General features: G+C 36.3%; 3 protein-coding genes and 2 non-coding genes across 7 annotated transcripts; all 5 read left to right on the top strand.

The window, feature by feature from the left end:
• The first annotated feature begins 27,181 nt into the window (after positions 1–27,181).
• Positions 27,182–29,092, top strand: LOC130974678 (uncharacterized). Its single transcript, XM_057899536.1, has 6 exons — positions 27,182–27,434; positions 27,554–27,789; positions 27,892–28,107; positions 28,324–28,416; positions 28,513–28,614; positions 28,706–29,092. The coding sequence occupies exons 1-6, from the start codon at positions 27,182–27,184 to the stop codon at positions 29,090–29,092; spliced, it is 1,287 nt and encodes a 428-aa protein (XP_057755519.1).
• Positions 29,093–44,720: 15,628 nt separating this feature from the next.
• On the top strand, positions 44,721–48,794 carry LOC130976071 (probable protein phosphatase 2C 42). Of its 3 annotated transcripts, none has more exons than XM_057900819.1 (5): positions 44,721–45,363; positions 45,719–46,089; positions 46,339–46,393; positions 47,243–47,307; positions 48,162–48,794. In XM_057900819.1, exons 1-5 carry the CDS (start codon positions 45,075–45,077, stop codon positions 48,372–48,374), a joined length of 993 nt encoding a protein of 330 aa, XP_057756802.1. In that variant the 5' UTR covers positions 44,721–45,074; the 3' UTR covers positions 48,375–48,794. The 3 variants fall into 3 exon arrangements, with proteins under 3 accessions (XP_057756802.1, XP_057756803.1, XP_057756801.1); XM_057900820.1 differs by lacking the exon at positions 46,339–46,393 and adding an exon at positions 47,071–47,086 and having other exon boundaries at positions 48,162–48,793; XM_057900818.1 differs by lacking the exon at positions 46,339–46,393 and having other exon boundaries at positions 44,723–45,363; positions 47,071–47,307; positions 48,162–48,786.
• Positions 48,795–61,881: 13,087 nt separating this feature from the next.
• On the top strand, positions 61,882–63,009 carry LOC130973339 (transcription factor bHLH147-like). Its single transcript, XM_057897822.1, has one exon. The coding sequence runs from the start codon at positions 62,122–62,124 to the stop codon at positions 62,800–62,802; it is 681 nt and encodes a 226-aa protein (XP_057753805.1). The 5' UTR covers positions 61,882–62,121; the 3' UTR covers positions 62,803–63,009.
• A 23,546-nt stretch (positions 63,010–86,555) lies between these two features.
• LOC130977764 (small nucleolar RNA R71) lies at positions 86,556–86,663 on the top strand. Its single transcript, XR_009085441.1, has one exon. It is a non-coding gene; the product is annotated as a small nucleolar RNA R71 (small nucleolar RNA).
• Positions 86,664–104,901: 18,238 nt separating this feature from the next.
• On the top strand, positions 104,902–105,009 carry LOC130978720 (small nucleolar RNA R71). Its single transcript, XR_009086338.1, has one exon. It is a non-coding gene; the product is annotated as a small nucleolar RNA R71 (small nucleolar RNA).
• Positions 105,010–144,179: the final 39,170 nt, after the last annotated feature.

Below are 144,179 nucleotides of genomic sequence, written 5' to 3'. Positions count from 1 at the left end.
GTAAAGGAAAAAAGGAAAAATACCATAAATTTTTTTTTTAAATATTCAAAGCAAAATTTTTAAATAAAATTAAAACTAAAATGCCTAATCTAAGCAATCAAACAACTGGTAGTTGTTAATCACAGTCAATTTCCGACAACGGCGCTAAAAATTTGGTGCGGTATTTTACAACCCACACTACTAACCGGCAAGTGCACCGGATTGTACCAAGTAATACCTTACGTGAGTAAGGGTCAATCCCACGAGAATTGATGGATCAAGCAACAATGATTGATTGATTGGCTTAGTTGAGCAAGCAGAAATTGGTTTTGAGATGTTCAAAAGGTTTAAGTTTGAATTCAAAAATATCAAAAGTATAGACAATTAAATAAATTGGGAATAAAATATGGATAAACAGTTAAGACTTCAGAGTTATCTATTTTTCTGGATTAACTTTTCTTACTAACTATTTTAATTATGTAGGATTTAATTTATGGCAAACTATTTGTGACTAGACCCTAATTCCTTAGACCTTCCTAGTCTCCTCTAAAATTTATCAACTGCCAATTCCTTGGTCAATTAATTCCAATTAGAGGGTAAACATCAATTTTCAGTTTGCATGCCACAAAAACTCTAATTACCCAAAAATAAGGGGATTATATGTCACGTATCCCATTAAATCCAAATAATTAAAATTTAGGAGAATATATTTTCAAGCTGTTGTTCGAGTAAAAAGCTTTTCTAAGTTTTACAAGAACTCAAATAGAAAGAGGGTCATACTTCCGTTCCACCCAAATTCATAAGATAAAGAACAAAAACAATTCTTAAATATAAATCCAATCATAAATTAAAATAGAAAAAGTAATAAAATCAATCCATACAAATAGACAGAGCTCCTAACCTTAACAGTGGATGTTTAGTTGCTCATGGAATGTAGAATGTAAATTTGTATAGAATTCCCTAATGAAATCCCTCTAATCTAATGTAATCTCATGTGATGTCCCTAATAGAAGAGAAGTCTCCCCTTTATATAACTAATCCTAATTAATTTAAAATCTAATTATCTAAACATAAAAATAATATCTTTTCCTAAAAGATAAGATTTTGAATTTAAATTTGAATTAATTAACAGATCTTCAGTTGATGGGTGGGGACCACTTGCTTTGTCCATTCTGCAGCTTCTAATCTGTGTTTTCTGGGTTGAAAAGTGGGTCAAAACAGCCCAGAAATCACCCCAGCGTCATTTGTATTTTTGCAGATCGCGCATGTGACGCGTCCACGTCGTCCACGCGTTCGCGTCATTTGTGCATATTCGAGTCCACGCATTCGCGTCAGGCACGCGATTGCGTCATTGCGTTTTCTCCATTCTGCGTGGTCGCGTGAGCCATGCGTCCGCGTCGGTCTGCACTGGTCATCTCTTTGATTTCTTCTTTTTCTCTGTAGAAACTTCATCAAATCCATCCGAAATGCTACCTAAAATGAATAAAATTGCACAAAATTCAAAATAGCATCCATAGTGGCTAAAATATAATTAATTCTAAATTAAACTCAACAATTAAGATGCAAATTTACTAGGAAAAGATAGACAAGATGCTCACGCATCATAGTCCTAGTACATTTTTCAAACTTTTCTCTTCAAAGCATCAGAGGTTCATAGCGTGAACGTGTCAATGCACACTTCTCTCTTTTTTATTGGCTCTCATTATAGATTTGGGTAGACTTTTGGTCTTTCCATTCTAATTTTCTCTCCATACCAAACCTGATAAGATATATGAATAAAAAACCATTGAAGATTTGAAGTATACAGCAAAATATTAATCATTGAATACACAACAAAGACTCAAAGAGGTATATCTCAATTTTTTTTAAGTTAATAACAATGTCAGGTATTATTTATATTATTTATTTAAAATAATTAATTTTTTTATTTTTATAATGAACAGTGTTCAAAGGTTGAAGTGAGAGCAAAACTCAATAGAGTTATTTTTGAGTGAGACTTGGAACAAAAAATAATAAGATAAATTAATAACTTTATTTTTTGTTATTATACATTGTGTTTCTAAAATTATTTGTTATTGTTCAATAGGTTTAATATTTTTTTTTAAAATAACATATATGTAATTATTTTTGTTTTTTTTGCTAGATAGTTCAAGTTAAGTTAAAAATGTCAAAGATAGAAATAATTCACTCATTTTTTAAGAGAAAAGAGAGAATATATAATGAACAAAATTCAGCTTCAGATTTTTTGAGTAATGTTCAAAATATTATTGAACAACCTGTGACACAATTTGTTAAGCAAGATATTCAACCACCTGCTTCTAAAATAATAAGGACTGAAATAGATCAAGTTAATATTGATACATTGATGCGTGATCCCGGAAAGCATCTGCAAATTTAGAATTATCCTATCAATTAGCAAGATGAAATTCGTAGAGCATATATAAAGTTTGGACCATATCAATTTATTATGGATGAGTACCCTCTTTCTGGTCTTGAAAGTCATCCTTGTCGTTTCAAAGCTCATTGGTTTAAGAGTTTTTCTTGACTAGAATATTCTCCGGAAGTGGATGTTGCATTTCGTCTTCCATGTTATTTATTTTCTAGAAAATCAAGTCCATTCACATCAGGAGGATTTCACAATTGGAAAAAAGTGAATAATGAAAAGGATTGTGTATTTTTATCTCATGTGGGTAAATATCTTAATTCTCCTCATAATATTGCTGTTAAGTCTTGTAAATATTTGCTTAACCAATTATGTCACATTGACAAAGTATTGGCTAAGCAAAGCTCACAATAAGTTTTAAGTAATAGATTGCGCCTTAAAGCCTTTATTGATACTGTCAGATGGTTAACGTTCCAAGCTTATACTTTTAGGAGACATGACGAGAGTCATGAGTATCAGAATCGAAAAAATTTTCTTGAAATGTTAATATTATTAGTTTCTAACAATAAAGAAGTGGATGCAGTTGTCTTGGAGAATGCTCCTCAAAATGCAATATACACATCACCTTCTATTAAAAAAAATTTTTCTACATATTTTTGCTAGAAAGGTGCAAAATGAAATTCGCAATGAGATTGGTAATGAAAAATTTTGTTTGATTATTGATGAAGCTAGAAATAAATCTAAAAGAGAACAAATGGCACTTGTTGTTAGATTTGTTGATAAGCATGGATTTGTCAAAAAAAGGCTAATGGATGTTGTTCATGTCAAAGATAGTACTTCTGCTACTCTTAAACAAGAGATTTGTTCTGCATTATCTCATCACAATCTTAACATTCAAAATGTTCGAGGTCAAGGGTATGACGAGGTTAGTAATATGCGTGGAGAGTGAAAAAAGTTACAAGCTTTAATTATTCAAGATGTCCTTATGCATATTATGTTCATTGCTTTGCTCATCAATTACAGCTAGTTCTTGTTGCTGTGGCTAAAGAAGTTATTGATGTTCATGCTTTTTTTCAAAATTTGAGTAATATTATTAATGTTGTGTGCTCTTCTTGCAAATGCAATGATGAATTACGATATGCTTATGCAATTAAAATTTTTCATTTAGTTGCAATTAATCAAATTGAAATAGGAAAGGGAGCTAATCGAATTGGCACATTAAAAAGATCAGGAGATACCAGGTGGAGTTCTCACTTCAACTCAATTTATAGCCTTTTATGTATGTTTGGAGTAACAACTTCAGTTATAGAAGATTTGGCTACTAATGGATCTACATATTCTCAACGTGGTAATGCTACTTATGCTCTTAAATCTTTATTATCATTTGATTTTGTTTTTCATTTTGCATATGATGAAAGAAATCATGGGAATCACTGTTAAACTTTATCAAGCATTGCAACAAAAATCTCAAGACATTTTGAATGCTATGCATTTGGTTTCTAGTACAAAGTCATTGATTTAACAGTTAAGAGATGGTAGTTGGAGAGCACTTTTGGAGAAAGTTAATTCTTTCTGCAATGATCATGCTATTCAGATACCTGATATAGGTGCTTCTTTTAGTGACATAATTCGGTCTCGTCGTAAAAAAGGATGTTGTCACTGTTGAACACCACTACCGTATTGACATTTTTACTAGCGTGATAAATTTTCAATTGAAAGAGCTAAATAGTAGATTTAGTGAGCAAGCAACCGAGCTCCTCATATTGAGTACATCTTTGGATTCTAAAGATGCTTTCAAGTTATTCAATATTTGCAGCATATGCAATCTTGCAAAGAATTTCTATTCTTTAGATTTTTCTGAGCAAGAGAAGATTGATGAGCGGATAATTTATACGCTTTTTGGCATTGTTTTTAGGTAGTTTTTAGTAAGTTCAAGCTACTTTTAGGGATGTTTTCATTAGTTTTTATGTTAAATTCACATTTCTGGACTTTACTATGAGTTTGTGTGTTTTTTTGTAATTTCAGATAAATTCTGACTGAAATTGAGGGATTTGAGCAAAACTCTGAAAAAGGCTGACAAAAGGACTGCTGATGCTGTTGGATTCTGACCTCCCTGCACTCGAAATGGATTTTCTGGAGCTACGGAACTCTAAATGGCGCGCTCTCAACGGCGTTGGAAAGTAGACATCCAGGGCTTTCCAGCAATATATAATAGTCCATACTTTGTTCGGGAATTGACGACTTAACTTGGCGTTGAACGCCAAGTACATGCTGCTGTCTGGAGTTAAACGTCAGAAAAACGTCATGATCCGGAGTTGAACGCCCAAAACACGTCATAACTCGGAGTTCAACTCCAAGAGAAGCCTCAGCTCGTGGATTGATCAAACTCAGCCCAAACATACACCAAGTGGGCTCCGGAAGTGGATTTATGCATCAATTACTTACTCATGTAAACCCTAGGAGCTAGTTTATTATAAATAGAACATTTAACTATTGTATTAGATGTCTTTTGACCACGTTACATCTTTGGTCTCAGTTTTGTTTTATTCTTCATCCTAAGAGGCCATTGATCACGTTTTAGGGGGCTGGCCATTCGGCCATGCCTGAACCTTTTACTTATGTATTTTTAACGGTGGAGTTTCTGCACACCATAGATTAAGGGTGTGGAGCTCTGCTATACCTCAAGTATTAATGCAATTCTATTTTCTTTTATTCAATTCTCTCTCATTCTTATTCCAAGATATTCATTCGCACCCAAGAACATGATGAATGTGGTGATTAAATAACCCTCATTATCATTCTCACTTATGAACGCGCGTGATTGACAACCACTTCCGTTCTACATGCAACAGAGCTTGAATGCGTATCTCTTAGATTCCCCAACAGAATCTTCGTGGTATAAGTTAGATAGATGGCTGCATTCATGAGGATCCGGAAAGTCTAAACCTTGTCTATGGTATTCCGAGTAGGATTCTGGGATTGAATGACTGTGACGAGCTTCAAACTCCTGAAGGCTGGGCGTGATGACAAGCACAAAAGAATCAATGGATTCTATTCCAACCTGATTGAGAACCGATAGATGATTAGCCATGCGAGTGACAGCCGCAGAGGACCATTTTCACTGAGAGGATGAGATGTAGCCATTGACAACGGTGATGCCCTACATACAGCTTGCCATGGAGAGGAGTAAGAAGGATTGAGTTGAAGCAGTAGGAGAGCAGGCGTCCTTGAGCCATACAGTATCTCCATATGCTTATCTGAAATTCCCACCAATGAATCTGCATAAGTATTCTGTCCCTTTTTATTTTCTGTTTATTATTTATTTTAGAAAATCCATAATCAATTGGTTTAATCTGCCTAACTGAGATTTACAAGGTGACCATAGCTTGCTTCATACCAACAATCTCTGTGGGATCGACCCTTACTCACGTAAGGTTTATTACTTGGACGACCCAGTACACTTGCTGGTTAGTTGAACGGAGTTGTGAATTCAACCAGTGCCAATTTCTTAAATTCCATAATTTTACAAGGAGAGCAACTTAAAGAACAGGGATCACAATTTCGTCCACCAAGTTTTTGGCGCCGTTGCCGGGGATTGTTCGAGTATGGACAACTGACGGTTCATCTTGTTGCTCAGATTAGGTAATTTTCTTTTCAAAAATCTTTTTCAAAATTTTTCTTTTCTTTTTCGTTTTTATAAACTTTATTTTTGAAAAAAATTAATAAAAATTCAAAAAAAAAATCATAAAATCATAAAAATAAAAAATTATTTTGTGTTTCTTGCTTGAGTCTTGAGTCAATTTTTAAGTTTGGTGTCAATTGCATGCTTTAAAAATTTTTCTTGCATTTTTCGAAAATTCCATGCATTCATAGTGTTCTTCATGATCTTCAAGTTGTTCTTGATAAGTCCTCTTGTTTGATCTTGATGTTTTCTTGTTTTGTGTTGTTTGTTGTTTTTCATGTGCATTTTTGCATTCATATTTTCCATGCATTAAAGATTTCTAAGTTTGGTGTCTTGCATATTTTCTTTGCATCAAAAATTTTTCAAAATTATGTTCTTGATGTTCATCTTGATCTTCAAAGTGTTCTTGGTGTTCATCTTGACATTCATAGCATTCTTGCATGCATTCATTATTTTGATCTAAAAATTTCATGCATTGAGTATTTTTGTTGTTTTTCTCTCTCATAATTAAAAATTCAAAAATCAAAAAAATATCTTTTCCTTATTTCCCTCCAAATTTTCGAAATTTTGGGTTGACTTGGTCAAAAATTTTCAAAATTAGTTGTTTCTTACAAGTCAAGTCAAAATTTCAATTTTAAAAATCTTATCTTTTTAAAATCTTTTTCAAAAATCATATCTTTTTCATTTTTTCTATTTTTCGAAAATTTCAAAAACTTTTTTCAAATTATTTTCAAAATCTTTTTTCTTATCTTTACATCATATTTTCAAAAATTCACTAATAATTAATGTGATTGGTTCAAAAATTTGAAGTTTGTTACTTTCTTGTTAAGAAAGGTTCAATCTTTAAGTTCTAGAATCTTATCTTGTAGTTTCTTGTTAGTGAAGTAAATAATTTTAAAATTTTTGAATTAAATCTTTTTATCTTTTAATTTATCTTTTTCAAAAATTTTATCTTTTTCAAAATTTGATTTCAAAATATCTTATCCAACTTGCTATCTTCTTATCTTTTTCAATTTTGATTTCAAATCTTTTTCAATCAACTAACTAACTTTTTATTTGTTTCTTATTTTTTTCAAAACCACCTAACTACTTCTCCCTCTTCTATTTTCGAAAATATCTCCCTCTTTTTCAAAAATTCTTTTTAATTAACTAATTGTTTCATGTTTTAATTTTAATTACAATTTATCTCTAATTTTCGAAAATTACTAACCCCTTTTTCAAAATTATTTTCGAAATCTCCCTTCTCTTTTCTTCTTCTATTTAATTATTTATTTACTAACACTTCTCTTCACCTCTCTCCATCTAAAAATCCGAATCCTTCTTCATTCTTCTACCACCTTCTTTTTCTACTGACATAAAGGAATCTCTATACTGTGACATAGAGGATTCCTCTTTCTTTTCTTGTTTTCTTCTCTTTCATATGAGCAGGAACAAGGATAAAGGCACTCTTGTTGAAATTGATCCAGAACCTGAAAGGACTCTGAAGAGAAAATTAAGAGAAGCTAAATTACAACAATCCAGAAACAACCTTTCAGAAATTTTCGAACAAGAGAAGGAGATGGCAGCCGAAAATAATAATAATGCAAGGAGAATGCTTGGTGACTTCACAAAGCCAAACGTCCAAGTTTGATGGAAGAAGCATCTCCATTCCTGCCATTGGAGCCAATAACTTTGAGCTGAAACCTCAGCTAGTTGCTTTAATGCAACAAAACTGCAAGTTTTATGGACTTCCATCTGAAGATCCTTACCAGTTTTTAACTGAGTTCTTGTAGATCTGTGAGACTGTAAAGACGAATGGAGTTGATCCTGAAGTCTACAGACTCATGCTTTTCCCTTTTGCTGTAAGAGACAGAGCTAGAGTATGGTTGGATTCACAACCCAAGGATAGCCTGGACTCATGGGATAAGCTGGTCACTGCCTTCTTGGATAAATTCTTTCCTCCTCAAAAGCTGAGCAAGCTGAGAGTGGATGTTCAAACCTTCAAACAAAAAGATGGTGAATCCCTCTATGAAGCTTGGGAAAGATACAAGCAGCTGACCAAAAGATGTCCATCTGACATGTTTTCAGAATGGACCATATTAGATATATTCTATTATGGTCTCTCTGAATTTTCGAAAATGTCATTGGACCATTCTGCAGGTGGATCTATTCACCTGAAGAAAACGCCTGAAGAGGCTCAAGAACTCATTGACATGGTTGCAAACAACCAGTTCATGTACACTTCTGAGAGGAATTCCGTGAACAATGGGATACCTCAAAAGAAAGGAGTTCTTGAAATTGATACTCTGAATGCCATATTGGCTCAGAACAAAGTGTTGACTCAACAGGTCAACATGATCTCTCAAAATCTGAATGGATTGCAACATGCATCCAACAGTACTAGAGAGGCAGCTTCTGAAGAAGCTTATGATCCTGAGAACCCTACCATGGCAGAGGTTAATTAAATGGGTGAACCTTATGGAAACACCTATAACTCATCATGGAGAAATCATCCAAATTTCTCATGGAAGGATCAACAAAAACCTCAACAAGGTTTTAACAATGGTGGACACAATAGGCTGGGCAATAGCAAGCCATATCCATCATCTTCTCAGCAACAGACAGAGAATTTTGAACAAAACACTTCTAATTTAGCCAATGTAGTCTCTGATCTGTCAAAGGCCACTTTCAGTTTCATGAATGAAACAAGATCCTCCATTAGAAATTTGGAGGCACAAGTGGGCCAGCTGAGTAAGAAAGTCATTGAAACTCCTCCCAGTATTCTCCCAAGCAATACAGAAGAGAATCCAAAAGGAGAGTGCAAAGCCATTGACATAGTCAATATGGCCGAATGCACAGGGGAGGAGAAGGACGAAAATCCTAGTGAGGAATACCTCCTGGGACGTCCTTCAAGCAAGAAGGAATCTCCTATTAAGGATCAAAAGGAATCTGAGGCTCATACAGAGACCATAGAGATTCCCTTAAATCTCCTTCTGCCATTCATGAGCTCTGAAGACTATTCATCCTCTGAAGAGGATGAAGATGTAACTGGAGAGCAAGTTGCTCAATATTTAGGAGCTATCATGAAGCTGAATGCCAAGTTATTTGGTAATGAGACTTGGGAAAGTGAACCTCCCTTGCTCATTAATGAACTGGATGCTTGGATTCAGAAAATTCTACCTCAAAAGAAACAAGATCCTGGCAAGTTCTTAATACCTTGTACCATAGGCACCATGATCTTTGAAAAAGCTCTGTGTGATCTGGGGTCAGGAATAAATCTTATGCCACTCTCTGTAATGGAGAAGCTGGGAATCATTGAGGTACAACCTGCCTTGTTCTCATTACAACTGGCAGACAAGTCATTGAGACAAGCCTATGGAATAGTAGAGGACGTGCTAGTAAAGGTTGAAGGCCTTTACATCCCTGCTGATTTCATAATCTTAGACACTAGGAAGGAAAAGGATGATTGCATCATCCTTGGAAGACCCTTCCTAGCCACAGCAGGAGCTGTGATAGATGTCAACAGAGGTGAATTAGTCCTCCAATTGAATGGGGAATACCTTGTGTTTAAGGCACATGGCCATCCCTCTGTGACAAAAGAGAGTAAGCATGAAGAGCTTCTCTCAGTTCAGAGTCAAGAAGAAGAGCCCCACAGTCAAACTCTAAGTTTGGTGTTGTGAGGCCACAACCAAACTCTAAGTTTGGTGTTGGGACTACACTAAAATTGACCTGATCACCTTGTGGCTCCATGAGAGCCACTGTCAAGCTATTGACATTAAAAGAAGCGCTTGTTGGGAGGCAACCCAATTTTATTTATCTAATTTTTATTTTATTTTGTTTTATTGTTATTTTGTGTTTTATTAGGTACATGATCATGAGGAGTCACGAAAAAATAAAAAAAATTAAAAACAGAGTCAAAAAAACAGAAGAAAAAAAATTTTTCACCCTGGAGGACGCACAGGCTGGCGTTCAACGCCAGTAAGATGCATCTGGCCGGCGTTCAACGCCAGAACAGAGCACCATTCTGGCGCTGAACGCCAGAAACAAGCAACATTCTGGCGCTGAACGCCAGGAATGTGCCCAGAGAGGAAAAACTGGTGCTGAATGCCAGAAACATGCATTACATGGGCGTTGAACGCCCAGAACATGCACCAATGGGCATTTGAACGCCAGAATGATGCATGAAGGCATTTTACATGCCTATATGGTGAAGGAATGGTATTTCTTTACACCTCAGGATCTGTGGACCCCACAGGATCACCTCAGGATCTGTGGACCCCACAGGATCCCCACCCAACATATTCCCACCTTACCTTTTAATCCTAATCACACTCTCCTAATCCAAATCTACTCTTCCCCATGTCACACTTCCCAACACCTTTCACCAATCACCTCAACTCCTCTTCCCAATTACCCCATTCACCACTCAAATCCATCCACTCTTCCCCATAAACCCCACCTACCTTCAAAAATTCAAACCAATTTCCCTCCCATTCCCACCCAAATGGCCGAACCCACTTTCCCCCCTTTCCCTATAAATACCCTTCTTTTCTACTTCATTTTCACACAACACAACCCCTCATTCTTCCCCTAAACCGAACCTACCTTTCTCCCTCTCTACCATATTTTCTTCTTCTTCTTCTTCTCTTCTTTCTTTTATTGCTCGAGGGCGAGCAATATTTTAAGTTTGGTGTGGTAAAAGCATAAGCTTTTTTTTGTTTTTCCATTACCAATGGCACCTAAGGCCGGAGTATCCTCTAGAAAAGGAAAAGGGAAGGCAAAAGCTTCCACCTCCGAGTCATGGGAGATGGAAAGATTCATCTCCAAGAGCCATCAAGACCACTTCTATGATGTTGTGGCAAAGAAGAAGGTGATCCCTGAGGTCCCTTTCAAGCTCAAGAAAAATGAGTATCCGGAGATCCGACATGAAGTTCAAAGAAGAGGTTGGGAAGTCTTAACCAACCCCATGCAACAAGTTGGAATCTTAATGGTTCAAGAGTTCTATGCCAATGCATGGATCACTAGGAACCATGACCAAGGTATGAACCCAAGTCCAAAGAATTATCTCACAATGGTTAGGGGGAAATACTTGGATTTCAGTCCGGAGAATGTAAGGTTGGCATTCCACTTGCCTATGATGCAAGGAGATGAACGCCCCTACACTAGAAGGGTCAACTTTGATCAAAGGTTGGACCAAGTCCTTATGGACATTTGTGTGGAAGGAGCTCAATGGAAGAGAGACTCCAAAGGCAAGCCAGTCCAACTAAGAAGACTGGACCTCAAGCCTATAGCTAGAGGATGGTTGGAGTTCATTCAACGCTCCATCATTCCTACTAGCAACCGATCTGAAGTTACTGTGGATCGGGCCATCATGATTCATGGCATCATGATTGGAGAGGAAGTAGAAGTTCATGAGGTCATCTCCAATGAAATCTACAAAATAGCCGACAAGCCCTCACCTATGGCACGGCTGGCTTTTCCTCACCTTATTTGCCATCTATGTTACTCAGCTGGAGTTATCATAGAAGGAGATGTCTCCATTGAAGAAGACAAGCCCATCACCAAGAAAAGGATGGAGCAAGCTAGAGAAGCTCCTCACGGCCCTCAAGAGGTGCATGAGGAAGCTCATCATCAAGAAATCCCTGAGATGCCTCAAGGGATGCACTTTCCTCCAAACAACTATTGGGAGCAACTCAACACTTCCTTAGAAGGTTTGAGTCACAATGTGGAACAACTAAGGGTGGAACATCATGAGCACTCCATCATTCTCCAAGAAATAAGAGAAGATCAAAGAGCAATGGGGGAGGAGCAACAAAGGCAAGGAAGGGACATAGAAGAGCTGAAGAACATCATTGGTCCTTCAAGAAGAAGACGCCACTAGAGGTGGATTCATTCCTTGTTCTTTATTTCTTTCTGTTTTTGATTTTTTAGTATTGTGCTTATCTAAGTTTTGTGTCTTTATTTCATGATCATTAGTATGTAACCATGCCTTAAAGCTATGAATAAAATCCATTAATCCTTCACCTCTCTTAAATGAAAAATGTTTTAATTCAAAAGAACAAGAAGTACATGAATTTCGAATTTATCCTTGAATTTAGTTTAATTATATTGATGTGGTGACAATACTTTTGTTTTCTGAATGAATGCTTGAACAGTGCATATGTCTTTTGATCTTGTTGTTTATGAATGTTAAAATTGTTGGCTCTTGAAAGAATGATGAACAAAGAGAAATGTTATTGATGATCTGAAAAATCATAAAATTGATTCTTGAAGCAAGAAAAAGCAGTGAAAAAGAAGAAGCATTCGAAAAAAAAAAGAGTATATAGAAAAAGAAGGAGCAGTAGAAAAAGCCAATAGCCCTTAAAACCAAAAGGAAAGGGTAAAAAGGATCCAAGGCTTTGAGCATCAATGGATAGGAGGGCCCAAGGAAATAAAATTCAGGCCTAAGCGGCTAAATCAAGCTGTCCCTAACCATGTGCTTGTGTCATGAAGGTCCAAGTAAAAAGCTTGAGACTAAGTGGTTAAAGTCGTGATCCAAGGCAAAAGAGTGTGCTTAAGAGCTCTGGACACCACTAACTGGGGACTTTAGCAAAGCTAAGTCACAATCTGAAAAGGTTCACCCAGTTATGTGTCTGTGGCATTTATGTATCCGGTGGTAATACTGGAAAACAAAATGCTTAGGGCCACAGCCAAGACTCATAAGTAGCTGTGTTCAAGAATCAACATACTTAACTAGGAAATTCAATAACACTATCCGAAATTCTAAGTTCCTAGAGAAGCCAATCATTCTAAACTTCAAAGGAAAAAGTGAGATGCCAAAACTGTTCAGAAGCAAAAAGCTACAAGTCCCGCTCATTTAATTATAATTAATATTCATTGATATCTCTGAATTTATAGTATATTCTCTTCTTTTTATCCTATTTGATTTTCAGTTGCTTGGGGACAAGCAACAATTTAAGTTTGGTGTTGTGATGAGCGGATAATTTATACGCTTTTTGGCATTGTTTTTAGGTAGTTTTTAGTAAGTTCAAGCTACTTTTAGGGATGTTTTCATTAGTTTTTATGTTAAATTCACATTTCTGGACTTTACTATGAGTTTGTGTGTTTTTCTGTAATTTCAGGTAAATTCTGACTGAAATTGAGGGATTTGAGCAAAACTCTGAAAAAGGCTGACAAAAGGATTGCTGATGCTGTTGGATTCTGACCTCCCTGCACTCGAAATGGATTTTCTGGAGCTACAGAACTCTAAATGGCGCGCTCTCAACGGCGTTGGAAAGTAGACATCCAGGGCTTTCCAGCAATATATAATAGTTCATACTTTGTTCGGGAATTGACGACGTAACTTGGCGTTGAACGCCAAGTACATGCTGCTGTCTGGAGTTAAACGTCAGAAAAACGTCATGATCCGGAGTTGAACGCCCAAAACACGTCATAACTCGGAGTTCAACTCCAAGAGAAGCCTCAGCTCGTGGATTGATCAAACTCAGCCCAAACATACACCAAGTGGGCCTCGGAAGTGGATTTATGCATCAATTACTTACTCATGTAAACCCTAGGAGCTAGTTTATTATAAATAGAACATTTAACTATTGTATTAGATGTCTTTTGACCACGTTACATCTTTGGTCTCAGTTTTGTTTTATTCTTCATCCTAAGAGGCCATTGATCACGTTTTAGGGGGCTGGCCATTCAGCCATGCCTGAACCTTTTACTTATGTATTTTCAACGGTGGAGTTTCTGCACACCATAGATTAAGGGTGTGGAGCTCTGCTGTACCTCAAGTATTAATGCAATTCTATTTTCTTTTATTCAATTCTCTCTCATTCTTATTCCAAGATATTCATTCGCACCTAAGAACATGATGAATGTGGTGATTAAATAACCCTCATTATCATTCTCACTTATGAACGCGCGTGATTGACAACCACTTCCGTTCTACATGCAACAGAGCTTGAATGCGTATCTCTTAGATTCCCCAACAGAATCTTCGTGGTATAAGTTAGATAGATGGCGGCATTCATGAGGATCCGGAAAGTCTAAACCTTGTCTATGGTATTCCGAGTAGGATTCTGGGATTGAATGACTATGACGAGCTTCAAACTCCTGAAGGCTGGGCGTGATGACAAGCGCAAAAGAATCAATGGATTCTATTCCAACCTGATTGAGAACCGACAGATGATTAGCCATGCGAGTGACAGCCGCAGAGGACCATTTTCACTGAGAGGATGGGATGTAGCCATTGACAACGGTGATGCCCTACATACAGCTTGCCATGGAGAGGAGTAAGAAGGATTGAGTTGAAGCAGTAGGAGAGCAGGCGTCCTTGAGCCATACAGTATCTCCATATGCTTATCTGAAATTCCCACCAATGAATCTGCATAAGTGTTCTGTCCCTTTTTATTTTCTGTTTATTATTTATTTTAGAAAATCCATAATCAATTGGTTTAATCTGCCTAACTGAGATTTACAAGGTGACCATAGCTTGCTTCATACCAACAATCTCTGTGGGATCGACCCTTACTCACGTAAGGTTTATTACTTGGACGACCCAGTACACTTGCTGGTTAGTTGAACGGAGTTGTGAATTCAACCAGTGCCAATTTCTTAAATTCCATAATTTTACAAGGAGAGCAACTTAAAGAACAGGGATCACAATTTCATCCACCAAAGATTCAATTGGATTATGAGTTACAACATTATGAACTTGATGTGGTTAAAGTCCTAGATTTTCAGAATTTGTCTACTATTGTTGAATTGTGTCAAAAATTAACAGAAATAAAAAAATCAAATATATATCCTTTAATTGATAGATTAATTTGCCTTGTTTTGACCCTTCTTATGACAACAGCAACAACTGAACGAGCCTTTTCACCTTTGAAGATTATTAAAACAAGGCTTCAAAACAAAATAGAAGATAAATTTTTAGCAGATTATATGATTGTATATATTGAAAAGGAGATTGCTTTAAAATTCACTTCAGAGATGATAATTGATGATTTTAGTTCCACGAAGCATTGTCGAGCAAGTATAAAAATACCAAAATCTTAAAGTATATAGTTGAATATTGACTTTTGTATAATATAATTATTCCTTTGCTATATATGATATAAATCATATTTTGTTAATTTTTTGTTATATCATATTTTAATTTATTTTGTATTTAATTGGCCCTCTTCTTATGAAATTTCTGGTTCTGCCACTGCATATGGCAGAAGGTATTACATTTATTTGTGACGATCCACTTTGGATAATGATTCCGCCACAGACATCGTTGCAAGAGCTAAAGTATTTGATTCTTATGAATACAGAAATGGTGGGAAAAAGGGAAATCACGAAGATGATTAAAAGGATGCCAGTTGCGGTAGCCAACTCATTTGTGTATCAGAAAATGCAAATTAAATTTGATCAGTATGTTTCAATAATGTTTTCTTATCATCGCAACATTGGATGATTGCTGAGGGATGAAATGGTCCAACCCGTCAAATAACGAAGAGAAATTTATCCTCCCAACTCTATCCATAGAATCAATCAAATCCTGCATACCCCCTAGGATGAACCACCAACTTCGTAGCTACTTTGATATGGCATGAATTGCTGCATGGGAGATGGATGCGGGGGTCCCCTGCCACAAAAGATTGAGGGTAGTAGTAATCTCCAGGAAATTGAGCAGTCTGCAGTGGAGTCTAGTTTTCCATCTCTGCCCCAACGTATGGTGGGTCCTGTTCCGGTAACTCTGGCTCATCGTCCCCAACTTCAGCATGACCATGACCTCTGCCTTGACGCGAACAGTGGCGCCGAAGGTCTTGTATCTAATGACGGGGGCTCTTCCATACTCTGCCGGGCACCTGCGAGAATGTCGTCAACCCGCAAATCATGCAATATGCTGCAGGGGCAAACAAAAACCTCCTTGTTCTGTCCCAATACCACCTATGGTAATCTTGGCTGGGTCATAATGTATCTATACAATTAATCCGTAGACAGTATGCCTCAATACGTCAATTAGCTCATACCTCAAACCATGCGGATAGGCGGACCAGCCACCATCCATCATCATTGCGGACCGATTGCCGATGGAAGGTATTAATATTAAGTGGAGGGTTTGGAGGTCCTTGCTTTTTCCCGAATTGACGCAACACCCTATCAACATTAAGGATCTCAATCCACCTGAAAAATATGAGCGGCACCACCGCCGTATAAAAATCTCCATGTGGGTGGCCGAGAAATTCTGCAAGAACTCTAGACAGAATGTGAGGGTTGGTGCGGTGATTTATAACCACAGACTAACCGGCAAGTGCACCGGGTCGTACCAAGTAATACCTCAGGTGAGTGAGAGTCGATCCCACGAGGATTGATGGATCAAGCAACAATAATTGAGTGATAGACTTAGTCAGGCAGACAGAAAGTAATGTTAGGGCAATATAAAAGACATTAAGCAATATAAAGAATATTGAAGGAAGGCAAGTAAATAAATTTGGAAGAAAATATGGAGAAAACAGTTAAGGTTTCAGAGTTATCTATTCTTCCGGATTAACTTTTCTTACTAACTATTTTAATCATGCAGGATTTAATTTATGGAAAACTATATGTGACTAGACCCTAATTCCTTAGACCTTTCTAGTCTCCTCTAAAATTCATTAACTGCCAATTCCTTGGTCAATTAATTCCAATTATAAGCTGCATGATCAAATTCCAGTTTATATGCCACAAAAACTCTAATTACCCAAAAATAAAAGGATTATATGTCACGTATCCCGTTAAATCCAGATAATTAAAATTTAGGAGAATATGTTTTCAAGTTGTTGTTCAAGTAAAGAGCTTTTCCAAGTATTACAAGAACTCAAATAGAAAGAGGGTCATACTTCCGTTCCACCCAAATTCATAAGATAAAGAGCGAAAACAATTCTTAAATTATAAATCCATACATGAATTAAAATAGAAAAAGTAATAAAATCAATCCATACAAATAGACAGAGCTCCTAACCTTAACAATGGAGGTTTAGTTGCTCATGGTTCAGAGAGAAAATAAGGATTCAGGTAAATGTACTGAGTTCCATTCTGATGGCCTGAAAAGTTAACTAATGGAATCCCTTTTTATAACTAATCCTAATTAATTTAAAATCTAATTATCTAAAATAAAAAATAATATTTTTTTCTAAAAATAATATTTGAATTTAAATCAGAATAATCAGCAGGTCTTCAATTGATGGGTGGGGACCACATGTTTTGTCCATTCTGCAGCTTCTAATATGTGTTTTCTGGGCTGAAAACTAGGTCAAAACAGCCCAGAAATCGCCCCAGTGTTTTTCTGCATTTTCTGCACGTAGCGAATGTCACGCGTATGCGTCAGTCACGCGTACGCGTCGATGGTCTTTTTCGCAAGTCACGCGCACGCGTCAGTCATGCGCACGCGTCGCTGTGTAATTCTTCAAATCACGCGTACGCGTCAGTCACGCGCACGCGTCGCCATGGAAAGCTCCAAATCAAGCGCACGCATCAGTCACGCGTATGCGTCGCTCTTCACTGCCATCTTCTTCGATTCTTGTGCTGCAGAAACTCTACCAAATCCAGCCGAATGTTACCTAAAATAAACAAAATTGCAAAAGACCCAAAGTAGCATCCATATTGGCTAAAAAATAATTAATTCTTTATTAAACTCAACAAATTATATGTAAATTCACTAGAAAAAGATAGGAAAGATGCTCACGCATCACAACACCAAACTTGAATTGTTGCTTGTCCTCAAGCAACCAAAATTAATATAGGCTTAGGATGTGAATTTTCATGAGAATGAGAGTTCGATTAAGCCTATGTCTCTTCTTATAGTGGGGTTTACAACTGCAATCTTGAATAGTTTTGGCATCTCACTCTCCTTTGAATTAGAAGAATGTTACTGTCATCTGGAATTAGAATCCGGATAATATTATGAATTCTCTGATCTTTTGTAGCTCAATTTAATCCTTGAACACAACAATTTTTCTTTGGTGCTTTCCACCTTGAGCCTAGCCGTGACTTTAAATGTTTTGTCTCAAGGATTACTTGACACAGAAACACCACAAGCACTTAACTGGGGAACTTTCTTTAAGTTCTAAATATTTTCATTATTATTAAATTTTTTTTTCAGTTACTCCCAGACAGTGGTGCTCAAAGCCTTTGGCGTACTCTGCAATTGATCTTGACTCTAAATGTTTTGTCTCAAGGATTACTTGACACAGAAACACCACAAGCATGTGACTAGAGAAACAACTCTTTGAGCTTTTAATCATGTCTGACCTCCCTAGTCATTGATGCGTGCTCAGAGCCTTGGACCTTGCTTTTATTTTTCTTTTGCTGTTTCTTTTGCTTCAAGGATTAAACTTTCATTATTTCAGAGAAGTCATAACAATTCTCTAAATTTCTGTTTCTTATACATCAACATCCTTTGCTTCAAATTCAAATATGCACTGTTCATGTCATGCATTCAAAATCACAAATAATACCACCACATTTAAATAAATAAGACTACTCTTAAATATAACTCAATTTCTCATGCAATACATCACTTGTTTTTTTGAATTCAAGCATTAATGAGTAATACATGAAGCAATTTTTTTTAAAAGTACTAAAGATCATGCAAGCAATCAAAGCAACAGAAAACAGAAGACAACACAATAAGAACAGAAGAGAAATAGAATGAAAGGAACTCAACCACCTCAGTTATGCTGGTAGTCATCTCATTCCTTCATGAAGAACATTCTTCTCCCTTTGGTGCTAGACAGAAAATCCATAAGCGAAGCGTCAACACCAAACTTAAAGGTTTGCTTGTCCTCAAGCAAAGAAGAACTGCAACCAGAGAGAGACATAAAAGCAATTAATATGATAAAATAAGAAGGGAGAGATAGAAGAACAAGAGAGAATTAGGATTTGGGAGGTGGATGATTTGAAATCAGGTGCTGAGGTGGTTCAATTGGGCGTCGCATGCGACGCGTACGCGTGGATCACATGAATTTCAAGCGACGCGTACGCGTGGACGGCCAGGATGGGAAAACGACGCGAACGTGTCAGGGACGCATTCGCGTGGTGGGACTTGTGCGTCCAGCATAGTTCCAGCCCCACACCAGCATAACTTTCTGGTCAAAATACCTTTTACGCCGATTTCACTCATCCACGCGTGCGCGTGCTTGACGCGTACGCGTGGAGTGCTAAAATCGCAATTGACACGCATGCGTCATGGACGCGTACGCGTGACCCAATTTGTGCGCAAGGCACACTTCCTTTGCCACTCCCGCGCAACTCTCTGTTCACTTTTATTTTTCACGCACACACATATGACGCGTACGCGTCAGCGACGCTTGCCCGTCGTGTGCTCGCTTTTTTTTTTAAGTGTCCGGTTCCTATTCAAAAATAGCTCCGTGATAAGAAAAATAGTAAAAACTCAATAAAAATCAAATAAGTAAGAAAACTACTACTATGAAAAATAACTAAGAATGAAAAGGAGTGATCATACCACGGTGGATTGTCTCCCGCCAAGCACTTTTAGTTAAAGTCCTTAAGTTGGACGTGTGGTGAGCTCCTTGTCATGGTGGCTTGTGCTTGTACTGATCCAGGAATCTCCACCAATATTTTTAATTCCAATGGCCACCGGGATTCCAAGATAGGCGCATAACGCCTTCGAGCAAGTTGAAGTAAGTGACAAGGCCCCAAGAGTGTTGATTGTGGGAATGAATTCCAGGGTCCCAAACCTTGCTTTTACACCCGTTTTCTTGTGGATCACCATTGTTCCCACCGGGTGGCAAGCAATTTGAATTCTCACAGAGACATCCAAACAACCTTCTAGACCCATTCAATTGAGCTCTACACCAATCCTTGCACTTCAATTTGGAGCATGCAACCATATTAGACCTTGCTTGACAACTCTTGCCACTAACCATCCTCCTCTTACTTTTAATGCCACAAAGAGCTCTAAGTTGACCATCCGTCTCTAGTAGCCCATATTCAAGTTGGAAAGTAAGGGTTAAGGATAGAAATTTTACCCACTTGAATGTTGTATTGGATGGTAATGGCTTTGGGAGAGGTCTTGCAAGCTCCACTCCCTTGTGCTTTTCTTTGAATTCTTCTACCTCTTTGCAAGCTTCCTCAATTTCAACCTCTTCCTCTTGGTAGCTTTCTTCTAATTCAATCTCTTCTTCATTGCTTACCAAGGGCATGGGAGGTTGTGCATCTTCCTCTTCTTCCATATATGAGGGTAGAAAGTTCTCCAATTTACTAGAGTATAAACTCCTTTGATTGGTTTCCTCACTTTCTTCCATAGGATCTTGCATTGTATCTCTTGGGAAGGAATTTGCTTGTTCCTCTTCCTGATTCTTGATTAGCAAATGCACATGTTTCTCTATATTTTTGACACTCGTCTTTATATCATGTAGGAATTCTTTCATGAGGAGCTCAAGATCTGATGGTATTTGAGATGAATAAGGAGATGGTGGCTCTTGATATGAATAAGAAGGAGATGATGGTTCTTGATATGAATAGGGATATGGTGGCTCTTGGTATGGGTAGAAAGATGATGGTTCTTGATATGGATAGAAAGATGATGGTTCTTGATATGAATATTGAGATGGTGGTTCTTGATATGAATATGGAGGTGGTGGCTCTTATATTTGGAACATGGAGCATTGAAGTCTCTTTGGTTTTGACCTTGCCAACCAAAATTTGGATAGCTCCTCCATCCACCATAATATGAATCACTACTTGGGTGTGAGTAGTAACCCATGTGATCTCTCTCCATATTTTTTTCTTAGCACAAAACACCAAATAGAATTAAACGCACCATGTGGTAAACAGGCAAGCAACCAAGAAAGAAAATAGAGGAGATTTAAACTCAATAATTAACTTGGGAAGAATAAAACAACTAAGAGGACACCAAACTTAATTTCAGAATTTTTTTTTTAAAATTTAAAGAAATAAAAAAATGCCTAATCTAAGAAATCAAACAACCAGTAGTTGTCAATCACAGGTAATCCCCGGCAACGGCGCCAAAAACTTGGTGCGGTGATTTATAACCACAGGCTAACCGGCAAGTGCACCGGGTCGTACCAAGTAATACCTCAGGTGAGTGAGAGTCGATCCCATGAGGATTGATGGATCAAGCAACAATAATTGAGTGATAGACTTAGTTAGGCAAACAGAAAGTAATGTTTGGGCAATATAAAAGACATTAAGCAATATAAAGAATATTGAAGGAAGGCAAGTAAATAAATTTGGAAGAAAATATGGGGAAAACAGTTAAGGTTTCAGAGTTATCTATTCTTCCGGATTAACTTTTCTTACTAACTATTTTAATCATGCAGGATTTAATTTATGGAAAACTATATGTGACTAGACCCTAATTCCTTAGACCTTTCTAGTCTCCTCTAAAATTCATAACTGCCAATTCCTTAGTCAATTAATTCCAATTATAAGCTGCATGATCAAATTCCAGTTTATATGCCACAAAAACTCTAATTACCCAAAAATAAAAGGATTATATGTCACGTATCCCGTTAAATCTAGATAATTAAAATTTAGGAGAATATGTTTTCAAGTTGTTGTTCAAGTAAAGAACTTTTCCAAGTATTACAAGAACTCAAATAGAAAGAGGGTCATACTTCCGTTCCACCCAAATTCATAAGATAAAGAGCGAAAACAATTCTTAAATTATAAATCCATACATGAATTAAAATAGAAAAAGTAATAAAATCAATCCATACAAATAGACAGAGCTCCTAACCTTAACAATGGAGGTTTAGTTGCTCATGGTTCAGAGAGAAAATAAGGATTCAGGTAAATGTACTGAGTTCCATTCTGATGGCCTGAAAAGTTAACTAATGGAATCCCTTTTTATAACTAATCCTAATTAATTTAAAATCTAATTATCTAAAATAAAAAATAATATTTTTTCCTAAAAATAATTTGAATTTAAATCAGAATAATCAGCAGGTCTTCAATTGATGGGTGGGGACCACATGTTTTATCCATTCTGCAGCTTCCACTACAACAAACCCGGCAGATGGCGGCGGGGATTTTGCGGCGGTTGACCTTTAACCGCTCCAAAATTGGAACTAGTGGCGGTTGAAGCGGCGGCTACACGGGGTGTTGGTAGTCGATTGTCTTTTAGCAGCGGTTTTTTTGTAACCGCCGCTAATTATACACAATCGGCGGAGGATGCTGATCCAATGTTTGCTGTTTAGCGGCGGTTACAGTTCAACCGCTGCCATCTTGTAACATTTATATTAACTTCGATATTCGGATGCTATAACTTTTTACAGACTAACAGAGTACGGACTACTTAATTTCTCGCTAATTTCTTGACCCTTTTAATACAAAAATGTTGTCTTTCATAAAATATAGAAATTTCCGTTAGTAATTAAATTGAGTTTGCCTGTATTTTAATTTGTGATATATTCTAATAAGTTTATTTTCACAAATACGTTTGATGTTAAGGAAACATCAACCGTATCACTTGTTTTACGTTAGAAAAAGTTTAGTTTAATAATAAATTTAATGAGGTGAACAATCTTGAAAATGAGACTTTTTCATTTAGTATAAGAACTTCTATGTTTGTATTCAGGCATAACTATAAAAGAAATAGTTAACGTATGTATAAATTAATGCTAATTTCAAATTAGCATGTGTTTATAATAGGCTTCTTCGAACTTAGATCTTACTAATCATAAATCAATTAATTGTAAATGTCGTGAAATAGGTAACACTGCAATCCAACCATTAAATTAAAGGACACAATGTAGTTTGTTTAATTAAAAGGTCAGTTTTTCTCGTCAACATCATATTCACCAGGCCAGAAAAATTCAGTCAGGAATCTACTGGTTGCACGTGACACAGGATGTGATAGGTCATCTCCAAACCATGGTTTTTTGTTCAGATTGAAGCGCTTCTTTGCAACATGTACGCCATCTTCTACTTGTTGATCATCTGAAGTTTTGTTGTCTTCTTCCGACACCTTATTCAGGTCAAACTGCATGGACATGTTAATACCAGTGGATGAGATTTCCTCTAAATTGTCTGCTGAATCAATCTATGTCCCATCTAGAGTGTCGTTAACTACCTCGCCTGAATATTCAGCTAGAACTGATAATATGAATCCGCATACAACATTATTAGTATAATCAGAATATGCCAATAACTTCCATGTCATTACATAGTAATTTAGGGAAAAAAATGGTTCGTGTAATTTTCTACCACAAGATTCAAAACTAAACAAAAATAAACAACAATTACCACCTCCTTTGTTGGCCGTTTCGGAAGATTCTTTGGAAAAAAGCTGTGTAATTTGCAATTCTATAAATTTCATTTCCTCCTGTGATGCAATATCCAACTCAACTGAATGCTTGTTTGTAAAGCGCATCTATATAATAAAATTACACAGTTCATTATCTTTTTCGGTCAACACTGTGTCTGTATTAAGAACTTTGTATATAATATATTTTTTTAACCTTTAGTTCAGTAAGTACATCTTCAGAGCTCTTTCCAGAAGCACATGTTACAAAAACATATCCAAATTTCTTCTCATACATTGATCCCCATTGATAAAGTTCCTACAAATAAAGAATGTTGACATTGCAAATATTAACGCAGCAATTTTGTTATTATATTTCAACTTTACATATGAATTGATCAAATATAGTTTAAGACAAGTTTAATAGGGTATGCTTGATGAACAAACCTGCATTGTAGATTCGTTAGCCATTTCCAAGTATTCACTGAAACAAGAGCGTCCTGAAATAGCCTCCAACCAACACCAAACATTCAGTTTGCGAAACCATATCTCTCTAGCAACAGAAATTGCATGTTCTAATGAAGAGAACGGCGAGGCCATAGCCATCTCTTTAGCGAATGTTGTGCTTGCACAGCATGATGAAAAGTCCTTCATTTTCCTTTGCCCTGTTATGCTATCATGTTATGTGCAGTAAAATTCAGTAGTGATAACAACTTTAGCATTGATTATATCTAATAGTTTGCAAAATTAAAAGCATTAACATGGCACATAGTGTCAATATAGATGGACATAATCAGCCCAAGTTATAGAGTTTACAATCAATAATTAAAAGACAACAAAACATGTACAACCAATGATACAAAAAAATTATGAAGAAGATGATCAAAGCATTTTCAATAAGTTAAATCAAATATTAGAAAAACAGTAGCAAGTAAAGAAATTATTTTGAAAAAATATTAATCTAAGGTAGGAGTGAAGAACATAATTTCACATCCAAAATGAATTTAACATATAGAAATAGTACCTGTACCTGGGTGGTTGTGAGAATGTCACTAAAAAAGATAAATTAACAGTAATAGATGTTAAATTTGGGGAATGAAATTTGAATTAAAGAAAATACTTCATAATAAAAGTTACTCTCTCTTAGAAGAAGAATATAGAAGTATTTATATAGCTGTTACAGGACATTAAATATATCTGATCATATTAGGATTCAAATTCCTTAAAAAAAATAACAATAAATATTTAAAAAAATTTAATTCAAAAAACTTTAAACAAATTGCGTAAGCCTTCTAAATTTTAAACTTTGAATTAAATTTAATAAAAAGCTAAAACTAAAAATAAGACTAACAAAGAATTCAAATTTATTTAATATTAAGCGGTTATACGTACATTTAAAATTCAATTAACAACAAACAATGAATTCCTAATAAGCTGAAGGATAATTACTTAACTCAAATGCATTTTATAAAGGTCTCACTTAGTGTAACGGCAGCAAGACACGTCCATTTAAAATTCAATTAAAAACAAATAATGAATTCCTAAGCTGAAGGATAATTACTTAACATTTAGTGTATCGGCAGCAAGTCAGGCCCAATATTTCAGCAAATATCTTAATAACAAAATCAAAAGTTTCGCCTGAATACCCCCACACGTTTATACCCCCAGCACACAATATTTTACAGAAAACCCTAACTTAATCTTCAGCACCTCCTCCTCACATTTATACGCCTATTTTGGGGGCGCAAGCACTATTTAATTTCGGAGACGTTGCGCCAGAATCTGCTATATATTCTGCTCTGCGTGCTTATGCTTTCCTTGCTCATTCTCTGTTACAGCTTGAAATCCTGTTTTGTTGACTTGATTAATACGCGCGTTGTGTTCCTCATTCTTCTTGGCTATACTTGTATAAGGTCTTCTATTGTCTTCGGTTGGTGTGGTCCCTGGTAGAGATCACTCATTTAATGTTTTTTGGTGAGTTATTCCATAGCACTTAACTTGTCAATGTATCCAACGATACTTCTATCATTATTGTTTTATTTAATAAAATAAGAGTGCTTAAAAAATTTGCTGTATATTTACTAAGTCTATGAGGAGTTATAGTACGCCTGATGTTAGATTCATAGGGTATTGCATAGTCACAACATTTTGTGCACACATTCAAATTGCTGAAAGCTTGTACCTGTTTAACGTTTCATTTGATTGAAGTGCATTTTTTATTTTTACTTAATTAACAACAAGTCCAACTATTGAGCTTTGTTAAAGGATACCTTCACTTAGAATAAAACACAGAAAACGAAAAGAAAGAACAAAATTTACAGTTTGATTAATATTAAATATATTTACTTTATTTTTAATAAATTATTTAATATTTGTTTCAATTGAGCCAAGGAGGTTGAAGGTACTCAATTTTACTGGGCTAATAAAGGGGCTTTCTTATGAAAGAAGAATAACTCCCGTTGAGGGAGAACTTCTTTCACAGGACTGCCTAAAGAGAGTCCTAATGTAAAAAAAACTAAGTCACTTAATGAAGCAGAAAATCCTTAGGTGCTTTTTATTTAGCCCTATTGGCAGACTATGACCAATTGGATGGATAGAGAACAGGGCTCCCCATCAAACTTTCTTTCGGCCTTTCTTTTGCTAACATTGGTGATCTCTCATGACTTTTAACATTTCTCATTATCTCGTAGTTAGCTGCTTGGCATGAGGGAAAGTTTGGTTTTTGATTTTGATGCATATTAAGTCTTATTCTTCCAACTGTTTGTGTAAAAAAGTTGTGGTGTCTTCTATTATGTAAAAAAAGTTTGGATTTTGATGCATGTTAAGTCTTATTCCACCAACTGTTTGTGATAATGTCAAAGACATCAAATGTGATGATAGAAAAATGATCTGCTTTTAGATTAGTTTCTATAATCTGTACACTTCCATTGTAACATCCCATAAGTGTTACAAAATTGGAGAAATGTTTAATGCACGAAATATTATGAGGATATGGTTGTTAGAATTGCCTTGCATGTTGCTTATCTCTTGAAAGCATAGACAGAATAGTGGATTAGACTACTTTATTCTTAGTAATTCTGATAGTACTTTGCTGACTGTGTGGAATTGCTCTTTCTAAGTTTATATACTCTGTTTCTCGCTAAGAAGACTTTTCAAAAATTTGTATGTGGTTTTTTTTTATTGAATTAGTGTATTCCTCTGACAGAAAATTAGCTTCAAGGTGAATTCTATGGGGTCTAAATTTTACCAATTTTTTTTTCAGAGAAAATTTTAGCTATTTAAAAATGATTTATTTTTATTTTTTTACAATTAAATATTTTTAAAACTTTTTTTGCAAACTAGACATCACCTTTTAGGCACAATAGGAATCACATGGTTTGAATGAAAAATCAATTACTGAACTTCTTCTTTTCCTGTGACATCAAAATTCACATGAATATATACTTTGCAGAAAGCGAGGAAGAGAGGATAGTTAGAGAGTTTACTGTATTGCTGGATGCTTGTTTAAATACGGTGAGACTCATTTACTAAGAAATTGACTTATGCTTGAACACACACATATTCAGAAAACTGTGAATAACATATCATAAATGGTGTGCTCCAAATCACAATCCTTCCTTAACTGACTTTGTTTGCAATCTTTGAGTATATTTTTTTCAATCACTTCTCATCCGATTTAAAATCTTGTTAGGAAGCTCATCTTGTGTGCTCCCTTCTACGGTTGTCGTGTTGTCAAATCTATGGTGACATTTTAATTTGCAAAATTTCAATAATAGATGTGATTTTTATTTAAGGCATGTAATCTGTGTAGTTACACTGAATTTTTAAATTAATTACATTTGTATCATTGGCTTTTGGTAGGTTTTTACTATCTAATAAGTGTTAGTAGTTTGCTTGAAGGTTTGAAAATATGCCTAAGAAACCGCGGTACAACTGTATCTCCAACGCTGGCCCCGACAAAACTCAGCATATAAACATTGGGACTGAACATGTTGCTGAGACTGCCGAAAGTTCTTCGGAGGATGAAGATTATGATCCCGAGGCTGATGAGGTTGACTCATGGGATGATTACGTTGATGACTTATATGCTGAAGAAGAAGCTGTACCCCAGAACAAGTCCAACGGTCGCAAGGATACGGATTATTGGAATGTTCTTGTAAGCGGTAAAATATCTGTCTATGGTCTGCATTATTTAATAATAATTGGATGACTTTGTTTTTTTTTGTTTATTTTAAGGCAACACTAATTATAATGCAATTAATCCTTCTAATTTGTTTCTTAGATGATGGCATCACAAGAACGATGAGTTTGAGCGTCAGAGAGGCCATAGTTCTTCCACCTAGCAGAAAAATCATTTTGGAGTTTAATGAAGAGTTGCAACCGATCGGTCAGGCATCTGGATTATTGAGTGGGTTTCTAGGGAATCTGGGTGCTGACTTTCAACATTTTCCCATCAATGAAGACAGTTGGAAGACAATGGACAAAGCTTTAAAGGAACATGCATATGAGACAATTAAGGTATGATATTAAAATTTAGAATTTATTATGTTAATTAAAATCAGATCAAATTCTTACTTTTCCATTTATGGACGTGCATCGCATTGTGTCTCAAACTTTTAGCGCACCTTCCTGTATGAGGAGGATGACAAGGGAAAAATAAAGCGGGTAATGATTCAAAGGTTGGGAAAAAACTGGAAGGAAGCAAGAAACCACTTGTTTCACAAGGTTTACGACGAGGAAGAGAGTTTCCAATTAAATGCCAAGCGTAACCCATCAGGAATAGATGCACAACAATGGAAATGGTTCATTCACTATCGTTTGAAAGAATCTACAAAGGTAATAATTCATATTAAATTGGTACTCCATTTAATGTTGTAGTTTTTTAACATTTTTGATACCTGAATAAAATATTTATAGAAAGTGGTATAAGTAAAAAGCCAAAAATCTCTCGAATTAGTTTCAAACCTTAAAAAATAAAATCTGTGACACTATGAAGGCATCATTACTTTATACAATTAATTGTATGAACTGTATTTGTGTATTTATGTATAGAAAATGTGCAAACAAAATTATCAGAATCGGTCGAAGCAACTATATACACACACTGGGGGCTCTAAGACAACAGCAAGGCTAAGGGATGAAGAGGTAATTATGTGTGTATTATGTTTGATACATATATTTTTGGTTTGTTATATTCTTTTGTAACATGTATGATTGGGCAAATATTTTATATGGTTGTAGGAGAAAAAACAGCAAAGACGCATCAGCAGAGGAGAGATGTTTATTATGACCCATAAAAAAAGGGATGGCTCATACATGAATGATGATGCGCGTGTTGTTGGAGTAAGTAGTGGTTAAGAATGATTTACATCTGTTAGTCTATTCATGTTGCTAATTTCAAAAACACTTAAACTTAACTCTGGTATGTGTGTAGGAAGCGGTTGAGAGTATCGAGAGCCAAGGTAGAACCTCGAAGGAAATTTCTGTTACTGATTCACTTGCGCAAGTCCTTGGAAAGGAGCATTCAGGACGAGTTCGGGGGTTAGGTTTTGGACCATGTCCAAGCGAAATTATTCATAATACTCCACAATCGACCCCTAGAGTGCAAATTGAGGAGTATCAGAGAGAAGTTACAGAATTGAAGGAAGTGGCAGCAGAACAAACGGCGGAGATTACAGAATTGAAGGCAGAGAAAGCAGAAGACAAGGCAAAGATACAGATCATGGAGAACCTGGTGAAATACATCATCCAACAGCAAGGACATACTTTGCCACCTGAAATTGATGCACAGCTTAAGTCATTGGGGAGTGGAGCAGAATAGGGATCTTAATTGCAATTTCTTTTTCTTTGTGAATAGTATACTTTGAGAAGTATTTGTTATTAACTATTTTCGTTTGTGATCTAAGTCAATTATTTTTTTGAGCATAATAGAATTCTACTTCATTGTGTTTTAAGTCAATTACTTTTTTTACTGTAATTGCAAACATAATCAGTTAAATTTATACGTAACATTAAAAAATTAAAAGATTTTTTAAATATTGATGGTGATATGAAAACAAAATTCAAATAATCAATTTAAATCAAAACAAAATTGAAGTTTTAGCGGCGGTTACTATAGGACGACGCAACAGCCTGAAATTTTATCAAAATTAAATAGCGGCGGTTATCTAACCGCCGCGACATCTGCGTAAAATCAGTTCTGCAAGATAGCAGCGGTTCCTAACCGCCGCAAAATGTTTTCGACGCTAAAAACAGATTGGCAGCGGTTATTCCGGCGGTTGTTCAAAACCGCCGCTAAAGGTTTACCGGCGCCCTTACTAGCATCGGTCAGCCAACCGTTGCAAAATGTCTAGCGGCGGTCGAAAAACCGCCGCCATCCGTGGTTCCAACCGCCGCCATCTGACGGGATTGTTGTAGTGTTCTAATATGTGTTTTCTGGGCTGAAAACTAGGTCAAAACAGCCCAGAAATTGCCCCCAGCGTTTTTCTGCACGTGGTGCATGTCACGCGTACGCGTCGATGGTCTTTTTTGCAAGTTACGCTGACACGTCGGTCATGCGCACGCGTCGCTGTGAAATTCTTCAAATCACGCGTACACGTCAGTCACATGCACGCATCGCCATGGAAAGCTCCAAATCAAGCGCACGCGTCAGTCACGCGTACGCGTTGCTCCTCGCTGCCATCTCCTTCGATTCTTGTGCTGCAGAAACTCCACCAAATCCAGCTGAATGTTATCTAAAATAAACAAAATTGTAAAAGACTCAAAGTAGCATCCATATTGGCTAAAAGATAATTAATTCTTTATTAAACTCAACAAATTAGATGCAAATTCACTAGGAAAAGATAGGAAAGATGCTCACGCATCAAGGGTCCGTGTACGGCAACCAAATAAACTACACAGAAAGGAATCCCGGTCACTTCAGGTATAAATGAACTTGTTAAAAAAAATTTAATAATGGCCGCCACCTACCTCATCCACTTGCAGATTGTCCAAACTTAGGTGGTGCCTCAGGAGGCGTTACTCAGCGTAGTCATTTTGTCCCTTCTTACCCGCGCACCTAGTGGACAACAACAACGTTGAAATAAATCTATTTTCAACCTTAAAGGATAATTCAAAATGTAACAACATGAGACATGTAACGCTATATCATAACATACCTCGTAGCTAACGGAAAACTAGATAGTGTCATCACATTTGGTGTCGAGACATGTAATATATCCATGACATAAGCAAGTACACCCGCCCATACCCTTAACATTGTAATATGTTGCTAAGCACATAGCTCGATATAACCAACAAAAAACGGTGCTACCCCAACTATAGGTACTGATGGCATCATAATCAGCCAATAACGGAAGATATCGAACATTGACCGTGTTGTTGGCCTTGTCCGGTAGTAGCATGCCTCCCAACAAGTACAGTATGTAACAACGTACATACTGCATGAGGGCATTGTCTTGTAAATCAAGCGGCATCTACTAAAGACGATTCTTGAGCACTTTAACTTCATGTTGAATTTCGTTGTCCCTACGTGGCCAACTGGAACTTCACTAAGAAGTTCGTGACACCATTCCCAAATATCTCTTTGGTAGAACTTGCTCCATGACCTCAAAGTACCACTGACAGGCTCGCTATCAATAGGTAAACCTAATTTCATTGCAACATCCTCCAGGGTTATGGTACACTCATCCCAAGGAAGGTGAAATGTGTGAGTTTCGGAACACCATCGTTCAACAAAGGCGCTTATAAGTGGATTGTCATACTCGAAGCACTTTATTAAAGAAGCACGATAAAATCCTATTTATCTTAAATAAGGCAAGCCTCTACCACCTAATTTCTATGCTTGGATATGCAAGATTTGATATGAAAACGTCAACAAGTGTGCCATGAGGAGTGAGAACACATGTGGGATGAAACAGAAGAAAAAAAAGAAGAATATAATTAAAAAAAACTCTAACCAATTTTATTTGTTGACAAAATTAGTTCCAACAAGATTACTAATAACATCAATCACCTTAAAAACTTAAATTAACCTTATGAAGCAAATGAGCCGCAATATAAAACACGTCCAACCGATTAAAGTTTTCTTCCACATTAACTCCACCCCCACTCATGTTAATTTTTTTTTCCAAATACAACACAAAACATTAAGACCACAGCACATTTTTTTTACCATCACCACTTTTTTTTAACCCCTTTTTCCTTTCAATCGAATGCATAAGGTCCCCTCCCTTTTCCCCTTTTATATATGTCCCAGGTCCCTTCTTAAATGTCCCTTACTACCCAACACAACCAATGCATGCCTCGTACGGGTAATGATGAGTTCTGAAAATTGACATCTTTGACCACCCACTTCGTGGCCTCCAGAAACTAAATGCTCATTTCGTGGCCGCCATCAGCGCATTGGGTCTACTCGCTGCCGCTGTCCCTGAAGTCGCCCACTTTGTGTGCGCCAGTGGTGATGTGCCCCATTTCGTGGATGCCAACAGTAGATTGGTGGTGCAGCTTTTTAACCTACTCCTGTCAATTTCATTTTGTGACCACACATTAATTGAAGTGTAAATCCAATTCGCATGCACCCCCTAAAGTGGCCCTGCGCATTTTCAAAATCATTTCTATTCATACATATTTTAAAAAATAATATATTTGTGATATTTATTTATATAAAAAAGTCCACATTTTAATTCCATTATTATTTGTTAATAGTTTGGCTTCTTATTACAACTACTGCATCCATTCAAATTTATAAATATCAACTGTGTAATAAAAAATTAGTTATCAATTTATTTATTAGTATATATTTAAAATAAATATAACAACATATATATTTATTCATAAATACATAATAATAGATTTGGTAATTATTTTTTATATATGTACACATAATATTATTTTATAAATATACAAATATAATGGTTGGATTTGGATAGTAATTAAATTACTTGAGATTATCTAAGTATCTAGCTACTTGATTGCATTGCTATCCCGTCCCCGAAAAATTCCACTTTTTATTGGATAATTCCCTATTTTTTTCCCCAGCATTTTAACAATCTTAACTTCTTAAGTATGGCCATCAACTCCTATGTACTATGATGTTTCCGTATAGATATTTCTCTTGGTAATAATAAACACCATACTGACAATGTATATGAGCGAATGCATGAATATTTTATGGTTAGAAACTTGGAATACCATCAAAAATAATTTTCAACATGCCATGTATATATATCTCATTTATTAGTTGACATGCATACATTATATGAATGGAATATAATCTAATAGATAATACTATAAACATGCTTTTGATACCTTCTACAAAGTAATAAAAATGATTTCCAAAAAAAATATCAGAAATTATTATAATTCAATATACTTAAATACTTAATATATATTTACGAATTAATAATTAAATTAGTCCCTGAAAAATAAAACATTTTTCGAATTCATTTTTAAAAGATTTTTTTCAATTAAATTAATCTTTTAAAAATTGCAAATTAATCATACTTATTTTTCAGTGACTCTATTAACAATTTGTAAATGATTGATGCATGGTATAGAATGTTAACTGATAACATACATAATACCTAACATATCCAATTAGATGCTGATCAAATATGTTTTTTAAAATCTATCAATTTAATCGCTACGTTATATTGAAAATATAGTTTATGTAACTGAAAAAAAATAACTAAATTAATAGATTTTTATAAATATATTAAATCAACATCTAATTAGACATGTCAAATATTATCATATTATCCATTAACGTGTTATATCATTAATTGTTAACAAAATTATTAATAGAGTCAATTAAAAATAAATATAATTAATTCATAATCTTTAAAAGATAAATTTAATTAAAAAATCTTTTATAGTTCTTTTCTTTTCTCATTAGTGGCTTCTGGATTATTATTTTGTAATTCTCGATCAACTTGAGAAATTAAGTGTTGGTCAGGATCCACACCCATCAAAAAGTTGTGGAGTATAATGCATGCTAGGACAATGTCAACCATAACCTCTATGTCATAATATGGTTCTGTACCACCTGCTATAATTGCAAATCTTTTTTTCAAAACTCCAAATGATCGTTCGATCACATTTCGTAACGAAGAATGACGGAGGTTAAATAATTCATATGCATTTTCAGGTTCACGTCCAGCAAACTCCTTTAAATGGTATCTTACGCCTCGATATGGAGTTATTAGAGCATGTTTAAGCATGAATCCAGCATCCCCAAGATAAAACTTTCCTAAAAAAAATCATATAGAAATACTATACTTTAGATATCACCACTTTATTTAAACATATCAAAGTTTTTTTTAATAGATAAATCTCTTGGAATTTTGAGCCTATCATCCCTTGATAGTGCACTTTTAAGAACTTTAGAGTCAGATGCGGTGCCTTCCCATCCTGCTAAAGCATATGTAAATTTCATATCAAAGCCACACGCAGCAAGTACATTTTGAGTTGGCCATTCTTTTCTACCACGAAATCTAGGTTGATCAGCTATTGGAACCTTGACTCTGACATGTGTACCATCAATGGCTCCAATACAGTCCTATATATATAACTTAATTAAAAAGAAAAATTTTGTACTGTATACTAATTATGATTGTCTACTTCAATGAACAACTAATCATACCTTAAAATATGGATAAAATCTATTGCTATGAAGAATCTCTGAAGGAATGGTTGTTCCGGAAGGTTACTGAAGAAACTCTTCTTCAAGTGATATTACAGCTCTTAGAACAGCATGAAAATTACGACTGATTGTCTCTCCAGACCGGTGGAAGAAAAATGAAATGGTTCTATTTTTAACATTATGAGCTATAATGTATAAGAATCTAGCTACTTGCTCCTCAACTGTGACATGTATAGTATCTTTGACATGACCGGTTGCCCTTAATTTTGTGCATAACTCTAGAAAGGCATGTGGGCCCATTCGTAAAATATCACGACACCTATTAGTTTCGCGCAACTGTTGTAACAGAGTGGTTCGAATTTGTTCTCTCCCAATAATGTGATCTCTTATGGGTTTCTCAACTTTCTTGGCCATCACTTTCAGTAAGTATAACATGTGTACAGTATAACACAGCATTGTTATTGTACAAAGTTGCTTATCCCTCTTCCATTTTTCTTTGAGAACAGTTAATAAATATTCTTGACTCTCAACAGTATATATAAGTCTCTGGTTACCTATGGAAACAGCTAATCTATGCTCTTGATTTTCAACTGTAATAGGATTCCATATTTGGAATAATGGAAAATCATCAAAGAAAATGTTTTCCATGCCGTACTTACAATTAATATTATGCAGTAAAACAACTTCCAATCTTCATCACCAACGTATATTACATGCCCAAACTACAAGAATAATCAAACCATGTTTAAAGAAAACAACGAATGAAAAGCAATTTTTTTCTACATTCGTAATGAATTTTAGATTTGGATCCTGCAATACTATTTTTCGGGTACAAAAGCCAAAACTTAACATATAACATTAACAACAACAGAATACCCAATGTGCATATGCAAAAGATTAAATACCCATATCTGAAATAGATAAAACCCTAACATTTTATTTATAACCAACAGATTTAAAAAGTTTTGGATTTCTTAGTATCGCAACTTCTGATTTCTTAGTTATGACAGAACAAAACAAAATATAGCGCTCAAATCACAAGGCTGGTAGCTCAATGCAGAAAAGAAGGAATAAACTAAAAAGATAGAGACAGCAATGCTATCAATACAAATTAAAGAAGAAAAAATTTCAAGAACTACCATAGATTTCATACATGCAGAAGTAGTTTCACATATGAAACGAAAAAAAAAATTACAACTTTTTCACATCAGAGATCGTAAAACCCTAACCTGTTTGTGTAAACTTTGACTGAGAATGATTGTAGTGCAATGTTGATTGTAACAGCAAGATTGAAGAAGAAATACGCTTTGATTCTGTGGTGGAAGTAGAACTTGAACGCTTCTATGTGATGCTCAAGTTCGCCATTTTTGCAGAAGAACTCTTCTATTTTTTGTTCTCCGTTTTTTTGATGAAAGGGCAAATATGAGATAATGCTTTTAGGTTTTCTTTTCCTTTCTGTTTTCCGTCCATAGTGGGAGAGAAAAAATTTGAGTGGGACCCACTCTGAATTCTAAACTATTTTAGTTTTCCATTAAAAATTTCATGTATTTTCCCTCCCACTTCCTTCCTTTTATTTTCTTTCCGTTGGTTTTCATTCGAAACAAACAATACCTAAATGAAGATTACAGGCAAGGTGCAGCGCTTAGAGATAACATGGCGGCTCAAATGTGGGCTGACTATCAAATGGAAAGATGAGATTTATTTGAACCTTCATCCTTATGAAGGGGAATGAAATTTTTTGAACCAAATTAAATGTAATGTGTGAATATCATGTGAATGTTATGAGTATTAAGTGTCAAATTAATATTTTGAAAGGTGTAATTCTCATGAGTATCGTGAAAAGCATGACATTACTATGTATGCAGTGTGCAGTTGAAACATTCACTTATGATGATAATTATTTTTTGAAATTAATTAAATTACTTGTATTATAGGAATTACTTCTGAAGGTAATATTCCTGCTTAATTGATGAATTCATTATTAACATTTTCTACATTATTATTCCATTGAATTTATTTTATAGAAGATTGTTTTTATAATTTAGTTCTTAATTTTTCAGGTTAAGACCTAATGGCAAAAAGATGGCATCTCAAGGTTAAGACCTAATGGCAAAAAAGATGGCATCTCAAGGTGACACATCAAAAGACAATTTAAGATGGACTGAAGAAATGGATGCAGCTTTTCTTGATGCTTTGATAGAGGAATGTAGCAAAGGAAACAGAGTTGATGGTACTTTTACAACAACTGCATATGACAACGTCCTTGCAACTCTAAAAGCTTCGTTCGGGAACCATCTTCGTAAAGATAATCTTAAGAATAGACTGAAGACTTTGAAGGATCACTTTGGAGTTTGTTATGATCTCTTTCATAACTTAAGTGGATTTTCATGGAATCCAGATACCAAACTCTTTACCGCTGAACCTGAAGTTTGGGCGGATTTAATTAAGGTAATTAGTATCATGATAAGTTGCTTCTAAAGTTTATAGATTCCTTTGCGTAGGATAAGTTGCAGTATGAAATTATTTTGCCTGTGATTCTAAATGATTAGAATTCTTCACAAGAGTCATATTTACACACAATATATGCTTCCTTCATCTAAAAAATGTATACAAATAATTTATATGTGAGGACTAGATTTTCAGGAAGCTATTGCTTTTGTATATATTTATTTATGAAACTAGTCACAACTTAAGGAAAGAAAACCGTATATTTGAATTAACATATATGCATTGGTGTTTTATATAGGCAAGACCAGATGTAAAAAAGTGGATGCGAACTCCCATTAAACATTATGATAAACTATATTTTATATACGGTCAAGACAGAGCAACTGGAAATCTTGCTGAAAGTGCCAAAGAAAGAAACAAAAGTATGGCCAAGATGAAGGAGCCAATTAATTTGAATGATGATGAATATCATGGGTTTGACTGTGAGTGGAATAATTGGCAGCCTACTACTCATTCAACTAGCTTTGTTGCAGAGAAAAGCCCAAATTTAGGTAACTCAAACCAGTCTAACGGAACACAAGAGAATCATAGAGGTGCTAAGCGTAAAGCACCAATGAGTGGTTTATTTGAAACTGATATGGAACGAATGAGTAAAGGTATCCAAGGATTGACAGATATGTTGAAGGATGGGAATAGTTATTATGATAAATCACTTGATATTGCTACGAAGCAAGCATTAACTGCTGAAAGGCAAGCTGAAACAGCTGAAAAATAAGTTATGCTAGCTGAAAGACAAGTTCTGATAGCTGAAGAACAAATTCAAGTTGCCAAGATGCAAGCTCAAGCTGTTGAGAGAGGAATTACATTCTTAGAACAAAGTAGGACTCGAGTTTACTCTGAAAATGATGTGTACAACGAGTTAAAGAAATTGGGTGTTGTCAAAGAGATCTTTTGGAGTTGCTATCGTTTTCTCTGTAGAGATGAAAGAGCAAAACGAGAATTTTTTGGTGTTCCCTTTGAAGATCGCCACGATGCATTATACGACTTAATGAAGGAAGCTGGTGCAATTTAAGAGGAACGCAATCAGTAATGGTAATATATATTTTGTGCATGTTTATGATTTTAGGATCTAATGTTGTATAATCTTAGTAAAGCCTCTATATTTTGTAATTAATATATTCATCAAAGTCTTAAAAGAGGTTTACGGTTGCTATAGGCTTATGCATTTTGAATATATAGTTATATATCTTGCTTATTGACTGAAATGTATATTTAATCCATCAGAAAGTGCATATTATAATATTGGTATTATTGTAGTGGCTCTTTGATTAATAGACCGTTGAGAAGTACAAGAATTTATGTGATTGATTATACTGAGAGTGCTAAAATTCCAAAGGTGGTATCAAAGTATTTGGTGTTGATTAATTTGTGTTGTTGATATAATTTTTCTTGTTGAAGGTAACAAATTTATAAGTTAGCTATGAAATATATGAAACTTCAAATCCTTCAAAATATATATACTATTAAAAGAGCTTTCAAAATATATATACTATTAAAAGAGCAAGCACATGTTTTAGAATTTTTTTTTTTATCTTTGATGTGTATGAAGAGAATTCAATAGAATTTCTATTAGCTATCTATCATGCTTTGCATGAATAGGATTGGAGTTGTTATTTTTTTAATAATTTAAACAATGCATTATATTTTGTCTTAAATTGCATGAAGTGATATTTTATATGATGTATAACTTTATTTCGTATGATTCAAACTTATTGTAACATAAAAAAACTATGATTCATAATCTATCTTTAAATTATTATTGGAATTAATATATTTTATTTTATTTTATTTTAATTATTTTAAATTAAATAATAAATTCATATACATAAATTACTCTTTTATAATATAAGGACAAAAATGTCATTTACTAATAATTTATTCTTCTCTCTCCCTAATTTTCTTTCTAACCAAACAAAAGAAATTATTCTTTCTTTTCTTTTCTTTTTCTTCATTTTCCTTTCATCCAAACAACTCAAGAGAAAATAAAAATACATTCAAATTCTTTCCTTTCTTTTCTTTCCTTTCTATTTTCTTCCTTTCTATTTCCATCTTCCCATCCAAACAAAACCTTAGTGATGAATTTGAATAATGTTCTATCTTTTGAGTTTTGACTATTAACCCATATGTTTACATTAGTAAAAAAAAAAATAATGTGGCGTTCCAGGAAGGTTACTTTATGGCTACAAAGTTGGGTAGAAATAAAAGAGCACATGATGGATGCATGGTGCAAACAAAGGTGAGAGCTATTGGCTGCTCAAAAATGTTAGATTTCAACATGGAAGATGGTACTCAATAGGGCAACCCTAGAGCCTAGAGGTAGATGCTAAAATTGTCTAATAGTGGCATCAAAGGTGGTCTTGAAACCTCTCGGACAATGGATTTTATTAAAGCAATACCCTACTAGGACTTTTATGAATAACTAATGGGTTTTCAAACAATTTTAACTGTTAAATAGGTTTTTAAAACAGATGGTTTAATAACATATATTAGTTTTTTAAAAATTATTCAATTTAATTAGCTTTGTGACGATTATAATCAACTTGAATTAATTAAATAATTAATTTATTTATTCACTTAAATAAGCGTCGAAATTTAAATTTCGTTTTATATATACAATATGTGTACATAATTATCACAAAATTGACTAGAGACTAACAAAAGAATAAAACTTGTTTTTGATATTAATAACTTTTAAAAAAATTAACAGATAGTTTTTAAAAAAAATCTATTCGCATCAAATGCTTTTCTTTCTTTTCTTTTTTTTTTGGGAATAATCTAATTATATATGTAGCTTGTTAAACAAGCATGTGGCGGCTGTATTGCTTCTTACTTGGGTGGGGTCTTGATGATGAGTTGATGACACTTACATATTAAACTAATCTTTATTTTCTAATGAGTGATATAAATAATTTACACTAGACAACTAGACATGCCTCAAGAGCTTAAAATAAAAAGACTCGAGAACGAATTTCACTTCATTACATACAAATCCAAATGGTAATTTGACTGCCTTACCTTATTATTTTACAAAGAAGAAAACCACAAAAAAAGAGTCAAATGTTAGCACAAAGGCTGTTTACATGATGAAATCATTTAAGTTAATTATTTAATGTTATTCTTTTAAAAATAAAAATAGCATAAAAATTAGAATTTTATTATGATTTAATTATTTTGTTAGTATTTATAATTTCGTCAAATTTTTAATTACATTCCTATATTTTTTTCTTTCATTCGAGTTTTTAAACCAATATTTTTTTAATTAAGTTCCGTAAATATTACAAAAGACATTAAACAAGAATAAATTTATTATTATATCCATCATTTACTTTTTATAAATTATTTATGTTCAATAATTACTCTTTTCAAAATCTAAATCCTACAACAATCATCCTAGGTCCTTGAGCAACAATCAAATCTATCAATAAAATTCACCCAAACATACACTAACAAACAAACAAAAAACATTTTCATGACTTCTCATAATTTATTCAGCGTGATTTATAAATAGAAATAACAATTTTATCATGAAATAGATGACAAAGTAACACCTGAGAAAATTTAGAATCACCAGAGGGTGAAGTTTTAGTACGATTTTTTCTGCCTTCTAATATAGCATACACATTAATATAATTGACCATTGGAGTCTACAATCAAACTCATAGAGTTACATTTTTTCTAAACAATTCAACCAATTCAAAAATTATTGTAGTAAAGAGGGTTTACCTCATCAGCAATATAATCAGTTTTAGTAGTACCTTCTATTTCAATGGTAACACATACCAAGTAAAAACTTAAATGAAAAATCAAACACAAGTAAGAGCAATAACAATAACAATGATGAAAATAAAAGAATAGTAAAGTATGAATTTAAAAATAAAACGAATTTGAGTCGGGTGAAAAATTAAGCTAAATTTAGAGGCAATTTCAGTGCTTAAAATATCGGCGTTTTAATTGAGAAGACGAAGACGAAGAGGAGCATCATATCATTCCCAACCTCAATCCTGAACTCGCTTTCTTCCTCCAATTTGACCTGTTGCTTCACCCCTTAACTCGATGTACCACCACCGTGCACCATCATCATTGTTACACTATCACAATACACAGTTCAAAAGAAAATTTGATTTCACTTATTTATATAAAACGATTCAATTCCAAATTCTATTCGAGGGTTTTTGTTTCATCAATCACTTGTTCATTCTTCTACAAGTCTCTAACACTTGGGGAGAAAAAAATTTCTGAGTGTACAACAATGACAACAGAACCAATAACAATTAGGAGGAAAAAATTACAATAGACAAAGAGAAAGATTTCCACATAACTCAAAACTCTGAGCGGAAGAAATTGCGGTGCTACAAGTAGCAACAGTGAAAGCTGTTATGAACCTGTCATATGGAGCCCCAAACGGTCCAACGATGACCCGGGTCCCAAAGCCCAAAATATCCCTACGGCCCAAAGTAACTAGAAAGTCAGGAATCTCTAACTAATATTCAAATTCAAATAATTTTTTTATCTTAGCTAACAAGATAAGATAAGATAACAACAAAAACTAATAATGAGAATCAGGGGCTCCCTCAGGTACGTCACACATTCGTAACCCACACTTATACCTCTTAGATCCATTCTAACTTGAGCGTCGAAGTGTGCAGATATCACCACCGCTGCTCCAGGAGTTTGATCATGTCATCACCAAGACCAGCGAGTCCCCGATCTTTCTTTCAACGCGTACTAGTAAAGTCTTGTATAAAAATCAAACCTGCTCGTAATGACATGTTTCGTGAAGAAGAGGACGAGAAAGCACAATTTTAATGGAGAATTTTTAATAGAAACACCTTTAATGATGACGATAGCAACGACGAAGCAATACCCTTAAGCATTGTTTCAATAGTGGAGTTGAATTCGGTTGATGATGATGTGCACAACGAAAGGAAGAAGGAGGGAATAAAGGAGAATAACAGTAAAAAAGCTAATTTTATCTTTTTAAAAAATTGAAAAAAAGAGATAATTAAGATTGAAAAAAATAAAAGTATCTTTAATTTGAGAACAAAATATTTTATTAAATCAAACGTTTTTTTATCACAATAAAGACTTAGTTAAAAAGAATTAAGAATCTGACTAAAAAAATATTAAAATCTAATTAAAAATTTAATAAAATTAAAAAACTAATAAATTAATTAAATCTTATACTATTCCTAGACTCTCTTCTGCCATTAAACTAGATGCATGATGACTCGATTAAAATGAATCTTATACATCATCTATTTACAAAAAGAAATTAACTATATATATATATATATATATATATATATATATATATATATATATATATATATATATATATATATATATGAAAGTCTCCGATCCAACCATGATGTAAATGTATTACTCAAATTTTTAAAAATTGAATTAGTCATCAAATAAGTGAAATTATAAATAAAAAAGTTTAATTAGAATTTAACTGAAATTAAGTTAAATATAATAGAATAATATATTTATATAGAAAATATATTTTTTAAAATTTGATTTTTTTATTTATTATTCTAAACCAGTTATATATTAAAAAATTGCACCAATTCAATTGATTAATCAATTTTTGATTAATTTACTGTCAAATAATTTTGTTTATCTTAAATTAGATCAATGTAATAACCACCTTTCAATTAATCAAACCAAATTGATCAATTCAATCTGATTCTCATAACCATACTATTACTATTCATGTGATCTTTAATACAATAGTAAGATATGGAAAAACAAATGCAATTGATAATCGGTAATAATGCTATATGTATCATGCCTTATACTTTTTAATAAAAAGTGAAGATTATCTTTTGTCAATAGATAAATGACCAAAAAATTATAACGTATAATGTACACATTTTTTATAAATTTAGTAATTTTTTTATTTTTAATCTAATTTATTCTTCACAAAAGAAACATCAATATTGATAGATTCAATTAGTTATTATTTATGAATATAGCCAATGCAAATGAAAAAAAAAACTTCAATTAACTAATTAAATATGTCTTATTTCCTTTTTAAAAGAGAAAAAAATAGAAATGATATTACAGTCTATTTTTTAAAAATAAAATCAAACCAAAATTTTCAATTTTAATATTAAAAATATCATAGATTAAATTATTCAGACTGATATTTTTTTTGTTGACTGAAATAAACTAAACAAAGGAAAACAAAACAAACAAAACAAAGGAACTGCTTAAATAGAAGGACAGTCCCGTTTAAGACTACTCTTAAACTCCTTCCAAAGTGAAGGAAGTTCCACATGAGAAAGTTATAACTTCATCGCCATCTTTGCCATAGTGTCTGCCACTGTGTTTGCATCTCTCGTAATCAAACAAAAGTCAACACACCAATTTAAATGCATGATATCTCTTATTTTGAGTACCAATGTATCAATAAACCCAAAATCATCTTGGTGATTAGTAATAAGATTAAACGCTTCCACACAATCCGTCTCACAAATAACATCTCGTTGATCCACATCCCAAGTTAAGAGATATCCTCTCCAAATAGCAAACAATTCCCCTTAAAGAATACTATTACTCTCAATCATTCTCAAACACCCCTTTTGCCAACTCCTATTACAATCTCTAATAACACAAGCAAAACCAACACTATCATCCAAACCAAGATAACTAGCATCACAATTAATCTTGAAAGTACCAATGGATGGGAATTTCAAAAACCATTTAGAGTAGAGGGAAGGGGCATACGTTGTAATTCAAAAATATTTCTAAACTCCTTTTCTGAATTTAATGCCAGGCAAATCATTTTTTCCGGAGGCCAAGTTTCATGGAAATTAAAGATGACATTATTCCTTCCTCGTTATATCCACCAAAGTCCTGAAAAGAACTTGAATGGATGCTCTCTGCTATGATACAAGAATCAGTTCTTCAAATCCAAAGGATAACAAGAAATATCCAACCTATGCCAAACAAGTTGAGTTTTTGGACAATCCCGAATACAACGTAAAATCGATTCCTGGCTAGAAAGACATCTTGGGCACCTATCCGATGACGACATCCCTCTTCTGAAGCGAGAACTTGCAGTAGGAAGAGCCTCCTTAAAACACAACCAAGCCAAAAACTTGTGTTTTTCCGGACCAAGCTGGCGCCAAAGCTAAAGCCAATTCTCCCGCTCTTCCCAACCAAACAGCTGCTTACACAACCACAAGTAACCATTGCGTGAGTCATAGACTTTGGCAACAGACCCAAACCAATACCAACCCACTTCCGAACCTGCTTGTACATCTGGATTGTAAGAGAGAATATTACTTTTCAGATTTTGAGATAAAGGAGAATAAAGAGTATCTAAATACCACCTACCAACCGACCAAATATCCTGTATCCGGAGATTCAAATAAGAAATTTGAACATAATCCATCTTATTAGATAACCGTCCTTCTCTCCTCCAGCTAAAAAATAAAAAATTCTGGTTCAAATCCCAATACACCAAGCAAACCCATCCTTCAACACTTCCCAACCTTTGCAAAGACTCCTCCAAATGGGAGAGTCCTTGTTTTTAGGACAACTAAAACAGTCATATAGAGATGATCGGTATTTGGCATCCAACAATTGGACCCATAACTTGTTTGACTGCTGAAAAAAAGTCCAAATTAACTTCCCAAAAAGAGCAATATTTACACAATAAGGATCTCTAATCTCCAAACCTTCATATTTTTTTGGAATAACTAGTACCTTCCAACTAACAAGATTCAATCCTCTTCCATCAACTTGTCCTTTTCAAAGAAAATTCTTCGTCATAGACTCCAATTTACTAATGATTTTTTTGGAAAAAATAGAGACTTGCATCTGGTACGTGGAAATAGCGACTGCAACAGAATTAACCAAGTAGAGTCTATCAGCCCGATTGAGTAAACTCCCTTTTTAGTTTGCTAGTCTATTCCAAATCTTATCTAGGATATCATTAAAAGTTGAACTGATCACTCTAAAATGACTAAGGGTAACTTCAAGATACTTGCCTAAAATCCTGGACAAATCTGATAGAGGATATCGCAATAAAAACCTCAAGAAAAAAAAGGATAGAAACTAACAAAGCTATTTCTCAAGAAAAATTACTCATATCAAATTAATATAATATTTGTATATAAGAATAATAATTACCATATAAATAAACAAGTATTATGTGAAGAGGTTCAATAAAAATTTGTAGACACTATCTAATGACATTTGAGTAGCCAACATTTTTTAATTGTACAATTTTTTTTTTCTTAAATTATAACCGAAGGAAAAAAAGGGGATAAAAAAGAAAATCAAAATTGAAAAGAAGGAAGGAGGCAAGAAAACAGAAGTGGTTCCCCACAGCATCCCCTTCCCAACAAGAGAAGCAAGAAGCCCGTTCCTGTTACTGTTCCTCTACCACCGAACACACCCGCTTCTTCTCTTTGCTAACCTGCACCTCCTGCCTTATCGTGCGCACACTTTCTTCGATAACATTCACCCACAAAGGCAGCCCCCTTTCTCTCTCATCTCTCTCTCTTCTCTCTCCCTCTCTACAACATCATCGCCATCAACCTTTCCCCATTGGAACCATAAGGTCCCTTTTTTCCGGTGGTGTTAGGGGTTTAGGGTTGGGGGAAGAAGCACTAGGGTTAGGGTTTCTGAGAGATGTTGTATGATGAATCTTCTTTCTCTATGTTGGAAGCCGTTCGGCCACGGCGGCGGTGATGCTGTCTCTTCCGCCGCCGGAAGGGAAGGCAAGGACGGCCTTCTCTGGTTCCGCGATGTCGGAAGGTACGGCTCCGGCGAATTCTCGATGGCCGTTGTCCAGGCTAACCAGGTCCTCGAGGATCAGAGCCAGATCGAGTCCGGTCCCCTCGGAACCTTCGTCGGCGTCTACGACGGCCACGGTGGCCCCGACGCCTCCCGCTATGTCTGCGATAACTTGTTCCGCAACTTTCAAGGTTCCCAAATTTTAGAGTTCTTCTCAATTACGAGCTCGCTTTGCTATTACTTATGACTTATGAATGATCTTTCAATCGATTCACTTTTCGTGATTGTTTGAAAAGTTGTTCCTTTTTTCGTTTTTCACGTGAATCACTGATGAAGTGTGTGTGAACTGTGAAGTAGTTGCTCTGTCTCTATCAATAACTTCTCTTTTGGCTTGTGAATTGAATTTGGATGTGATTTGAACTAAATTTTGATTAGACTTTCAGTCTCTATTTTTTGGTTTCTCGTTCATGGTTTATTTATTTATTTTGGTGAAGGGGCACTTCTTATTGAGCTGTATTAGGCTTTCTGTTTGTTGTTTGTGTGCAGCTGCGTCAGCTGAGTCACAGGGGGTTGTGACGGCCGAGACTATTCAAACTGCGTTCCGGAGAACTGAGGAAGGGTTCACTGCTCTTGTTTCTGATCTGTGGAGTACTCGGCCTCAAGTTGCCACTACCGGGACATGCTGTCTGGTTGGAGTGATCTTCCAGCAGACGCTATTTGTGGCGAATCTAGGAGATTCCCGTGTTGTCCTGGGTAAGAAAGTTGGGAACACCGGTGGGGTCGCAGCGATTCAGCTATCTGCTGAACACAATGCAAATCTTGAGGCTGTTAGGCAGGAGCTTAAAGAATTGCATCCTGATGATCCCCAAATTGTTGTCCTTAAACATGGAGTGTGGAGAGTAAAAGGCATTATTCAGGTAATTTACACGCTTCTTTCTTCCTCTGGAAAAGTTAATCATGTTAAACCAGCATCTTCATGAATGTGATCAAACATTTATTACTTGAATTCTCCAGTGTCTGTTCTGTTGAGGTGCTGTGATCTATGTGAAAATTGTGTATTGAGTTTTGATGTTAGGGAAAACAGTGCCTTCACTGCCTTGTGTGTCCCATGCCTTATTTTATCTGATATTCTCATCCTCACTATGTTCTGGTGTGTCTTGCCACAGTTCTGCCAGAATGCTTGTAAAAGTAAAGTGGGAATGTTAAACATTGTTCTTATTGGTTAGTGCACAAAAAACTACTCTTATTCTACTAAATTCTGGACTTAACTTCTTATCATATTAACTTAGGCCTTGTGGCATACTGTTACATATAATAGAAGGAAGAGACTCACTTGCGAAGTTTACTTAGTTAAGCTTGATGTTTGGTTCTATCACATATATTAGAATTTAGAAGCAAGAAACTCACTTAGGAAGTATAGTTACTTAGTTAGTTATTCTTGGTGTTTGATTCTAAGGTTATTGAACAATCCCATTATAGAAGCAAGACAAACTTGGGAAGTATATTTAGTGAAGCTTTGATGAACAAATTCTAAGTTTATTGAACAATACCGTGGCAAGGAACAAGACTAAATGCATCAGGAATTTGTTCGTGAAGCTAACAGGGGACAATGGTCCAAACTCCCAAAATTGGTCTGAAATATTTGATTTAAGATAAATCAATTTTTATATACTATATTAATTATTTTTTTTCACAGCTAATTTGAACACATTTTTTTCCAGATGTATTTCATTGTTTTATTCAATTAATCAAGTCTGTATTTGCTGGTTAGTCACTGGGTCCAGTTTTGCTGCTAACTCTTGCAACCATTATCCCTTTTTTTTTTTCTTTTGTTAGTATTACTTTTCACACTGGAATAATGACAACATTGTATCACACTTCCATGATGTTTGGTGCAGGTTTCTAGATCTATAGGTGACGTATATATGAAACATGCGCAGTTTAACCGGGAACCAATTAATCCCAAATTCAGACTTCCTGAACCAATGAACATGCCTATCTTGTCTGCTAATCCAACTATTATTTCTCATCCTCTCCAACCAAATGATTCCTTCCTTATATTTGCATCAGATGGTTTATGGGAGCACCTGAGTAATGAAAGAGCAGTGGATATTGTTCACAGCAATCCACGTGTGGTAAGGATCCCCCCTCTTTCTCCTTTCTTTCACTAATATCTGTATGGGAATCATTGTGTTGTTGCTCTCTGCATTTTTCTGGCTACAAATTGCTTTAGTTTAATAATTTAAGTTTCAATTCATACAACAGGTTATCTGAGTGTAACCCCCCATTTTCTTGCAATACTATTGTGAATGGAGTAGTTTCTGTTGCCTTCTGTCATAGGTTTGACAAGTCACACATATTTACTGTTCAGTCGACCCCCCTATCTCAACTGCTAGCCTTGTGCTTGAAGCTTTATTCATTTAGTTTAAAGTTTTGAGTCTCCTTAATCCTCATCACTTCCTATTCCCGTTTATATATTCTTTCTTGGCAACATTCAAAATGCAATTCCAAGATGAGTGCAAGGATTCTTTTTTGGCAAATATTGAGCGGAAAAGATTGTCATTCTGTATGCCTGCAAATTTAGTCCACCCTACGTTACAGGGCTTCTTAGTTGTTAAATTACTTAAATATTCGTATAACATAATTTCCATGATTATGTATCTTTCTATTTATTGACTGTTAACAACCTAACCCACCACAATAGCTTGACCTGTAGATGATGCAACATTAACTTCTCTTTTGTTCTCATGATCTTAACTCAATAAAGGGGAAACCACTTAGACATTTCCTTTTTCTTTATTGCTACCTCTTACTTTATTGGTATGATGCAGAAGACTTTATAGGTTAAACTAAGTTTTTGAGTTGCCATATCATGATATGGCTTTGCATTTTAGTTTTTGAGATTTTATTAATCAGCTGTTATGTGATTTTATATGTCTACCTATACGTTGGCATAATAGTTGATGAGAAAGCTCGTATATGGGTGCAGGGTAGTGCGAAGAGGCTAGTGAAGGCTGCACTACAGGAAGCAGCAAGAAAACGAGAAATGAGATATTCAGACCTGAGGAAGATAGACAAGAAGGTTCGGCGCCATTTTCACGATGATATAACTGTTATTGTTTTATTCTTAAACCACGACCTTATCTCCAGAGGCACCCTTCTCCACCCTCCACTATCCATTCGCAGCGCCCTCGATCACTGACTCACTCTTCCTAGTTTCTACCAATGTAAACATGCTCTTCTTTTCTCCTTTTTCCCCCTTTCTTTTTGGACGGCTTGTAAACATGCATGGCTTTGTCTGCTTTGTCTTTGTGTTATACGGGGGGTGTTATGTTGTGTTCTGGCAACTGTTCCAGTGGATAAGATTGGGTTCTATCACTGGCAGTGTTGCTAGAATATACCATTCACTCTGCTGTGGCACCTATTGAGAATGCTGAGAGACAAAACAACTAATTCGTGAGGCTCCTACTTATCATAACACTTGTTATTAGAAAAATTTATCCATTAATTAAAATATTAGAAGAAAAATTTCATCAAGCCATTTTGATTTAGCAATAGCCCCCACTCTCCTGACTCAATCCTTTACACACTGTTATCAGTCTGAGTTTCGTATATTATACAAGAGGTTTACGTGTGCCGTTGTTTATGATTGCTGAATTCGTCATCTTTAAAGTTAGAATTTTGCGACAATTACGTTTGGTGACCACAGCGACCCCATCTGAGGATTGATTTTATCGTTTAGACTTTAGACTCTTTTTTTTTTTGAAGTCATTGACTTCCGTTAAATGTTACTTCATTTGAGGTAACTTCAAATTCAATCTGCCTCGAGGTGCCAATGCGAAAACAAACTCTAAATAACCATTATTATCTATCTCCCGATCCAGCACAGTTGCGTTGAAACCTATAACACATTTTAGAATAACTCATTAATCATCATGTTAGTTTGATATTGCAAAGTTAAGAGAGTTTTAAACAATGTACAATTCGAATGATTTGATTAAAAATTTTAAACACAGTTAAAAATTGGGTAAAACTGCCTACAAGATCCTCTATATTTTTGGATGGACAATTTCATTCAGGGATTTTTTTAATAAATAAAATAAATATTTTATTTTTTAAAATAAATAATTTGTAATATTTTTATTAAAATATACTGTATTTCTTATCTCATTTACAGTGTAAACAAAATAAGAGTGCATTGATTTCACATTTTTCTCTCACTTCTATCCTTTTTTAATCAAATTTTTGAATTACTACGAGATTATGTCGCGTGCCGATGTACATGATGTGAACATCAACTGATTGAACGCGACATGGCACATTGCTGGGGTAGCCGACTTTGAGATTGGTGTTGGTTTTTGTTTTATGTTTATGTTAAAGCATACGTGTGTGTAGCCATATTTAGGGTACTTTTATAAAAGTAGTATGCAGTATATGTTAAGCGAATGAATATATTATTAGCAATGGTTTAAATGATAGGGTATGATTTTAGGCATACTTTAAAATGGATTTGTTATTTAAATGTTTGTTTAGGTTTGTTTTTCTTTAAACTAAGTTATTAAGCATATGTTTATTAATTTAGTTATTAATTATTTAACTAGGCACCTTATTGTTCCGGGACAATAATTCTGCAATGCTTGCAGCAACCTAGACACCTGATTGTATGACTCTTCCTAATCGTCGTATATCTGCGCAATTACCTTTTGTTTTGCCATCCAGATCTTTCTATACGAGGGTTTGAAGTAATAGCTTTGCCTAACTGCGCCTTGTAGTACAAAGATGTTGATGGATGTGTTGGACTGTATCAATGGCAGAATGTCACGACAGATGAGGCTGTTGTCCAACTGTCGATGGTCCTAAAACATGGTTGGTGCTAAACACGTGTGCACTCCTCTAACCCTACGCGCCTTCCTAACGAAATAACACATACATGGTTGGCATTTACACAAAATATAACAGTGATAAATAATATTAATTACACCACAGTTAAACGATGCCTCACCAATATCTGAGATTCTGTCAAAGGACAACACGGAGATTCCACGAGCATCCAGCTGCATATTATCGGCAATGAACATGGTACTTTAATCGGTCCGACTCCACTACTTGATACCCAGCACTTCTGCGGATGCTGCAATTCTTTACACCCTGCATCACTGCATCTCTAATCTTGAATCTGTGGCAAACCCTAAACTCCACACTACCGTCTAAGTTGTAACCGTCTTCACCTATGTTGCATCGCGTCCAGATCCAACGTTTGATAGTGACTGGGTACAGCTGATAAGGTCGGAATTGGTTGCGGGGCAGGACGAAGATACTGAACTGATGCCTCCACTAGCATCTAAGGTACAAACTCCTCGTCGTCATCATCTTCAGAAGAACCACTATCGTTGCTATCCGCAACATACTCTTCGTCGGATTCCTCACCATCTACGTCCATGTCTTCCACTAGACTCGCAACGTATATCGGTGGTGGTGCGAGAGGTGGGTTGTCCACTTGTCCTACAGGAAATCCGAGTGGCCAGATCCACTGCCACCAACATCACCGACTTCTGTAGAAAGCTTCATAACTTGTTTGCCATGATTCTCTCATGAATGTCAAATATGAACCGCACATGCTCGTCATCATGGAGCCAAAACAGACGAAATCGGAAAACTCTATTTTCCATCGGTACTAGCAACCTATACTCCACCATTCCTATCTCTTTTCTCCCACTATCACCAACGCTACTCAATATTAGACTTCAGCTCGGATAAAGAACTAACTCGCCGAACACTCAAATATGATCTCGGTGTCACTATTTCTCATATGGCAATTGGAATACATACTTACAACTACGTATCCACCACTATTAGACATTTTGGCTTAATGGAAGAAGTGAGATGTTTGTGAAGAATACAAATGATTGCACATCCTTTTATAGCTGTTGAAAATTTGTCGTAATGTATCTTTTTTACATTGTAAACATCATAATTCTTTACGTATCTCGTTTATAGTATAAAACTATAAACAAAATAAAACTGCACATATCTTTTGATAAAAGTGCTACAAATTGTTTATTTTGAAAAATAAAACATTTGTTTTATGAGTAATTCTCCACATACAAGTGATTTTCAATACAAGTCATACAAGTCATTTATATTCACGCCGTTTCACGTTTTTTTTGTGCCTCTTTTTCTTCTTCTTCTTTTTCCGTGCTTCCTCTTCCTCTTTCTCTTCCTCTTCCATGTCTCTTTTTCTTCTTTTTTGTAATTTTTCTCTCTCGTTATCATCGTCATCAACACCACCTCTTCCTCCCTCTTTTTTATTGAAATTTCTTCTCCTCTTTTCGTTTTCTCTTTCTCCTTCATCAAAATCACCAGAAAAAACGAAGAAACATTATTCAAGGTACTGTTTTACTGTTCTTCTAGATTTTTTTTCTAAATTGTCTCTGTTATGTGCCTCATCCTTAACCAGCAAAACATTAAAAGATTTCAAGAAGAAATATACTGTCTCCCCTATATTGGGTGTATTTGTTAAATCCTTTGGGCGTATTTCTGTAATCCTTTGGGTGTATTTCTGTAATCGTTTGGTTTATTTCTGTAACTGTTTGGGTGTATTTCTGTAATCCTTTGGATGTATTTCTGTAATCGTTTGGGTGTATTTTTGTAATCGTTCGGGTGTATTTCTGAAGTTCCATCATCTTCAAAATAATTTCAAAGCTTAATTTAAGAAACCATGAAAATCGAAAAAAACAGAAGGAGATCGAAGGCAAAGAGAACGTTTTTCCATACAAATCATACAAGTCATTTATATTCACGCCGTTTTCACGTTTTTTTGTGCCTCTTTTTCTTCTTTTTCTTTCTCCGTGCTTCCTCTTTCTCTTCCTCTTCTTCTTCTTCTTCTTCTTCTTCTTCTTTCTCTGTGTCTCTTCTTCTTCTTTTTCGTAAAAAAGGAAACGAAGATAAAACACGCGAAGATGATTCAGTAACGCGAGTGTTAGGCCCAACTTGTAAAACTTGTAAACAAAAATGACTTGTATGTATAGCACTACTCTTGTTTTATCTATTTTTTTTTTTAAAAAGAAACCTTTCATTCACCTATTTGAGAACAATAAAAGAAAATCCGGCGTATATGGCTCACTGGACAATAATACCCCTAAAGGATAGCAGCATTCTGATGCAAACCATCGTTTTTTTACTATAAATAGAAAAGATTTGAACGTTTTCTTTCACACAGAAAAGCTTTCTCCCGCCAAATGAAGGATCACCAACTCCACACACCACTGAAGCTCTCTCTCTCTACTCGCTCCGCAGAGAATCACCATGCCAAATCCAAAGTTCCCTCTTCCAAGAAATCTAGTAAGGCACGCCTTGTGAACCCTAATCGCTCGCATTTCCCCCGTTTTCTTCTTCATTTTCCTTTTCTCACATTCCATTCTTCTGTCTCTTCTCTTTCGAGCCAGATCACCCGCAAGAACTTGAATGCAGAATTCACTTGCGTTTCTGAGGATTCCGTGGACTCCTCACCGATCTCTGAGATCTCCTACCTAAACTACAACGATGATGCTAAGGTAAGTTCGAATCCTGAGTATTTCTACCTTTTTTTTCTTTTTTATTTAAACGCAAATTTCATAAGCGGTTTTCGTAATTTTGCTGTTCTTTTATCTAATTTAAGTTTTACTTGAAAATATTCTCTGTGTAGTTGTTTTGTGGCTCAACTCTCACTCTTAGATCTGTTTACTTATCGCTAATATTTGTGATAATTTCTGTAATTAGATTCTAATTTAAGCATACTTCAATGCTTTTATGTGCATAAAACTTTATGATCTTCAATGTAATTTAAGCAGACTTGAAAATTTTTCGGTGTGCATGTTGTGTGTAATTATTTATGTGATACATTTCTTAGATGTGTTGAATTTTCACTAGAGCGATTCTTATTAGGCATATTGCAACTGTTTTGATTCTGACGAAAGGAATACGAACATATAGTGGAGGATTTACCTGATTCAAATTGTTGATAATATATTTGATGTTTCTATTTCAGACCTTATTGGAAGAAACTCCTTCCATGACCTTGCTTCCAACGGATACAACTCTGTCTGAAATTACCAATGACGTAACAGGAAGTGGTTCAACTATTGATGACTGTGAGTTGGATGGTTTCAAGTTCAATTCTGTGGAGGCAGAGATTGCTCTTAATTTCCTAAAAAAATCAAAAGTTCATCTCCTCAAGTCCTCCAATGTTGCTCCGCACTATAGGAAGCTGATTGGTGAAATAATTGAGTATGCCATACAGGATCTCAGCACAAAGAACATGCCAGAGGACACAGACTGCTTTAACAAAGTGTCATCAGAAAAAATTCGAACGGTATTTCTATGCTTCTTCGTTTGGATAATTGTCGTGTGGTTTATGCTTTTCTTCAATTCAGGTATTCCAAGTGGAGTAGTGCCGACTTGAATTGTTTCGCTGTGGTTGATGTGCATATAGACTGCTCTCACCTAAAATACCAGAATGTGAGACTGCTTTAACAGAATTACCTTTCTTTGAGTTTGCTACTCACCACATAATTCCTGGGTACGGATCGCATTTATTCTTTTGGACCCTTGTCTAGGTTATCGTTTCTTTTTTTTTTTTTTTCTTTAACTTTTTTCTAATACTATAATTCAAGTGTTATACTCCACTGAAAAAACAGGTGTTATGTTTTACTGCAGAAATATTTTAACAGTTTCTAAGCAATTTAATTGTGAATTTGTTGCTACCTTTATTTGTTTCATCATGTCTTGACGACGTGCTATGATATCTGATATAGCTTAGGCCATACCCTATAAGCAATATGTATGTAGATATTTAACAAAACTCAGTTAGTCAGAGTTGTTTAATACAGTAAGTGGTGGTTAGTTAGTTTGGCAGAGCTGGTAATTCTGTTAGTTATATATGGAAGTTAGTTATGTAAGAACAGATGTATATAAGAATAGAATTCCACTGTGATCAATGAGAGTCTTATTCATCTCTCTCTCTCTCTCTCTCTGAACTCTGTCCATACACTCTCTGAACTCTCAGAAGTCACTCTTCTAACGTTGTCCATATCATGGAAGTATGTAATTTAAAAGGTTACAGGAGAAAATGACAAACAATGGCCATAGAACATTGACACTGAATAAATTTTTTCTTAGCTATTCTTTCAAAGTGAATATTCATCAGACAATTAGTGCCACTAAGCACTATTTATTGAAAAGATCCTCCGACATTGATTGGTTGGAATTTACTTTCCAACCCCTTTGTTTCATGTGATAGTAAAATTTATATTAGATAACCCAGCCAAAACTTTGATTTTGTGCCTCACATTTTAAAGTGTTTCAATTTTTTACTTATGTTTAATTATTAACGATTAATTATTACTTAATTTTGTACTTATCCTTTCTACACGAGCTATTATATGTACTACTCTTCATATATACTAAGAGGGGTACACTTTATTTTGTAATTTTTTCTTTTGGTGTCTTATTATTTTGTAAATTAATGCTATTAAAAAAATAATATAAAAATCCATTATACGTACAATCATGCATAAACAGGAGTTCTAATCTGGTACACCACAAATATGCGCCAATACATGTTTCATCAATATATTTATTACACCTCGATTAATGAAAGAATTAATTTTAATTTGTCTAGCATGTACATGTTCAGAGCATAGTGAACTAAGCAAGAACGGAATCAACAAAAATCCTTTTAACTTAGTATCAGGATTGCCTTATTTACAGTACCTTAGTCTTGAGATTGTCATTTTTGAAAATTGTGATACTACTTGTCTGTGGAATGCTATAAGTTGATGGGATTCGGCGTGTAACGAAGTAGAACAACCTTAGCTATGGCTCAGTGTTCCTAATTTGGTATGACCAAAGGTATTTAGATTGATTGAATTAACAAACAGATCTTCAGTTCGAAATGGTTATGAATTTTGTGATATGCATATTGAATCATCGTTATATGCAGAGTTAGACACACACTATTCCATGCTACTTAACTGCTATGGGAGAATAAAAGACTGAGATATTCTAATCAGGCACTGCTTAACAGTAAGATTTTCTTATTTAATACCTTTAGGTACATTATTAATAAAAAAATTTCGTCAGTATTTTAATTTCAATTTGTTTGCATCCTTATGATTTAACAGTCTTTTTATTGCACCTTGGTTTAAACCTCATTTAGTATTGTCTTATTGATATGTATAGATGGGTATTTAGCTTTCTGTTCTGGTATATTGACTCTGGTGCTTCATCCAATGAAGTATCGACAACATTGAGCCCCATAATTAGCACTAAGAAGTATGAATTATTGTTAGTATTGGTTTTAGTTATTAAAGCACACAAAGTGCAAATGGGGCCTTCATGGGAAGCCTGCTCTGAAATACTTAATCAAAAAGCAAGTAGGACGGGACACCATTTTCTGCTTGACTGCTTCCTTCTCACCGGCTAATAATTGAGGATTAAATTGATTAAAATATAGTATTATGTATGGGACTGTTGCCCGGGTAAATATTAGGATAGTTAAAATACTCTTAAATTTATCGGAACAATCTATTTTATCTATTTAAACGAGTGAGTATTTATTTATAAAATTAAGTTTGTTTAAATTTTGAATTAGGCCACAAAAATGGATAATTTATTTAAAATTTTTATATTTTTTTTAAAAAAAACTTCATCAATTAAAATTGATGTTTGTTTAAGTTCTTGAAGAAAAATAATTTTTTTGTTAAAATATTTTTTAAAAAATAAAAAATATAAACGGATAGCCCATTTAATCCATCAAACTAAATATAAACAGTTAAGACTAAAAAATTATGATTCGTAAATAAAATGAATTTAAATGGGTCAACAAATTTAATGGATTGGATTGAACCATCTGATCATCCTAGCCAATATCTTTTTTTTAAATTTTTTTAAAATTTATTTTTATATATAATAAAACAGAAAACATATATGAAGTTTTGAGAATATGAAATATATATTCCACTGAACTTTTCTTCTTTTTTCTTATTATGCTACACTCAAACTTGTTGCAATATATTTAGAGGGGAGTATATTGAAAATTTGACACAAATTTCATCAACAATATTTTTATCACACACAAAAAAAAAAGATTATATATGACTTCAGTTTTTGTATAGACATAGGACGATAGACACTAGCGGCTAGCCGTTGCACGGAATGAAAAGAAAAAAAATTGTTTTTTTGGGGTGGGGGCTCAATTTCAGTTCAGTCAATAAGCCGATTTAAAGGCAATTGCATGCATCAATACTATTGATCATATTGAATTCCTCCTCCAATAAGAGAGATATTCTTATTAGGTGTTCTGAATTTTTATTTTCTTCTAATAATATTAATCAATTAGACAAGAATAATCTATATATTTACTACTTAATAAATAATAGAACAAATAAGATTCTTTGCAAATTAATATGGAATATTGAGTGTTTAGTTTTTCTGTTTTGTATGCAAATTCCAAATTCCAAAAGTGTGAATAAAGTAAAACTCGAGCATTCCAATAAAGAGAGATAATAATGAGGCTGATTTTTTTTTTAATATGAAAAAAATATTGGTGTTTTTGTTGAAAATGAAATTATTTGGTGTAATTATAAGTAGGTGAATTTTGCAGATAAGAAATCAACACGTGAAAGCGTGTTACACATGTGACAATATCTTGACTAACACTTAAAGGACATGTTGTATAACTTTTACAATATTGTAATATATTTCAAATGTTAATATTCAACCAAAATACCATCTCTATTCCTATATAAAAAATAATTTCTGCAATAATGAACCTTCACAGAGATTATTGGGTGATCCCAAAAATAATAATTTAAAAAATGTTTTGATAAATACTACTAGTGTTAGTGTGTGATAATCTTATGCGAGTTGCTGGTTATATGCTGTTCTAGCTAGTTATTATTGGTTTAGTATGGTTTAATAGCTATTAGTATATTGTAGGGGATTGTCTTTTTCTTCAACCTAATGACTTTATGATACTGAAATCCATTGGATGCGATTTGAAAGATCGGGTTGGCTCCAACATGCTCCTGGCCGAAAGCTATTTAAATATAAAAAAGAGTATAATGCTTGTAATAATACAACACCTAAGAGCAAATGTATAGAAAATTAAATAAACCTAACTATAACCCAATACTGTTTTCGATACTTTATTCGATATTATATTTTATACAATTCTAAAAATTATATTATCTTTGTACTATTAAATTTTCTCACAAAATACCCGTTCTGCAAAAGAAATTGTACATGCTAACATATAGTGTAATGATTCTGCACATTTTTTTTTCCTTTTGTTTTATCTCTATGCCTTTCAATTCAAACTAGTACTATTCTTCTTTCTACGTAATTATATTGTCTAAACTTCAATTTTGTTTTCTCTACTGAATTTTATTGTATAGAACTTATAACACAACCTTTTACATACAAGTATATATCTTTTCAATGCAATATATATTCCAATATAAACCTACAATTCTATATCATCTCAATTTTTAGCTGTTTTCCCAACAAGAAGTTCGACTTAAATTTTCTTAATTAACAAAATTAATTCATTCTCTTGTAATATTACCGAAAGTCTCAATAATTGCTCTCCACTATTTTTTTACTTCCTTTATTTTTGTATTGCTTATTTGAGTTATTAATAGAAGTGTTGTCATCAAAAGTTCATTACTCTTAATCTCTTTCCTAATCTTTTATCACTTAATTATTTTACACAACACCTAAATAAATCATTTGTCCTAGATGTATTGGTTAAGAAAGTATATTTTTTTCATAAAAAAAAGCATTAGAGTAAATATACTTGAAGCTTAACATTTTATTCTTAGCTAATATCTTATAAAAAATGTTACTAGCAAAACTAAAAATAAAAATAAAGTAAATATTTTAGACCTTAAAATATCAACGAGCTTTTTTTTTAATAAAAATTTACTAATATTTTATTTAACTTTTTCTTTGTTATATATGCATATAATTTTGTCAAACCTTCTTAATTGAAAACAATGTCTAATTTATTTATTAAGAGATAATGAATATACTATAAATAATTTGGTGTACACTATACACATGTTAGATTATCAAGTCGAGAAATAGATAAATATGAGTAGCGGTGGCAAAACGGGTTGAACCGTCAAATCAAATCGTCAAAAAGCGATCTGGGACAAAATTTTAAACCTACCAATTTTTAAAAATCTGCGAAACTTGCACCGCCAAATTGGCAGAGCGAAACGGGCTGGTAAATTTTTAAGGATATTTTGGACTTTTATTCACTCATATAAATATCACATTATAAGATTAGGGTTTTTCTTTACACCACTTTCACACGGAAAACACATGTAGAGGCAGAGCCAGAGCCTCCCTCCTCTTGCCCTCTTCAGTCTTTACATTGGCGAGTCGTCAACCTTCATCTCTCTCTCTCTCTCTCTCTCTCTCTCTCTCTCTCTCTCTCTCTCTCTCTCGCAGTCATAGGTAGCAACGCAGCACCGTTGAGCCGCAGCAGCTTAAAGAACCGGCGGCACACTCGGCGACCTTCCCTCTATCTCTAGCCTTCACGAAACTCTCTCTCTCTCTCTCTCTCTCTCTCTCTCTCTCTCTCGCTCGGATCGAAGTCGTTCGGAGCCCAGAAAGTACCAGAATCACCACGACAATGATGATTCGGCTCTCTGTCTCGTAGCTCACCAGCGTCCTTGCGTTTCTCTCTGTCACGACCTCTCCTCTCTCTCTCCCTCACAAGTCACAGCCGCGAAGGCCAAAGGCCGAAGGCTCTCTCTCTTAGTCTAGCAAGCACCAGCGGCGACGATTGTAAGGTCCCACATCGGTTGGGGAAGGAGACGAAGCATGTCTTATAAGGCTGTGGATACCTCTCCCTAACATGACGTGTTTTGACGAGTGAGTGTGGGGGGCTTCGGCTATCATCCCTATCATCAAAGACAAAACCGTGAGGCCTTATGTGCTAAAGCGGACAATATCGTGCTAGCGGGTGGTCTGGGCTGTTACAGATGGTATCAGAGTCGGAGCCCGAATCGATGTGCTAGCGAGGGCGCTGGGCTCCCTTAGGGGGATGGATTGTAAGGTCCCACATCGGTTGGGGAGGGAAACAAAGCATGTCTTATAAGGGTGTGGATACCTCTCCCTAGCATGACGCGTTTTCTTCGAAATTAGTGTCAAAATTCTCGTTTCGATGAGCTCTACCCTAATTTGATATAATATTCGTGTTTCTAATCTTCCTTATTAAAAACTAATTTATTGACTAATTATCTACTAATTTAACCAGGGTTTACATCCTATCCACCTAATAAAGAATTTTGCCCTCAAAATTCAAATTCAGTTACCTGAAAAGAGATGTGGGTAGTCCTTTCGCATATCTGATTCGAGTTCCCAGGTATGTTCCTCGATACCAGCTCGACTTCAAGCTATTTTTACCAATGATACTTCCTTTCCGCGTAACCGTTTAACACTGGTGTCATCAATTCTCACCGGAGTTACTGGAAGTGTTAGATCTTCTCTTATTTGGATTGATTCCGGTTTTAAAACATGACTTGCGTCAGGAGTATACTTCCGAAGCTATGACACATGAAACACATCGTGCAAATTTGAAAGATACAGCGGTAAGGTAATTCAATAAGCCACTGGCCCAATTCTCTTCAGGATCTCAAACGCCAGCCTGTGACCCAAATGGGGGCAACTAAGGTGATGGAACAGGTGCTTTGGCTTGCTAGGTTGGGCTTGCAAAGAGCAAACTGTTGGCCTGCCCACTCCAAGTTGAGAGTTGGGCCCGGTAGTCTGGGCGAAGGCCTAGGCCCCACGGCTCCTAGAATGGAGGACAAAACCTTGAGGCCTTATGTGCCAAAGTGGACAATATCGTGTTAGCGAGTGGTCTAGGCTGTTACAGATGGTATCAGAGCCGGAGCCCGGATCGATGTGCCAGCGAGGGCGCTGGGCTCCCTTAGGGGGTGGATTGTAAGGTCCCACATCGGTTGGGGAGGGAACGAAGCATGCCTTATAAGGGCGTGGATACCTCTCTCTAGCATGATGCGTTTTGACGAGTGAGTGTGAGGGGGTTTCGGCTATCATCCCTATCGTCAAAGGCAAAACCGTGAAGCCTTACGTGCCAAAGCGGACAATATTGTGCTAGCGAGTGGTTTGGGTTGTTACAACGATCCTCTCTGTCTAGGACGCTCAGCGGCCAACCTCCCCCTCTGTTCAGTTGTCTCTCTTCCGCCGTTAACGTGCACCAGCAACCTCTATGTCTCAACTTAGCCATCAATCACGGCCCAGCCGCGACAACACTTCTCCAGTCGACCAACCACTCAGTCAAGCAGTTCTTCCAGATTCATCCGGTTGAAGCTTTTTTTATTGTTAAAATGTTATCAAATTAGTTCTGTTGTGGAACATTTGATTCCATTATAGGTGCTAATTTGTCCTTAATTTTTTGCGATCCTTAATTCTTTTTATTTCATTCTAGTTCATTGTTTATTTTGCTAGTCCTCTGAATTACTATTTTGATTTTAAATGCTGGACTATGTTATATTTAATATAGATTATTTTAAATGCTGGACTATGTTATTATTTTTATATGAAAAAAGTCTAATTTTTTATTAATAATTAATTTTAACATTCGTTATCTAAAATTTAAAATAATTTAATGTGTATACTTTTACATTTAAAATATTTTAATTGTAAAAAAATATCAAATGACATATTTTGATTTGTCAAACTACTAATATAAAATATAATTATATATAGAGTAAAAATAGTAGAGAGAAATATAAAAATGAAGAGAGGTAGATGAGAGAATTTAGGAAAGGAGTTTATTAATTTTGAAAAAAAAATCTCAAGGACCTATTTGTCCTTCGAACTTTATTTCCCTTCCAGCGTGGCACCGTAACGGACACCTGGACACCGTTTCAGCCACGTCAGCCAGTTTTGTTTGGTGTATGAGAGGAAAATAGACAGAATGACTAAATTGTCCTCCATTTGTTAAAGTCAAGAACTTTTTTGTATTTAAATTTTGTCAAGGATGTATTTGTCAAAAATTTAAAAAGTCAGAGACCTATATGTCTTTTTCCTTTCTTTTTATTTCATTCTAGTTCATTGTTTATTTTGCTAGTCCTCTGAATTATTATTTTGATTTTGAATGCTGGACTATGTTATATTTAATATAGATTATTTAAAAAAAAAAAAGAGAAGACGAGCTAGTCTACCAACCTGTTATTCTACTTTTTAACAAAGTGAAATAGCAAGTTTAACCTATATCACTTTAGCAGGATGAGCCAACCCATCCTATTTTATAAAGAATTTTGGCGGGGCAAAACAACCTGACCCAGACCCACTTTACCATCCTTACATTTAGATTATATATATGAGTAAAATCTACTGTTAATCTAATATTAATAATAAAATAGATATACAAATGAAAAATAATTCTTTAAATATATAAATTTTTTTATCAAACAACTCAAGTCAACCCATAGTTTATGATCCGAGCTATTTACACCTTAGTGTATAATAAATTGATGAACTTGTTTCACTAAATCCAATTATAGTTGGTCAAGTGTGATTAAGCTTTAAACATTTAAATCTTAGTTTTAATTAATCTAAATTATTAACAAGAATATGAAAGGGAAAGGGGGTGTTGTGAGTCCCTGTTATATAAGTGTCCCCCACCATTAGTCTCTCCCCTTCAACCTCCAGTGAAGGGACACCTCACCCACCCCCTCCATCCTTAGCTTCTTCAACCCCGTTCCCGTTCCCGTTCCGTTCTTCTCTCCACCACCTTCTTCTTTTTTTCCGTTTTCTTTCGCCCTTTTTCCAATCCAATATAAATTAAATAAATTTCCCCAATTTTCCCTTTTCCTTTAAATAGAAATCTCAAAAACATAGAAGCTTTAACTTCCTCTCTCTCACAAACACAAACCATGAAACTCAATTCAGAGATGGGTTCATCATCTCTGATCCCAACAGCACTCACCTCTACCCCATCACGTGACTCGCACGTGCACAACCACAACAAGAAGAAAAAGCCTCATTCCAAGAACCACAAACAGAAGAACAACCGCCAAGTCAACAAATGGAAATCCCAAACACAACAAAACCTATACTCCACCAAACTCCGGCAAGCCCTCGCCGGATCCACCCTCTCGGGCGGCGGTAAGTCCATCCGCGAAACCGCCGACAGAGTTCTTGCCAGCGCCGCAAGAGGTAGAAGCCGGTGGAGTCGCGCCATACTCACGAACCGGCTCAAGCTGAGCTTCATGAAGAACAAGATAAAGAAGAAGAAGAAAAGAGTGGGACCGGTGGTCAGGTCGAGAAGAACAAGAACCCGGTTGAACGTGGTTCGATTGAAGGTAAAGACAGTTCCGGCGGTTCAGAAGAAAGTGAGGTTGTTGGGAAGGTTGGTTCCTGGTTGCAGGAAGGAACCTCTTCCGGTGATTCTAGAAGAAGCCATTGATTATATACCTGCTCTTGAGATGCAGGTTCGCGCCATGACTGCTCTCGCTAACTTGTTGTTAGCGAATTCTTCTTCTTCTTCTTCTTCTCCTTCTTCTTCTTCTTCTTCTTCCTCTTCTTCTTCCTCCGGTCATGCTCCTCCCACCTGAGATTCTCATGATCATCACACCCTCCCCCTTTCAGTTTGTAATTTTTTTTATTTAAAAAATTATTGGTTTATGTCGTGTCGTGTGCGTGTGTGTTAATAACATGTATGTATGTATGTATATGTCTTTTTTTTCTTACAAAAAAATGAAGTAAATGATTAATCTGATAATACTACTTGGCTTGAAATTAAACATGTTTATAAGAATGTTAAATGGGTGACATGAGGTGAGTTAACAACAATTAAATAATTTATATATTTAAAAAAAACAATTATTACTAAACAAGGTGCATGATAATTATTACTTTTGGTTAATAATTTATCAAATTTTTTTTTAATTTATTGAGGTGAGTATGTGTTGAATCTTGGTTATGGGTATATCTTGTTAAGTTGTTATTATTTTGATCTTATTAATTTTGTCCCCGTAAAAACTTGTTTTGGTTTTCAATCGCTTACATCCCATTATTGATTTAGTCAAACACAAATTAAAATCCACTAAGGTGTATTATATTATCTTTTAATGTGATGATGAAGGAATAAGCTAAGGATTAGTATCTACTAACTTAAATGCATGCTTATCAATTTTGTCCTTAAGCAAAATCAGTTCAAAATGCATGGGTGATGGTGTAAATAACAGTAGGGTTTCTACTTCAAAATGGGTGCACGGCATCTTCTTAATTTCATGATTGGTCTGATCCTTTGTCGTATGATATATGGTCATAAATTCAATTAATGAGTTTCTGGAACTGAAACTCAAACTGAACAAAACACAAACTACACGCACATGCATATGATGCGCTTTCTTAGGGAATGAGTGGATTCAATTCTAGCCATTATCATCATGGTACTTATCGCTCTTTTTAGGTGGAAACTTAAGTGCAGTCAACTTTACGTAAAATTGATATTTGAGAGTCGTTAGATAATTTGACTAAATTTTCAGTTAACAATTCTCAAATATCAATTTCACGTAAAGTCCACTTTATCTGAATTTTAACTGTCATTTTATTACCTCCACTAATTACATTCTAGTGTGGCACTGTAGAGGAAGCAAATAAATAGTGTGCACCATAAAAAGATTTCATAAGAATGAAAAATACCTAACTCAACGATCTAGATGGAGTTTAATTTCTCATTAAAATTTTAAATTAAGTAAAATATGTCTTTTGTTTTTAATATTTATAATTTAAAAAAATATATTTTTAATATTTTAGACTCAGTCAATATTTTGTCTCTAATATTTTTTATTTGTGTCAAAATTATTTATGTATTTTTTAATTTTGTCTTTAATATTTTTGATAGAATTAATGTTTAGAAATAATTTTGATACAAATCGAAAATGTTAGAGATAAATTTAAATAAAATTAAATACTAAAAATATTTTTAAAAAAATTACAAATATTAAAAATAAAAAGAATATTTTATCCTTTAAATTTTATGGATAATTCTTTAAACACCCTTACTAATTATTAATCATTCTTCTAAATCTTCAGTAATGATGCATTCACCATGATTAGATGTTATAATAATTCTTTCATTCTAAAATTCATCCTCGCTCCTAATTCTTTAAATAAATAAAATTGAGATTCATCATATTTTTAAGACGTGAACTATTTAAAAAAAAAAATAAGAGAAAAATGATGAAATCCCACTAACGTTCTGCCGAAAGTGCCACAAACATCCTTATTGGACAAAATTCAATGGACCCATGTGGGTTTGTCGTCCCCCACCTTAGGTTTTTGACCTACTCGCTTTTAAGTTTTAACAATTAACATTATTCTATCTATCGGACATGACACTCGCATCTTTAATTTGAAGAGAAATACTGGATAAATAACTAATTTTAACAATTATACATAATTATTTATCAAAAATAAAATAGATAAATCTATCTTTTTTAAACTTATTATATGTGATTTATAATATATATTTTTCTTACTTTTATATTAACCATATATATATATATATATATATATATATATATATATTTGAAATTAATTTTTTGAACAATACTTATACAAAGCATTTTAATTTAATTTTAGGGTAAAGTATTAAATTGATCCTCTACATTTGAACATAATCCTACTCTGGTCCTTAAAGTTTAAAATGTTCTATTTGAATCCAAAATAGTTTTATGTAGCTTCATTGTACAAGAACAGTGTCAATAATTTGAAAAACAAGTACAAAATCTAGAGACACAAAATCAATCGTGAATGCATCAATACATTTATTTATCATTTTTTTACAATTTAAATAAAATATTTTCTATAGAATTAAAAAGAATAATAAATAAATATATTGATTCATTCACGATTGATTTGTGGTTCTGGAGCTTGTATTTATTCTCCAAATTATCGATATTGTTCTTGTACTGTTGTTATGTAGGATATTTCGTTAATTATTTAATTTTGACCTCATGGTGGGACTACATTAAAACTAAATAAAACTTTTTTAAATTCAAATAGGACGTTTTAAATTTTAAAGACAAAAACAAAATTATACCCAAACATAGAGACTAATTTAATACTTTATTACCCTTAATTTTAAGATCTTAATTTTAAGATCCCTTAACATTAAACACTTTTTTTTCTAGATATTTTATACACGCTTGACTCTAAAAGAGACAAACAAAGTTACACCATATGCACATATTACATTCAAGAGACTTAAAACAGCAAAAACTAAACTAATTACTAAGACCTAAAATTAAAACTAACACTTAGAGAATAAAAAAAAAAAGAAAATAATGAAATGCTCTATAGATTAAAACCGCCACAATAGACCATGAATATTCATATTTGCCAAAGCCTCAATTACTCCATCTTCATCCTTGGAAATAAGACCCAAACTCTTATCAAGATCCCATGTTCTTTTAGTCCCACCCCTTAGAGCCAAAATTGAGTTGTGAGAATTAGTAATGTCATGATCAACTATACTATCATTGTTGTTAACTGTTAATAAGAGCTACATTGGAACTACACTATTTTCTTTTTCTTTATTATTATTATCTAAATAGTTTTTTAAAAAAACTCTTAAAATTATCATATCCTTTTTTTCTTTGTCTTAATTAAGTTCTTAACTAACACTCCTTTCATTCCCACCACATCTCACACCACATACACGGTACACCATCCCTCAAACCTTCACTTCTATATGTTGATAAGGATGATAAAGATAGATCTTAGTTATGAGTAATGATGAGCAATGATAATGATGGTATAAAAAAAATATATATTAAAAATAATATATATAGTTATAAGAGCAAAAATACTTTCAAAAACTTTAAAGGGGGTAGGTCATGTAATTTCATGTTCTGTCTCTTCCTTCTCTTTACAGCCCCATCATTTATAGTATTATACTATATATTCTACATCTCTTCCAGAACTTGTTTGAAAAGATATACATTGCTTTAGGTTTATTCGCCAAAATTTAGGTATTAGTGGGAATAAAAGTGACGTATATGAAAGTAGTAAAGTTTAATCATATGATAGAACATAGAAGTATACGTATAATGATAAAGTGAAGTTCGTATAAAACTTTTTAAATTTCTTTCTTATAAGGCCATCTCTCTTTATTATTATTTTAGTGAGAAAAAAAAATAGAGTAAAAAAATGTAGGCTAAAAATATGTTATTAAATTATTAGACTAAAATTAGTTAATGACTAAAAGTAAAGACTAAAATAATAAATTTTGATCATTTTTTTTAAGAGAACTATAATGTGTTCTATCCTATACTACATAGAAGAAGTATTTTTATTTGATATAAAAATATAAAAAAATACTTTCATCCTTAATACCTATAATATTTTAAAATATCTTTTACAATAATATAATATTTTTATTACCTAATAATGTGTATATATATTGGTTTCCTTCTTTAATTAATCTCTCTCTCTCTCTCTCTCTCTATATATATATATATATATATATATATATATATATATATATATATATATATATATATATCCTTTTTTTTTCCTTCGGATTAGCTAGGCCACAAGAAGCCGGTATTAGAAAAGACAGACCATATAAATATAGAGTTTGATTAAAGGGAAAGAAAATGAAAGAATATGACATAATTAAAATTGAAAACTGAAATATTTAAATAATTTTAAAAGCTTAATATATTGATTTTATATAATTTATATTACGCTTTTTATTTTTAGTGTTGGAGTTGTAATGATGTTTTTTAACAATGTAAAAATTTAGTGTGTTTTTTTTATGGATACTACAAATTTAAGAATTAGATTTATGATTATTAATTTTTTTTGTGGATATCACAAATTTAAGGATTAGATTTGTGATTTTTATTTATTTATTTATTTTTAAAAAAATTTGTATTGTAGTGTTAAAATTGTTTTAAACATACTAATTAAAATTTTCAATTTACTTGAGAACGAAAAAACATCATCCCACTACAAATTAGACCTTTTAATTTGTCCACTATCAAAATCACTTTCTAATTTTTTAAATTTGAGAGTCTAATTTATTATTAAAAATAAAAAATTTTAAATTCATATTAAAAAATATACTAATTAACTATAATATTGAATTACACATCATTTTTTTATTTTTAAAAAAATTAGCCAAATTTATTAAGGTGGCCCTTTGAGGTAGGGCAATGGATCCTCTAATTGGATGGTAGGGTACACACTTTTATGTCCTCTCTGTTTTGGGACTGAGTCTTAGACAAGAAACAACCTCTCTCACTTTCGGTAGGCAGTACTGAGTTATACACACACGAGTGCCTCAGTTTCATCGCTTTCAATAGTAGTAACCTCTAAACTACTAACCCTCGTTCCCAATCCCCATATATATTATGATCACAAACTATATATATATATATAATATGGCAACAATGTATGTATATAATAGTTAAGGACTTAAGGGTATTGGGCTGCTAATTCAATTCACTAGCAAAAAGGCAATTCAATGATTGAAGTATAGGACTAGGACCACACATATATTTATATATAATGTTTGAACATTTGCCATATGTATGTATGTGTATGCTGCCTTTAAAGTTTTTCACATGGGATGGTGCTAGCATTAAACATTTATTTCAAAATTTTCAATGCATCTAGTGACCTGTTAAATATATAATTATTTATTAAATGTTTAGAAGAGATAATTTATGATATAATGTTAAAACTACTTTTATAAAATTATGATGAAAAAAATATATAATTTGATCATTATTTTTATAAATTGTTGTATTATTCATCATTCAAATCAACAGAAATTTTGTGAAGAAATGTGTAGGATTTTATTTATAACTATTTAGTATTTATGTATCTCCATATCATTATTTAAATGAGCAGTCCATCACTTATTTTTTTGGTTGTAATTTTGCTTGACAGGTGTGGAGTGTATGGATATCTGTGTTTGGTCGTCTTTGGACTGTTTCGGACTCGATGAAGGACCATTTTTTAAACTAGACAGAAGGGCCGCGTAGAAAAGAGAAACGAAAGGAGTGGTTGAGATGCTTTGTACGATTATTTGGAACATTTGGATGGAAAAAAATAGAAGAATTTTTTAAGATAAAAGCAAAAGTGTTGAAGAGATCATCTATCAACATGACCATGCTTAGCTATGACGAGTGGGGAGATGTGCATCTTTTATGTTATTGATGGCTATGTCAGAAATGATATGGAGATTTTTTTTTGTTTGTGTTACTTGTTTTGTTTGTCTGTTTTTGTGGTTGACTAATACTGTTTGCTTCACTCTAATATGTTGAACTCTTTTGTTTTCTAAAAAAAAAAACTTTTTTAAAGTAAAAAAGTTATATTTATCGTGTATAGGAACTAGGAGATAATTTTGATCAAATTAAAAATTTCAATGTTACTTATTATGGTAGGACGACTAATTCATTTAGCAAAAAGTCTCTTTTTATTAAAAAAAAAAATCAAGCTGGTTGTTTTATTTAGAAAGAATAGAGCATAGACCACTTGATTTAATCCAATTAGATCTATGTGGAAATTGAGTTTCTCTTTAAATTTTTTAAGAAAAAATATCATGAAAGATGACCCAATTTGAGGATTATATATGCCAAACTCTAAAATACATACAAAAGAAGGAGGATCAAATGGGATTTTGATAAAGACTTAATAATTAAATAACTAAAATAGGTGGTCTCGGTTGTATTGTATCTGTCCATATATCACATATTACTATATATATAAGTATATTAAAATTAAAGAATGACCATTTTCAAAATAAAAATTAAAAAAGAAAATGGTCAATTTGGCGTTTAGCCTAATGAATGTGGTGTATCCAGCTCCGAACACAAATGTTACTATCACAGCAAAATCAGATTCATGAAAGGGAAAAGTGAATAAGAAATTAACAAAAAAAGAAAAGAAAAGAATAGTAATTAATAAAAATATTATTATTCCCCCTTAATTTGTGTTTGTCCTCTAGTTTGTTGGTTCATGCGCTTCTCCCTAAAATGTTTGTTCTGACAAAGATAGATACTCTCGACTAGTTACCTAAGAATGGACCAATGGTAAATTCCCCATTGTCTTTCTGAGGCTATGTGTTATTCTCTTTTGGGGTTTCATAATTTGCTTTTCCATCATATTTCTAATTACACTGCTGTAAAGGAAAAGGACATTTCAGGGCTCTTGCCGTGTTGCAATAGTGCTCAGAAAGAAATTTTATTCCTATATATTTGCTTCATGCTAAAATATTATAATATGTTTGATTAACAAGAAAGAAACCTCATAAATTAGCAAACATATCGTTTCAAGTATCAAAATAATGGCTTTCATAGTTTCATTTATACCAATTATTCGATCTTCGTTTTACAGACTTATTATCAAATTATCTGTCTTTTCAAATTATTTATTTACAGAAATACTACACGCCAAGCATTTTATTACCAAGTTTAATCAAATTTTATTATAAGCATCATCATCTTAGAAATTATTGAGTACAGACTCTTTGGAGCAGATTGTGTAATCAGCACAAATTTTTAAAAGATCACCTACTTAAAACATTAACTCATTCCAGAAATTAAAAAAAAAAAAACGAAATTCATATAGAAAGAAATTGTCAAAAGATAATTACATATAGTAGCGTGTTTAGTGGCATGTAAATATCAATTAGATTATACCAACTTAGTTAAGTAATTAACTTGGTTATAGAGCATTATTCTAAAATAATATATATGATTCATGATTTGTAAATATGATATTTGTAAAAGGGTAGACTCATGCATACTTTACAAGTGTGAAATCAAATCTCACTGCCTATGCAAGGCTCGTTGATAATGTATATTACTACTACTACTATATATTAAATGATTATCCGCCGGAAACACCAATGTGTATATACTACTACTAACTAATCCGAAATTAACAGAAATTAATCTGGAAATTAAAGTGGTTGATCATTAAGCATAAAATTATTATTTTTGGTGTATGCTTATTGTTTATGGCATACAACGGTGTCTCAAAGCAATTGCATAGTAGTTAAATGAAATAAGTACCTTAGTTTTTCGCTTTATGACTACTACACTAAGTCACTAACTACATTATAAAATAAGAGAAAGTACGAGGACTCAATGGAATACTTGTACAATATGTATAATGGAGGTTTATAAAGTATTAGAGATATAATCATTAGTGTTACTTTTTCCCATTCGCTGAAGCTTTTGGGATGAGTGGTATCATGACATGGTATTAAAGCGCTAGATCAGAAAGGTCAGTTTAATCTTTTGGAAAAATGTTTATTATCCCTAGTATTCGGATGGTTATTCTAGATAATATGGGGGATATTTATTTTGTAACTCAATAGCCTATTGTACACATTGTACAAATAGTCTATTATCTTCTTAGCGAGATCCATAAAATAAAGGTAAGTGATGATTGCTTTAAGTAGAACATATATATAGATTAAAGAATAGATTGCGTAACCATTTTGTTTTATCTTATAATTGTGTTTGTAAATTTTAGTTATAAGTAATGGTGGTGTTGATGAAGATGAGAAATCTTTGTCTCAGGTAACTGAAACATTAAGGTTCTTCATTGCTTTATTGATGGTTATCTTTTACTTTTTTTTTCTTTTTATATATGTAGTATATATCTATAGGGTAACTTGTAAAAGTGCACATGAAAAGAAAAGAAGGATATAGAAAAATAGAAAGTGAAAGCTATTTTTTACCCTTAAAAGGTTGTGTGAGAAACAAAAAAGAAATTTAAATGGAGAAAAAAGTGAATCCCTTTGATTCTCCATTCTAAAGTGGAGTATTACGTGAGAATGAGATCCAAAGAAAATCTACTATAAAAGAACTGAAAATCTGATGAAAGTGTATTAATAAACATGAAGTTTTAGGTCTATTTTACTAAAAATAATTTACTTTTGTTAATAACTTTTTCAAAGATAATCTACTATTACGGTAAGAATAAATAATTTTATTAATATTCTTTTCTAGAGGTTTATATTAGCTTGACTCGAATAATTTAATCTTAATTAATTAATATAGTTATGAATGATATATGTGCAAAGAGTACTATTTATTTCCCCTATTTGGCGGAGTAATCTAACAGGGAATGGGAATAATCCAATATATATACATTATACATATATATACACACTTTAAATTCCATGTATGTAATGCAAGTCATCATCAATAATTACCATTATCTTTTGTTTTTCTCAAGTTTCATGGACGTGCTAGCTAATATATATCTTTGCAAGATTGTATTAGAATGATGTAAATACTCCTTGCTGTTATAAAATGAAAGATACTAAAGAAAAAAGACAGGTCAGTCACAAATATTAGAAAGTCGTATTTGCATGTGATATGTTAAAGAGCAGAAGAGACATGACAAACAAAGTGGTAAAACCGGTCGAAGTTCATCGAATGACTCATTTAATTCATCAAAAGAAATTAGACATAAAAATTAAAATCGCCAAAAATCTCTATCTTACTCACACTTTTATTTATAAAAGAATAATAGTAATATTATATAACAAATAAATATTATTATTTTTTATCAGTATTCATTTATATTTATAAATATTTTATATATAAAAAATATATAATATATATTTATATTTTTTAAATTTTATATACATAATTAATATTTTTAAAAATTTATACACATAAATTAATAAAATTTATTTATTAAAAATAATTTAATATTTATACTAATTAAATGATGACAAAATATTACTAAAAATTATTAATTTTAAAAGTTTTTTTTATAAAATTTATGAAAAAAAATATTCAATTTGATCTTGAAATAATACTTGAATCTTAATTTAGTCTTTGAAGTTTTGATTGTCTCAATTTAGTCCTTAAATTTTTTAAATTTAATTATATTAGTCCCTACGATAGTTTTCGTAAAAAAATTAATTAAAAAATTTAAAGACTAAATTAAGACAATTAAAATTTTAAAAATTAAATTAAGAATTAAGTGTAACTTAAAATTGAATATTTTCTCAATTCATAACAACAAAAAATCCGGACTAAGCTTGATTCAATCTATTCTAACTCACTTAATAATATATTTCTCACTATTTCTTTGCTTCAATATCTAATCTCTCACGCTTTGTCTCAGTCCTCAAGCTTCAAAGCTTATTAATTATAATATTTGATTCTTCATTCTCTTCCTTAGTCCTCAAATTTTGAAAGCTTTGTCTAATTTTAGCACAACAAAATAAAACAAATAATAAAAAAAGTATAATAGAAAATAAAATAAAACCAAATTATAATAGAAAAAAATAAATAAAAAATATAAAAAATAAAATAACTCTAATTTATACAGGAATGACAATGATAAAGGTACATGATGACGGTGGAAACAGAGGGGGGATGGCAACATCAGAGTGAAAGGGAGGAAAGGATGAGGATGAGGAAAGAGAGGGGGTTTTGGGAACCTGGCTGAAAGGGGCACAGCAACAACGACAATGATAACAACAACAGGGGAAAGAGAGGAAGATTGGGGTGGAGGAGGAAGGAGGATTTGGACGGTTTGTGAGGAGTGAAGTGTTCTACGAATAAAGCAAAGGAGAGGGCGGAGGTTGCGGTTAGAGATGGCAGCAGGACCCGTACCCGCCCCGTCCCTACCCAGTCGGGGCGGGTTTAAACCCGACCCGGAGCGGGGAAGGTCTGAATCGTGGCGGGTCTGATGAGCGGGGCGGGGCGGGGTGGGTTTCAGGGTTAACCCGCCCCTACCCGCCCCGGAGTACATATATATAAATATAACTTTTAGCAATTAGGGTTAAGGTTCTCACAATCTCACTTCTGATTCTCACCCTCACCCACCGTCACTGTCTCACTGAACTCCCAGTCCCAACTCTCGTTGTCTTCTTCAGCTTCTCCAAGGATCATCGCCATCGTAAAATCGTCTCATTCCCACTCCTCCACAACGCATCTTCTACGATCTCTTCCGCGTCTCCTTCAAGCCGCCTATCGCTCCTCCTCTGCGCCGCCTCTCAGTCCCACATCCTCTGCGCTCCCGGCCTCCAGCCTCCAAGTCGTGCACTAGGCGAGCCACCCCCGTGCCTCCTCTGCATCGTAATCGAGTCTTGTCTGGCTCCTCCTCCGCGCCGCCTATCAGTCCCACATCCTCTGCGCTCCCTCTGGCCTCCAAGTCGCGCACTAGACGAGCCACTCCAATACCTCCTCTGCATCGGAATCGAGCCTCGTCCGGCTCCTCCTCTGTGCCGCCTCTCAGTCCTACATCCTCGGCCTCTGCGCTCCCGCCGGCCTTCAAGTTGCGCACTTCCACCAGATTCTTTCCGCATCGAGCAGGTATTGTTCTTGCCCCTATCCCAGCCTTTTTTTTCTTTTTGAATAATTTGATTTGTTTAATCTCTGGCTAATTTTGGATGTATGATTAGAATAGACAAAGAAGAAGCTCTTTTGTTTTTTGAGTGATAATAGGAACAGTATGTTTGTTGGTTCAATTTCTGAATACTTGATACACGTGCAATTTCTCTATTATCAATTCCTTCCAATTTCCAGTATCTACTCTAGAATGTCCTGAGCAGTATTTTTATATAGTAAGAATTTTCCTCGTTAATTTTCTATTCTACTTTTAAGCTCAGTACCAGTTGCTTTCTTATTACAAATAGAACTTTGTTATAATGTTCATATGGCAATTCAAGTCTTGAGACAAAATTTGTCTGTAAACTGCAGCAAAATGTCTCAAACATGATTTATCTTATAAGTTCCATGGTATTATTTTTTTCTTAGAAGATAAGTTCTGTGTGTGGGGTTACACCAAGTGGATTTGAATTTAATCATGTTTATAATTAGACCACTTACATCCAAATCTTTTTCAATTTTTTCACATAAAGTTTTCTGAGTTTTTATCTTTTGCTATTGAACTGTCCTCCGTATAAGATAATCTCCCTGTTAAAACTTCTACAACCTTAATCCATTGATTCTTAAATAACTCATGGTGATAATTCACCTTCTTCTGCATAATAGGTGCTATACTAACTTTTCTAATGTATTTGTTCATCACCCGATTGTCCAGTGTGTAGACACATCCAATGTAAAATCATCATCTATGTAAATACAATATTAAGTTTTTTTATTTTGTTGGTTCTATTACTGACCAATATTCACGTTCAGTCTCTGTATAGACATATTTGGTCTTTTTTATTTTGTTGGTTCTATTACTGACCAATATTTACGTTCATATTTGTTCAGGTTTAAATCTTGATTTGCAAAATTTTACTGATGATGAAGATGTTGAAAGTGATCAAGATTAAGAGTTGAAGCTCCTTTTATATCTAACATTGTAATTTTTTTTTATTATGGTGTTAAATTTGTAGTGATCTAACAATATTTTTTTTTAAATTTCAAGTTATTTTAGCTAATGACATTGTATGAATTTTATGTTTGTATTTTAAATTGTCTATGAATTTTAAATTTTTGTCTTAATTTAAATATGAATAGGTAAAAATTAAAATATTTAATTTTTATAGGGACGGGTCGGGGTGGGGCTGGTACTCGCAGGGGCGGATTCGGGTTCTGTAATTTACTACCCGCGAGTACTGATGGGGCGGGTAGTATACGCATAACAGGACGGCGGGACGGAATCGGGTAGAGCAAAAACCCGCCCCTACCCGCTCCACTGCCACCCCTAATTGGTGTTGGATTAATCTAATGCTAATTAATGACACGATACTAAATGAAACACAACTTTTTTGCATTATCATAGATATGATAAATGTTTATCATTATTGTCAACAAAATTTTTCATGATTTATCGTCAGATTTGTGCACGTAATTTTACCACAATTCTAAAAGTCTTTTTGACACTATATTTAGTCAAATTTAGTAATCAATTTTTAAATCTAATGGTAATGGGCACTAAATTTGATTAAATCTCTATTAAATCAATAAATTTGACAGTAAATACGATAATTTAAAACGTCACTGTATAAAAAACACTAAACACTGTTAAATTTATTGTTGCATTTAGCATCGAATTTATCAGCAGATTTGATAATAAATTTGTTGGATAAAAAAGTTGCTGACGAATCCTACTTTTTAACGATGAATTCATCGGTAATATTTAGAAAAAAAAAAGATAAATTGATCATTACTATCAAAATTACCGGCATATTTTATCCACCAACAAAGCCTGATTAATGAAATTCTGTGTTTTAGTCACGCGCATTACATTACCGTCGAATTTATCCAACGGTAATTTTACCTTAAATTGGAATCGCGTATCTCCCTTCATTTTAAAAGACCCTCTCTCTCTCTCTCTCTCTCTCTCTCTCTCTCTCTCTCTCTCTCTCTCTCTCTCTCTCTCTCTCTCTCTCTCTCTCTCTCTCTCTCTCTCTCTCTCTCTCTCTCTCTCTCTCTCTCTCTCTCTCTCTCTCTCTCTCTCTCTCTCTCTCTCGCGCAAAAACATCCCCATTTTCACTCTCCTTTCACTCAGCCTCTCATAGCGATGAAACTCTTCCCTCTTCTCCACTATCGATGCCACGCCAGAGCACCCTGACTCGTGTCCCGCAATAGAGCGACCATTTTCTCTTCCTCCCCTTTTTTAAAGCGCTTCTCTCTCCATCCTCCTCCACGGTGCCATGCACCAGCAGCCACCGTCGTACTTCACGCACCAACATGCGCTATCTTTAGGATTTTTTAATTCTGTTTTGATTTAGAATTTTTTATATTTTGTTTTAATTTAAAATTTTTTTATTTCTAATTTGATTTCGGATTTTTTTAATTCTATTTTGATGATTCTGTATTTGAAATTTTGTTTATGATTCGAATTTTAAATTCTATTTTGATGATTTTGTGTTTATTATTCTGATTTTTAATTTTATTATTAAGATTTTGTTTCAATAATTTGATTTTGATTTAGGTTTTTTTAATTCTCTTTTGCTTTAGTGTTTTTTAATTCTGTTTTGATTTAGATTTTTTTTTAATTCTGTTTTGATGATTCTATGTTTGAAATTTTATTTATGATTCTAATTTTGAATTCTGTTTTGATGATTTTGTGTGTCAAATTCTGTGTTTATTATTTTGATTTTTAACTCTATTTTTATGATTTTGTTTCAATTATATGATAATTATGCAGTTTAATATTAGTTCAAGTGAGAACATTGATGATACAGAAGGAGCAATAGGACCTGATATTGCTAATCTAAATGAATCTACAAGTGTAAGATTCCTATCTAAAGTGTTTTGGTGTTGTTTGAGTTAATTAGTTGATTAGTTGATTGTTGTTAATTGATTGAGTTAATCTTAACTTATTTATTTTTTGAGTTAATTGTTAATTTATTGTTTATTGTTGTTAATTTTTTAAGTTTATTATTATCCGAATTAATTATTTTTTGAGTTAATTAGTGTTGTATTATTTAACTTATTAGTTTGGAAATTATTGAATTTAAATATTTAAAATTATATATTAAATTTTTAAAAAAATTTAAAATTTAAATTTACTATTAAATTTACCATTGATTAAATTTGTCAATAGTTATTAATTTAATTATTAATTAATAATGTGTTATAGTCGAATTTACTAAAAGCAGAAAAATCTAACAATAAAAATTATCAACAAAAATCTTTTAATGATAGTTTGTGTTGGACAAAAACATCTATCAATAAATAATTACTGAAAAAATTTATTCAACGATAAATATATTATTGATAGATTCTTTTAATAAATCCACTAATGAATTTGTCGGTATTCGATAAATTTCTTATGAATAATTCTCCACATACAAGCGTTTTTTTATACAAATTTTTACAAGTCATTTATATTAACGCACTTCGAACCGTTACTACACGTTTTCATTTCACCTTCTTCTTCCTCCTTCTCTTCTTCTTCTTCCTCCTCCTCTTCTTCTTCTTCTTTTCTTTCGTTTCTTGCCTTCTCTTTCTCCTTCTTCATTTACGTGCTTTTCTCTCTGTTTTCTTTCTTCGTTATTCTCGATTTCCATTATTTTTTGACATCAAGCTCTGAAATCGTTTTTGAAGAAGAAGAAGTAGTAGAAGATGAGGAGGAGAAAGAGAAAGAGTTCTGAATTATGCATAAGGTGTACTTCAACGAATTTTGGGTGTATTTCTTAAATTCTTTGGGTGTATTTCTGTAATCCTTTGAGTGTATTTCTATAATCGTTTAGGTGAATTCCTGTAACCGTTTGGGTGAATTTCTGTAACCGTTTAGGTGTATTTCTGTAATCCTTTGGGTGCATTTCTGTAATCATTTGGGTGTATTTCTGTAATTATTTGAGTGTATTTTTGAAGTTTCATTATCTTCAAATTTTGTAAGAAATTCGTTTTTATAGATGAAGAAGAAGAAGAGTCGTTCATAATCCATGGTGAGTAGTGCGCTTTGGAAACAGGAAGTGGTTGAGTAACGTGCGTTTATTTACTCTTAAATGTGGGAGTATAATGCATATATTTTGTTAAACTTGTGACAACTTATAAGATTTGTAAGTCAAAAAGACATATATGTGTAGTAGACTTTATTTCTTATAGTGCATATTTTCGCGCGGAATATAACTTATCACTTTGATGTCATAATTTATATGGTAGCTTGTAACTAACTAGTGACTACTATTCTTATCTTCATTGCCCTAGTCTTATTAGGTAACGAATTAGTTTGTATATTTTATTATTAAAAATGATAATTTATATCTAATTCATACACAGTAAGAATATTATAGTAGATTTTATTTAGTGATAATATAAAATATTGGTTCAGTATTTATTATGTAACACACATTATAGAAAACATTATATTTAATTTCTCTAGCTTCGCCATATTAGCAAATTAACCAACCCTCCTACGTATTCTCCCCTCGCTCTATTTTTTTGAGTGTAAATCTTGCCTTTCAAATGGTCTGCGCCATGTGAGTACAACAAAAGCTAAGGTAGAGAAAGCGACAGCCATTTGAAAATTCTGTATAATTTATTTAAAGCATTATCTAAACCACATGGAGGGGTCCTCCTGCCTTGTTCATTAAACTCCAAGAAAAAGCAATAATAATAAATAATAATTAATAATAAGTGGGAAGCAAAAAATATAAAGAAAAAAAAAGTTGTATAGATAGCAACCCCATTATAGCGGAGATGGGGATGGGATGAGAGGAATATAATTAGTTTTCAAGTATAATCAATAATCCCTTGGTTCCTATTCTCCCTTAGCTTGCCGACAAAAGTTTTGAAAAAAGTTTAGAAGAAATTAAATAAATAATAATATTAGGGTTACGTTATTTATTTAGCTAGAGTAGAAAGAAGTAATAACCAAGAAATGTTCTCGAAAAATTTGTCTTCAATGGAATCCCATGAATGAGCACTTACACATTGGAAAGTTTAATAGCAAAATTATAAGTCTCAAAATTAGCACTGAAATAGTAAATAAAGTTCTAACTAATAAATATGGTAACATATAAATTAATTATAGGATAAAATATATTTTTTATTTATAATACTTGTAATTTTTTTAAAAATATTTTAATATTTAATTTTATTTAATTTTATTTTTAATATTTTTTATTTGTATCAAAATTATCTACAAACTTTAATTCTATTTAGAATAATACTAGAGATAAAATTAAAAACATCCAAAAATAATTCTAAAACAAATCGAAAATGTTAAACGATAAAATTAAATGCATTAAAAATATTAAAAATAAAATTAGATAAAATTAAATGTTAGAAGTATTTAAAAAAATCATAAAAATAAAAAATATAAAACATACTTTATTCTTATTAAAAATATAATTATTAATATTGTTTTTTTTTATTAGCTTAAATTTTTGGGAAGAATAATTTTTTATAATATAATATTAAATTTTTATGTCTAAAAATATAGAATTTGACTTTTGGTAAATCTTAAAAATAAAAAATTAATATAAAACAAATAAAAAAAGTTATACAAAAAATTAAATAAATTTTAAAGAAATTCATATTTAAAAAATATTAAAAATATAATAATTAATATTATATTTTTTTATTAGTTTAAATTTTTGAGACAGATAGTTTTATTACGATAATTCTTAATTATATATATAATACTATCAATTTTGTTTACCGTTCTCGGTCCCTTATATCAATGCTCCCTTAAAACCTTATTATAATAATTAATTAGTTATGTTTTCGTACTTGGTATGAGATAATATATAAAATTATATAAAAAAATTATTAAAAAATTAAATAAAATATATGTAATAATTATTATAAATATTTTATAAAATTATAATTAAAATTAAATATTTTTAAAATTTTTAATATAAAAATATTAAAAATAATTAGTATTTGTTTTAATCAATTTAAATTTGTTGAGTGATCATTTCACTTATTCACTTAAATAATTATTAGGAATTAGAATCTTATTTTGTGTGTAGCAATCCATTGGCTAGCAGTAAATCCTTAATAAATAGAGTATCAATACGTGGTTAAATTTGGCAGGAGTACCCAAATACGCGGATACCCAACCCATCCATACTCGGTTAACGAGGGTAATAACTTGACTCGAGTCGGAGTTAATTTTGCTTAGGACAGGGCATGGTTGGGTTTAGGGTGTACCCGCCCCCGATATATACATATAAATACTTTTTAGGAATCAGAATTTGTCTCACATCACAGATTCAGTGATTCACAGCTTCAATCCATACCCTATATAGCCATGCAAGAGAAACCCAGTCATCCTCACCCAGAGTCTTCTTCTTCTCGGCTTCTTCACAAAATTTCTCATAGCTCCCATCATCTTCGTTGCTGAGCCTATCGCCGCCTACCCCTTTACAGCTCCCATCTTCCTTCACAGCTCATGTCGCAATCGCTGCTTATCCCATTACTGTCGCTGTTGAGCCCGTTGCCTCCTTTTTCTTGCCGAGGCTATGAGCCTTGGCATTGCCCTTGAAGTTTCATCTGAGTCTATCACCAAATAAAATAGAATTTTTATTCAAGTTGGACCAGTTGGAAATAAGCATGCTTGAGATCATTTTTGCATGTAATTTCTGAATTTTCTCATCCAAATTTGATCTATGTGGTTGAGTATTTTAGTATGGCAATCATCATGGTTTTGTTGCGATACTAATGTGATAAAAGTTGCGGTAATTTCATAACATATATATGAGACAGACCGGATTATAAAAGTAATTAGGAAAATGACATTTAGATGTGTGCATAAAATTTATAAGATGTGATTATCTCAGAAAAATATATATGTATATCCCAAATAGAAGATTGTTAGAAAATTATTATTTCTTAATATATTTATGGATAATACATATATTAATTATAATCGCAATTAAGTAATTTCACATTAAATGATTTATATAATGGTGATCTCATTTATTGTCATAAATATTGAATTAAGTAAGTCATTATTACTTTTGATTTGGATAAATGAGATTAAAACCATATATAGTATTTGTTACAGACCGCCGAGTCCAGCCCACTAGCCGTCGGGTTAAGGCACCACCCCTGACCCAGGCCCAAGGCACCCCACAAAGGAAAGTCCGACGGGTCGGGTCCTAGAACGCCCGACTGGTGCACGAAATTGTGATCTCAATGGCGCCAACAACTTGGTACGCACAATCGTAATATCACTCTTTTTTACAACTTTGCACAACTGACCAGCAAGTGCACTGGGTCGTCTAAGTAATAAACCTTACGTCAGTAAGGGTCGATCCCACGGAGATTGTCGGTTTGAAGCAAGCTATGGTCACCTTGTAAATCTCAGTCAGGCGGATTCATCAAATGGTTATAGAGTTTTAATAATTAAAAGAGAAATAAAACGTAAAATAAAGATAGAGATACTTATGTAATTCATTGGGGAGAATTTCATATAAGTGTATGGAGATGCCTCATTCCTCTTGAATCTCTGCTTTCCTACTGCCTTCATCCAATCCTTCATACTCCTTTCCATGGCAAGCTATATGTAGGGCGTCACCGTTGTTAATGGCTACTTCCCATCCTCTCAGTGAAAAAGGTCCTCTACGGTTTTCCGCATGGCTAATCAGCTGTTGGTTCTCGATTGTGTAGGAATAGGATTTACTATCCTTTTGCGTCTGTCACCACGCTCTACAGTCGTGAGTTTGAAGCTCGTCACAGTCATCCCATCCCAGATCCTACTCGGAATACCACAGACAAGGTTTAGACTTTCTGGATCTCAAGAATGCTGCCAATGAATTCTAGCTTATACCATGAAGATTCTGATCCCACGGAATGGAAGGCTCTATTGTCAAGAGAGGCAACCATGCATCGTGGACCAGAAATCCAAGAGATACACACTCTAGCTTTCGCAGGTAGAACGGAAGTGTTTGTCAGGTACGCATTCATAAGTGAGAATGGTGATGAGTGTCACGGATCATCACATTCATCAGGTTGAAGTGCGAATGAATATCTTAGAATGAGAATAAGCATGAATTGAATAGAAAACAGTAGTAATTGCATTAATACTCGAGGAACAGCAGAGCTCCACACCTTAATCTATGGTGTGTAGAAACTCCACCGTTGAAAATACATAAGAACAAGGTCTAGGCATGGCCGAATGGCCAGCCTCCCCAAATGACATATGAATTCGAAAATAGGGAAAAAAGACCCCTAGTACAATAGTAAAAAGTTCTATTTATCCTAAACTAGTTACTAGGGTTACAGAATTGAGTAAATGATGCAGAAATTCACTTTCGGGCCCATTTGGTGTGTGCTTGGGCTGAGCATTGAAGTTTTCACGGGTAGAGGTCTTCCTTGGAGTTAAATGCCAATTTGTAACTTGTTTCTGGCGTTTAACTCTGCTTTAAAACTTGTTTCTGGCGTTTAACGCCAGAATAGGGCAGAAAGCTGGTGTTGAACGCCAGTTTGTGTCATCTAAACTCGGGCAAAGTATAGACTATTATATATTGCTGGAAAGCCCTAGATGTCTACTTTCCAACGCAGTTGAGAGCGCACCATTTGAACTTCTGTAGCTCCAAAAATTTTATTTCGAGTGCAAGGAGGTCAGAATCCAACAACATCAGCAGTCCTTTGTTAGCCTCTGAATCAGATTTTTGCTCAGGTCCCTCAATTTCAGCCAGAAAATACATGAAATCACAAAAAACACAAAAACTCATAGTAAAGTCCAGAAATGTGAATTTTGCTTAAAAACTAATAAAATATACTAAAAACTATATAAAAACAATGCCAAAAAGCATATAAATTATCCGCTCATCGGAACACCAAACTTAAATTGTTGCTTGTCCCCAAGCAACTGAAAATAAAATAGGATAAAAAGAAGAGAATATACAATGAATCTCATAATATCAATGAAACTTAGTCCCAATTAGATTAGCGTGGCTAGTAGCTTTTTGCTTCTGAACTTTTTTGGCATCTCACTTTATCCTTTGAAATTCAAAATGATTGGCATCTATAGGAACTCAGAATTTTAGATGGTGTTATTGATTCTCCTAGTTTAGTATGTTGATTCTTGAACACAGCTACTTTATGAGTCTTGGCCGTGGCCCTAAGCACTTTGTTTTCCAGTATTACCACCGGATACATAAATGCCACAGACACATAACTGGGTGAACCTTTTCAGATTGTGACTCAGCTTTGCTAAAGTCCCCAGTTAGAGGTGTCCAGAGTTCTTAAGCACACTCTTTTTGCTTTGGATCACGACTTTAACCACTCAGTCTCAAGCTTTTTACTTGGACCTTCATGACATAAGCATATGGTTAAGGACATCTTGATTTAGCCGCTTAGGCCTGAATTTTATTTCCTTGGGCCCTCCTATCCATTAATGCTCAAAGTCTTGGATCCTTTTTACCCTTGCCTTTTAGTTTTAAGGGCTATTGGCTTTTTCTGCTTGCTTTTTCTTTTTCTTTCTTTTTTTTTTCATTTTTTTCACCATTTTTTTTGCAAGCTTTCTTATTCACTGCTTTTTCTTGCTTCAAGAATCAATTTCATGATTTTTCAGATTATCAATAACATTTCTCTTTGTTCCTCATTCTTTCAAGAGCCAAAGATTTTAACATTCATAAACAACAAGATAAAAAATATGCATTGTTCAAGCATTCATTCAGAAAACAAAAAGTATTGCCACACATCAAAATAATTAAACTAATTTCAAGATAAAATTTGAAATCCAAATACTTCTTGTTATTTGTAATTAAGCACATTTTTCATTTAAGAGAGGTTAATGATTCATGGAATTATTCATAGCCTTAAGACATAGACACTAATGATCATGTAATAAAGACACAAAACATAGCCAAACATGAAGCTCAAAACCAAAACAGAGAAATAAATAGACAAGGATATTAAGGAATGAGTCCACCTTTAGTGAGGGTGGCGTCTTCCTCTTGAAGAACCAATGGTGCTCTTGAGCTCCTCTATGTCTCTTCCTTGCCTTTGTTGCTCCATCCCTAGTGATTTTGGTGCTCCTATCCTTAGTTGCTCCCAATAATCGTGTGGAGGAAAATGTATCCCTTGAGGCATCTCAGGGATTTCTTGATGAGGGAATTCCTCATGCTCTTGTTGAGGTCTATGAGTGGGCTTTCTTGTTTGCTCCATCCTCTTTTTGGTGATGGGCTTGTCATCTTCAATGAGGATGTCTTCCTCTATGACAATTTAGATATCACTTTTTTCTTGGCTACAACTTCATAGAAGTGGTCTTGATGGACCTTTGAGATGAATCTCTCCATCTCCCATGACTCGGAGGTGGAAGATTTTGTCTTCCCTTTTCTCTTTCTAGAGGTTTCTCCGGCCTTAGGTGCCATAAATGGTTATAGAAAAATAAAAAGCAATGCTTTTACCACACCAAACTTAAAATGTTTGCTCGTCCTCGAGCAAAGGAAGAAAGAGAGAAGGGAAAGAAGAAGAAAATGGAGGAGATGGAAGGTGGTATGTGGTTCGGCCAAGGTGGTGTAAGGTGATTGTGAAGTGTGAATATGAAGGAGTAGTAAGGGGTTTATATAGGGGTGGGAGGAGGGTTGGGTTTGGAAGGGAAAAGATTTTAAATTTGAAAGTGAGGTAGGTGGGGTTTTTGGTGAAGAGATATGGAGGTGATTGGTGAAGAGGTGATGGGAAAGAGTGAATGAGTTGATTGGTGAGGGGTATTTGGGGAAGAGTATTGTGGGAGGGTAGGTGGGAATCCTGTGGGGCCCACAGATCCTGAGGGGTTAAGGATGTATCATCCCTGCTCCTATTAGGCGTACAAAATGCTCTTGCTGTGCAATCCTGGTGTTTAACGCCAGACTACTGCTTGTTTCTGGCATTAAACGCCAGCTTTTATTCCTTTCCTGGCATTAAACGTCAGGCTGCAACCTATTTCTGGCATTTAACGCCAGCTTGTTGCTTCTTTCTGGCATTTAACGCCAGTCTGGTGCTTGTTTCTGGCGTTTAACGCCCAGAATGGTGCCAGACTGGGCGTTAAACGCCCATTCTGCTACCCTTACTGGCGTTTAAATGCCAGTAAGTTTCTCCTCTAGGGTGTGCTGTTTTAATTGCTGTTTTTAATTTTTCTATAATTTTTGCGGTAGTTTTTGTGACTCCACATGATCATCAACCTAAAAAAGGAAATAACATAGATAAATAAAAATTGGGTTTCCTCCCAACAAGCGCTTCTTTAATGTCAATAGCTTGACAGTGAGCTCTCATGGAGCCTCACGAATATTCAGAGCATTGTTGGGACCTCCCAACACCAAACTTAGAGTTAGGATGTGGGGGTTCAACACCAAACTTAGAGTTTGGTTGTGGCCTCCCAACACCAAACTTAGAGTTTGACTGTGGGGGCTTTATTTGACTCTGTATTGAGAGAAGCTTTTCATGCTTCCTCTCCATGGTTGTAGAGGGAGATCCTTGAGTTTTAAACACAAGGTAGTCCTCATTCAATTGAAGGATCAACTCTCCTCTGTCTACATCAATCACAGCTTTTGCTGTGGCTAGAAAGGGTCTTCCAAGGATGATGGATTCATCCTCATCCTTCCCAGTGTCTAGGATTATGAAATCAGCAGGGATGTAAAGGCCTTTGACCTTTACTAGCACATCCTCTACCTGTCCATAAGCCTTTTCATGGATTTGTCTGCCATCTCTAATGAGAATTTGGCAGCCTGTACCTCAAAGATTCCCAGTTTCTCTATTACAGAGAGTGGCATTAAGTTTATGCCTGACCCCAGGTCACACAGAGCCTTCTCAAAGGTCATGGTGCCTATGATACAGGAAATTAAAAATTTACCAGGATCCTATTTTTTTTTGAGGTAATGTCTGCCTAACCAAGTCATTCAGTTCATTAATGAGCAATGGAGGTTCATCCTCCCAAATCTCATTACCAAATAACTTGGCATTTAACTTCATGATTGCTCCAAGGTATTTAGCAACTTGCTCTTCAGTGATATCTTCATCCTCCTTAGAGGAAGAGTATTCATCAGAGCTCATGAATGGCAGAAGAAAATTCAATGGAATCTCTATGGTCTCTGTATAAGCCTCAGATTCCTTTGGTTCCTCAAAGGGAGACTCCTTATTGGTCAGTGAACGTCCCAGGAGGTCTTCCTCACTAGGAATCACTGCTTTTCCACTCTCTCCAGGTTCGGCCATGTTACTCACAGTTATGGCCTTGCACTCTCTTTTGGGATTCTCTTCTGTATTGCTTGGGAGAGTACTAGGAGGAGTTTCAGTGACTCTTTTACTCAGCTGGCCCACTTGTACCTCCAAATTTCTAATGGAGGACCTTGTTTCATTCATGAAACTTAGAGTGGCCTTAGATAGATCAGAGACTATGTTTGCTAAGCTAGAGGAGCTCTGCTCAGAATTCTCTGTCTGTTGCTGAGAGGATGATGGAAAAGGCTTGCTATTGCTAAACCTGTTTCTTCCACCATTATTAAAGCCTTGTTGAGGCTTTTGTTGATCCTTCCATGAGAAATTTGGATGATTTCTCCATGGGAGATTATAGGTGTTTCCATAGGCTTCACCCATGTAATTCACCTCTGTCATTGCAGGGTTCTCAAGATCATAAGCTTCTTCTTTAGAAGATGCTTCTTTAGTACTGTTGGATGCATTTTGCAAACCATTCAGACTCTGAGAAATCATGTTGACTTGTTGAGTCAACATTTTTTTCTGAGCCAATATGGCATTCAGAGCATCAATTTTAAGAACTCCCTTCCTCTGAGGCGTCCCATTACTCACAGGATTCCTTTCAAAAGTGTACATGAACTAGTTATTTGCAACCATGTCAATGAGTTCCTGAGCTTCTACAGGTATTTTCTTCAGGTGAATAGATCCACCTGCAAAATGGTCCAATGACATTTGGACAATTCAGACAGACCATCATAGAATATATCCAGGATGGTCCATTCTGAAAGCATGTCAGAAGGACACTTTTTGGTCAGTTGCTTGTATCTCTCCCAAGCTTCATAGAGGGATTCACCTTCTTTCTGTCTGAAGGTTTGAACATCCACTTTAAGCTTACTCAGCTTTTGGGGAGGAAAGAATTTGGCTAAGAAAGCCGTGACCAGCTTATCCCAAGAGTTCAGGCTATCTTTAGGTTGAGAGTCCAACCATACTCTTGCTCTGTCTCTTACAGCAAAAGGGAAAAGCATAAGTTTGTAGACCTCGGGATCAACCCCATTGGTCTTAACAGTATCACAGATCTGCAAGAATTCAGTTAAGAATTGAAAAGGATCTTCTAATGGAAGTCCATAAAACTTGCAATTCTGTTGCATCAGAGAAACTAATTGAGGCTTTAGCTCAAAGTTGTTCGCTCCAATGGCAGGGATTGAGATGTTTCTTCCATGTAAGTTGGAATTTGGTGCAGTAAAGTCACCAAGCATATTCTTTGCATTGTTGTTGGGTTTGGCCATGTCTCCTTCTTTTTCGAGATTCTCTGTAAGGTTTTCTCTGGATTGTTGTACTTTAGCTTCTTCTTCAGAGTCCTTTGAGGTTTAGGATCTGCTTCAACAAGAATGTCCTTGTCCTTGCTTCTGCTCATATAAAAAAGAAGAGAACAGAAAAGAAGAGGAATCCTCTATGTCACAGTACAGATATTCTTTTATGTGAGTAGAAGAAGAAAAGAATAGAAGAAGGAGAAGAGAAAAATTCAAACACAGAGGGGAAGAGAGGGTTTAAATTTTAAGATGAAGAGAAGTGTTAGTAAATAAATAAATAAATAGAAGAAGATGAGAGGGAGAGAATTTTGAAGATTATTTTTGAAAAAAGGTTAGTGATTTTCGAAAATTAAGAGAAGAAATAAAATTAAAATGAAAACAATTAGTTAATTAAAAAGAATTTTGAAAAAGGGTGAAGAATTTTCGAAAATTAGAGAGAGAAAAGTAGTTAGGTGGTTTTGAAAAAGATAAGAAACAAACAAAAAGTCAATTAGTTAATTGAAAAATATTTGAAAATCAATTTTGAAAAGATAGGAAGTTAGAAAAGATTTTTGAAATCAAATTTTTGAAAAATATATGATTGGAAAAGATTTGATTGTAAAAGATATGATTTGAAAAAAATATATATTTGAAAAGATATGATTGAAATTTATTTTGAAAAAGATTTGATTTTTAAAATAAAAATTAATTACTTGACTAACAAGAAACTAAAAGATATGATTCTAGAATTTAAAGATTGAACATTTCTTAACAAGAAAGTAACAAACTTCCAATTTTTGAATCAATCACATTAATTGTTAGTAAAGTTTTCGAAAATTTGAAATGAAATTAAGAAAAATATTTTGAAAAATAATTTTAAAAATTTTCGAAAATATTTAGAAAAAGATGAAAAAGATTTGATTTTTGAAAAAGATTTGAAAAGATAAAATTTTTAAAAATGAAATCTTGACTTGACTAACAAGAAACAACTTATTTTAAAAATTTTTGACTAAGTCAACCTAAAGATTTCAAAATTTATGAGAGAAATAAGGGAAAGATATTTTTTTATTTTTGAATTTTTAATGAGGAGAGAGAAAAACACAAATATGACCCAAAACATGAAAATTTTGGATCAAAACCAATGATGCATGCAAGAACACTATGAACACTTTGAAGATCAAGATGAACATCAAGATTTATTTTTGAAAAATGTTCAAGAAAAGAAAAATATGCAAGACACCAAACTTAGAGATTTTCAATGCTTAGACACTATGAATGCAAAAATGCATATAAAAAACAACAAAAGACACAAAACACCAAAATATGAAGATCAAACAAGAAGACTTATCAAGAACAACTTGAAGATCATGAAGAACACCATGCATGAGTTTTTGAAAATTTTTTAGAAAAAATAAAACATGCAATTGACACCAAACTCAAAACTTGACTCTAAACTCAAACAAGAAACACAAAATATTTTTGATTTTATGAATTTATAATTTTTTGTATTTTTCGAAAATAAGAAATAAAAAGCTTAAAAATAAAAAATTACCTAATCTGAGCAACAAGATGAACCGTCAGTTGTCCAAACTCGAACAATCTCCAGCAATGGCGCCAAAAACTTGGTGCACGAAATTGTGATCTCAATGGCGCCAACAACTTAGGACGCACAATTGTAATATCACTCTTTTTCACAACTTCGCACAACTAACCAGCAAGTGCACTGGGTTGTCCAAGTAATAAACCTTACGTGAGTAAGGGTCGATCCCACAGAGATTGTCGGCTTGAAGCAAGCTATGGTCACCTTGTAAATCTCAGTCAGGCGGATTCAAATGGTTATAGAGTTTTAATAATTAAAAGAGAAATAAAACGTAAAATAAAGATAGAGATACTTATGTAATTCATTGGTGGGAATTTCAAATAAGTGTATGGAGATACCTCATTCCTCTTGAATCTCTGCTTTCCTACTGCCTTCATCCAATCCTTCATACTCCTTTCCATGGCAAGTTGTATGTAGGGCGTCACCATTGTCAATGCCTACTTCCTATCCTCTCAGTGAAAAAGGTCCTCTACGGTTTCCCGCATGGCTAATCAGCTGTTGGTTCTCGATCGTGTAGGAATAGGATTTACTATCCTTTTGCGTCTGTCACCACGCCCTACAGTCGCGAGTTTGAAGCTCGTCACAGTCATCCCATCCCAGATCCTACTCGGAATACCACAGACAAGGTTTAGACTTTTCGGATCTCAAGAATGCTGCCAATGGATTCTAATTTGTACCACGAAGATTATGATCTCACGGAATGGAAGGCTCTGTTGTCAGGAGAGGCAACCATGCGTCGTGGACCAGAAACCCAAGAGATACACACTCTAGCTTTCACAGGTAGAACGGAAGTGTTTGTCAAGCACGCGTTCATAAGTGAGAATGGTGATGAGTGTCACGGATCATCACATTCATCAGGTTGAAGTGCGAATGAATATCTTAGAATGAGAATAAACATGAATTGAATAGAAAATAGTTGTAATTGCATTAATACTCGAGGAATAGCAGAGCTCCACACCTTAATCTATGGTGTGTAGAAACTCCACCGTTGAAAATATATAAGAACAAGGTCTAGGCATGGCCGAATGGCCAGCCTCCCCAAATGACATATGAATTCGAAAATAGGGAAAAAAGACCCCTAGTACAATAATAAAAAGTTCTATTTATACTAAACTAGTTACTAGGGTTACAAAATTGAGTAAATGATGCAGAAATCCACTTCTGGGCCCACTTGGTGTGTTCTTGGACTGAGCATTGACGCTTTCATGTGAAGAGGTCTTCTTTGGAGTTAAACGCTAGTTTGTAACTTGTTTCTGGCGTTTAACTCTGCTTTGCAACTTATTTCTGGCGTTTAACGCCAGAATAGAGCAGAAAGCTGGCGTTAAATGCCAGTTTGCGTCGTTTAAACTCGGGCAAAGTATGGACTATTATATATTGCTGGAAAGCCCTAGATGTCTACTTTCCAACGCAGTTGAGAGCACACCATTTGGACTTCTGTAGCTCCAAAAATATTATTTCGAGTGCAGGGAGGTCAAAATCCAACAGCATCAGCAGTCCTTTGTCAGCCTCTGAATCAGATTTTTGCTCAGGTCCCTCAATTTCAGCCAGAAAATACCTGAAATCACAGAAAATACACAAACTCATAGTAAAGTCCAGAAATATGAATTTTTCTTAAAAATTAATAAAAAAATATACTAAAAACTAACTAAATCATACTAAAAACTATATAAAAACAATGCCAAAAAGCGTATAAATTATCCATTCATCTGCCCAACCAAGGGTCCACCCGACCTGCCATCTGTACCCTCCATACGCCCCAAGACGCCAGTCGGGCCGGTACCTTCGCATCATGACCCGAATCTTTGACCCAGGGTCCAGAACGACCTGCCCTTCCCATGTAGATTACGACAGCTCATAGAAGCATCTTGGGCAGTGGGCTAGGTCATTCTCAGGGCCCGCCCCACACAGTATAAAAGGGGAAAGGTCAGCACTCCCCCCGAGGTACGTAACATTCTTACCTAATTTGGCTATTGCATCGTACAGACACTGACTTGATCGTCGGAGTGTCCTTGCAGGTGGCCATCCCCCACGCTTCACACCACCTCCGGTGTCATCAGCACGTATTCACCCTCACTCCAAGTCAGCCAGGGTCTTGCCCGTTTCCCTTTTCACAACCACCCAACCTATTGAGAACCCAATGTCCTCAGGTAACAAACATTGGTGCCGTCTGTGGGGATTTTGTAGACATGGAGCGACTTCCCACGTCAGAGGAGCTTCGCAAAGAAGGAGGGGCTTGCTTGAGTAGGGCAAGTTCGTCGTCCCGTACCGCCGAGCACCCCCGTCATTCCGTTTAGCCTAACCAGTAGATTTACACCAAAATCCCCGAAAGGCGCCCCTTCGGGGGGACAGGAGCCGATAGCGCCAAGATCATGCAGGAACTCAGACACAGAGTGCAAAACCTAGAACAGAAGCTGGCAGTGAGGAGGCGATCCCATGGAAACATCAGCCACTCTCGCTGCGATGCCAGCCGATCTCGAACCTGCACCTGCTCTCCCTCCCGAGGGCTAGAGAGCCGAAAAAGAAGTCCAATAAAGCACGACGAGGCACACACGCAGGCGACTTCCCGACCTTACCAAGGCAGGTCCGAGGGCCGCGGGGAATCCCAGAGAGGGAAGGCCAAGAAACAGCAAGAACCCATAATCATGGGGGCCACCCCCCTTCCATCCCTCAATCCTCAAGGTCCGGCTTCTGAAGAATTTCGACAAGCCAACGAACATGAGGTACGATGGGACCAAGGATCCCCAGGAGCACCTAACAGCTTTTGAAGCAAGGATGAACTTGGAAGGAGTAGGCGACACGGTCAGATGCCGAGCATTTTCGATGACGCTGGCCGGCCCGGCGATCCGATGGTTCAACGCCCTCCCACAAGGGTCCATTACGACCTTCGCAGACATCTCCCAAAGCTTTCTGGCTCGATTGACGACATGCATAGCCAACGCAAAACACCCAATTAACTTGCTGGGGGTCACGCAGAAACTAGGGGAACTGACCAGAAAGTTTCTGGACAGGTTTAACGACAATGCTTGTAAATCGACAGCCTCACGGACTCAGTCGCTAGTCTTTGCCTAACAAACGGCTTGCTAAACGAGGACTTTAGGAACCACCTCACAACTAAGCCTGTATGGACTATGCAGGAAATTCAAAGCGTGGCCAAAGAATACATAAACGATGAGGAAGTCAGTCAAGTTGTAGCAGCCAATAAGCGGCAGTTGCCTAACCCCCCAGCTCGGCAGGCTCCCCAGGTCGATAGATATAAGGAGACCCCCAGGGACGGAACCCCAACCAAATAGCACAGACAGCCCCCATGGGTTGGAAGGTTCACAAACTACACGCCACTCACGGCGCCCATAGTGGAAGTTTACCAGTAAATTGCGGACAAAGGAATCTTGTCCAGGCCTAGGCCATTGAAAGAAAGAACGGGAGGCAACAAAATCCTGTACTGTGATTATCACAAAGGTTTTGCCACAAGACACAAGACTGTTTCGACCTCAAAGATGCCTTGGAGTAAGCCATCCGAGAAGGAAAATTGAGCAAGTTCTCCCGAGTTATTCGAAAACTGAGAAGACGAGAACGGGGGCGCTCAGAAGAAGATCGTAGCCGGACCGTCAAGGCAAGACAAGAACCCACAGGGGTCATTGACAACCCACCAACTTTTGTGGTTAACGTCGTGGTCAGACGCGATACCCCCCCAAATCTAAGTTAGCAGCAAAGAAAGATATCCGGATCCTTTCCATCTCAACGGGAGGTCCTACCACCTCAAACGGAGGACCTCCCATGATATCCTTCAGCACATAAGACAAGCGGTTCCATGACTTCCCTTAGAACCCTCCCATGGTGATCACGGCGATGGTTGGGACCGGGTTAGTCAGGCAAATCCTCGTCGATACTGGAGCTGATTTCAATATCCTGTTCAGAAGCGTGTTTGACGCCATGGGACTCAGGGAGTCCGACCTCAAGACTCACCAACACGGTGTCATGGGGCTAGGCGATAACTACATTAAACCCGATGGGACGATCTCACTCCCAATCTTCCTAGGAGCTGGTGATGCTAGGAGGTCGGTAATGGCGGACTTCGTAGTCCTAAGAGATTCCACGGCCTACAACATCATTTTAGGAAGAAAAACCATCAACGAATTCTCAGCTGTGATATGCACCAAATTCCTAGCAATGAAGTTTGTGACAGACAAAGGAATGGTCGGCTCCATTAGGGGAGACTTAGAAGCAGCGGTTGCATGCGACAACGCCAGTCTCTCCCTAAGAAACGAGTCCAAGAAAGTGGCCGGCGTGTTCTTGGCCGACCTAGATGTAAGAATGGAAGGCAAGCCAAGGCCAGAACCAGAAGGGGACATGGAAAAGTTTCAAATAGGGAAGTCGGCAAAACAGTTTACCTTCGTAAACAAGAATTTACCCCATGAACTCAAAGGACCCCTTATGGAGGTTATAAGGGCAAATGGCGACCTCTTTGCATGGATGCCGTCAGACATGTCGGGCTTGGATCCCGAGGTCATGTCTCACCAGCTAGCTGTCAAACCAGACGTAAAGCCAGTAGCACAGTGGCGAAGAAAGATGTCCTAAGAAAAGGCCAATGAGGTCACTAAGAAAACAGCCAGGCTTCTCGAAGCCGGGTTCATCAAAGAGCTCGAATACTTGACATGGTTGTCCAATGTCGTACTGGTTAAAAAAGCTAGTGGCAAATGGAGAATGTGTGTCGACTATTCCGACCTGAACAAAGCATGCCCTAAAGACTCTTTTCCCCTCCCCAACATTGACACCCTGGTAGATTCCGCAGCAGGGTATCGTTTCCTTAGCTTCATGGATGCATACTCCGGCTACAATCAGATCTCGATGCATCGACCTGATCAGGAGAAGACAGAGTTCATAACACCAGGAGGCACTTATTGTTATAAAGTAATGCCATTTGGATTAAAAAATGCAGGGGACACCTAGCAAAGACTAATGAGCAAAGTCTTCCATGACCTCATCGGCAAGACGGTAGAGGTCTATGTTGACGACGTCCTAGTGAAAACGGCAGAACCAAGCAGCCTTATAGACGACCTACAAACTATCTTCAAAGCGCTAAGGAAATTCAACATGAGGCTCAACCCAATTAAGTGTGCATTCGCCATGGAGGCCAGGAAATTCCTAGGCTTTATGATAACACAAAAGGGGGTGGAGGCTAACCTGGACAAATGCAAAGCCGTCCTCAAAATGACAAGCCCAGGATGCGTCAAATACGTGCAGTGACTAACTGGGAAACTCACGGATCTATCCCGGTTTCTCGGAGCATTGGCTGCAAAGACTCTCCCATTTTCTAATCTAATGAAGAAAGGAATAGCCTTCGAATGGACCCCGGCATGCGAAGAAGTGTTCAGAAATTTCAAAAGGGTACTCTTAGAACCTCACGTACTCAGCAAACCCAAGGAAGGAGAACCTCTCTACTTATACCTGGCAATAACCATACAAGCCATGGTGGCAGTCCTTGTCTGAGAAAAAGACAAGACCCATCGCCCAGTATACTTCGTCAGCAAAGTGCTCCAAATAGCAGAGCTAAAATACACCAAGCTGGAAAAATTAGCCTATGCCTTGCTAACCTCGTCAAGAAGGCTCAAGCAATATTTCCAAGGGCATAAGATCGTCCTAAGAACCGATCAGGAAATTTGGCAAGTCCTCTAGAAACCCGACCTCATGGGGAGAATGATGGCATAGGCAGTAGAGCTATCCTAATATGACTTGCAATACGAGCCCAGGCAGGCAATCAAGGCCCAGGAAATGGCGAACTTCCTAGTAGAGGTCACAGGGGAAGCACCCGACATACCGAACACATGGTGGAAGCTCCATGTAGACGGAGATTCCAACCAAGCATTCGGAGGGGCCGGTATCATCCTGGAAAACTCGGCGGGAATAGCTTACGAGCAGTCGATCAGGTTCGACTTCCCAGTCTCCAACAACCAGGCGGAGTACGAAGCACTGATAGGGGGGCTAATTCTAGCCAAAGAGGTTGGAGCGTCAAGGATTGAGGTAAGTAATGATTCCCAGATCGTCACATCCCAGATAAACGGCAGCTACTAGGCCAGGGATACACTACTACAGAAATTCCTAGAGAAGGTAAGAGAGCTATGCAGAAACTTCAATGAAGTCATAATCCAGCATGTTCCCAGAGAAAGGAACGCCCGAGAAAACCTCCTCTCCAAGTTAGCAAGCACCAAGCCCGGAGTAAGAAATAGATCGCTAATCCAAGGGCTGGCAACTGAGCCAGCAGTCATTCTATGCGCAACCCAAGCACTAAGCCCCCCTCCTAGATGGACCCCATCTTCCGATATATAGAGAAAGGCAAAACACCACAAAACAAGAAGGAAGCACAAGCCATCAAGAGAGAAGCTCCCAAATATGTGATTATACAAGGGTAGTTGTACAAGAGAGGACTCCACCAACCTTTGCTCAAATGCCTACGTCTCGACCAAACGGACTACGTCTTAAGCAAAGTCCATAAGGGGTGTTGTGGTCACCATATTGGAGGAAGTTCATTGGCAAGAAAGATCATCTGAGCAGGATATTACTGGCCCACCTTGATGTCGGACGCTCAGGAGTTCGTCAGGAAGTGCAGGAAATGCCAAGAAAATGCCAACTTCCACAAAGCCCTACCCGAAGAACTCAGCTTGATGATAGCACCCCGACCTTTCGCTCAATGGGGAGTTGACCTCTTGGGGCCATTCCCACCCAGGCCAGGGCAAGTCAAATATCTGATAGTAGCCATAGACTACAACACCAAGTAGGTGGAAGCAGAATCGCTAGCCAGCATACCCGCAGCAAACTGCCAAAAATTTTTGTGGAGGCAAGTCATCACTAGGTTTGGAATTCCAGAGTCTGTCATATCGGATAATGGGACACAATTCACTGATAAAAAGTTCAAAGAGTTCCTCTCGAGACTAGGAATCAAGCAAAAGTTCTTCTCCGTAGAGCACCCTCAAAGCAATAGACAAGTGGAAGCAGCTAACAAAATCATCTTGAAAGGGCTAAAGAAACGACTTGAAAGAAAGAAGGGCTCATGGACAGATGAGTTAGCCTCAGTCTTGTGGTCTTACAGAACCTCCCCCAATCGGCTACCAACGAAACCCCCTTCCAACTCACGTACGGGGTCGACGTAGTCATCCCAGTCGAAATAGGGGAGCCGAGTCCGAGGTTACTTCTCGGAGGAGGAAGCGAAGCAGTTGAGAAAGACCTAGTTGACGAAACAAGACAGATGGCATATTTGACAGAGACAGCAATCAAACAAAGAATAGCCCTAAGATACAACGGTAAAGTACTGAAGAGAAGCCTTGGGGAAGGCGACCTGGTCTTACAACATAACGACATAGGACCACCAATCCCAGGAGAAGGCAAGTTGGCTGCGAATTTGGAAGGACCCTACAGGGTAAGAGAAGTCCTCGAGAGAAGGCGCATACAAGCTGGAGAAATTGGATGGGAACGAGGTGCCGAGAATATGGAACATGACAAACCTAAAAAGGTTCAACTCGTAGAGGAAAGTGACCTGACGGTTTGACAACACGGCCACATCCGCTTTAGTTTCTTTAATTTTACTCCTTTATATATCGCATTACCCTTCTGTTTTAAAGTTTCACATATGCATATATATAATAAACTTTGTTCTTTGCAAGATTTATGACCAAACGACACAATGGCACTAATGACGAACGGTCGACCTAACGAAAACTCGGGACTGATCACCTCGAGAACCAAAGGGACCTAAGCTTAAAATAAGTAACAAAGGTCGGTAAATACCATAAAAGCGGTAAAACCAAAAAGGCCACGATGGCCCAGATAATCGAAAGCAATAAAACAAAAAATAGCCGCGATGGCCCGAACAGGCGAACAACCAAAAAGGCAACGACGACCCGGATAATCGAAAGCAATATAGAAAGCCACGACAGCCCGAGCAAGCGAACAATCACATATAAAAACTTGATTAACATGAAAGCTAAAGTGTTCATTACAAACAGAGGTGCCTGAACAGGCCCAGAAATAAAGACACAAATTACAAAGTAAAAAACAGAAAGAACAAAAGACAAAGAGGGACGTCCACTTCAGGGCTTCAGGATATCAACAATCTTCCCATTCTCGACAGTCTTGAGAGCCCCAACTTGGGAAAGATCGAGATCGGGAGCCAGCATAGTCACCTGGAGCTTGATCCTTTCTTTGGTCAACTTCACGGCCTCCTGGGCCCCCTGTGCAAGTTCCTTGTTCTTTTTCTTTAAAGCAACCATCTCCTTACGAGTGGCCTCTGCCGAGCTCTCCGCCAATTTCAGCTTTTCCTCCAACTCCTCAATTTTCTTCTTAGCTGCAGTAGTCTCACCACGAGCAGTATTTAAATCCTTCATCAAAGTGACATCTTGCTCCACCAACCTATTGGCTTCTTCGGCATATTCCTTAGCTTTCTCCTCCAGCTCAGACAACTTTGTCTTCAAAGACTCCTCCCGAGACCCTGAATCTGTCAGGTCTTTTTGGGAGTCCTAAAGCTTCACCTCCATAGTATGATATTTTTCCAAGACAGGCTCCACATTCTTGGAAATAGTTGCTGCTTGGAGAAGGCTGCGGTAGATCCACCTCGCTTGCCCGGAAAGATCGGCATCACGGAATAACTCGTCAGTGCCAGGGAGCAACCGGGATTCAATAAAGCCCCCAGCATCGGAGTTCTTTTCCATAACCGAGAGCGTCTTCCCGGAGTCACGCTTTCTTTTCTTAGGGTTGCTAACGACCTTCATGTCAGCACCAAACCCTGGATCCTCCCCGTCGGAAAGAATCTCCGCCTCCACACTCGAGTTCCCCGAAGGATTCCCAATAGGAGCCTCAACCTTGCTCGGCTGACCTTGGTCAACCCCGCCGGCCTGACCAGTGCCCTCTCCGATGACCTCCCGGTCCTGACTCGCCGAAAGGGTCGCCAAAGAGCCCTCACCACCCTCATTATTCCCTTAGATGAGGCTCATCAAATCGGCCAATGTTTTCTTCCCACCAGCCATAGAAACTACAAAGCAAAAAGACAAAGCTATAAGTAAAGAAGGAAAGAGGAAAGTGCCAAATACGCAAAGGTAAAAAACTCAACAACATACGACCGACTGGCCTCCCGGTCCCCCATAACCATGCGAGGATTAAGGTTTCTCTCGCCAAAAATTGCCAACAAGATGTGAGCAATATTACGATCTTCTGGACTCAACCAATTGTAGGAGATTTTTATCAGATAATCGAATCTCGCCCCGAAACTCCAATAAGTCGGGATCCGCCTCTCCCCCTCGGCAGTAAGCCAGAAGGGTTGATGACCTTCAATAGGCCTAACCTTAAAGAAAGTAGACTTGAAGCCATGATAGGAATCCTCAAAAAGGCCAAAAATCCTACGACCTTGTTGGGCCCAAGAAGACATATATCCATTTTTCGCCTTCTCCTGGCAAGAAGGGTTTGTGAGAAGAAAGAGGTAGAGAAAAACGTTCACAGAAGTTGGGAGCTCCAGATATTCGCATACCATCTCGAAGCATCGAATGGCAGCCTAGCTGTTTGGATGCAATTGTGATGGAGCAACATCACAATGGTTCAACAAACCCATGACGAAGGGGGAGAAGTGTAAAGGAACCCCTAGAGTCGTGAACATGGGTTCATAAACCCACATCCAATCGGTAACACGGGGAGCTGCCAAATTCTTCTGGCAAATGCGCTCCCGAGCAGCAGGAACATAAGCCTGGTAAAACGCCTCCTAGGGAACACCTCCACATAAGAGCCCCGCCTGGCGCAAATTTTGAAGACCCTCCTTCATGACCTGGGAAGGGGTGTCCCTCACATCGGAAGACACCCAAGTGTAATGGTCAACAAAATCGGCTAGCGGTCGCTGAGCCTGATTTGGGAGAACGGGGCGCTCGGCCATACCTACAGCGGGGGCACCACTCAGTCAGAATGGGAGGTCAGGAACCCACAAAGAAGCAAAAAGCAAACTAAAAACTCCTCCAATCATCCCCTACGATCAACCCAACACTAACCCAGAACCTAAAAGCAAATCCCCAGAAAAACCCAGTGGCGCCCCCTCTAAAAGGAAAAAGAAAGCAAGAACAGACAAAACCTAGGCAAGCATACAAAAATGCACAAAGAAGAACATACAAAAATCAAGGAAGCAACCAAAAAGGGGAAAACCATAAAAGCGACGTACCAGGCAGATAGAATCCGTAAAATGATGAGCAGTAAAGAAGGATCCGAGCGAGAGAAAGGGCACCAAAACCAGAAAGCAAATCAAGACAGCAGAAGAAGGAAGTAAAAAACAGCAGCGGTGCAAGAGAGCAGAAGAGAGAAAATGGAACTATGAGGGGTTACAAAGTAAAAATAGGGAGAAAAGTGTAACCGCTGAGGAAGAGCGCCAAAAGACAGGGGCATATTTGCCATTTCTCCCAAAATTTCAAATCAATTAAATGAAGGGTATTTAATGCCCAGCGCGGAAGCCAAGAAGGCAACATCGAGAAACGGGATGACCACACGTGAGAAAGACGAAACACCACCAGCGAGTTCACGAGAAGAGGAACACGCCCCGTCTTGGCAAGAGTAGGACAAACACGCCCAGCCCCGAGCACCAAAACTCGAAGCTGGCGCGTTGGGGACACTGTTACGGACCGCTGAGTCTAGCCCACTAGCCATTGGGTCGGGGAACCACCCCTGACCCAGGCCCAAGGCACCCTGGTGCACGAAATTGTGATCACTACAACTTCACACAACTAACCAGCAAGTGCACTGGGTCGTCCAAGTAATACCTTACGTGAGTAAGGGTCGATCCCACGAAGATTGTTGGTATGAAGCAAGCTATGGTCACCTTGTAAATCTTAGTCAGGCAGACTCAGATGGGTATAGTGATATACGAATAAAACATAAAGATAAAGATAGAGATACTTATGTATATCATTGGTGAGAGCTTCAGATAAGTGTATGAAGATGCTTTCCCTTCCGTCTCTCTGCTTTCCTACTGTCTTCATCCAATCCTTCTTACTCCTTTCCATGGCAAGCTTATGCAAGGGTTTCACCGTTGTCAGTGGCTACCTCCCATCCTCTCAGTGGAAATGTTCAACGCACCCTGTCACGGCACGGCTATCCATCTGTCGGTTCTCGGTCAGGCCGGAATAGAATCCAGTGATTCTTTTGCGTCTATCACTAACGCCCTGCCTGCTAGGAGTTTGAAGCACGTCACAGTCATTCAATCATTGAATCCTACTCAGAATATCACAGACAAGGTTAGACCTTCCGGATTCTCTTGAATGCCGCCATCAGTTCTTGCCTATACCACGAAGATTCCGGTTAAAGAATCCAAGAGATATCCACCCAATCTAAGGTAGAACGGAGGTGGTTGTCAGTCACACATTCATAGGTGAGAATGATGATGAGTGTCACGGATCATCACATTCATCAAGTTGAAGAACAAGTGATATCTTGGACAAAGAACAAGCAGAATTGAATAGAAGAACAATAGTAATTGCATTAATACTCGAGGTATAGCAGAGCTCCACACCTTAATCTATGGTGTGTAGAAACTCCACCGTTGAAAATACATAAGAACAAGAGTGATCATTGGTTTCGGCCCCAGAGAGGGAACCAGAAGAACCAAGATGAAAATACAATAGTAAAAGGTCCTACTTATAGAGAACTAGTAGCCTAAGGTTTACAGAAATGAGTAAATGACATAAAAATCCACTTCCGGGCCCACTTGGTGTGTGCTTGGGCTGAGCAATGAAGCATTTTCGTGTAGAGACTCTTCTTGGAGTTAAACGCCAGCTTTTGTGCCAGTTTGGGCGTTTAACTCCCATTTTGGTGCCAGTTCCGGCGTTTAACGCTGGAAATTCTGAAGGTGACTTTGAACGCCGGTTTGGGCCATCAAATCTTGGGCAAAGTATGGACTATCATATATTGCTGGAAAGCCCAGGATATCTACTTTCCAACGCCGTTGAGAGCGCGCTAATTGGGCTTCTGTAGCTCTAGAAAATCCACTTCGAGTGCAGGGAGGTCAGAATCCAACAGCATCTGCAGTCCTTTTCAGTCTCTGAATCAGATTTTTGCTCAGGTCCCTCAATTTCAGCCAGAAAATACCTGAAATCACAGAAAAACACACAAACTCATAGTAAAGTCCAGAAAAGTGAATTTTAACTAAAAACTAATAAAAATATACTAAAAACTAAACCAAATATACTAAAAACATACTAAAAACAATGCCAAAAAGCGTACAAATTATCCGCTCATCACAACACCAAGCTTAAATTGTTGCTTGTCCCCAAGCAACTGAAAATCAAATAAGATAAAAAGAAGAGAATATACTATAGACTCCTAATTATCAATGAAACTTAGCTCCAAATTAGATGAGCGGGACTAGTAGCTTTTTGCCTCTGAACAGTTTTGGCATCTCACTTTATCCTTTGAAATTCAGAATGATTGGCTTCTCTAGGAACTCAGAGTCCAGATAGTGTTATTGATTCTCCTAGTTAAGTATGATGATTCTTGAACACAGCTACTTTATGAGTCTTGGCCGTGGCCCAAAGCACTCTGTCTTCCAGTATTACCACCGGATACATACATGCCACAGACACATAATTGGGTGAACCTTTTCAGATTGTGACTCAGTTTTGCTAGAGTCCCCAACTAGAGGTGTCCAGGGTTCTTAAGCACACTCTTTTTGCCTTGGATCACAACTTTATTTCTTTCTTTTTCTTTTTTTCTTTTTCGTTTTTCTCTTTCTCTCTTTTTTTTTGTATTCACTGCTTTTTCTTGCTTCAAGAATCATTTTTATGATTTTTCAGATCCTTAGTAACATTTCTCCTTTTTCATCATTCTTTCAAGAGCCAACAATTTTAACATTCATGAACAACAAATTCAAAAGACATATGCACTGTTCAAGCATACATTCAGAAAACAAAAAGTATTGTCACCACATCAAACTAATTAAGCTAGTTTTAAAGATGAATTCGAAATCCTGTACTTCTTGTTCTTTTGTAATAAAAACAGTTTTCATTTAAGAGAGGTGATGGATTCATAGGACATTCATAACTTTTAAGGCATAGACATTAAGACACTATTGATCATAAGACACAAACATGGATAAACATAAGCATACAAATTCGATAAAACAAGAAAATAAAGAACAAGGAGATTAAAGAACGGATCCACCTCAGTGATGGCGGCTTGTTCTTCCTCTTGAAGGTCTTATGGAGTGCTTGAGCTCCTCAATGTCTCTTCCTTGTCTTTGTTGCTCCTCTCTCATGATTCTTTGATCTTCTCTAATTTCATGGAGGAGGATGGAATGTTCTTGGTGCTCCACCCTTAGTTGTCCCATGTTGGAACTCAATTCTCCTAGGGAGGTGTTGATTTGCTCCCAGTAGTTTTGTGGAGGAAGGTGCATCCCTTGAGGCATCTCAGGGATTTCATGAGGAGGAATTTCCTTATGCTTGCTCCATCCTTTTCTTAGTGATGGGCTTGAGGTCATGCCTTCCCAGTTGAACCGGCTTCCCTCTTGAATCTTTCTTCCATTGAGCGCCCTCTTCACAAATGTCTATGAGGACTTGGTCCAACCTTTGATCAAAGTTGACCCTTTTTGAGTTTGAAAGGGACCTCAGGGATCACCTTCTTCAAGGCCACAACTTCATAGAAGTGGTCTTGATGCACCCTTGAGATGAATCTCTCCATCTCCCATGACTCGGAGGTGAAAGCTTTTGCCTTCCCTTTCCTCTTTCTAGAGGTTTCTTCGGCCTTGGATGCCATAAATGGTTATGGAAAAACAAAAAGCAATGCTTTTACCACACCAAACTTAAAAGGTTTGCTCGTCCTCGAGCAAAAGAAGAAAGAAGAGAGTAGAAGAAGAAGAAATGGAGGAGAGGGAGATGGCTTTGCGGTTCGGCCATTATGGGTGGGTTTGGGAGGGAAAGTGGTTTGAATTTGAAGGGTAGGGTAGGTGGGGTTTTATGAAGGATGGATGTGAGTGGTGAAGAGAAAGATGGGATTTGATAGGTGAAGGGTTTTTGGGGAAGAGGTATTGAGGTGATTGGTGAATGGGTGAAGAAGAAGAGAGAGTGGTGGGGTTGGTGGGGATCCTGTGGGGTCCACAGATCATGAGGTGTCAAGGAAAAGTCATCCCTGCACCAAATGGCATGCAAAAACGTGTTTTGAGCCAATTCTGGCGTTAAACGCCGGGCTGGTGCCCATTTCTGGCGTTTAACGCCAGGTTCTTGCCCTTTCCTGGCGTTTAACGCCAGTCTGGTGCCCCTTTCTGGCGTTAAACGCCCAGAATGGTGCCAGACTGGGCGTTGAACGCCCATCTGCTAGCCTTACTGGCGTTTAAACGCCAGTGGGTTCTTCCTCCAGGGTGTGCTATTTTTCTTCCTGTTTTTCATTCTGTTTTTGCTTTTTCAATTGATTTTGTGACTTCTCATGATCATCAACCTACAGAAAACATAAAATAACAAAAGAAAATAGATAAAATATAACATTGGGTTGCCTCCCAACAAGCGCTTCTTTAATGTCAGTAGCTTGACAGTGGGCTCTCATGGAGCCTCACAAATGCTCAGAGCAATGTTGGAACCTCCCAACACCAAACTTAGAGTTTGAATGTGGGGGTTCAACACCAAACTTAGAGTTTGGTTGTGGCCTCCCAACACCAAACTTAGAGTTTGACTGTGGGGGCTCTGTTTGACTCTGATTTGAGAGAAGCTCTTCATGCTTCCTCTCCATGGTGACAGAAGGATATCCTTGAGCCTTAAACACAAAGGATTCTTCATTCACTTGAATGATCAGTTCACCTCCATCAACATCAATCACAGCCTTTGCTGTGGCTAGGAAGGGTCTGCCAAGGATGATGGTTTCATCCATGCACTTCCCAGTCTCTAGGACTATGAAATCAGCAGGGATGTAATGGTCTTCAATCTTCACTAAAACATCCTCTACAAGTCCATGAGCTTGTTTTCTTGAGTTGTCTGCCATCTCTAATGAGATTCTTGCAGCTTGCACCTCAAAGATCCCTAGCTTCTCCATTACAGATAGAGGCATGAGGTTTACACTTGACCCTAAGTCACACAGAGCCTTCTTGAAGGTCATGGTGCCTATGGTACAAGGTATTGAAGACTTCCCAGGATCTTGTCTCTTTTGAGGTAATTTCTGCCTAGACAAGTCATCTAGTTCTTTGGTGAGCAAAAGGGGTTTATCCTCCCAAGTCTTATTTCCAAATAACTTGTCATTTAGCTTCATGATTGCTCCAAGGTATTTAGCAACTTGCTCTTCAGTGACATACTCATCCTCTTCAGAGGAAGAATACTCATCAGAGCTCATGAAAGGCAGAAGTAAGTCCAATGGAATCTCTATGGTCTCATTTTGAACCTCAGATTCCCATGGTTCCTCATTTGGGAACTCAGTGGAGGTCAGTGCACGCCCACTGAGGTCTTCCTCAGTGGCGTTCACTGCTTCTTCCTCCTCTCCAAATTCGGCCATGTTGATGGCCTTGCACTCTCCTTTTGGATTTTCTTCTGTGTTGCTTGGAAGAGTACTTGGAGGGAGTTTAGTAACTTTCTTGCTCAGCTGTCCCACTTGTGCCTCCAAACTCCTAATGGAGGATCTTGTTTCAGTCATGAAACTTTGAGTGGTTTTGATTAGATCAGAGACCATGGTTGCTAAGTCAGAGTTATTCTGCTTAGAATTCTCTGTCTGTTGCTGAGAAGATGATGAAAAAGGCTTGCCATTGCTAAACCTGTTTCTTCCACCATTATTGTTGTTGAAACCTTGTTGAGGTTTCTCTTGATTCTTCCATGAGAAATTTGGGTGATTTCTCCATGAAGAATTATAGGTGTTTCCATAGGGTTCTCCTAGGTAATTCACCTCTTCCATTGAAGGGTTCTCAGGATCATAAGCTTCTTCTTCAGATGAAGCATCCTTAGTACTGCTTGGTGCACTTTGCATTCCAGACAGACTTTGAGAGATCAAATTGACTTGTTGAGTCAATATTTTATTCTGAGCCAGAATGGCATTCAGAGTATCAATCTTAAGAACTCCTTTCTTCTGACTTGTCCTATTGTTCACAGGATTCCTTTCAGAAGTGTACATGAATTGGTTATTTGCAACCATTTCAATTAGTTCTTGAGCTTCTGTAGGCGTCTCCTTCAGATGAAGAGATCCTCCAGCAGAGCTATCCAAAGACATCTTGGATAGTTCAGAGAGACCATCATAGAAAATACCTATGATGCTCCATTCAGAAAGCATGTCAGAAGGACATTTTCTGATCAATTGTTTGTATCTTTCCCAAGCTTCATAGAGGGATTCTCCATCCTTCTGTCTGAAGGTTTGGACTTCCACTCTAAGCTTACTCAATTTTTGAGGTGGAAAGAACTTTGCCAAGAAGGCATTGACTAGCTTTTCCCATGAGTCCAGGCTTTCTTTAGGTTGTGAGTCCAACCATGTCCTAGCTCTGTCTCTTACAGCAAAAGGGAATAGCATAAGTCTGTAGACTTCAGGGTCAACCCCATTAGTCTTGACAGTGTCACAGATTTGCAAGAACTCAGCCAAAAACTGATGAGGATCTTCCAATGGAAGTCCATGGAACTTGCAATTCTGTTGCATTAGAGAAACTAATTGAGGCTTAAGCTCAAAGTTGTTTGCTCTAATGGCAGGGATAGAGATGCTTCTCCCATAAAAGTCGGGAGTAGGTGCAGTAAAGTCACCCAGCACCTTCCTTGCATTGTTTGCATTATTGTTGTTTTCGGCTGCCATGTCTTCTTCTTTGAAGATTTCTGTTAGGTCCTCTGTAGAGAGTTGTGCCTTAGCTTCTCTTAGCTTTCGCTTCAAGGTCCTTTCAGGTTCAGGGTCAGCTTCAACAAGAATGCCTTTGTCTCTGCTCCTGCTCATATGAAAGAGAAGAGAACAAGAAAATATGGAATCCTCTATGTCACAGTATAGAGATTCCTTGAGGTGTCAGAAGAATAGAAAAATAGAAGAAAGAGGTAGAAGAATTCGAACTTAATCATATAGAGTTCGAATTGTGCATTGAGAAGGAGTGGTACTCCATAAATAGAAGGATGTGGGAAGAGGGGAAGAGAATTTTCGAAAATTAATTAAGAAGTTTTTAAAATCATTTTGAAAAATTGATTGATAATTTTCGAAAACTCAAAGTGGAAAAAGAATCAAGTGAGTTTTGAAAAAGATTTTGAAATTAGAAGTCAAAAAGATTTGAAAAATTTTTTTTTTGAAAAAGATGAGGTTAAGAAGATATGATTGGTTTTAAAAAAAATATGTGATTGAGAAGATATGATTTGAAAACAATTTTAAAAAGATTTGATTTTAAAAATTAATAACTTGCCTAACAAGAAAAGATGTGATTCAAACATTAAATCTTTCTCAACAGAAAAGACAACATACTTGAAATGTTGAATCAAATCATTAATTGATAGCAAGTATCTTTGAAAAAGGAAAGAAATTGATTTTGAAAACATTTGATTGAAAAGATATGATTTGAAAAAGATTTGATTTTGAAAAACTTTGAAAACTGGAAAAAAAATTGATTTGAAAACAAAATCCTCCCCCTTGTGCCATCCTGGCGTTAAACGCCCAGAATGGTGCACATTCTGGCGTTTAACACCCAATGCACTACCTTTTTGGGCGTTAAACGCCCAACCAGGCACCCTGGCTGGCGTTTAAACGCCAGTCTGTCCTTCTTCACTGGGCGTTTTGAACGCCCAGCTTTTTCTGTGTAATTCCTCTGCTGCATGTTCTGAATCTTCAGTTCCCTGTACTATTGACTTGAAAATAGAACCAAGATCAAATAAACAATGCATGCAAGACACCAAACTTAAAATTAGACACTAGACTCAAACAAGAAACATAAAATATTTTTGGTTTTTTATGATTTTGTAAATTTTTTTGGATTTTTCGAAAATTAAGTGAAAAAGGAAATAAAGGTATCAAAATTCTTAATGAGAATTCCAGGAATCATGCAATGTTAGTCTAAAGCTTCAGTCTAAAGGAATTAGACATGAATAGCCAAGCTTCAGCAGGACATTGCATTCAAGAGCTAAATTGATGATAATCAATCAGCTTTGGTGATGATAAGAACATCACCTTGAAACACTAGAATTCATTCTTAAGAACTCTGAAAAATACCTAATCTAAGCAACAAGATGAACCGTCAGTTGTCCATACTCGAACAATCCCCGGCAACGGCGCCAAAAACTTGGTGCACGAAATTGTGATCACTACAACTTCGCACAACTAACCAGCAAGTGCACTGGGTCGTCCAAGTAATACCTTACGTGAGTAAGGGTCGATCCCACGGAGATTGTTGGTATGAAGCAAGCTATGGTCACCTTGTAAATCTTAGTCAGGCAGACTCAGATGGGTATAGTGATATACGAATAAAACATAAAGATAAAGATAGAGATACTTATGTATATCATTGGTGAGAGCTTCAGATAAGTGTATGAAGATGCTTTCCCTTCCGTCTCTCTGCTTTCCTACTGTCTTCATCCAATCCTTCTTACTCCTTTCCATGGCAAGCTTATGCAAGGGTTTCACTGTTGTCAGTGGCTACCTCCCATCCTCTCAGTGGAAATGTTCAACGCACCCTGTCACAGCACGGCTATCCATCTATCGGTTCTCGGTCAGGCCGGAATAGAATCCAGTGATTCTTTTGCGTCTGTCACTAACGCCCCGCCTGCTAGGAGTTTGAAGCACGTCACAGTCATTCAATCATTGAATCCTACTCAGAATACCACAGACAAGGTTAGACCTTCCGGATTCTCTTGAATGCCGCCATCAGTTCTTGCCTATACCACGAAGATTCCGGTTAAAGAATCCAAGAGATATCCACCCAATCTAAGGTAGAACGGAGGTGGTTGTCAGTCACACGTTCATAGGTGAGAATGATGATGAGTGTCACGGATCATCACATTCATCAAGTTGAAGAACAAGTGATATCTTGGACAAAGAACAAGCAGAATTGAATAGAAGAACAATAGTAATTGCATTAATACTCGAGGTATAGCAGAGCTCCACACCTTAATCTATGGTGTGTAGAAACTCCACCGTTGAAAATACATAAGAACAAGAGTGATCATTGGTTTCGGCCCCAGAGAGGGAACCAGAAGAACCAAGATGAAAATACAATAGTAAAAGGTCCTACTTATAGAGAACTAGTAGCCTAAGGTTTACAGAAATGAGTAAATGACATAAAAATCTACTTCCGGGCCCACTTGGTGTGTGCTTGGGCTGAGCAATGAAGCATTTTCGTGTAGAGACTCTTCTTGGAGTTAAACGCCAGCTTTTGTGCCAGTTTGGGCGTTTAACTCCCATTTTGGTGCCAGTTCCGGCGTTTAACGCTGGAAATTCTGAAGGTGACTTTGAACGCCGGTTTGGGCCATCAAATCTTGGGCAAAGTATGGACTATCATATATTGCTGGAAAGCCCAGGATGTCTACTTTCCAACGCCGTTGAGAGCGCGCCAATTGGGCTTCTGTAGCTCTAGAAAATCTACTTCGAGTGCAGGGAGGTCAGAATCCAACAGCATCTGCAGTCCTTTTCGGTCTCTGAATCAGATTTTTGCTCAGGTCCCTCAATTTCAGCCAGAAAATACCTGAAATCACAGAAAAACACACAAACTCATAGTAAAGTCCAGAAAAGTGAATTTTAACTAAAAACTAATAAAAATATACTAAAAACTAAACCAAATATACTAAAATCATACTAAAAACAATGCCAAAAGCGTACAAATTATCCGCTCATCACACCCCACGAAGGAGAGTCTGATGGGTCGGGTCCTAGAACTCCCGACCCAGGGTCCACCCGACCTGCCATCCGTACCCTCCATACGGCCCAAGACGCCGGTCGGGCCGGCACCTTCGGATCATGACCCGAAGCTCTGACTCGGGGTCTAGAATGAACTGCCCTTCCTTCGTGGATTACGACAGCTCATAGAAGCTTCTTGGGCAGTGGGCTAGGTCATTCTCAGGGCCCGCCCCACGCAGTATAAAAGGGGAGATGTCAGCACTCCCCCCGAGATATGTAATATTCTTACCTAATTCGGCTATCGCATCATACGGACACTGACGTGATCGTCAGAGTGTCCTTGCAGGTGGCCATCCCCCACGCTTTACACCACCTCCGGCGTCATCAGCACGCATTCACCCTCACTCCAAGTCAGCCAGGGTCTCGCCCGTCTCCCTTATCACAACCACCCGACCTATTGAGAACCCAAGGTCCTTAGGTAACGAACAGTATTTTATGTGAGTTTTAGGGTTTAATGAGTGTCACACTCAAATATAAATAACGACCTCAAAATTTTGGTCTCCAACACATCAAACTCACATCCGTAGCTCTTTTTCCATAGTGGAGTTGTGATTCAGCCCTATTAGGGATACAGAAGGTTTTGGTTGACGAAAATCAAAGAACCATAAGAGCCAAATTCTCTGATTTCAATCATGCTTTCGAATGAAGAGACGCTTCTGTGCTCTCAGTTATATTTCTTAATGATTTAACATGGATGATCTTGATGTTGAGAAATTCTAAAATTTCCTGATAAATTAGAATTTTTATTCAATCAAATAATGATAAATAATTTTATTGAATTAAATTATATTAATTTGATCATTGGATGATAAAGAATGCTAGAAAAAATAAATAAATAATATTTTAAGAGTATAGAAATATTAAATTATCATTTTAATTTATCTTTTTAATCAACGAGAATAAATATCTTGAATTAATTAAATTTTTACAAAAAATTATATACCTAAAATTATTTCATTTTTTCAAAATCTTTTGAACCTACAATGGTTCAAAGAGAGGTTGACTATTGAGAATTGAATATAATATTTTTAAATTCGTATTTTCAATAAAAAGATGTACTTAGTTCTATCCATCTTAAATAATTTTATATTCACTATTACTTAACCATCTAAATAATTCTAACATCGATAGAATATTATTTTTAGATGCAAAAAAATTTAAAATACATTTATTCTATTTCAAAAATTAATATTTATATTTAACTTAGAATTTTAACAAATATGGCAAAAAATATTACATTTTTTAGTTAAAAAAGTAAAATATTTATAAATATGTTTTTATGCTTTAACTTTAGATTTTTCAAAAAAAATTTGACAAGCTAATGGAATCAAATCATATTTCTATAACATATATAAAAATGTATATTACACATAAATAAAAAATGTTAGGTGTAATAAGAATAAATACATAAATTAAAGTAAACTTTAGAAAAATAAGAACCAATAAAATATTCAAGGAAAGAAATATAAATGGAAGAGAAACAAAATCATTAGACGGATGAAAAATAATTTAATAAATTTTATGTGTATATAAAAAGAGGAATAAAAGGAAGATATACAGTACCTTATTTAATTTAAAAAAATTTATGGAAATAAATACATAGAATAAGAGAATAAAAAAATAATAAAAAAATTTAAATATATCTGAATTAATATCAAAAATAAAAATAAAAAATAATAAAAATCTATCATAAGCTTAATTTTTTAATATAATTAATTAGTAATAATATAATTAGTCTACCATAATCTTAATCTAACCTTTTAATATAGTTAATTCTAATTAAGTAATCAAATAAATTATATATATATATATATATATATATATATAGAAAGAGAGAGGAAAAAACGTCACTTTAAAATGAAATTATTATTATTATTATTAATGACATATAAATATTAAAATTATATTAATACATGAATTGAAATACATTATCAGAATAAAAAGTTACAAGAATTAAAATAACAGAAATTTATCAATTTTAATTAGTTAAATTAGCATAAAATAAGAAAGAGATGATTAATCAGATTAAATAAATTAAAAAATATTACTGAACAAAGCAAATGTCACAATAATATTACTAATTGAAAAAAATCAATTCAATCAATTCAAATTTTTATTTAAAATAGACAATTAAAGATCACTAATAAATAAAAATGAATGGAATATAATAAAAACTAATTTTGATAGTATAAATAATTAAATTAAATTATTATATATAATTTTTACCTTTTACCTTATTATAATTTAAGTTAACATTAATGATAAAAAAATAATTTTAAATAGCCCCAATTTGTATTTTACAACATAATCAAAGCACAATTCATAATTTTTTATTTTGTGATTAATCAACATTTTTTAAATTTTTTAGTTAAGTCTTCTGTATTTTATGATTGATAAATTTTATCTACAAAATATAAATTTCTGATGAATTATTACGATCATAATTATTTTTAGAAAATCATGAAAAATTTATAAAAAAAAATCAAATAAAAGATAAAAAATAGGGTAAAAATTTATTTTGAAACTAAAAATTTGTCAATTGTGCTAGAAATTCTAAAACTTTGTATCTTATTATATAATCAATTTTGTTACTCATTTCAACTTCGTTATCCCTTTGTATCCAAAAAAGTATATAATGTCACACTTATTTCAAAAAAGATGAAACTCTTCAAATACATAGTATAATGTATAATTTAAGAACAATAAGATAAAAAATATCTAAAATTTTAGTATTTGAAATTTTCAATGACGATAATAGAAAGAGTTTAAATCTACCAAATGAATTCAATATTTACCCTTTACACATCTTATTTAAATTTGAATTTTAAAATTTAATTTGTATTTTCTTTTTTTCTCCTAATATAAATTCTTTTTGGCAAAAAATAGAAAAACATCTATTAGACCAAAAAATTATTATAAGGAAATTTATAATTAGAGAAAAGAAATGAAGCTCATATTAAAGAATGTTACAAAAGAAATAATAAAGTTCATATTAATAATAATAATGCTAAAAAATGATGTTGCTGCTTTATGCTTTTAGCCTCCGCCTTTGGCCATCATTTTTTTCTTTGCTTTTTTATTCAAATTATCAAGTCATAAAAGAATAAAGAAAAATTCAAGAAAACGAAAACAGCAAGATCAATAGTAACTATACAAATCAAAATACATGGGAGAAAAACAAACTATTATATGATAGAATTAACATGAGTATATTTAATTATTAAATAAACAAAGTTAACGCAAAATAAAATTACACATAAAGAGAAAAAAGTAAAAAATTTTAAAATATCCAAAGTGATAAAAAGATTATTTCTACAATTTTATTCTGTCATATATATATATATATATAAGACTATAAAACAATGAACTTCTAACTAAATTAAATTGTATTTATTATTATTAGAAATGGTAAGAGAGAGCAGTAGAGAAAAGGTTTGTGTGTATTTAGGTTGTGTAGAATGATACAATATAGAAGGGTATTTATAGGTGGTAAGAGAATCGAAATAATAAAGACGTAATATCATATAATAAATATTTAGATATGTTAAATAATGCTAATTGATATAATTGATCCTAATTATACTCTAACACCCCCCCCTCAAACTCAAGTGACAACTTGAGTTTGAAACTTATTTGAAACAACTAAATAAAAAAATACATAAACTGATAGAATGGGTGCAGACGGAATTGTTTGAAGAAAGCACAGACAAAACTGCCAGAGGGAGGCGCAGACGGAACTGTGGAAGGAAGCGCAGATAGTACTGTCACAAGGAAATGTAGACAGAATTGCCGAAAGAAAATGCAGACGAAACTTCCGAAAGAGAACGCAGATGAATTTGCCGCAAGAGTGACCAACTGTCGAAAAACTGCTGAAAAGATGGCGAACTGTTGGAAAACTGCTGAAAAATGATAAAGTGTGAATATATGGCAAACTATCGAAAGGTGACGAAAAACATATGATTTCTCCATGAGAATAAGTAAGTAGTGGATGAGCTAATCGGTGAGGTAAGAAAAGCATCAAAGCATTGACAAAAGAGAAATAAAAAAATGGTACGGAAAAAATATATGAAAAGTACGGTGATTTCTTCAGAAGAAAATCAACTTATCCTCCTCAAAGAGGATACCATGGCTTTGATACCATGTTAGAAAGGGGAGAACGAGCAATAGAAAAAAAGTTTGTGAGTATTCAAGTTGTGTAGAATGATACATGATAAACCCATATTTCATGAGATATTTTGTGCTTAATTTGAGTGATTTATACAATCCCTCACCTACTTATTCACATTAATTGCATGGTTTTACTTTCCCTTCCTTATTATGTCATATTGTGAAAAACATGTTTCTTAAGCTTTGAAAATTAATTATTTTAATTACCTTTATTTCCATTCGATGCCGTGATTAGTGTGTTGAGTAGTTTCAGATTTTCAAAGGCAGAATGACTTAAAGGATGAAAAAGGAAACATACTAAAAGGAAAGGAGAAAGCAAAACGGAGCTTTAAGGAAACTGGTATCCACGCGATCGCATGGACGATGCGATCGCGTGCCAAGCACGAATCAGCAGCGACGCGGCCGCATGACTGATGCGACCGCGTGCCTTAAGCAGAACGCACATGACGCGGTCGCATGACTGACGTGACCGCGTGGCAAGGAAAAGCTCCGAATGACGCGACCGCGTGACCCACGCGGACGCGTGACAGAGGCCACGCACCAGAAAATTACAGAACACGCCCCAGCGAGTTCTAAACCCCTTTTTGGCCCAAATCCAAGTCCAGAAAGCATAGACCAGAGGTTATAAAGTGGGGGAATGCATCCATTCATAATCATGCTCTCAGAATTCACTTTTCCATGATTTAGATTTAGTCTAGAGAGAGGTTCTCTCTCTCTCTCTTTTAGGATTTAGGATTTCTTCTTGTTTTAAGAGTAACTCTGGATCCCAGGTTTAATGTTCTTTTATTTTAAGTTTTACATTTATTTATTTATTCCAACATTTGAATTGATTATTATAATTTGATTTATGAATTTCTCCCATGTCTCGGATTGTTCTTTGAATTAATGATAATTGAGGTATTTTCAGTTTATAATTGTTCTCTTTGAATTAAGCTGCCATTGCTTCCCATCTAAGGATATTTTTATTATTCCAGCAATTTTACTTTTTCCCCTTTTGGTTCTGATTAAGAATTTAGTAACTCAACAGTTATTAAACTCAAGGTAGGGTGTCACACTTAAAGGCCTTTAAGTAGGGTGTCACACTTAATATGAAAAAGCAAAGAACTAAATCGTTAGTTAAGAAAAGAAGGAAAACACGCGCGAAACTTTGGGTGGAAATCGAGTAGTACTAAAAGGATGAAATTGAACAAAACTCAAAGAGGTTCAAGCAAACATAAAAGAATTTCCATGAACACGGTTCTAAAGGAGATAGTGCTTAAAGGTAACTATGACGAAAAGGAAACTAACACATCCTAACTAGTTTCATCGAAGAAACTTCCATCCTTGTGTCATGTCCTATCCTTGGCTCGGGTTGTCGGATTCCTCTTCCTCGGTTTCGGAGTCAGACTCGAGGTGTACCACCTTAGATGACCGCTTCTTAGATGCTGAAGCGTTCCTATCTAGGAAGGTTACGACGGGCAGCTGGGGTTCTTCTTCCACGAACTCTTGATCTAAGTAGATAGTTTGGAGCACGGTAGTAGTGGTCGCAACTACCCACGCGTGCTTCGAGGGGTCATACTCAGAAGTTACCTTCGGGGGACACTGCGTCATCTCTATCCGCTGTGCCATGTTCCTCTGGAGACAGTATGAGAAAAGAAAGGGAGTGAGAACCTAACGTCTCAGTAGGAGTGCTATGCAACACCTCCATATCCATCTCCAGCCCACGTGCGGGATTTTTAAAAAGAGCGTATAACGTGGCATGTAATATGTATCTTTCTTGTAAAACATGTGTGCAAAAAGGAAAGCATATAGGAAAATAGAAGGATAACATCTTAAGTAACATCAACATAATCATAATTAAATCTAAAGAAAAAAAAAACATAAACATCAAACTTTCATTCATGCTTTCTTCTTTCTTAACTTTTAACTTTTATGGAAGGTATTGAGCTCAAACCGGTATAAATGAGAGTCCACTTCCCTTACCGAAGGTTCTTATCTCGAGTGTCTTGGCGATCACCTTCCCTTACCGAAGGATCATCTCGATCGATCACCCTCCCTTACCGAGGGATCATCTCGATATCTTGTCTTTGGGGGTCACCTTCCCTTACCGAAGGATCACTCCCTCAGTTCAATTTACAATCACGGTTATTTAGACATACAGAAGAAAAGAGTTATATCAACAAAGATATCTTATTATATAAAATTGATGGGAGTTCCCTTCCCTTACCGAAGGTTTCCAAAGGTTTGCCGATCACCTTTCCTTACCGAAGGATCATCTCGATTCGATCACCTTTCCTTACCGAAGGATCATCTCGATTATCTTATTTTTGGGGGTCACCTTCTCTTACCGAAGGATCATTCCCTCAATTCAATTTACATTTAGGTTGTTTAAACGTACACAAGAGAAAAATCATATAAGAAGGGATCATGCAAGAAAAGGGACAATTATGATGATAAAGGGATATATAAAAATCATGAGACTCTAACATATGTATGGGTTTTCTAATTAAAAGATCTTGGTAATATAATAGCATGGATTGAAAGAGGTCATATCAAGTGCAGAGGATATGGCATTTTAAATAATTGCACAAAATATTAAAGAAGTTGTGTATCCCCGATCTTAAAATAATATAATGGTGCCAGCGATCATATAAGTGTACATAATAAGAATATTAAATATTTTGAAGAAAAACATGTACTCTTGACCTTAAAGGAATAATGATAGAAGAGATCACATAGATGCACATAGGATCAAATTTTTAAATAAAATATTTGAGAAAGCATGTACTCTTGATTTTAAAGGAGTAATGATGACATAATGATATAATAGGTCACATGGATGCACATAATAGAATAAGGTATATTAAATAATTGAATTAAAATATTATAAATAATAATATAACCATGTAAGAGATCACACATATGCCTATATGTTGAACAAGACATAAGAAGGCATGTACTCTCGGCCCTAAGGGAATATTAATATAATAATATAGGATATTGAATAAGCATTATAAGAGGGCATGTACTCTCGACCTAAAGGGAATATTAACAACATAATTATATGAAAGAGTACAAAATGGGTATAGTAAATAATTGAATGAACATCATAAGGAGACATATAATAATGATTCAAGAAGACGTGAATGACATGGTGGAGAGACATGCTCAACATGAATGAAAGATGAGTGAAAGAAAATTAATGTGATGATAACATTCGTGAATGGAAGAAAGTAATAAAAAATGGAACATAACACATGCCAAGCATTTAAAAAACATAATTCCCTACACTTTTTCTAACGCTTCCTTGTTGCCTATGAGCTTGCCTCTTGTGTTCCTTGTGTTTGCACACAGAATATATTTTTGTAGAGAGAGAAGGGAGAGGATTAGTGTTTGAGAGAAGTGATTTTCTACCTATAGGTGCACCCCTATTTATATATATTTGGTGATAGGGTGGTTGGGATAATTTTAAATTCAAACGGAAGGCGGTTACTAGATTCCTATCCATAAATTCAAAATTCTAAGCCCAACTCCCAACTGACTTTCGAATTTCGAATTTAATTTTTGTTTCTAGAAGGGGTGGTTGTTACATTATCACCCCCGTAAAAAAAGAATTTGTCCCCAAATTCCATATCCGAAATTGGTCGATGAGGATTGTTAAATAACTTAGGGGTCTTATTGTAATCTCCTACTGTTGGAAAGGAAATCTTCACCATGATCGTTACCTGTAAATAATTTCGGGAACTTCTGTCTTATGTCAGCATCTCTTTTTCCATGTGTAGTCCCTTGAATTGCCACTACCCCATGCCACTTTTACCAGTCGTATCGTCTTGCTCCTTAGTTGCTTCATGCTTCTGTCTACAATCTTCACGGCTGGTAGTTCAAAGGTCAGGTCGTCTTTGAGTGTTACATCCTCTTGCTGCAACACATGGCTTGGATCGTGCTGGTATTTTTTTTTTGGAGCTGGGACACATGGAACACGTTGTGTAGTCTCGATAGATTCGGTGGTAGGGCGAGTTGGTATGTCGACTTTCCTATACGCCGGAGGATTTGGAATGGGCCCAGCTACTGGGGGCTTAGTTTTCGTACCTTAAGGGCCATTCCTACCCCGGTGGTAGGGGTGATTTTTTTGGAACACGTGATCGCCCTCCTAAAATTCGAGGGGTTTTCTTCATTGATCTGCATAGCTCTTTTGTCGACTTTGGGCGGTACGTATTCTTTCCCTTATCCTTTTGATATCTTCTGTGGTCTGTCTTACTAATTCGGGTCCTAAGTAGCCTTTCTCTTTTGGTCTATACCAGCATAAAGGAGATTGGCACTTTCGCCCGTAAAGTGCCTCATATGGTGCCATCCCGATGCTATTATGGTGACTGTTGTTATAAGCAAACTCGATCAATGGTAAGTGACTTTTCCGCTCTCCTAGTCTGTCTAGGACACAAGCTCGTAACATATCTTCCAACGACTGGATGGTCCTTTCTATTTGTCCATCTGTTTGCGGGTGGTATGACGTGCTTAAGCACAATTTTGTCCCGAACGCCTTCTGCAATGCGTTCCAAAACATGGAGGTAAATCCGGGGTCTCTGTCTGAGACTATGGTTGATGGTACCCCGTGTAACCCCAGGATCTCTTTGATATATAGCGTGGCTAGTCTTTCTAACGAGTCGGTCGCCTTGATTGGTAGAAAATGGGCAGTCTTGGTAAGCCGGTCCACAATGACCCATATGGCATCACGTCCTGCTTGAGTACGAGGTAGTCCCATGACGAAATCTATCGATATGTTCTCCCACTTCCATTCTGGGATGCCAAGAGGTTGCAATACCCCCGATGATTTTTGATGCTCGATTTTTACCTTCTGACAAACCAGACATTTATTCACGACTGTAGCCAAATCCTTTTTCATCCCTGGCCACCAGAACATCTTCTTCAAATCATGGTATATCTTTGTCATGCCTGGGTGAATGGTAAAGTCTCCTTTATGGGCTTCTTTCACAATCTTGTTTTGAAGATCGCCTTCTCTTGGGACACAGATTTGACCTTGGTATCTCCATACCTTGTCCTCTCCTTTGGTGAAACCTTTCAATTTTCTTTCCTTGACAAGGCGCATGATTTCTTGAAAGTCGGGGTCGGAGCTCTGTGCCTTAGTTATTTGTTCCTTGAATTGATTTGTCACTGTTAGGTGGCTCAAACGTATGCTTTCTGGAGCGAGGGTGACTTGTAAGTTCATGTCTCTGAAATTTTTTTATCAACTCTGCCTCTTTTATCATCATCCATGATGCCTTGAGTACCTTCCGACTTGGAGCGTCAGCCACCAAGTTAGCCTTCCCCGGGTGGTAGTTTAGAATAAAGTCGTAGTCTTTAAGAAACTCCATCCACCTCCCTTGTCGCATGTTGAGTTCCTTCTAGTCGAACAGGTACTTTAAGTTCTTATGATCGGAGAATACTTGAAACCCAACTCCGTACAAATGGTGTCTCCATGTCTTCAGTGCAAATACTATTGCGGCTAGTTCAAGGTCGTGAATTGGATAGTTGGCTTCGTGGGTCTTTAGTTGCCTTGACGTATACGCCACTACCTTCTTGCATTGCATTAGTACGCAACCCAAAAGACATTACTGTAAACTTCGTTCAAAAAGCCATCTTCGGAATGTCTTCTTCTTTTACCCTTATTTGATGATACCCTGATCTCAAGTCAATTTTTTGAAAATGCCGTTGCACCTTGTAGTTGGTCCATTAAGTCATCTATTCTTGGGAGGGGATACTTGTTCTTCACCATGATTTTGTTGAGTTGTCTATAGTCTACGCAGAGACGCATACTGCCATCATTTTTGAACAATACTGGAGCTCCCCAGGGAGAGACGCTTGGTCTGATGAATCCCTTTTGTAGCAGTTCTTCTAGTTGGTTCTTTAGTTCAGTGAGCTCCAACGGAGCCATCCGGTAAGGGGCTATGGAGATTGGCCCTATTCCAGGTACCAATTCTTTGGAGAACTCGACTTCTCATGTTGGGGAAAAGAGGGTATATCTTCGGGAAAGATATCTGAAAAGTCTCGTACTACTGGTATCTCACACAACTCTTGATTGGGATCTGCTTTTACCGAATTTAGCAAGGCACATTCTTGTCTCGTACTCGTACCTTTGGAGGATCTTGGAAGGTCACTTGTGTCATTTATCACTTGTGTCATGTATGGATGGAGAAAGAAAGATGACTTTTCTCTCTAACAAGACTCAATTTTTGTTGAGCCAATCCATTCCTAGGATGATGTCTAGTCCTACTAAAAGGAGGCACACTAGGTCAGCAAGGTATGACCTATCTGAAATGAGGATGCAAGTCCCCTGACAAACCTGCTGAGTTTTAACACTCTTACCGGCTGGGGTAGTCACTAGTAGGACATATGGTAGTTTGGTCATGGGTAAACTGATTCTACTAGTAGCAGAGAGAGATATAAATGGATGAGAAGCACCAGTATCGTAAAGAATAGTTAAAGAAACTCCATTAATTGTGCACTTACCCTTGATTCAATCTTCTGACTGGTGGGCTCCTTTGGCTTGCCATAGGTTTCCTGTTCATGGGTAACTATAAGGAGAAGTTCTATCAGTCGTACCTTCTAAAACAGGATCTCTAGGATCGACTTTGCTCTGATACCAATAATGTAACATCCTAAGTTAATATTCTACCTCTAAAGGCCTTTAAGTAGGGTGTTACACTTAATATGAAAAAGCAAAGAACTAAATCGTTAGTTAAGAAAAGAAGGAAACACGCGCGAAACTTTGGGTGGGAATCGAGTAGTACTAAAAGGATGAAATTGAACAAAACTCAAAGAGGTTCAAGCAAACATAAAAGAATTCCCATGAACACGGTTCTAAAGGAGATAGTGCTTAAAGGTAACTATGACGAAAAGGAAACTAACACATCCTAACTAGTTTCATCGAAGAAACTTCCATCCTTGTGTCATGTCCTATCCTTGGCTCGGGTTGTCGGATTCCTCTTCCTCGGTTTCGGAGTCAGACTCGAGGTGTACCACCTTAGATGACCGCTTCTTAGATGCTGAAGCGTTCCTATCTAGGAAGGTTACGACGGGCAGCTGGGGTTCTTCTTCCACGAACTCTCGATCTAAGTAGATAGTTTGGAGCACGGTAGTAGTGGTCGCAACTACCCACGCGTGCTTCGAGGGGTCATACTCAGAAGTTACCTTCGGGGGACACTGCGTCGTCTCTATCCGCTATGCCATGTTCCTCTGGAGACAGTATGGGAAAAGAAAGGGAGTGAGAACCTAACATCTCAGTAGGAGTGCTATGCAACACCTCCATATCCATCTCCAGCCCACGTGCGGAATTTTTAAAAAGAGCGTATAACGTGGCATGTAATATGTATCTTTCTTGTAAAACATGTGTGCAAAAAGGAAAGTATATAGGAAAATAGAAGGATAACATCTTAAGTAACATCAACATAATCATAATTAAATCTAAAGAAAAAAAAAACATAAACATCAAACTTTCATTCATGCTTTCTTCTTTCTTAACTTTTAACTTTTATGGAAGGTATTGAGCTCAAACCAGTATAAATGAGAGTCCCCTTCCCTTACCGAAGGTTTTTATCTCGAGTGTCTTGGCGATCACCTTCCCTTACCGAAGGATCATCTCGATCGATCACCCTCCCTTACCGAGGGATCATCTCGATATCTTGTCTTTGGGGGTCACTTTCCCTTACCGAAGGATCACTCCCTCAGTTTAATTTACAATCAAGGTTATTTAGACATACATAAGAAAAGAGTTATATTAACAAAGATATCTTATTATATAAAATTGATGGGAGTTCCCTTCCCTTACCGAAGGTTCCCAAAGGTTTGCCAATCACCTTCCCTTACCGAAGGATCATCTCGATTATCTTGTCTTTGGGGGTCACCTTCCCTTACCGAAGGATCATTCCCTCAGTTCAATTTACATTTAGGTTGTTTAAACGTACACAAGAAAAAAATCATATAAGAAGGGATCATGCAAGAAAAGGGACAATTATGATGATAAAGGGATATATAAAAATCATGAGACTCTAACATATGTATGGGTTTTCTAATTAAAAGATCTTGGTAATATAATAGCATGGATTGAAAGAGGTCATATCAAGTGCAGAGGATATGGCATTTTAAATAATTGCACAAAATATTAAAGAAGTTGTGTATCCCCGATCTTAAAATAATATAATTGTGCCAGCGATCATATAAGTGTACATAATAAGAATATTAAATATTTTGAAGAAAAACATGTACTCTTGACCTTAAAGGAATAATGATAGAAGAGATCACATAGATGCACATAGGATCAAATTTTTAAATAAAATATTTGAGAAAGCATGTACTCTTGATTTTAAAGGAGTAATGATGACATAATGATATAATAGGTCACATGGATGCACATAATACAATAAGGTATGTTAAATAATTTAATTAAAATATCATAAATAATAGCCATGTAAGAGATCACACATATGCCTATATGTTGAACAAGACATAAGAAGGCATGTACTCTCGGCCCTAAGGGAATATTAATATAATAATATAGGATATTGAATAAGCATTATAAGAGGGCATGTACTCTCGACCTAAAGGGAATATTAACAACATAATTATATGAAAGAGTACAAAATGGGTATAGTAAATAATTGAATGAACATTATAAGGAGACATATAATAATGATTCAAGAAGACGTGAATGACATGGTGGAGAGACATGCTCAACATGAATGAAAGATGAGTGAAAGAAAATTAATGTGATGATAATATTCGTGAATGAAAGAAAGTAATAAAAAAATGGAACATAACACATGCCAAGCATTTAAAAAACATAATTCCCTACACTTTTTCTAACGCTTCCTTGTTGCCTATGAGCTTGCCTCTTGTGTTCCTTGTGTTTGCACACAGAATATATTTTTGTAGAGAGAGAATGGAGAGGATTAGTGTTTGAGAGAAGTGATTTTCTACCTATAGGTGCACCCCTATTTATATACATTTGGTGATAGGGTGGTTGGGATAATTTTAAATTCAAACGGAAGGCGGTTACTAGATTCCTATCCATAAATTCAAAATTCTAAGCCCAACTCCCAACTGACTTTCGAATTTCGAATTTAATTTTTGTTTCTAGAAGGGGTGGTTGTTACAATCTTGCTAATTGAGCTGAACCTGAATAATCCCAACCTTTTCTTAGGAAATAATTAGGATTCAAAGGTCAATTTAATTAGTCCCTTGACTTTCCTTTGCCCTGGTAAAGGTTGACCAAGTGGAGTTTAGATTCAACTTTTATTATAGTTGAGAGAGATAACTAAGTTAGACCTCTAAATTCCCTTATCTTGCCAAAAGTTGTTTTACAGTTATTATTTATTTTTGATCGCCATTTAATTCACTCATCAATTAAATTACTTGCTTCTCACCTTCTAAACCTCGATTACAACCTTTATAACTAATAATAAGAATATACTTCCTCGCAGTTCCTTGAGAAGACGACCCGAGGTTTGAATACTCGGTTAACAATTTCTAAAGGGGTTTGTTACTTGTGACACCCAAAACGTTTGTACGAAGGGATTTCTGTCGGTTTAGAGACTATATCTACAATGCGACTGTTTTTATGACATTCTTTAATGGCAAAAATCCCGACGTCAAAATGGCGCCGTTGCCGGGGAACTGCTAACGTGTGCCTTATTATTGGTTATTGTAAATATTTTTCTTTTGCTTGTTTATTTATTTTTGTTTTTCCTTTTTATCTTTATTTGCTACTATGAACTCTCACCCCTCTCGCTTTGAGTTTGGTTCTAATATTGTTAAAGGAAATAGAAGTTACAGTAGGAATGTGCATCAAGGTCAGACCAATCAAGGATGGATGGAACCAAGAGGATCTAATCAACCCTTTTGGCAGCAACACCCTCCGAGATATCCTGGACAAAGACCATTCTACCGCTCATACCCAACTGAAAGACATGGTGGACAATCTTGTAACTACCAACACGCCCCACCCCGTGCATATGAACCGTCCTTTCAACATAACCTCGAACCACCACACTCACAAGCTTCTCTTCACCATTCGCCATCATATGATCCTTCCTTACCCCAATACCAATCCAATCGTTCCCAATCATCACCACTTTCCTATGTATCATGTCTAAGTCCAGCAAACCGCGAAGCAGAGGATCGCCTAAAAGAAACAGTAATTAAATTTCAAACAACCATTCAGCAACTGGAGCACGCACTAATCCAATGGGCTACTAAGCGCTCAAATATACAAGGATCAACCACAGCTCCATGTGGACAACCCGATGAAGAGCGTAGCATGAAAGAAATACTAGAGACTCCAGTGGACAAGGCAGAGAATGAATTCGTACTAGAACAAGTGGAAGAAGCTATCATTGTTCAAGAAGAAGAGTTGGTTGAAGATCTAGGCGATGCTGAACTTCCTTGGGAATCCAGAATTGAGGAAAACTCCGTCCAAGATGCCACAGTTGATGCTAAGGAGGATACCGTACAATCTCCAAGGCAAGTCGTTTACGAAGAATCAGACGGAGTAATCCAAGAAGCAATTTTCCTTGATGATGATGATCACGAGTCCTGTTCTCTTAGTGACGACCTTGCATCCGCAAGTGATTTCTCTGAGACAGAAGAATCCTCCCTGAATGAATACGAAGATGATGTTGAGGTATATTTTTCTCAACCTCCAATATATGACTTAAGCGATGATGAGGGAGAAATCAATGACTTTGATCAAGACATGGGTGAAGTTGAAGAAATTTGCAAAGAGGTGGAGGAATTCACTGAAGACCACAAGGGAGTAGAACTTACAGAACCACCCAAAACACCTATCCCACGGCCACTACCACCTAATGCAAGCTTCAAGTGGGTACAATCCGTAACTTATAACTTTACTTATTCACTTGAATATGGTTTACTTGAAACAGATGGCCAGCTTAGAGCTCTCTGCGGCTTTAAGAGTAAGAGGGAAATGGCTCGTACTCAGAGCTGGTGCACAAGGTTCAATAAAGTTCCACGCTTCACCTCGAAATACACGGATTGGTATCGTGCTCAATTGCATGGATCACGGAGAACGTTTGGTTACCATGGTGAGATTCTATTCTTTAAACCGCCCGGATGGAAACAAGTAGATCAAGACGGAGGCGGATTTAAAAGCAAGGCTTGGAATCCTGGAGTTTATTCTGACATTTATCACCCCGGGAACCTAAAAATCTGTTTGAAGCTGTTCAGAAGCTTTACATGTCTAGTTTGGGACCCCGGAGGCTATTGGCATTCCAAGCACTGGTGAAAATTTTTGGACGAATTTAAACACAAGCCACCATAACATGATACTCTTCTAATGTCCAACTTAAAGACTTTAACTAAAAGTGCTAGGTGGGAGACAACCCACCATGGTATGGTCGTTTCTTTTTTTTTTAGTTTATTTCATCATTATTTGTTTTTATTTTTATTTTCTTTTCATTTTACTTTAGTAAACCTGGAATCATACATAGCACTCATATTAATCACTGCATTCTGCATTGTTCATGCATTTAAAAAAAAAAAATTCGCTACGCGACGCGATCGCAGCAGCGACGCGTCCGCGTCGCTTGGAGAGAAAGGAAAATTAAAAGTGAACAGAGAGTCACGCTGGAGCGTGGCTGGAGGTGTGCTAATGGCACATATCGACCCACGCAACCGCGTCACTGACGCGTCCGCATCGAATGGGAAGTATGGCCTTCCACGCGACCGCGTGCCCCACGCGGCCGCGTGCCCTGCATTTTCGACGTAAAAGGGTGCACAATGCCATATTGTGCGAGAGTGGTGCTGAATTGGTGCTGGAAGCACAATCCTTATCACGCGACCGCGTGCCCTACGCGGCCGCGTGCCCTACGCAGCCGCGTCATCCATCTTCTGAAGCACACTCACGCGATCGCGTGCCCCACGCGATCGCGTCACCCCAATGTTGGCAAATAAATTTATTTGAACAGAGAGTTGTGCTGGCGCGAGGCTGCACTCGCGCCAGAAGCATAACATGGGTCACGCGATCGCGTGACTGACGCGATCGCGTGCCCATACTTAACGCACATCCACGCGAACGCGTTCCCTATGCAGCCGCGTCGCATGCGCCACACAGCTCACCCTAAAATTGCCACATATCTTATCTTTCTCTCCTCCAAATCCTAATTTTTCTTCTTTCTTATTTACTTCCTCTTCCCTTCTTTCCCTTCTCATTCTTCTTTTTCTTTTTCTTTTATTTTTATTTATTTGCATATTTCATTCATTACATTTTAATTTTGCGCACATTTTTATTTTTCCATTGGTGTTAAAAAAATTTTCTTACTCAACTGTTGCTTCTTTTCTTTAATTTATTTTGGTAACTTGTTTTACACTGTGGGATGATATTAATTGTATGCCAATGCCAATCTTTTATGATACTTGCACTCCATTTGCATTGACATGAGCTTGTATTGATACTTCCACTACCCACACTCCTCCCCTATGTTACAAATTTTATACCACTGGTATGCCATGGCTTCTATTGTTTTCTCACGTACATGCTGAAGCTTCCATGTAAATGAGACCATTATCGTTTGGCATTACCCAACCCATATTTCATTTATTTTCTATCTTTATTTTTGGGTTACTTTTCTTTCCTTTTTTTCCTTTCAGGATGGCCACCAGGAAGGGAACAGAAAGAAGTTTACATGGGGAGACAAACAAGTCCATCTGCAAAATCTTGAAAAATAGCATCAGTTGGAACAATCCGTCCACCTGCACATCTCAGCATGCACCGAGGACGGTGCAATCTTTAAGTGTGGGGAGGTCGATACCGATCTCCATGGGTTAGTACTTTCTTGTCTCAAACACCAATGTTTAAATTTTCTTTGTAGATTAGTTGTTGCATTTGCATATTTGTTTGGTCTTTGCATATTTTACCACTTGGTTAAAGTAATATTTTCTTTTTCAAGAAACCTTTTAGAGCATTTCACTAATTTGAATAAAATTTAATGTTACACTTGCCTGAAGAAATATTATTTCGGAACATGGTTTAAAGCTTGAACACACAAAACCAGTGAGATTTTGAGCCTATTTGATTGGTTGCATTTTATCAACCAATATTTTATTTTTGGTGTGTGTTTTTCTCTCTAAAATTATAATCTTTGTCTTGCTTGATTCTATATTTTCATTGTTTAATGTATGCATACACTTATATGATTGAGGCCTTGTTTCACTGAGCTTACATACCCATATGGCCTTAACCTTTTCATTATCTATTGCAAACCAATTTTGAGCCTATTTTACCCCTTTGTTCTTTATTTTAGCACATCATTAACTCTAAGCGAAAAACAATAATGTCCTTAATTTAAATTCTTAGTTAGCTTAGACTAGTGAGAATGCTTATGAATTAAGTGTGGGGAAGAGTGGGTTTGGAAACATCTGGTTTGAGAATTGAGTATGTTAGAATTTTCTGAAAATGTGAAAAAAATGTTTAGGACATGTTCATGCATTCAATAAATTAATCATATATATATATATATATATATATATATATATATATATATATATATATATATATATATATATATATATATATAAAAGAGCAAATAAGAAAAAGGGGACAAAATGTCCCAAAGTAAGTAGTGAAGGCAATGCATATGTACTGTACTTAAAATTAGAATGCATGAATATGTGGAAAACATGGTTAATGGATGGCTAGATGTTGTATTATGATTACATGGATTGTTTAAGTTAGGTGGGAAAGTTTCAGTTAATTAAGGATTCAAATTTTAGTCCACTTGGCCAAATACAATCCTACCTTGACCCTAGCCCCATTACAACACTTAAAAGACCTCTTGATTTGTGTATTGGTGCATTAAATTTTTGTTGATTGTTAGATGAAGAGCAAGCTATAGAAAGCAAGATTAGTAGAGAATTGAGAGAATTGACCCTAGACACTTGAAAGTTAGAATGATATACACTACCAAGGGTTCAGTGCTCAATTCTATGTTCCCTGCTTTCATGAGCTATCTTCTTCTTGCAAGTTATTTGTATTGTATTTTGTGATTTGAATTGGTGAAATGCAGTTCATATTTGTCTTGAAGAACTTATTTATTTTAACCAAGTAGGTAGAAACATTTTGCATTTAGTTGCATTTAATTTAGGTTGCATTGCATTCCATCACTTTAACCTTAATTATTTACCTTGGATTTAGCATGAGGACATGCTAGTGTTTAAGTGTGGGAAGGTTGATAAACCCATATTTCATGAGATATTTTGTGCTTAATTTGAGTGATTTATACAATCCCTCACCTACTTATTCACATTAATTGCATGGTTTTACTTTCCCTTCCTTATTATGTCATATTGTGAAAAACATGTTTCCTAAGCTTTGAAAATTAATTATTTTAATTACCTTTATTTCTATTCGATGCCGTGATTAGTGTGTTGAGTAGTTTCAAATTTTCTAAGGCAGAATGACTTAAAGGATGAAAAAGGAAACATACTAAAAGGAAAGGAGAAAGCAAAACGGAGCTTTAAGGAAACTGGTATCCACGCGATCGCATGGACGACGCGATCACGTGCCAAGCACGAATCAGCAGCGACGCGGCCGCATGACTGACGCGACCGCGTGGCAAGGAAAAGCTCCGAATGACGCGACCGCGTGACCCACGCGGACGCGTGACAGAGGCCACGCACCAGAAAATTACAGAACACGCCTCAGCGAGTTCTAAACCCCTTTTTGGCCCAAATCCAAGTCCAGAAAGCATAGACCAGAGGTTATAAAGTGGGGGAATGCATCCATTCATAATCATGCTCTCAGAATTCACTTTTCCATGATTTAGATTTAGTCTAGAGAGAGGTTCTCTCTCTCTCTCTCTATCTTTTAGGATTTAGGATTTCTTCTTGTTTTAAGAGTAACTCTGGATCCCAGGTTTAATGTTCTTTTATTTTAAGTTTTACTTTTATTTATTTATTCCAACATTTGAATTGATTATTATAATTTGATTTATGAATTTCTCCCATGTCTCGGATTGTTCTTTGAATTAATGATAATTGAGGTATTTTCAGTTTATAATTGTTCTCTTTGAATTAAGTTGCCATTGCTTCCCATCTAAGGATATTTTTATTATTCCAGCAATTTTACTTTTTCTCCTTTTGGTTCTGATTAAGAATTTAGTAACTCAATAGTTATTAAACTCAACGTAATTAATAATCGTTATCTTGCTAATTGAGCTGAACCTGAATAATCCCAACCTTTTCTTAGGAAATAATTAGGATTCAAAGGTCAATTTAATTAGTGCCTTGACTTTCCTTTGCCCTGGTAAAGGTTGACCAAGTGGAGTTTAGATTCAACTTTTATTATAATTGAGAGAGATAACTAAGTTAGACCTCTAAATTTCCTTATCTTGCCAAAAGTTGTTTTACAGTTATTATTTATTTTTGATCGCCATTTAATTCACTCATCAATTAAATTACTTGCTTCTCACCTTCTAAACCCCGATTACAACCTTTATAACCAATAATAAGAACATACTTCCTCGCAGTTTCTTGAGAAGACGACCCGAGGTTTGAATACTCGGTTAACAATTTCTAAAGGGGTTTGTTACTTGTGACACCCAAAACGTTTGTATGAAAGGATTTTTGAAGGTTTAGAAACTATACTTGCAACGAGGATTTATCCGCAAATTTCTAGACCACGCAAAAGTTCTCTCATCAATACAATATAAAAGGGTATTTATATGTGATAAGAGAATCGAAATAATAAAAATGTAATATCTTATAAAAATATTCAGATATGTTGAATATTGCTAATTGATCTAATTGATCACAATTATATTTTAACAATTATATTCAACTAATTGATATCTATAATATTAAATTATGTGATACTTAAATATCTAATCAAATCAATTAGTTGATATAATTAATATATCGTCATAAATTGTATTTAATGAATTAAAAACAATAAATTAAAAAACACTCTCAAAAGCATGCTATGTTAATTCTATCATTAAGTGTAAGAATTCGATTTTTATATAATAAAATAGATTCCAAATCCAAACTATATGTCAATCTTAATATACGATCATCGATAAAATTAATTACCGATGTATAAAATTGATTATCGATATTTTGACCGTTAGTAAGATTCTCGAAAATAGTTAAAATTTTTGCAGTGAAGACACATATATAGTGCAGTAGCTTCTAGCCTTCTATATGTTGCTCTCTGTAAGAGAGATGAAAAAGTCCAATAGGCATTGGATTTTGTCCAAATTCTTGCAAGTTTGACAAGTTAATTAAGCAGCTTTGATATTTTGAAAATGTCTAATTATGGTTTCGAAATAATAGTGCATTGATTCTAATTAGTAAAATTATTTAAAAATAGAGTTTTAATTAGTACTTTTAATATGAATACTAGATCTCATAAGACTAGAATTTTATTGAGTAAATATCTAAAATGGCCATTCAATTTACTCCTTAACTTTTAAAAATGACCAATTAAATCCCTAAAATTTAAAAAAATAAATTTTCATTAGTCTCTCGTAGAAGTGCTGTTTAAACGTTGATGTGGCGCATGAACTGTCATGTGGGCATTCTATTAAACGACATCATTAAAGGAGAAGAGTGCCCTAAATGTGTGAAACGATATCGTTCAACAACTTCTCCCCCTCTGAATAAACAATTCTTAATGGTCCCTCCTATTTTCAACGTTTCCCACCAAAACCTCAAAAAATATTCTTTTCTTCTCTGTCCGTTCGTTCTTCCATACTTCCCCCGCACATTTTTTCGCTGGCAATCATCCTTAGAATATATTCTCTCCGGTCAGTGAAGGACTTATCGATGAAGCATCACCTTCGCACACTGCCGACGGTGAGAGGTAAAGGTTCATGTTGATCCTTCTCTTCCATTTTTTGTATTCCGTTAAGGGTTCTTAGTACTTATGTGTGAATGAGTCGTTGTATACGTAAATTAGTGGTTTAGAATGTTGTGGTTGTTAGTGATGCAAATGTTAGGATTTGGGATTTCTGATATAAACTTTGTAACTACTATGATCATAATTTGGTTTAACTTATAGTCATTAGGAAGTAAATATATGCGTTCTTATTACAAATATAGTGTTGATTTCTTGTACCATGCAACATGGTTATTTTGCTACAAAATGACTAATGCTCTCTGATTTTGCATTGTGATGTAAAATTTAAATACCTGATCGTCTAAAATTTGTTTTTTACTATGGTAGAAAGTTTGAGACAGATTCTGGTAAAAATGTTATCTACACATCTGACTTGTATGATGAATGGGTTGGAGTTGATGAGAACTATTTTGACATGTTTACGGTAACAAGTTATTATAGGAAATTGAGGTATGACAAGGCCAAAGCATGTTGGTTTTTGGACCCTAAAGATGGGTTGGAGTTTAGTCTTAGGAGATTGCAAGTGGACCAGGACCTTGTTAATATGATCAGACACTGTCACGAGAATAACAATGTCATCCACGTCTATTTTGAGCACAGACCTTTGGTTCCTAATATAATTGATGTAATGGAGTTTTCTGAAATCGAAGATGATAATGATCATGCTATAGGTCAAAAGGTTGGAATGGAAGGCATGGAAGAAGTTAGAGTAGAAGGTTTTGAAGCTGTGAAGAAAACCAGCATAATATTAAGTCAACTTGAAGAACCAATTACCTTTATCCCAGTTGAACTAAAATCTACTGCCCCAAGTCCACTGTCCCAAGCCTACTGTCCCCAGTCCATTGCCCCCAAGCCCACTGCCACCCAACCTATTGCCTCCAAGCCCACTCCACCAAAATCCACTGCTCTCAAGATAAATGTCCCCAAACATTGCTCACAGGCCAAGTCCCTTAAATCTCTATCCCAACCAAATCCCATTATTTTCAAACTCATATCTCACCAAGTCTTGATCTCAACCCAACCACTCAACCAACAATGCACGAACCAAAAAACCTTGTGCATCAAAGAAACAAGCCAAGCCTATTAACTTTAAATTCAACACACCTACAAAAATGCCTAGAAGGTATATCACAAGATCACAAAGCTGGAGGAAACAAGTAAACAAGGAGCCAGTTCGCTTGAATATTGATAGTTCATCTGATTCTTACAGAAGACATTTATACAAGCCACACATGCCACCTGAGTGTGTGGATTCAAACAGTAACAACGATGATGATGTTGGTCCTTCCAGCGATAGAAGGACAAGAAAGGCTGGCAATAACAATGATAAATGCAAGAAAAAGGCTACTGATGATGAAGATGTTCTCTGCCCTCCTTCAATGGATGCATCTAATTATGCGAAGGAGGTAGATGATGATGAGAAAGAAGAAAACTTGCAATGTATGTAAATTATACTTTTTATTATAATTAATGCCATTTAAGTATAATTATTATTGATTTTATTCTTTTTTTTGCCGGTGATGTAATCCATGAATCTGTATGGCAGTATTTTTTATAATAGTTAGAAATCTAATGAGCTGAAGACTCCATCAGACTCTGAAGATAATGCAGACCCAGCTGTTAATCCATCTTCAATGATGCTGCCAGGTTCGAACATGTGAGGTTAGAGTTAGGTATGGAGTTTACTACTAGGGATTTTTTTAAGAAAAAGGGTTAGAAATTATACGTTACAAAAGGCTAGGGGTGTTAGGTACAAGAAAAATGATACTACTAGATGTAAGGTGGTATGTAAGAATGAAGTTTGTCCCTTGATGGTGTTTTGTTCTTATAACAAACAGAATGGATGCTTTAAGACTTTTAATGATGATCATACATGTGAGAGAACTTTCAAGAATAGATGTGCAACTAGGTCTTGGATAACTGATATACTTATTAAGAAGGTTAGGAAGCTCCCTACATTTAGACACTATGAGGGTTTTAATTAAATTAAGGCAAAAACTGGAATACAATTGTCTAGGACTATAATTACAAGAGCATTGGGTGATGCAAGGAAGATAGTGAGGGGTGATGAAATTGTAAAATATGCTAAACTCAGAGATTATGCACAGGAACTGTTAAGATCTAATTTGGGTTCAACTATCAAGTTAGGTGTTAGTCTGATGCCTAACGGAGACGTTGTATTTGAAAGGTTTTATGTTTATTTGATTAGATGCAAGAAAGGTTTTGTAGGTGGCTGTAGACCCTTGGTAGGATTAAAGGGGGCTTTTTTGAAGACCTATTATGGAGGTTGGCTGTTTTGCGCCATGGGTCAAGACGCAAATAATCATTTGTACCCAATTGCATGGGCTATTGTTCACGTTGAGAACAAAGACAACTGGAAGTGGTTTTTAGAGCTCTTGCATGAAGATATTGGAGACCAGACACAACATGGTTGGTGCTTCATCTTTGACATGCAGAAGGTAACCTATATGGTTCAATTAAAAGCACGATATATGATTTTAAGAACCATTTTAAATTAATGAACACAATTTGAAGGAGGGACTATTTTGTATTAATAAAAATATTTGGTTCAAAATACACCCTTAAAAAATTAATATTATTAACATTTTGCTGATTTGAAGGAAAAAAAAACTATTTGCCCTAATATTTGCTATATTTGGGGTAAACTCATAGTTACTATAACTTGATATATTAAGTTCTAGGTGTCCCTTGTCAACTTAGACTAGTTTTTATAAACTAGCCTTGCTGGATATATATATATATATATATATATATATATATATATATATATTTGGTGACTAGTTTTGCTAGATTTTTATAGTATAGAAACTTAATTAGAAACTTGCTGGATTGGTAATATTGATCCAAGAACTTCATCTGTTATCTGTCTTTTGCAGTTTGTAGCAATATTTATGCTATCAACTCGATTAAATGAACAGAAGTTGTTCTTAGCTGATATGTTTTCTTGTGAGAATGTCATTGAGATATTACATTTCCTAAAAATGTTTAATTTCAAAATATTGAACTATTGTTATTTCAATTGCAGAATTTAGGAATCCTTAAGTGCATACACTTCAAATTATCCCCTATTTTTTAATTTATTATTATATAAGTGGTAAAAGTCAAGAATTCTTTATTTGCTCAAAAGTTTAATTTTAAAAATAGTATCCTGTCTTGTTGAAGGAGCCAAGGATGTTATCGGTGAATATGATATATATTACATGACTATTTTGTTACCTTGTAGGGTCTGGTCCTAGCATTGCGTGAGGTTATGCCAGGTGTGCATCACCACTTCTGTGCGTGACACCTGTGGTAAAACTTTCAGAAACAATGGAAGGACTTACACTTAAAAAGCTTGCTTTGGAAGTGTGTTAGAGCAATAACTGTCCAAAAATTTAATGGGCATATGCAATCAATAAAGAGGGTAAATGAGAAGGTATGGGTGTATTTAAACAAGTTTTCTAGGCAGGCATGGACCAGGTTCACTACAAGAACTTTTCAAAGCTTGACAATGTGTGTAACAACATATGTAAGGTGTTCAATGCTGCCACCAAACCATACAGATGCGAGCCCGTCCTGACTTTACTGGAGGAGGTTAAGAGGTATGCTATAACTAGTTTAGCAAGGAATAAACTGAAACTATCTAGCCATGTGGGACACTTACCCCCAATTCAACAAAGTAGACTTGCAAAGGAGAGGTATCACAGTAGGTATCATACACCAATGTGGTCTGGAGATGCGGCTGAGATCATGTTTGAAGTGCATGGTGAACCACTTAATGTGGTGGTTGATTTGGCAAACCAAACATATAGCTGCAAGTCTTGACAGTTATCGGGTAAGTAATATTTTGTTTTTTGTGTGTAATTACACGGTAGCATACCTATCTTAAACACTTAATTACTCAATTTTATTGTTTGTTAAGATTACCTTGTCGTCATGCAATAGCTGTAATTTCAGTCATGAATGGTAAACCCAAAAATTATGTCCATGCATGGCTAACAATGGGATCATACAATAAGACTTATGAATACCATATCAACCTGGTAAGAGGCCAAGAGTTGTGGGAGACCTCACAATACCTCTATTGCTTACCACCTATAAGGAGCAAGTCCCGTGAAAGGCCATCATATTATGCACGAAAAAAATGCACATGAGACCTATTCGGGGGAGTTAAGAGCGCATTGCAACGAAATTGAAGAGAAAATATGGCAAAATCACCTGTAGGACATGCGGAGATGTTGGTCACACAACAAGAGGTTGTAAAATAGCAAAAAAAAAATAAAAGGCTGATAAGGTAATAGTTGCTGCAAAAGCTGCCGAAGGTGCTACAAATGAGGGTGCCGCTGGTGCTAAAGGTAAGGAAGGCGAGGTTATTCGTGCAGAAGGTGAGGCTGGTGCTGAAAGAGGACAAACTGAAATTCAAATAGAAGTTACTGCTGAAGTGGTTCAAGGAGCTGAACAAGAACCTACAACTTAGGTAATAATAATAATAATAACATTAATCAAAATTAGAGTTTGAGTTAATCAATTTGGATATACTTGTGGAATAGATTAATCTTTAGAAACAAATCCATTTTCTTGTTCCTTGAGAGGATATGTTTTTGGTTTCATGTTATGATTCTAGACAGTGTCATCATCTATATAATGACACTTTTTACTATCACAAGTCCTTCATCATTATTATTATTAGCATTACAGATGTTATTGTTGTTATTGCTATCACAGGCTGCAAAGACTACAACGAATGTCAAGAAAGGACTTTCAAGGACTAAAAGTGAGAGGCGTGTAAAACCTGGTTAATTAACGGCTAATTAACCCATAAATGAGAATTTATTCTAGAAAGCCTAAAATGTGATTTTTATGGCTAAATGTGATAGAGGAGACTGAGACGAGAATTTTGGTACCAATTTTATAGAATTCGGACCAAGATTGGACCGAACGGGCCAAACCGGGCCAACCGGACCCAAAGTGGGCCCTTGGCCCAACATAACTTAACCAAAACCCTAGTTTTCAGCACTCTCTCTCCTCATTTGTTACACACACAAGCTGAAATTAGAAAGAAAGGGAGGAAGAACACTCTCTCAAGTTCTCTCCCTTGGTTGATCTTCAAACCACCATAACTTTTGATCTAGAGCTCCGATTGCCGCCCCGTTTGCGGCCACGCGTTCACCGCGGAGAGCTCTACAAAACCCATACAACTAATCTTGAGGTAAGCCACGTGTTGCTATTCGAAATCTCAGCCCTTATTTTCGAGTTTCATGGGTGAAATGTTGAGATTTTGGGTTCTTTGATGTTATAGGACCAAACTCTCTTGAAGGAGAAGGTTAATCTTGTCTCCTTGGACCTTGGGTGTGGTAAGATTCTCAACCCTAGTGTATTTTGTTGTTTTATGATGTTTGGGTTTTGAGATGTTGTGTATGGGTATGATGATTGTGGCTTAGGTTGTGTATATGTGAATGTTGGAGCTTGATTGGTGACTTTGAAAAGCTTGGGAAGGGTTGGTGGTGAAAAATCTGTTCTTGGAGGTGTTGAGGCCTTGAGAGCTTGTGGATAAGTGGTTTGGAAGTGCTCCGGTGGAGCTTGGGAAATTCGGCTAAGGTATGGTTTCGGTTTCCCGTATCTAATATGTAATGTGGTAGGAAATACTTAGGCTAGAGGCCCTAAGATAGGCATTGAATGGTTGATGTTGTTAAATGATTGAGATATATGATGTGGTCATATATGTGATGATGATTATTGATGCCTTGGTGGTATGATGTATGAGAAATATGCATGTTGTGATATATGCTTGATGATTGGTTATGGTTGAAATGTGGGTTGAACCATGTTGATGGTGAGTATGATGTGGATTATGTAAAATGATGGTTTATTGGAATTGATGTTGTTGAGAATTGGCATGAGTAATAGTATATGATATGTCAATATGTTTGAGTTTGAGCCACTTGGGTGAAGTGGGGTAAGACGATGTGATAGTGATTTTGGTATTTGTGGTAATGTGTCAATGTGTGAGTTGAGGAGGCTTGATGTTGAGTTTGATACATTTTGATTGTTTTCAAAGAAAAGGGATGAAATTGGCATGTTTTGATTGACTTTGAAAGGAGTTGAAAATGGTTTGTTTTGAAAATGGCATATTGTGGTTTTGTATGAAAATATGGTTTTTGGGCATACTTTGACGGGACATAACTTGGACTACGGATCTCCGTTTTGTATCAAATCTATTTAGAAATGAAATTGGATCCGGGATGTCCATGCCGTTCGAAGAACGGGTGAAAAACGATTTAAAATGAGGAAGTTATGTCCGTCGGAAGATTGGGGTTTAAATCTGTGAAATTCTGCAGCTTTTAACTTAGAAAATTTTTAGCAGAATGACCCCTTGCGCGTGGGCGCACCTGGCGCGTACGCGCCGATCTTCCGAAAAGTGCCATCCACGAGTACGCGTGATGTGCGCGGGCGCGCCGATTGTGCTGCACCCAATGCCCAGCCATTTTCCCGAGAGTTATGCCAGAACTGTGCCGGTGTTGTGCCTGGGGCACGAGAACACCCGCGCGTACGCGTGGTTGACGCGTGCGCGTCGATGGGCAAGTTTGGAATCCACGCGTTAGCGTGCACGACGCTTGCGCGCCGATGAGTTTTTGAGGCCATCCACGCGTGCGCGTGGAGTGCGCGTACGCGTGGCCCTGTTTTCATCCCAAAGTTGATTTTGAGTTTTAAAAGCTCAATCTCATACTTCTAAGCCTCCGATCTCACCATTCATGTCTTAAATCATCCTAATATGCCTAGCTATTAGAAAGGGGCTAGTGAATGTGATAACTTGCGAGTGAAGCAAGGGAAAAATGTATGATCAATGAGGATCAAGATGATTATGTGAGATGCGGAGGATGGTGGTGGAAGTGTTTGTTATGCCATGGGCCGAAAGGCTGTAATTGTTAATGAAATGGCTGGTTATGGATTTAACCGTGAGCCGGAATAGCTGTGTATGCTATGAATATTGGCTGGTTCTGGATTGAACCGTGAGCCGGAATGGCTGGTATGGATGTTGATCCATGGATGAGAATTCATGCATGTTGATGCTGAATTATTGATAATCGTGAAATTGCACTTCCACTATCTGAGTACGAGTTTCCTTGGGTAGTAGCAGTGGCTAGCCACCACGTGCTCTAGGTTGAGACTCGAAGCTCTGTTAACCCTATGTTGTAAGTGTGGCCGGGCACTGTGAAAGGCCCGGATGAGCTCGAACCCCCGTAAATATTCACCAGTGAGGGTGAAGGATATGGATCATGTTTATGATCACGTTTATAACGAGTATAACTCGAGTTTGGGGATGCACGACAGAGGGACAGTCCAATGGTTAGCGACCAGGACTTGTCGGGTTGGCTATATAACCGACAAGATGATATCATCGGCCACTAGGGACAGGCATTCATCATATGCATACTATGTGAATTGTTTGAGATTGCCTATTTGACTGCATATTACTTGCTAATTGTCTAAATGTCTTAACTGCTCCTATTTGTATATTCTTTGTCTGATATAATTGTGTTTGCTATAATATACTCCTGCTGGTGGTTGGGAGGTTTGAAGGAATTGGAAAGGGAAGTGTTAGTTAGACTGAAGAATCTTTAGTCAGATGCCCTTATACGGTTTAGCTTGTTTATAAGCTTTGATATTATCTGAAGGAAGTTCTAGGATTGCCTTCGGCTTTCCTCCATTATTATGTATTATATATGTGGAAGCTGTTACCATGCTGGGGACCTCTGGTTCTCACCCATGCGGATTTTGTGGTTTTCAGATGCAGGACGTGAGGTGTCCCGCTGATGCATGCTGGAGACTTCTATCTTGCGAAGATCCTTTGTTCTCGGGGCTATTTTTTGGCTTATATGTTTTGTTTAGATACTTTTATCTCCATTAAATAATACGAACTGTGATGACTCCTCTTATGGGAGGATTTGGAGAATAGGTTTTATGTATTTGTCTCCCTTTGGGTTTCCTTTGGGGTTTTCCTTATTTCATCATATGTATATATTGTTATGCTCGGACCGGTTATCTTCGCAGCCGGATTTTGAGCCTTGATATTCCTGTTTTTTGACACTCTTTTGTATATATATATAATCTCGCGTTGGTTTATCCTAGTTCGTTACGTTATCGATCGGAGTGTTGCGCTTTTGAGTTGCGGTTTTTGTTTACCACCTTTTTCTACAAAGGCTCCTTGTTATAATCAATCATTCATACTACTATATGTACTAAATTTTTATTTTAGAGGTCGTAATACCTTGCCATCTCTGAATTATGACTTAAGCATAAGACTCTGTATGGTAGGGTGTTACATTATGGTATCAGAGCAGTTCGTTCCTGTAGAGCCTGAGGGATGGACTGATTATGCTTCTGTGCATTCTCTGTGTGTGTGTTATGTGCTATTAGTATATCTGCTTGAGATAATTGGCATAAACGTTCATGAGCATGCATTTGGGACTTTGAAGTACTAGACTTCCGATATTGAGACTGATCAACTTAATATCGATTGTTTGGTATGTATAGGAACCAGATGGCGCCTCGTGGACGCGGTAGAGGTAGTGCGAGAGGTCGTACGAATGCTCGTGCACCGGAGAATAACCCTAATGACCCGGTGAACTTCATGACTGCATTGGAGAACATGGCTGCTGCTATGCAAGCCACTGCTGAGGCTCTTGGTCAACAGATGAACAACCATGGTAATGATGGAGGTGGAGTTCAGGGCCCGATGACCCTGGCAAACTTTTTGAAGGTTAATCCACCTAAGTTCAAGGGAACTACTAGTCCGACTGAGGCTGATACATGGTTTCAGGCTATAGAGCGAGCGTTGCAAGCGCAAGTGGTGCCTGACGGACAGCGTGTCGAGTTTGCTACCTATATGCTTGTCGGTGAAGCGTCGCATTGGTGGCAAGGTATCCGACGTCTTCTGCAGCAGGGTGATGACTATATCACTTGGAATGTCTTCCAAGAAGAGTTCTATAAGAAGTACTTTCCGACTTCTGCTAGGACGGCTAAGGAACTTGAATTGTTACAGCTGAAGCAGGGTGCTATGTCCATATCAGAGTATACTGACAAGTTTGAGGAGCTGTTCAGGTTCTCTCGTATGTGCCAAGGGACCCCGGTGGAATATGAGGAATGGAAGTGTGTTAAATATGAAGGGGGACTCCGGAGTGATATCTTCAGTTCAGTGGGACCAATGGAGATTAGGACTTTCTCCGAGTTGGTGAACAAGTGTAGGGTTGCTGAAGAGTGTGTAAAAAGGGCAACCGCTGAGAAGGGGAGTCACAAAGGATCATTCCCACAGAACCGAGGGAAGAGCTTTGCACCTAGAGGTCCGCCTTTCAAGAGGGGAGGCTCCTTCAGGAGGCCCAACAACAACAACTCCCAAGGAAAGAAGTTTGGGAAGCAGCCTCAGAATGATCAAGCTTGCACTAGGTGTGGAAGTCACCATCCGGGAGCTCCATGCAAGGCCGGATGGGGTTTGTGCTACACTTGTGGAAAGGCAGGGCATAAAGCTGTGAATTGTCCTGAGAAGCAGAAACAAGGTGCTGGGAAGGCACAACAGACTGGTCGGGTGTTCACCACTTCAGCTGTAGGAGCTGAGGGATCCGAGACACTCATTCGAGGTAATTGTGAATTAGCTGGTCAAACTTTAAATGCTTTATTTGATTCGGGAGCATCACATTCATTCATTACATTTGAGAAAGCCCATGAGTTAGGATTGAAGATTGTAACCTTAGGTTATGACCTAAAGGTATATAATGCTACCCATGAAGCCATGGTAACTAGGCTAGGATGTCCGGAAGTTTCCCTTAGATTCAAGCAGCGTGATTTTGTTCATGATTTAATCTGCTTGCCGATGATTGGTCTTGATCTTATCTTGGGATTGGACTGGTTATCTAAGAACCATGTCCTGCTTGATTGTTCTACAAAATCGGTGTACTTTATGCCGGAAGATACTGAAGGACCGGTCGTGGTGAATAATTATTACTTGAATTCGATGATGGTGAATTGTTCCGGAACCGAATGTCAGGGTATCATGTTGTTAACCGCGGGCGTTTCGGGAGATGATCAAAGGTTGGAACAGATTCTGGTTGTGTGTGAATTTCCGGAAGTGTTTCCCGATGATATTGATGAGTTTCCACCTAACCGAGAGGTTGAGTTTGCTATTGAGTTGGTGCCCGGGGCGGGACCAATCTCAAGTGCTCCTTATAGGATGTCACCGTTAGAGATGAACGAGCTAAAGTCTCAGTTAGAGGATTTGTTGGGAAAGAATTTTATACGACCAAGTGTTTCTCCGTGGGGTGCTCCAGTGTTACTGGTGAAGAAGAAAGATGGGAGTATGCGGCTCTGTGTGGATTACAGGCAGTTGAACAAGGTTACAATAAAGAATAAGTACCCATTGCCGAGAATTGATGATCTCATGGATCAGTTACAAGGAGCTGGAGTTTTCTCCAAGATTGATTTGCGATCCGGTTATCACCAGATAAGGGTGAGGGGTGAGGATATCCCTAAGACCGCTTTTAGGACTCGTTATGGTCATTATGAGTACACTGTGATGTCTTTTGGGTTGACGAACGCTCCTGCGGTATTCATGGATTACATGAATAGAGTCTTCCGTCCGTTTCTGGATAAATTCGTTGTTGTCTTCATTGATGACATACTAATTTATTCCAAGACTGAAGAAGAGCATGCGGAACACTTGAGGACCGTGTTGCAGATTCTAAAGGAGAAGAAACTTTATGCGAAACTGTCTAAGTGTGAGTTTTGGAAGAGTGAGGTGAAGTTTTTGGGCCATGTGGTGAGTAAGAAGGGAATAGCCGTAGACCCAACTAAGGTGGAGGCGGTGATGGATTGGAAACAACCAACCACCGTAACAGAGATAAGGAGTTTTCTGGGTTTAGCTGGCTATTACCGAAGGTTTATCAAGGGCTTTTCACAGATAGCGTTACCAATGACAAAGTTAACCCGCAAAGACACTCCGTTTGTCTGGACTCCTGAGTGCGAGGAGAGCTTTCAGACATTGAAGAAAAAGTTAACTACTGCACCTGTGTTAGTGTTACCCGAGCCGAATGAGCCTTTTGAGGTGTATTGTGACGCCTCGTTGAAGGGTTTAGGGTGCGTGCTGATGCAGCATCGTAATGTGGTGGCGTATGCCTCACGACAGTTGAGACCTCATGAAGTTAGTTACCCTACGCACGATTTGGAACTCGCTGCGGTTGTGTTTGCCTTGAAGGTGTGGAGGCATTATCTCTATGGGGTTAAGTTCCAAGTTTTCTCTGATCATAAGAGCTTGAAGTATCTCTTTGATCAGAAAGAGCTCAATATGAGGCAGAGGAGGTGAATGGAATTGTTGAAAGACTACGACTTTGAGTTGCATTACCATCCGGGAAAGGCGAACGTGGTGGCGGATGCGTTAAGTCGGAAGTCGTTATATGCGGCTTGGATGAAGCTTCAAGAGGAGAAGTTGCTCAAGGGATTCGAGAGTCTGAAAATTGGTTCTCAAGAAGTATCTGGAACTTTGTGTTTGAGCCGATTAGAGATCTCAAGTGATTTCAAGTCCGAACTCCTAAAGGCTCATCAAAATGATGAAGCATTATGGAAAGTGTTACCGGCCATTGAGCAAGGGAAACAGTGGAGAGTGTCGGAAGAAAAAGATGGGTTATGGAGATTCAAGGGTAGAATCATTGTGCCGGATGTTGGCACTTTGAGGCAAGATATCTTAAAGGAGGCACACAAAAGCGGATTCTCCATTCACCCGGGAAGTACTAAGATGTACCATGATTTAAAGGCGATGTTTTGGTGGCCGGGTATGAAGAATGATGTGGCGGAATATGTTTCAAAGTGCTTAACTTGTCAAAAGGTAAAGATTGAACATCAAAAGCCCGCCGGTATGTTGCAACCTTTAGAGATTCCACAATGGAAGTGGGAAAGTATTGCAATGGACTTTGTGTCAGGATTGCCAAGGACTAGGGCTGGTTTTGATGCTATTTGGGTGATTGTGGACCGATTGACGAAGTCAGCTCACTTTTTACCCATTCGGATGACTTACACCCTTGAAGAGCTAGCACGGTTATACATAAAGGAGATTGTGAGACTTCATGGTGTACCTGCTACTATAATCTCTGATAGAGATCCTCGTTTCACTTCAAGGTTTTGGGGTGCATTTCAGAAAGCTTTTGGAACCCGATTAAGCTTGAGCATGGCTTACCATCCTCAAACAGATGGTCAATCTGAGAGGACGATCCAAACACTAGAGGATATGTTGAGAGCTTGTGTTTTGGACCAACCGGCGAGTTGGGATCGGTATATGCCATTAGTGGAGTTTGCATACAATAATAGTTATCATGCGAGCATTGGAATGGCTCCGTATGAGGCCTTGTATGGGAGGAAATGTCAATCTCCGCTATGTTGGTATGAAGCTGGAGAGAAAGGCTTGTTGGGGCCGGAAATGATAGCTGAGACTACTGAACAAGTCAAGAAAATCCGTGACAGGATGCTTACGGCGCAGAGTCGTCAAAAGAGTTACGCCGATCAAAGGCGAAAGCCCTTAGAATTTGAGGAAGGAGACCATATTTTCCTTAAGGTTACTCCGACTACTGGAGTAGGTAGGGCGATTAAGGCAAAGAAGTTGAATCCTCGATACATTGGTCCATTTCAGATCCTAGAGAGGATTGGACCAGTGGCGTATCGGATGGCTCTACCACCTCATCTTTCGAACCTGCACGACGTGTTTCACGTGTCGCAGCTTCGGAAGTACACTCCTGATGCTAGCCATGTGTTAGAACCTGAATCGGTTCAGTTGAGGGAAGATTTGACGCTTCCAGTGGCTCCAGTCAGAATTGATGATACTAGTATCAAACGGTTGCGTGGAAAAGATGTTTCACTAGTCAAAGTGGCTTGGAGTCGAGGCGGTGTTGAGGAACACACTTGGGAACTTGAGTCGGAGATGCGAACGGATTATCCGCATTTATTCTCAGGTAATTGCATTTGAATTTTGTGGGCAAAATTCCCAATTAGGTGGGTAGGATGTAAAACCCGGTTAATTAACGGCTAATTAACCCATAAATGAGAATTTATTCTAGAAAGCCTAAAATGTGATTTTTATGGCTAAATGTGATAGAGGAGACTGAGACGAGAATTTTGGTACCAATTTTATAGAATTCGGACCAAGATTGGACCGAACGGGCCAAACCGGGCCAACCGGACCCAAAGTGGGCCCTTGGCCCAACATAACTTAACCAAAACCCTAGTTTTCAGCACTCTCTCTCCTCATTTGTTACACACACAAGCTGAAATTAGAAAGAAAGGGAGGAAGAACACTCTCTCAAGTTCTCTCCCTTGGTTGATCTTCAAACCACCATAACTTTTGATCTAGAGCTCCGATTGTCGCCCCGTTTGCGGCCACGCGTTCACCGCGGAGAGCTCTACAAAACCCATACAACCAATCTTGAGTTAAGCCACGTGTTGCTGTTCGAAATCTCAGCCCTTATTTTCGAGTTTCATGGGTGAAATGTTGAGATTTTGGGTTCTTTGATGTTATAGGACCAAACTCTCTTGAAGGAGAAGGTTAATCTTGTCTCCTTGGACCTTGGGTGTGGTAAGATTCTCAACCCTAGTGTATTTTGTTGTTTTATGATGTTTGGGTTTTGAGATGTTGTGTATGGGTATGATGATTGTGGCTTAGGTTGTGTATATGTGAATGTTGGAGCTTGATTGGTGACTTTGAAAAGCTTGGGAAGGGTTGGTGGTGAAAAATCTGTTCTTGGAGGTGTTGAGGCCTTGAGAGCTTGTGGATAAGTGGTTTGGAAGTGCTCCGGTGGAGCTTGGGAAATTCGGCTAAGGTATGGTTTCGGTTTCCCGTATCTAATATGTAATGTGGTAGGAAATACTTAGGCTAGAGACCCTAAGATAGGCATTGAATGGTTGATGTTGTTAAATGATTGAGATATATGATGTGGTCATATATGTGATGATGATTATTGATGCCTTGGTGGTATGATGTATGAGAAATATGCATGTTGTGATATATGCTTGATGATTGGTTATGGTTGAAATGTGGGTTGAACCATGTTGATGGTGAGTATGATGTGGATTATGTAAAATGATGGTTTATTGGAATTGATGTTGTTGAGAATTGGCATGAGTAATAGTATATGATATGTCAATATGTTTGAGTTTGAGCCACTTGGGTGAAGTGGGGTAAGACGATGTGATAGTGATTTTGGTATTTGTGGTAATGTGTCAATGTGTGAGTTGAGGAGCCTTGATGTTGAGTTTGATACATTTTGATTGTTTTCAAAGAAAAGGGATGAAATTGGTATGTTTTGATTGACTTTGAAAGGAGTTGAAAATGGTTTGTTTTGAAAATGGCATATTGTGGTTTTGTATGAAAATATGGTTTTTGGGCATACTTTGACGGGACATAACTTGGACTACGGATCTCCGTTTTGTATCAAATCTATTTAGAAATGAAATTGGATCCGGGATGTCCATGCCGTTCGAAGAACGGGTGAAAAACGATTTAAAATGAGGAAGTTATGTCCGTCGGAAGATTGGGGTTTAAATCTGTGAAATTCTGCAGCTTTTAACTTAGAAAATTTTTAGCAGAATGACCCCTTGCGCGTGGGCGCACCTGGCG

The sequence above is a fragment of the Arachis stenosperma genome, chromosome 4, assembly GCF_014773155.1.
Source record: "Arachis stenosperma cultivar V10309 chromosome 4, arast.V10309.gnm1.PFL2, whole genome shotgun sequence".
NCBI classification, from domain to species: domain Eukaryota; kingdom Viridiplantae; phylum Streptophyta; class Magnoliopsida; order Fabales; family Fabaceae; genus Arachis; species Arachis stenosperma.
This window is presented reverse-complemented; position numbering and strand designations above follow the sequence as displayed.

Bases quoted from the DNA above. Each gene is read 5' to 3' on its own strand.
- LOC130976071 (XM_057900818.1), top strand. From the start codon at position 45,075: ATGATGAATCTTCTTTCTCTATGTTGGAAGCCGTTCGGCCACGGCGGC. The intron at 45,364-45,718 runs GTTCCCAAATTT...GTTTGTGTGCAG, and splicing joins CTTGTTCCGCAACTTTCAAG to CTGCGTCAGCTGAGTCACAG. The intron at 46,090-47,070 runs GTAATTTACACG...TGTTTGGTGCAG, and splicing joins GAGTAAAAGGCATTATTCAG to GTTTCTAGATCTATAGGTGA.
- LOC130974678 (XM_057899536.1), top strand. From the start codon at position 27,182: ATGCCTAAGAAACCGCGGTACAACTGTATCTCCAACGCTGGCCCCGAC. The intron at 27,435-27,553 runs GTAAAATATCTG...TTTGTTTCTTAG, and splicing joins TTGGAATGTTCTTGTAAGCG to ATGATGGCATCACAAGAACG. The intron at 28,417-28,512 runs GTAATTATGTGT...ATATGGTTGTAG, and splicing joins CAAGGCTAAGGGATGAAGAG to GAGAAAAAACAGCAAAGACG.
- LOC130973339 (XM_057897822.1), top strand. From the start codon at position 62,122: ATGAAACTCAATTCAGAGATGGGTTCATCATCTCTGATCCCAACAGCA.